Consider the following 120,741-nt stretch of genomic DNA (forward strand, 5'->3'; position numbering starts at 1 on the left):
CCGGATTTTTACGAGAAAGGTCACGATATAAAGGTAACTGTACATACGGAATACACGTCGGCGAATTGTTTACTGGAAGCAAGCAATTAAAAAAAAGTCAATTAAATTTGGACAAATTATCGAATTTGTTTCCTAAAATAGTATATGTACATACGTTTTATAATAAAAACTATCCATTTAGTTATATAAAAACATGCATAATTTTTTTTATTCAATTTGAGGTTTCATATGACTTTAAATTGATGTCTGTCTGTTTTTCTCCCTTAATTCCTTGTGCGATTTGAACACGTGTTTGTGCCATGAATTACCTTGCATGCTATGTATATTTTTTCTCATCTTGCATTACAATTTAAGGTTTGGTTTAAAGTACATTATTTTATTATTACATCACATACTGTTATCTTCCTTGTTTAAAGCTTGCCTTTAATGAATAAATCGCCATGAGGGCTTAATCTCTTCAGCTTTGATAAGGGCATGTCTCGTGACATTTTCTTCTAATATATGATTTAACAATAAGTCTGTCGCATAACAAAGATCTAGGTTATAAGCACAATCAAACTAAGTTCAAGCTCAGCATCTTTTTCAAATTACAACTAAGTAATCCCTCTAACTAACGTCGGGAAATCAAAAGAAAATCATTGTGGAAACAACAAGTGAGTACTTATCATTAGTTAGTTTAAATAGGAAAGGAAACACCATGACTCAAACCATAAAGAAGAATAGACAAACAATAGCTCCAAACACATGGAACAAACATGGTTCCACAAAAAGCAAACCAACCACTTAAAACAGTGTTGAATCCAAATGTTTCTCATTGAATGTAAAACACTTAATTGTAAAATCTTATGCAAAGACAAGCCATAAATGATAAAGGATGAAAGGATAACAACAGGTGGAAAACATAAGGTGTTATCAAACCATTATGCTACCTAAACGGTGGAACACACATGTGATTATCAAAAGATTTTGCCAAAACATGTTGAACACATCGGTGGTCATCTAAGGATTGCCTAAATTACTACAAGTGGAACACAGATGTGGGAATCTGGAGATTGTGTCTTCAGAAAGTTGAAAAAAAACCTCGAATAACGAGTCGACTATCGATTTCGATCATATTGACTTATAATTATAGTATGTTTGGCAGGTCAGTTTTGTTATCGGAGATGTCAACAACAACATGGGGTTCTGAAAAATACCATATAGATTTTATGGAAACGATATAAAAATGTTTGACTTTTGTTTCAAGTATAATATATATCCTCTTCAATATTCAAATTAAAGTAGTACTGGACAATATTAACATTGTCAGTGGAACCAAAAACTGGTAAAAATGGGCCTGTCTCTTTGGGTTAAATTTGCAGCAATTTTTGCTTACTTGTTATTGCTGAAATCGTATCTTTAAATATTTTAATTTATCAAGTTATTGTTGAAAAGATTTACATTTTTAGGTCAAATTTTGCATCGATAGGCGACTTATCCTAAACGAATAAATGTGTATCCGAAAGAAAGAAATAAGCTTTAGATTCGACTTTTGTTGTTTGGTGGGTTTTTTTGTGTTGATACAATATTCAGTTTGTGGTGTTAATGTTTCGTCGTGCGTTTGTCATTAGAATCATGAGCTTTAAAATCGCCTTTAGATTGTAAGAACGTGATTGTATACAACTGAAGCTGTTACACTGTTAATTCATTAAAAAGATAAGAAGATTATTTAAAAAAGGGCCAGGTGTGAAAAAAATTCAAGGAAAATTACTCACAAAGCTTTACAAAAAGCATAGCGTGTTTTTGTTTTACTGAAGTACATGCTCTCTTCTGTCTTAAATTTGGCAAAAAAAAACATCCGAGACATGAGAACTTGTTCATTCTTTTATATTGAAACCATAAGTTCTGATTAATATTTGTGGTATATATAAAACAATTTGTGTAAATGAATCCACAAACACATTTAAGTACATTTATTGAATATAATTCTGTACCAACTTTACATGTTTTCAATCATAAAGAAGGAAGTCCCACGTCCAAACATGACAAGAATATGATATAAGATGGTTAGCAACTTATTGATGAACATGACATCGCTAATTTACATCGCGATTATTAAGTTACAGAACCTTTCAAATCCCAACTAAAATGCTGTTATCAAGTTATTCAATTCATTCTTGTCAACTATAATTTCTTATGGTCATTTGTCTTTCTTCTGGATCAGAATGTGTTAGGTTTGACATAAACATCGATTAACTTTCCAGATTGTACGATGCTTATACGATGCCTTTGTACAAATGTGTATTTCTTTACTGCACATATGTAGATAATCAATGTATTTGTATTGTATACTGTAGCTTTTGGTCATAACGCTATTCTAACTTTTCGGTTCTCCTACATCCATTTTGCGTTTAAATATTCGTCTTTGAGCGTTCATGATGAAGGTAAATCCAGACAGGCGCTTGGGACGCACGGAGGTTTTTTTACAGCACTTGGTCTATATGTCTCTGCTTGAGGACTATCAGTCTTTGGGGGAATCATTAGGTCAGTTAATTGTTTTTCGGTACTGACATGATTTATAGCAAACATGTTTTCAGTTTATATATAAAACAGAAACTATGATTTTTTTTTATCTCAGGTAAAGTTACAATTAGATGGTTTTAAGTCGAAATATAACTAACAACAACAAAGTATAAACAATAGTGTACAAGACACATTATGGAAAACTAAGGACTAAGCGACACGAACCCGGCACAAACAATGGATTATCTCAGTGTTCTGGGGTAATTAAATCCTGCTCTATGTGCGACACCCGTCGAGTTACACCTATAAATACACACATAAAATAGTATACTAGTAAAGTTAAAAATAAACATTTATTTTCTAAAGTGGGAACATGACGGGAAAAATATGTATAATCATTATAATCATTACATACAATTGAATATCAAAATAGCAATTGAATATAGTTATCAAAAGTACCAGGCTTATAATTTGACACGCCAGACGCACGTGTCGTCTACATAAGACTCATCAGTGATGCTTAGATCAAAATAGATAGAAAGCTAAACAAGTATAAAGTTGAGCATTGATGACCCAAAAAGTTGAGCCGAATACGGATAAGGTAAATAGATCAACGTCTGACAAACAAGACAATGAATCATCTAATACCAACTCGTATTATTAGAATTTTATTAAATTGTGTAAGACTGTTTTCCTTGGTCTGATGAAAGTTTGGCAAACATTTGGATTCCTAACAATAGTTCAATAAAAGTCAGCATAAGAGGATCTGTCTGTGTATATGTTTGATTCACGTTCAAAACCTTCTGGTAACATTCAGATTTGTAGAAAATAATAATTCGCTTTAAGTTTTAATAAGAAATAGATCAAAGTAGGATAAAAACCATGAGCAGAAAAAAGTATCATATTATTTCCCCAAGGGTATCACAAGCCCAGTAGTCAGCACTTCATGTGCTGACATGAATTATCATTGATATGGTTATATTTATAAAATTAACTGTTTACAAAATGTTGATTTTTTTTTAAATGCTAAGGCTTTTCTACCTCCGGCATAGATTACCTTAGCTGTATTTGGCAAAACGTTTAGGAAGTTTGGTCCTCAATGCTCTTCAACTTCGTACTTTATTTGGCCTTTTAAACTTTTTTGGATTCGAGCGTCACTGATGAGTCTTTTGTAGACGAAACACGCGTCTGGCGTATATACAAAATTTAGTCCTGGTATCTATGATGAGTTTATTTACAACAACTGGGTCGATGCCACTGCTGGTGGAGATTTATTTCCCCGAGGATATTACAAGCCCAGTAGTCAGCACTTTGTGTGCTGACATGAATTTTCATTGATATGGTTTTATTTATAAATTAACTGTTTACAAAATGTTGATTTTTTATAAAATACTATGGCTTTTCTACCTCAGGCATAGATTATCTTAACTGACAAAACGTTAAGGAAGACATGTTGGTCCTCAATGCTCTTCAACTTCGTACTTTATTAAGCCTTAAACGCTGTAGACGTCTGGCGTATATACAAAATTTTGTCCTGGTATCTATGATGAGTTTATATACCATCACTATGTAAATGATAGATCTATGTATTTTTCACAAAACTTTGCCATATTTGAACTATTCCTGTAACTTCAAATCTCAGAATATTGCACTCAGGTTCATACATTTATAGCCGGGTAAAATGGCTATTCGACTAAATGTAAATCAAGAAGGAAGATTCGCTCCTTAAACTTTTATTTCAGCAGTCCGGCAAGACCGAACAACAAACTCCGAACTAAATGTAAAGTAACATACACACAATAACAATATATATAAGCACAAGCAATTAAAGGATTAAGAAGATTAACAGATGACAAATTAGAAATAACAATAGATTAAAAGAGTAATTAGTGTCCGACACGTATTTGTAAATTATAGTCCAAACTGTCACATGGAATGAATAATGAAATAAATAGAGTAAATGCATTTTCCAAGATTATGACACATAATCCGTGTAAAACACTTATGCCTAAATTTACGACAAAGTCTAGAATAATTAAATAAATACAAAAACCTAAATATACATTAAAACAATTGAAATACTAAAATGTTGTTTAAAAACTAATTTCATTGCACTGTCCAAATTGTCCGGTCATACATTCAACGAAATATTAAAGAAGCATTTGCATAATAAAAACAGTTTTATAATTATGATTGATACTAGCTTGGAGAAATATTAAAGCATATCAAGAATTAACTGAAACAACTTTCTGACAGGATATAAAAACAGTCCCTTACGTGTCCATTCGGGGAAACGAAACCATTGATTTACTGCCAGCAATGATAACTTCCGCAAACACATTGCTTTAAAATTTCAGTTTGAAAATATAATACTTGAGATGAATAAATTTCTATTCAGATTTGTCAAGAACTCTTGTATTCCCCTTTGTCAAAATAATCTTCCGCTTTGATGATATTTGTCGACTTTAACTCACGCGTGTGTACCGCCCTCATTTTTAATCTATAAAATCTTGTACATCGTACATGTATTGTGTTTTGTGCGAACAAGGAAGTTTAAAACCAAAGAAAATAGATTTAAATAAAAGCCCGGCTCTTGCATGTGTCCTAGACCTATTTTCCCTTCCTCTGATGATGAAATGCATATCAAGACGATGACCAAACAATTTAAATAGCAGACATCGATTTTCTTTCACAATGGGTCCAACATTTATATGATGTCGTTGAAACAAATGTTCAGAATTTAAACATGTTAAAAAGTATAAATGGTTCTATCAACACTCAACTTTGTAATTGTTTGGCTTTATAAATATTTCGATATGAGCGTCATACGAAAAGCGCGTCTGGCGTACTAAATTATAATCCTAGTACCTTTGATAACTATCACAACACTCATGCTACCGTGACGTTCTGTTCAGAGAGTCAAATCGTCGGTGGGCTTCCAAAATGTTGTAAATTACAATTTTTTCAAGAAAAAAATATCTCACAAACAGACTTTGAAAATTTTGACCAAATTCATGCTTCCCGGCAAAATGTCGTATGTGAACTTGAACATTTTTGTAAATAGTAGCAGTGAGATAAAAACTTTGACATTTCTGGAATATCCGAGAACTTAAGGTTACAATACACCATTAGATTTTATGGGCGCAGCCATTTTATGAGCATAACATGTTATTCAGAATTAAGAGTATGGCGAATCCTGATTGGTCGATATGTGCGCCCGTTATTTTTTTTTATTAGAGACTTCGTGCACTCTGCTTTATACAAAAGGCAAAATAAAAATTATTCCGTAGCCCTAAAGGCACTGAGATGACTTTTCAACGCTGGGACAAGACACGTATTTTTAAGGGCAAAATTGATAGGCATGGGAGATAAGTACAAAATACGCTAAGAAAAGCAACGCGACCCTATATTTTATGGACCAAAAAATACTGTCCTAATAACTTTTCTTTGATTCTAGCAAGGTTTCGTTAAAAAAATCAACTTTCTAAAGTCTGTATCTCGAAAAAGGCTACCATTGTCGCCTATGGGGAAATTAATTGTTTATTTCAATCTTAAATTATTTTCACAGAAATTAAGAAATGGATAATTATTTTATTCCAAAAGCCATTATACAACGATATTCAAGTTTTCATACAACATTTTGGAAGTAAATTTTACAAACAACTGACATTGACAATTCTGTAATGTGTTTTATTTCAAACATTTTGATTGGTCTAACTGTATACTATTTTTTAATACTAAAGATTTCCTCCCGCCAAGACCATTGGTGTCAAAAAGTATTTTTAGCCAAAAAAAGTCATATACGACATTTCAATAGCCCAGCGACAAAATGTTGGTTATAAGTTATCGCAGCAGACGAATCCCAAAAACAATATCCTATAGATCTATATTTTATCAATGCTATTAAAGAGTCCCCCTGCTAAAATAAATAAGGCATCGGCAAATACATTATTGTCTTACTTATACTTAAACAACATTTACTGAAGAAGAAACAATTATATATATATATATATTATATATCCGCCCCTGGTATCATATGGATTTAAAAAACTATAAATATGAGGGTTTGAATGGGGTTAAATGATTAAAGAATAATGTCCTTAAAAGATGAAGATTAGAGAATAATGGACAAAAAAAGTGAAGATTAGAGAAACGCGTGGTCTAATTTTTTGAAGATTAGAGAAAAAAGCGATTAATTTTTTGAAGATTAGAGAAAAAAGCGATTAATTTTTTGAAGATTAGAGAAAAAGGGGTGAAATTAAATGTTTACAGAATAACAGACCCCCCCCCCCCCCCAAATCCAGACCCTCATATATAGTTTAGAAATTATCTGCAAAATAATAACAAAAAGGAGCTTAACGTACACAATCAATTAACCCACTCTTCAAATGGGACTGGCTGACCTAAAGGGGGCCGTTCTAGTCATGCTTCAGTGATTCTCTATATAATCCAGGCCTCCGGCCCCTTTGATTCCGCCTATAAAAGTCTTGTTTTACTTCCTTTCTGAAACAAATTAGACCTATGAATATAATGATAATTTTCTTTTCTCAATTTTTTTTAAATCAAACTATCCATTTAATAAAATACCCCCCTTTTTCCCACGCCCCCCCCCCTTTTTACATGCACATGTATATTATGATTTATCAGAGCCTTTTCACGATATTTCGTCAAGCGTCTAGGATGATCTAGTAAGACCACAATAATTGCATTCTACTATAAATAACTAAATTACCTTGAACTTGAATATGAAAGCAATATTTTGCGTTTTAAAAATATCGAGAACTTTCGAGTTTCAGCATTACCACCTTAAAAACGATGAAAACGCCAGAGTCTGACAGAACGAATAAACGATATCAACAATACAGACGACTTTTTGCAGAACAGAAGGTAGAGAAAAGATGTCGTTTGTCCCAGTGCTTTGGAACCGCTATAATCAGACACAGCATGATTTTGATGACATGTTTCACTTTATGGACGACTGGGAGCCTATGTCTGTAGGTTGTGGATATGGTCGTCACCCACCATGCCAGGGAATGGCAATGCGTAGGAGGCGCAGACCCGAGACTTCACTGGCGGATAAAAAGTGGACATACAGCGTAAAAATCGGAGACTTTGATGCACAGCATGTCAAAGTTAAAGTTGACAACGGTGAGTTTTATATGCTTAAAATTTTACGATACATAGTTGTTACAGGACATCGTTTTCAACTACTTTGAAAATCTTTACTTACTTGTGGCTCAGTCAGCGACAAATATAACACTGTTTAGTCTGTCACGTGCATACAAAGACATGTCGGACACATACTATATAGATTATGCCCAACATTTGTCTCTCGATATATTAATATCAGAAATATACAATAATCTAATTTGGGGGCCCTGATTCTTAAACTGCCGTTTATACGTGAATTTATTGAAAGTGTATTGAATATGCTGGTACAGTCAACAATATTAGAGACTACTGTATAACTGAATAATTTTATTCAGCAGGTGAAGTTCTCATAGTTTGCTTTTGGTAAATAGGGATTTATTTATTTATGATGATTTTTTCAAATTACTGGATTTATTTTGTAGTCTTTTATATAAAGTAATTGTATTACTGAATTATGTAAGTGTTTTCTGATCGTTCTATGTTGCATTTGTAAATATATCCAGGGGCGGATCCAGTCATTTTAAAAAGGGGGATCACAGCCCAGGACAAAAGGGGGTGGGGGTGTTCCAACCATATGTCCCCATTCAAATTCATTGATCGTTCAAAAAAGGGGGTTCCAACCCCCGGAACCATCCACCTTGATCCTCCACTGCTACCAATATTGAAAGGTAAAGTTTTAATAATTCAAAAAGTAGTTAACCCCTCTAACTGTTCAAGTGCCTGTCCTAATTCAGGAATCTTCGCAGTGGTTACCTGTAGTTACCTGTTGAATACTAAATATGGAGTTAGGGGGCTTCGGTGATGATGACTAATCTCTGTTGTTAAATTTATTCCAAACAAAGAGCGTAAAAAAAATAACAAAATTTGACTAAAGATGACTAGAGGGGAAGGTAATGCAGTCTACATTTGTGTTGTTAAATATGGCTGCCTAATTGACATACATGTAAACCCAACATATCCCTTTTTTATTTATCAGGTAATGTAATCATTCATGCCAAGTACACTGATGGTAACGATGAATGGGGAGATACTGTTGAACGTAAACGGACAGTCAAGGTTCCAGAGAATGTTGATGCTGAGAAAATGCACAGCTTCATGAGATCAGATGGAACAATGGTGTTAGAAGCTCCATATTTTCATCCAGAAGAGAGGCAACTCCAAGTTGTACCACACGACGGTGGTGCCTTATTGTCAAGTGATAGTCACAGCAACTTGATGAAATTCAATGTTGAAAATTTCCGACCAGAGGAGGTTAAAGTGTCATGTAAAGATGGAATATTGACAGTTCAAGGAGAAAAACAGAGGTCTGAAGATGGTCATGAAATACGGGAGTCATTCTGGCGTCAGATGACAGTTCCACAATCTGTGGATGGAAAGAACATTGAATGCTTGAAGGATGAGGAAGGAAATCTTACTATCCGTGCACCAGTTGTTGAAGATGTTGAAATGGAACAAGCCAAAAAATAGATCCATATTTGACTGTCCAAGTCACAATGGTGGGTTGAACTTAATTACATTTTTGAGGTCAATATTTTGTCTATTGTGATTTTTTTGCAATATTTGAACAATCTTTTGATGTTTCTCATACTTTCAGTAATTTAGAAAGAAAAAAGAAAAATCATTAATGTTGCTAATTTAAATTGTTAGAACTTTTTTTTCTCAAACGTTTGTCATTGTAAAGTGTAATATTATTATGAGAAGCAGTATTATGTTAGATGTATACAACATGTTTTGACAATCACGTATATTCTATAATGGACCTATCATTATAATGGACCAATCATTGAACATTACATAAATTTTAGTTCAGTTTAAAAAAGTGAACAAATATGTTAAAACTGTGATCTTGTGTATACATGTGTTTGTTTTGTTGTTGTCAGAGAAAGACATTAAATTATCTGACACAGTATTTTTATCAGTTTATTATTGTTCAAAGTTACAATTTTGATAACAGCATGGTTACTTTTCAAAGTCCGTTGAGGCCAAGGTTTTTGTTTGGTGTTTATTTGTGTTTGTTTTATACCGCATCTTATTGCTTACACATTGACTCTTTAATGGTTTTAGATTTTAATATGGCAAATTAGAAAAATAATTCAAAACATCGATTTGATAAGTGTTATCCTTTGTCACTAGTTGGACTCACATGAAACATTCTACAAAGCTCAGTGCTGTTTTGTTTGCTTGATAAAATATTCAATAAAAAAGACATTGTAGGATAAACTGTTTTACCTTTGCGCCAAGCTGACGGTCCCTCCATCTTTTTATCATTTGGTAACATATTTCTGTCTGATTTTACATCGATTTGAACCAAAGATGTTTTTAATTTGGTACCCTACTTCACACGACTAAGCTATATAAAACGACTGTCACATTCCTGACTTGGTACTGTAATTCCGAAGAAAACGGTTGGTTAAACCTGGTTGTATAGCTTGCTAAACCTCCCACTTCTATGACAGTTTTTTTTATCATTCCTAAATATTGGTAAAAAGGGTGAGCAACTCAAACAGGCATAAATGGTAAAAGTGACAATATTTGGGATTAGACATGCGACATAACTGATTAAAAAAACAAACAAACATACAAACAAACAAACAAAAAAACGAAAACGCCAAAAAAATATTGTTCTATTTGGTAGTGAATTTGCCAAAGACTTCAACAAAAAATTATTTTATAACACGTTAAAGTACAAATGTCAGCAGGGTATACAAAATGATCACAACGCTTTAACAAAATCTCGTGTGTCTGAATCTCACATCTGGACCACCGGTGTCTGGACCCACCGACGAACGCAAAAAGTCCAAAACCTGATAGCTGGATTTATAAATAAGTAGTCGCATCAACAGTCATACGAAAGGGAGCATAATAGCACAGTCAAATCTAAAAAAAGGAAACAACATCAGCAGCACTTTAACTCGAGACCATCTGGCCAAAATAAATAATAGGTTTGTTTGCCCAAACGCTACCTACCCAGAAAAAAGCTGCCTACTCAAATTCTTTTATTGTCCTGATTTGAAGAAGTTTTTTTTTAATCAAATAGGCGTGAAGATTAATAAACATCTGATACTTCAATTTCTTTTTTTTTTTTTTAAAAAAGAAAATGCCTACCTACCTACCCACTGTCTCAACCTTTGGGTAGGGTTTGGGCAAACCAAAATATTTTTAAATGTGGCCTCTTGTATTTGTAACATTGAATATTTATCTATTAAATATAGGTCTTGGTACTTTCCAATTAACTTTTTGAGAAAAAGGCTGAGACGCTCTATAAAAAACGCTGGTTCACGTTCTACCAAGTCCTGAGTAGTAAGAGTCGTATAGGTTTGGAAAGGTGCACTCCATACGTGCATATTCTGTATTAATTACTGCTTAGATGAGGAAAATTAATAATTTCAAAATTGAAATGTCTCGATTGTCACGAATTCTGGTTCTCAGATGAATGCTGTAGAATTATAGCTCAATGTCTGCTACTGTCATCAATTGGCGTCTACAAAAAAACATGTTTAAACCGGACTCGCTGTGTTACAACACCACCACGGATACTTATACTCTTGAAGCGATGGAAAAAATCGGAAGTCGGATAAGGTCGATTTTTTCTTACTTTCTTTATATTCTACGTTTTTCTGAGAAGTAAGTGTTTGTGATACTGATTCCTAATAATGAACCTACTTCAGAGAGGTTGGTCCTACATGAGCCGTCTTTCTCTGCAAATCACCAGAAAGGGATTTTACGAGTTCAAACTTGATAAAAATATTTATTCTTCAACGTTTCATTTGAAGATTTCGTACATACCGGTATTACAATTTAGCTTTAAAAACAATGTATTTCGGAAAAAGAACGTTATACAGAGAAATTCAGAGAGTTAAATAAAGCGGATTGTATGTAGCGCATATAATTATAGGTACCTTTAGCTATCATTGTTTCTTTGCTTCGGGGTATGACCCATAGTACATTGTCTGCTATGAAAGGTCCCGAAATGAGAAATGTTAAACAATTTTAGTGAGAAAAAAACCGGCCTAACTTATATAAAAATGTAACACAGCAACAAACGACAACTGCACTGAATTACAGGCTCCGGACGTGGGACAGGCACATACAGAATGCGGCGGAGTTAAACAGTTTAAAAGCGCCGACCCTCAACCTAACCTGGGACTGTTGTGTAACATTAAAACATGAGATTAAACGTATCAAAATCAGTTGAAAAGGTTTAAGCCACCAATGGGATAGAAATATAAATGCATCTAACAAAAACACAGAGTGGACGTGTACTTGTACATCCCGAAAACAAAAAGACATTAAGTACAGTTCTGAGAGTACTCGCAATTTTTGACAGCTCTTTCGAAGCCAATTACAACTCATGAAAAAAAAACATGCATCTAAGGCTAAATCAATCAGTTCACATCCAACTTCCAATGAATTGAAGGAAATAACTTTTTACAGACTAAACTATATAGCATGTGAGACAAGCATGATCTTGTGGTGCAATGTCAAAATATAAGTATCGACAGGATGAAGACCCATGATAAGAGTAAATAAATGTATGTACAGCATTACATATTTTGTTGTTTAAGATATCAAAAATCTATTCAATGCAAGTAAAGTTGGTTCCTGATTCTCATATGAAATAGATAAATTCTAGTATGAAAGATTTTTCATTAATTTAAGTCCAGTGGTAACTATCACATGTATGTTCAGGACGACCACATATATAAAACAATTTGTTTAAAAAGGTTAAAAAAAAAAACCGAAAGGTAGGTGTACTGAAATTACATTCCCCCTACACGAGGGACCGGATTTAACGTCTCAATTCCAGCCTGACGTGGTTGCATTGATATTTTTACATCTTTCACAGGCATAATGAAACTAGACATTAAGAAGGCAAATTCAATCTTTGATCAAATTCGCTTTTATAAGCTCATAATTTTACCTATGAATCTATACAATACTGCCTCTCAAAATTGAAGGATTGAGGATTTCTAATGAAAGTCACCGTCTTGAAATCCACAAAAGTGCTTCTAATGCACAACATTTATATAGTGTTGGTTTCTTTCATTAGCACCGGGTTGATACCTTTTCTGGTCGACTATCCGAGGGTACAATCAGCTCAATAGTCAGTTATTCGGTACTGTCATTATTTTCAACAAACTTTTCTTATCTAGTCTTCGTTGAAAAAAACTATTAAGAAACAAAGCTTGACAAAGTTGACGAGTTGTCTCATTAACAATCAAAGTGATACCACAGCTCTTTATGTTTATTCAGTGATCAGTTTAAATTAATTATGAATAATTATTATATTTTTGGCCAATGAATTATTTTACGGTGTAAAGATTAATAACTATAGCATTATCGATTTAAAAATAAACCAAGGAAAGTATTAAGCCAGCATACTAATAGGGAGTGTTTAAAATCATGAGTTACCTTTTTCATATTTTTCCTCTGTAAAGAATCCTTTTTCAACCAGTTTTGTAACATTAAGATTTGTTTCAATCTTTTTATTTTGATTTGTATTCGGAACACTTATCATTTTTACCGTCATCGCTATTATAATGGTAAAAGCTGCAATCGCTGCTGCAGATTGGAGATATTGTATGTTGTAGTGAGTGTTCTGGTAGATAATTCGAAATCCGAAACTCGCATATTTTAAATAATGTAAAATATATAATTTAAAAAAATGACACTTTAAAAGTTTGGTCGTCGTTTCAAAAGTGAGGCATTTGCCTCATTTGCCTCCATTACGCTACGGCCCTGGATCATCTCCATGTCCTGTTTAAAGATGGCGCTCCGCCATCGCTCAAATGTCTTGCACCATTGTCAAATGACCCGTGCCATCGTTAAATTATCTTCCGCTATCGCAATCTCCGGCGCAGAGTTCATATCCGTTCCATACATGCTCCGCAATACTGCACTTCTTCTTCTTCTTTCTTCTTCTTCCGAATACGGGAGTAGACTCCTAGGGAGGAGTGTAAAACTTCCCGGAACGTGTGTGCTATGTACATATGGACTTAATTTAAAAATAATATGACAAAGAAAAATCGTTATCAATAACATATATACATTATGTACAGTGGCTTTAAAGTTTAATAAGTTGCTGTGGATCCTTCAAGTGTTAGAGTGGATATGCCACTTTTGAAGGATTCCAGGGTGTCAGACATACCTATTGCTTCAAGTAGTGAGTTCCAGTCCGAAATAGTGCGAGGATAAAATGAAAATTTATAGAAATCTTTATTTGTGGATATTTGCCTAAATTTATGTTCCCCCCTAGTGCGTCTATAAATTGTCCTTAGGAACTTCAACTAACCTCCAATTTATTTTATACAGCATAGTAAATCTAGCCTTTTTCCTTCTTAATTCTAAATTTTCCCATTCCAATGATTTTATTAAATTTGAAACTGCTCCAGGTGATCTGTCTTTATAATCATTGAAGACAAACCTGGCTACCTTACGCTGTACCTGCTCAACCTGAGTGATGTGTTGTTTTTTGTACGGATCCCAGACAGGGGGAGAGTATTCGACGACCGGAGAGACAAGTGATGTGTACGTAAGGTTGTTAACCTTACGTGTGCAGTTTTTTAAGTTCCTACGAAGAAAACCTAAGGTTTTACTTGCCTTACAAGTAATATTGTTAATATGCGTTCCCCAATCAAGATCATGGCTTATAGTTAGGCCTAAATATTTACTGTCTTTTACTGCTTCTAAAATATGATTATGTAATATATAATCAAAAGTGGAAGGTTTACTTTTTTTAGAAATATGAATTACATAACACTTCTCAGGATTAAAATTCATTTGCCAATCCTCTTCCCATTTTACTAAACTAGACAAATCTATTTGAAGTAATTGTGCATCAGAACTATTATTTACATTTCTATATAATAAACAGTCATCTGCAAAAAGTCTTGCATTGCAAGTTACATGTTCGGGTAGGTCATTTATAAAGAGTAAAAATAATGTTGGGCCTAAAACTGTTCCCTGAGGGACACCAGAATCAACTGCTAATTTTGAAGATTTTACACCGTTTAGTAGTACTTGCTGTTGCCTGTCAGCTAAAAAGTCATTTATCCAATTTAAATTTTGATTTCTAATACCATAAAATTCTAATTTCTGGGCTAATCTTTTATGGGGGACTTTATCGAAAGCTTTGGAAAAATCTAAAAGTATGACATCTATTTGGTTACCATATCCCAATGATTTAGCAAGATCTTGTATGCTGATGATAAGTTGGGTCTTACAAGACCTTTTGCTTCTAAACCCATGCTGACTATCATTTAATATGTTATTAATTGTAAGGTGTTTCCTTATGTTGCTTGTTAAAATATGTTCTAAAATTTTGCAACATATTGCAGTTAATGAAACTGGTCTATAATTAATAGCATTATGCTTGTCACCTTTTTTAAATATAGGTACAACATTCGCCTGCTTCCTATCATTTGGGATTTTACCAGTATCAAAAGATTTTTGGAAAAAGAATGTCAAAAATGGAGACAATTCTTCTGCAAAATTATGTAAAAAATATGCTGGCAGATTATCAGGGCCAGTGGCTTTATGTGGATTTAAGTTTTTAAGTAACTTTAATAAGCCATTATTACTAATAAATATGTCTGGCATAGTGGGGTGGGGACTTGTACCTTTATTTGGCATAGAGGATGTATCTTCGGTAGTAAAAGCCTTTTTAAATTGTTCGTTTAGGATGTTAGCTTGTGTATTCGGCTCACTATACAATAAGCCATCCTTTCCTCTTAATGGTGACACTCCAGATGTTTCTGTTTTTTTGCTTTTAATAAATTGCCAGAAAGATTTAGGTTTTTCTTCTAACTGGGGGCTAATTATTTCTTGCATATATGTGCTCTGGGCTCTTCTTATTTCTCTTTGAGCAGTAGCTTTTAACTTTTTATATTTATCTTTATGTTCTTGTTTACCAGTTTGTTTAGCTTTGTTGTAAGCTTTACGTTGTTTTTTTACATAAATGGTCTATATCCCTATTTGCCCAAGGGTTGGTTTACTTAGATTTAGTGATTTTGCTTGGTACATTATCATCTATTATTTTATTACTACCTTCTTTGAATTTATTCTATAATTGGTCAATATTTAAATTATCATTAGTCTGAGATATAAGTTCAGATATAAAATGAGATGTTACGTCTTTTATCTTTTTAATATCTACCTTTTTCCATAAATAAATTTTATGTTGTGATTGTTTAGATCTTTGGGGCTTGCAGATTGCATCCACTAAAACAATATCATGGTCAGATATACGGGAGAAATCCGTTTGCACCAAAAATGCGTCTTTTTGCGCCACATTTTTTTTCCTCCAATTCTACGTTTGCGCCACCTGTTTTAAAATTACATGGCATCATTTGCGCCAAAAATAAAACATACGATTGTGCCAATTAGAAGAAAAAAATGACTTCCCTCCACCTTTATTCTGACTTAGAACCTGCAGTTTACACGACAAATGTTTCTTTTTCTGAAACATATCTTCTTCTTACTGCTACTGCTTGAGTGTACTTCCAAAATTATTGTATGTAGTAGCTTGTAACTTCACTTTATTGTCCAAAAAACACTAAAATAGAAGGATGAAATACATAAAACAATTCAATGTCATTCTTGTGGAATACTTCTGCTCCAATACTGATACGTCTTGCGGTAGATAGTTTCAGCTCATACGTATGGTGTCATCAACATATGTGACTATAACATAATCAGCAAATGATTCTATGTTCTTCTCTTTTTTGGTATATCTTGTATTGAATATTCAGCAAAGCAAAAAGTTTTCTTCTCCCTCTGTACATGGACTGTCTAATGCACTTTAAGTCATTTCTCTCGGTAGATGCTAATCTACATGGTGAAATATCGCCGAACAAATGATACTTTTTAAGCCAAAAATATAAATACATATATATTTATGATAGATATGTACATGATGTGTACAGGTAAATTGGCGCAAACGACCTCCGAATATTGGCGCAATTGATACATTTGGAAAACAAAATTTGGCGCAAATGATACCCCTGCAAAACCGTAATTGGCGCAAAAGGATTGCTGCCAGATATACCTGGTATAGATTTTATTTTTGTTATTAATGAAGGTTGGTTTGTGCAGAAAAGGTCAAGTATATTATCTTTCCTAGTTGGAAAATCAACCATTTGTTCAATGCCTAAGTTCTTCAGCATATCTATAAATGCTTCATTCAGCTCCTCAGAATACATTGAGCCAGATATATTTTGCTCAGGCCATTTTATGTCTGGAAGGTTAAAGTCACCACCAAGCCAGAAGGTGGAATTTTTAAATTCTAACTTAAGTTCATTAATTTCAATGTTCATTTGTTTGAGATAGTCTATATCATTTTTATTTGGTGGTCTATATGCAGAAATAATAACTTAGGATTTAGTATCAGTTATATTAATTTGGGCAGCAATAAGTTCTACATTTTTGCTTTTATATACTTCTTGGCAAATAATACCTTTTTTAATGGCGATTAATACACCTCCACCTTCTTTTCCGACCCTGTAGTTTCGGAATACATCTTCAAATAGTGTGTTTGGAAAAATTTCAGAAGATAATACATCTTTGTTTAGCCAAGTTTCATTACCAATAATAATATCTGGTTTAGATGATGTTAATAAATTTTCAATTTGAGGAACTTTATTTTTACAACTTCTAAAATTAATCTGAAGAACTCTTAATGAGTTTTGTCTATTAATATTCTTATTTCTTAATTGCTTCGTCACTGGTGGTTTAGGTGATGATGTAGCAACTGGGTCTCCAAAGTTTTCATGACTATGATATCATTTATATTAAAGCTTAACATGAAGAAAAAAACCTTTTGGATAATTTTGAGCGATCGGAACATTTTTTGGATCTACCTTCATCATGAACACTAAATTCCAAACATTCGAAATTCAAGGATGTATAATTCCCAATGCACACGATGAGCTACGTCATATATATGACAAAACTCATATATGAATAATACGACCGAATATACTAGACTTATTGCTTAAAGTATCTGAGATATGAACTTGACCACCATTACTTAAAACCTTGTTTACTGATCCATGAAATGAGGTCGAGGTCAAATGAAAACTGTCTGGCGGGTATGAGGACCTTGCAAGGTTCGCACCTACCAAATATTAGTTATCCTATTACTCACAATAAGAGAGTTAATATAACAAAAAACTAAAAAACTTGTTTTTCAAGTAGTCACTGAACCATGAAAATGAGGTGAAGGACAATGGACATGTGACAGACCGTAACTTTGTAACATGAGGCATCTATATACGAAGTAAGAAGCATCCATGTTTCCCACCTTCTAAAATATTGAGAAGTTAAAGAAGTGAACTAAAACCGCCGCATCCGGCACACTATCCATATGTCAATCTTTCTGCGACAAAAGTTGCATGCTCAACAAAAGCTTGACCTTAACCAATGAAAATGAGGTCAAGCTCATATGAAACCTATCAGACTGACATGAACCCTTAAAGTCATTCCATACATCACACTGCTTCTAGTATGTGAGAAACAAACCTAATCATATAACTATAATCTTGATCACTTGATCAATGAATTGAGGTAGATGTCAAGTGAATCCTGTCAGACAGACATGTTGACATGACAAGTAACCCATGTACCAATATGATTATCCTATTACTTAGAATTTAGAAATTCACATTACAAAAAAAATCTTCTATTTATTTTTTCAAGCAGTCGCTGACCCGTCAAGGACATTGGAGATGAGACAGACAGAAACGTAACATAATTTATCTGCATACAAGATATGAAGCATCCAGGTCTACTACCTAATGAAATACAAAGCTTTAAACAAAGTTTATGCCACCACAACTGGATAGTAAAGCCTACGAGCAAGACAATAAACTACGTTTAAGGACATCATCTCCAATCAAAAATATGCTCCATAGAACACCATGACTCACTCAAACTGTATTTCCATGTTTAGTGAACTGTGAAATCTGGGTCATCACACTAATTTGGCATTCATTTTAATAGCTTGCACCACAATGAACATGTGTATGAATTTTCAAGCTGAAATTACCTCAAGGTGAAATACCTGAAGCCAAAAATTAAACTTGATACAGGAGGACAAAAAAATGAACAGAAATGAAACAAATTTCTACCTCATGTATAATACCCTGAAGATCATTGGGAACCAATAAAATTGAGAACGGAAATGGGGAACGTGTCAAAGAGACAACAACCCGACCAAATAAAAAAACAACAGCAGGTCACCTACATGTCTTCAATGTAGCGAGAAATTCCCGCACCCGGAGTCATCCTTCAGCTGGCCCCCAAACAAGCTTGGTTACAGTTAGTTTCATGGATTCACTAACGCAAAGTGGTAGCAATAGGTCAAAGAGACAGACAAGATATAAAGTAAAGCAAACAAGGGAATTGACAATATGTTGCTGTAATTCTTGCCCAAAATATTTATCTCTGATAATATCTATTGGTGAATTAATTGTATATACCACATCTCCTTATTTTTATATATCTTTATCTTTTGTGTCATGTGTTGTTTCTTGAAAAACAATTTGGTTATATTGGAATATATTTGAAAGCATTGGAAGATCAATCTGTTATATTGGCCTCTACTTTGTATGTCTACACATTTGTGATGCTTGTCATTTATCTACCAATTTTACAATTCAACTTTGTACTTGTTTGGCTTTATAAATATTTTGATATGAGCGTCACTATTGAGTCTTATGTATATGAAACTCGTGTGTGGCATACTAAATTATAATCCTGATACCTTTGATAACTATTGTATATTATCTACCAATGATGCACATCTTACAACCTGCAGTTTTTTATAGTGCGACACATTCATCAGATGGTAAATAAACCACTGACTGTCTTCAAAAGAAAACACTGGCTTGATCAACTGTGTGAATTTCTAGACAACAGTCGAAGCTTCTATATATAAACAATTATATATCATTCTTAACATGTACAATTAAAAACACAATTTGTCTTAAATTTTATTGTCTATAATGCTACAATATGGATATTAAATTAAAATACAAATGCAATTCAAGATAGATTGATATCTATTTTATTCTTTAATTAGATTAAAATGATTATTTCTTATGTACAAAAAATCATGATAAAAAACTTTTGCCATGTAAAACCTTCATGCAACTATCAAGAGTTTGCAAGCAATGAAGAATCATATATCACTTGGATCAAATCCTTTATTAGAAAATGTAGATTTTATTACAGTTTAATCAATTAGTGAATAATTTTATCCTCAATAGTGAGTTTTTATTATAAATAAAATGTTATTAAAATGAAGAGTATATTTACTTTTAACTAATATAAATACATAAAACTTGCTATTTTAAATAAAATACTTTATGTGTAAAGTTTTAAACTACTAATTATGTTGTTAACCTTTCCCATATACAAGTGTCAGGACAGATTATTAGTTTTCCAAAATTATAAATGTTTGTGGGCATTATATTCTGACATTACACATTATTTTTGTGACAATAAATTTATAAAAGTCTGATCAGTCATTGTAACCCCTACATTTTCACATGAATGAAATATATTAGTCTATGCAAATGACAGCAAAATTTCAAATTACAAATGTCAACAAAAGCAGCTGGAATATTATATCAGCTTTTTCAACAGTATATGCAAATTTGGTGTCTGGAGTCTACACATTTAATATAAATATGACAGTCAAAAAGTAAGAAACCTTGAAATATTATTCCTTTTCTGATGCCAAATCGGATTAATTTTCATGTTTTACAGAGAATATAGAAAATTTAATATACCTTTTTATACAGAAACCAATTTATTTGTACCTAGCGAAATTTAAAACTGCAAAATTAAACAAGAGTTCACAATGAAATGTCTTGCCTTCAGCATTACTTGTATACATTTTCAAAATAAAATTCAATAATACTTGTTTGACATTCATGTTCATTATTTATAATACTCATGTGCCAAATACTGAATCTCTTTCATGTATATGAAGGAAAGCAACTAACCAACAAAAATATCTGATGAAGGAGCTAAAAAAATGGCCAACAACATATATATCTGTCAGATGTATATATATTAATAGCAATTTCATTTACTAAGTACTTAATACTGTTGACCTGTATGAACAATTTCAGAGAAATACCTGTGACCCTAAATTGGATTGTGAAAATGAGGTCAATTAAAATGACAGATATGCAGATGCCTACTCTTAAAAAAAGAACCAAACACCCTTTGTACTAGTTTAATCTGTCATGCCTAGTTACCAAGTAAGACCAAATCAAAACCATTGGACTGTAATAAAAGGTCAAGGCCATATTACATGACATGCTCATAACAACCACTCAAAACCATATACTAATGACCTGTCAGGAACAGAATTACTCATAAGAAAGAGCAAGCTGACAGCAATGGCATTTAGGAAGGTTAAATGTCATGGTTCAATAACCTGAAGTCAATTTTTTCTGATAAGAAGCCCACATAAAATAGTTGTTAACTTGGGTGAGGAATGGAATGAAAGGAAAAAAAACAGACAGCAGGTGAAAGAGAAACAACTAAATAAGCATATGTACAGAAGCAAGTTAATTTTTCACAAAGCAGGTATATTTAAAGTAGGATATAATAATGTTGTTAATGGTGGTGGACAAAGAATCAAATATATGTCAAGTGTAATACTCCATTCTATACAAATTATTTGATGAAGTGATTACTTTCATTAAAATAACAAAAATTTCAATACTTTCTTAGAAAATTTTAGATAGATTTACTGTCTGCAATACATTCTATGATAAATACAAATGTGCATACACATCTACATATGAAAACAACATAAGTTAATTCATGAATACATTTCATTAAAAAGCACTCTTTTATAACAAAATAAAAAACATTCTTCAAAATACACTACACATAAAAGGCATAAACTGATGTCAAAATGATATTCATGTAAAATAGTGAAAAAAGGTGTACTCACTAACAATTTAAAAAAAATAAAGACTTGCAGAAGCAGATAACTGAGATAATAAGATTATTTGGAATAAAAGAAAAAAATATTACTGTCCTTGTCCTGCTTATCATATCTTGTGTAAAGCAAACCCACAAAAACACATACTTAACCATATTTTGGCATAGGAATATTTGTAAAAATCTATAAAATCATATACTCCATTCATTATCATAAATCATTCATTTTTGAAAAAGGTTAATTTTAATTTTATTTGGTTTAAACCAGTTCTAGAAAACTGAATTCAAAAGTAGTAGTTCAGGAATCAAAACTTTCTAATAGAGAAATATATAAAAAGAAATTAATTGATCTCACATGAAAATCTATGCAAGATCAGTTAAGTCAGTGTTAATTCTGTGAAATTTCTTATCAAAACAAAGACATAAATGCATACAAAGTTTTGTACAATTCTGAAATGCTGCCCATTTGCGTATACTTTGTCCCAAGTGAGTGTTTTTTCTTTTTCTATAAATGATGGTGGCAGTCACTTTAAATGGCACTAAGGATATTAAATATCTACAAGGATTACAAATATATCAATTTTAAAGACTTAAGACATCTTTCAAACAATCCAGATAAGTTTGGATTAGGAAATTATTTGTGAGAGATTTTTAATCCCACACAGAATTTATCATGATTTATAACAGTTTATGGCTCTTATAAGAGATTTTTATTGCATCATTATCAAAGAATTTCATTCACCCATCTACAAAAATCACCTTTGTACATTGACATTATCATGTATTATAAACAGTTTTAAATCTAATCTATATTTTCTTCTTCATGTCTTTGTTTATACTCCTCAATTGTTTTGTGAATAGTTTCTGAGTTGTATTTACATTTAACACCGCCACAGGCACATGTGAATTGTTTCCATTTTATCATCCAAAACTTCTCACCATAGTCAAACCTGTAAAATACAAACAAACAAGAACTGTTTAATGAATTCATAAATGAATACCCTTGTCTTGAAAAATGAATAATCCCCCTTTTAAATGTTGGGGAAAGGATTACTTTCCTATATGCGCATTCTTGATATAGTGAAAGTAGGTATCTATAACAGTTTAATATTTTCATCAACATCTGTATATCTGTAAAGAAGAAGTTACACTTATGAGAATTTGTAATATTTGAATTTTATAAACTTGATTATCTCCCCTTTAACAAATTGGACTGTGATGATGACAACCTCATGTAATGTTTTACAATCATGTGAAGTTTCTGCAATCTCAGTCTCGCTGTTCAAACAATCTGGACAGATACATGAGAGGAAATTTTCTCTATTCAATTACTTTCTATTGAATGTACCTGAACCAAGTTCATTTTTAGGGGTTTTCCTGATGCTGCTTCCAGTTTTTTATACTTGTTGTTAAGTGTTACATAACGCTAAAATTTCCGATCAATTTTATTACTTTAACAAGTCATACCAGCAAGCTGGCTTAAATAAATGAAATAAGAGTTTTACCCTAATTCCTCATTGGCTTTGATATCCCTTGATGAGAAGAAACAGATTCTAGGGAATCTCAGATCTTGATGGTCCACAAATACTTTAACTGGAATGATGTTTGGTTCACAAAGATGGTTAATAAATCTACTTATGTTACCATATCTACGTGCATCAATACAGTAGGTATCACCATCCTGAAAATAGAAAAAAATCTTATTAGTATTACAATCTCATCAATGTATAAAAGATTTTAAAAAATCATACTATAATGGATTTAGTTCTAATGAATAGCTGTGCCAGGACCAGATGTTGCAAATTGTTGCAAGTATACAATGGAATATTGTAGAAATCTTTATATCAGTAGTCATTGCAACAGCCTATCAGAAAAACTTGGAAGGAGAAAATCCTTGAACATGTCCTCTTTTTTTTTTAACTTAAAAGCTAGCTTATCATCAATCCAAATGATATAGTTTTAAGAAAAGTGAACTATGCATTAACTAGTGCATGACATGTCAAATATTGCTTTCAAAATTTCTATACCAAAATATGTTCCATTTAAGACAGGCATATAAATATGCATCATACTCCCTGTTTAATTCAAAACTAAGTCAAGTACCATGCATTCATAAATTGTGAAGATTTCATTTATGGTACTAATAAAGCTACTCAAATTGAATTTACATCAATAAATGCAAGCAGTTGATTTTATCATTCAGTGTAAAATTAAGTCTCTCAGACTATTATTTAATATATTCTTACTCTGTTGTCCAGGTCAAATAAGTAGGAGTCATCTTCTCTACTGTCTGCCTCAGAATCCGATAATAATTCTCCAATATACCTAAAATTACATAATAATAGTTTTAAATTATCTTTTATTTTTATTTTCAACTAATTGCATTAAAATACCATAAATGATTCTAATGTTTCAAAATTTGATGTACCTTGACCTGGTTATCAAATCAAGCAGTTACAATAATCAAGAGCGTTTTAGTATGTTAGAACACTTTTATTTCAGATAAGGGTGAAGGTTGGTACCTATTTAAAGGTTAATCCTGTTGCATTTTTAGCACCTGCCCTTTAAAGTCAGGAATCTGATGTTCAGATGTTGTCGTTTGTTGATGTAGTTCACAAATGTTTTCTTGGTTTTTTTAAATAGATTACACTGTTCTGTTGATTTTCCTGTTAGTATGATTTTACACTAGTCATTTTTGAGGCTTTATAGCTTGCTGTTTGATGTTGAAGACCGTACTTTGATCTATAAATATTTATTTTTACAAATTTTGACTTGGATGGAGAGTTGTCTCAATGGCACTCATACCACATCTTATTATGTCTAAGAAGTATTTTTTTAGTTTTATTTGACATTCCTTTGTATAACTGATCATATTTCTTTTACTTAGTTACTCTGAAAGCTAAATTGATTGGTAGTTGAAAGCATTTGGTTCGGATAATCATATCTCAATTATTGGCATGAGTTTGTGTAGTCACACATTTGACCTACTCACAAATGCTGAACATTTTTGATAAATAAACTATGAAAATAAGGCATACTTACTCGCAAATAAAAGATCCTTTAGGTATATCTAACAAAGTAATAACTCCCCAGCCCCGACCATTTGTTCTTATTAATTTCATTCGACATCTGAAAAATAGTTTCATAACATTTATTGTATTATTTGGTTTCTTACTATCAAAACTAATCAAAACATGCACTAATGTGAGCTTTGTGAAATAAATGATTCAATTTTTCTACTGTAAAATATTGAAACAGATGTAATAAAATTGTTAATCTTCACATATCTAATAGGGTAAGGCTGGTGTACATTACTACAACAGTAAGGTAGGTAAAATTGGGTTTTGTTTAGACCAGCAGCAATATTGTATCTTGGGATTCCTCGCTTTAAGAATTTGGATAACAGGAAGTTGATGAGCGATGAATCTGAAAACACATCATACAGTAAAGCATGATAATTTTTTCAGATTTTTTTAGCTTTGATTTGTAGTTCTCAATTTGATTAAAATTTTAAACATAGTAGTTATGTGTTACTGAATACTTTATAGAATACATAAGTATTCAGAAGATAAAAAATTGAAGACCAATAAAGCTGGAACTAAATGAACAAGGAAAACTATTATCACTTGAATGCTTATTAATAATTTATCAGTGAGCTCTAATTTATAGTTCCATAAAATAAAAAGTGACAAAAAATTTCCTACATGGCAATTATGTGTAAGAATAAATATGTATCTTAAACCGGAAATTGAGCATTAATGAATCTGGAACCACATTAGATGGGATAGCATTTTCACATCAAGAGTGATGACAAATTTCAGATAGCTCCAAATTGTAGTTCTTGAGATAAAATGTGACAGAAGTTCACAGGACAGACAGGTGAACATACAGAGGTGAAACAATATACCTCAGCTCCCTCCTTCAAATGTATAATTCCATTTAGTACTTAATTGGAATAAATCTCTAAATATTCATATAGTCCAGTCAATCGAGCATTAATTTGACCATAACCTGTAAGTAATTGCAACAGATTTTTTTTTATCTTTAGCATTATACCCCAAATATACACAGAAAAAGTCCCATAAAATCTTACTTGAGGAAGACATAACAAACAACTCTAAAGGTGTTTTCATATCTTTTATCAAGCTATAATCTAGATTTTTTAATTCATTAGTTGACCATTTATTGAATTTTTGAACAGATATAATCAACACCAAATTTTCACATTAAATTTTCAAAATGGTCACAAAGCTTCAAATTGAAATTTTTTTAAAGAAAAATGCACAAAATAAAATATACTACTCATAACACTTCAGTTTAGAACATTTCATGAGCGGAAGATCATATAAATTTAGTCAATTACAAACTTATAACCCCATCAAAATATCATACTGTACATAAATTTCAAGAAAATCAACCGAAAACTGACCAAAAAGACTCATTTTTGCAGAGTTATCTCCCCTTCCAATGTTATTTCCTTAGGAAATTAAAAATGCTGATTTTGAGTTTTTCTCAAGGTAAGATTTTATGGGGACTTTTTTCTGTATTTTAAGGGCATAATGCTATAGATTAGAACTAAAACAATTTCTGTTGCAATTAGTTTGAGGCTAAATCTTAGTTTGACTGGACTAATATATTATATACATGACCTATTAATATTTAGTAAGTAACAAGACAGGAATAATTCTATAAGTATTCATATTATATACATGACCTATTACATTAAGTATGTAACAGAGAATGTCAAAACTTACGAAATTCCATTCTGAACCACTCGGTTATTACAAGTACTCCAGCATCTGCATCCAACATTACATTCAAATATCAATGGAGGCTCTGACATGTTAAATTCTGGCACTAAATGATATGTCTAAAATATAAAATATTTTCAATGTATTTTTTTTAATTTTATTACGCAATTTACAATAGAAAATATCTGATAACTTTTTTTAGCAATCAATAACACAAGTTTTTTTATGCAATTCTAATGTAATAAGGCTGTATGTTATGCAATGTATAATTATAGCCCAACTTGAATTTCAAATAAAGGCTATTCCAGAAAAAAAATGTATGGGAGGGTTGGAAGGCACATTGTATTAATAATACATGGGTGATGGGTATCAGAGCAACTTTTCACACTATAATTCTCAATTACAATTGTCTGGGTGGCGGGTGCTGACAAAAACTGACTTCCAACCCCCCATACATTTTTTTCTGGAATTGCATTAATTGAAAAACCAGATGTATGGGTTTGACAGATTCAAAGTATTTATATGTTATAACACATCACCATGAAGCTGCTGACCAAATAGGAAGTTATTTTGTTCAAGTTGTGCCAGAGAAAAATAATTGATATAGTTATTGAACAAATAGGTGAATGCAATATAGTTCCTAGTTCAAGAGTTTAAGTATTATAACAGGGTTGTCATGACATAATTATTATTTGTACTTTTACAATGTTTGCTGATACTGATTTTTGATTAAACAGTTATCGTTAAATAAGAGTCCTGCCATATGTACTCCAGCTTACCTTGTCATACCAACATCTGATACTGTTTCTACCACACACGCAATACATAGAGGAACAATCATCTGAACAACGACAACTCTGGAAAGAAAATAAGGCATACATTTATAGAATAATGCTTCTAATATATAAAACTTCTCAGCTTATATATTTACACAGGTGTTGTTTAATAACTTTTTACATTAGACGAAGCTTTCTTCTAACTGTTGTAGGCTGTAATGAACAAAATCTACCAAAGAATATAAATCAAAGCATACTACAGCCAGACCCAAATATCAAAAATCTAAATACATGGTTAGATATAGCAAAAATTAAAGAACACCAAGAATTCATTTTTTGTAAAAATCAAACACAGGAAACTCCCAAAATCAATCCCAACCTTCCTTTTATGGTCATAAACCTTGTGTTTAAATTTCATAGATTTCTATTTACTTATACTAAAGTTATGGTGCGAAAACAATATACAATTTTTTTGCAGTCGTATAAAAATTTATACCACTATAGGATTTGCTATAGCTCTAAAATGAAAAAGAACATCAATGCAGGTCCCATCATGTTGACTTTATGTCTTGTATGGTAATCTGTTGACTTTATGTCTTGTATGGTAATTTGTTGACTTTATGTCTTGTTTGTTAGTTAAGTATTAAAAATAGAAAAAAAAGACAACAACAAACTTTACCTGGAGACTACTTATAGTCCTGTTTATATGAAGATCAGCTGTTTCTACATTGGCAGTGACATACTGATAGTCTGTAGGTAAAGGTTCATCATCCGTACCATTGTATACAGGAATTGGAATGTTCTCTCTACCCATAGACACATCCCTGTAATAAACACAGAATTTATATTGTAAAACATCTCCAAAAATGTTTGGCCTCTGAAAAAATAACAGTTATTCATTTCATTTATAATGATTTTATCAATATGCTCAACCGGTCAGGGCAATGTCAATTAAATTTTCTGAATTAAGATGCCAACAAATATTAAAGACCTAGTACTGTAATCACCTGTGTATTAACTTTTCTGTTCTTCCAGTACGACTAGCAGCAAAGCCTTTCAATTGTTTATTGACTTTTAGAGCAAGACAAACTTGACTGTCCTCATCTAAACAACACTGTATTGGACTATCATTTTCACTATTTCTCAACTCAACATCAGCACCTCTTGCTAAAAATAACCTGCAATACAGACAGAAAAATACTTCTGTACAAAGGCAACATGATTTATCTATATTGTAAGGAATGGGGAAGCAATATTTTGCTTTTATGTTCAAATTAAATTTACGCTTTTATTTTTATTTTAACATTATCAATAGCAAATTGCTTACCAAGTTTATATTCTATTTTTGTATTATCTCTTTCTAATCAACTCTCAATCTTAATATAAGCTGAATCAAAATGGTGTCATGGTAGATGATAAATGCTTTCTTTGAATCCTATTAGCAATTTTGTAGGGAACAATAAAGGATTACCAATCTTAAGTTTGAAATGAAGATTTCCCTGCTGCAATAAGCTGATATGGGTAATATGCAGATGTTAACACTGAATATTAAAGTGTGACAAACCTATCCAATACTTACACAACACATTCATAGTGATTCTGTCTTGCTGCAATATGTCTAAAAATACATATAAAACAGGAATTAACTAAGAATTAATTCTATTTATCTAGTGAAATGATTATAAATTTCATACAGACAATTTTGCAAACATGTTTAACCCAGCCATGTTCTATATGTGCCTGTCAAAATGGAGAGGCCTGTTAATTGTTATTCAGTGGTTCTCATCTGATGCTGTATATCAAATTGTTTTTTGGTTTACTGTTTTGAAAATATGTTTGGTTATTTTACCGTTTTGAATTGTTTCAGAGCTTTTATAGCTTGCTTTGTGGTTTGGATTTTACTCATAGTTGAAGACCATACAGTAAACTTAAGTTGCAAACATATATGTCTTTTGGTCTCTGTTGGAGAGTTGTCTCATTGGCATTCATACCAAATCTTCTTATTTTAGTCAACCTACACTTAAATGAAGATTTCATATAGCAGCAGTGTCATTAGCATTTCAGGAAGGTATGATTTCAGAAATGCCAAAACAAATCTGTACAGAAAACCATTTGTAACAAACCGTTGTAATTTAGTTTATGAGTTCATTGGTTTTATGGCAGCTAGAATGTTTATCAAGACCAGGGCTTCCAAAACGGTCATATATTCCGGTCATTTGTATAATGTCCGGTAAAAGACCGGCTGGGAAAAGCATGAAACGGTCATATACTTTTTAGTTTTCAAGGCTTTTTCGGTCATTTTAATATAATTCACGATCTTTTTGACCCAACATTTTGCCTTTAACAGCCATACATTTCCGGTCATAAAAGTGACATGTTGATTAATTACTATCAAAACAACCCTTACTTCAATACTTTCTAATTTTAATCACGGCTAATTAGTTGTTGGACAGCTGAAAACTACCTGTTCAGGTGACAGGTAAACTAATTTTAGTACCGGACATCGTATAAATTAATCTGTCCATTCACAATTACTTTCGTACATTTCAGCGGTTTGTATCTAATTGATTTAGTCCAAAAGATCAAATTTATAATAAATTCATTTATAAACTTGATTTCTTGAAACATTTAAAAAGGTTTTACATGAAAAAATCGTTAGAACTACGTTGTATGAACAAGAACACGTGTGCGCATGTGCAGAGGTGGGAAATTCAATTATGCATCCTACATGTCTTCAAAATTCTAAAACTATCATTGATACCTGTACCTAATGTTCATTTCAAGTATTTTGTTGAAGAAATAACGTGGAAAGAGCTTCTTTGCTCAGTCGTGCTATGTAAAAGTACACGGATTTTACGTATCCGTTAATGGTCCATGTTTTACCATTGTCAAGTCAACATCCGGTTTTGAAAAATGTGACTTTAAAAACGAAAATAAAGTTCTTGACAACGTCATTATGCACAATTAAAGAGTCTAATGCAGATATGAGCACGCTGATGTGCACACTTTGAATGATGCAATGCCAATTTTAACAGTTTATGTCAGAACATCAAATTCATATCAAAGTAAAGTTTAATATCGTTTTTAATCTAATGTCAATCATTGGGATGGCCATCTGATTACCATAATTGCCTTTTGTGACTTAGTCTTGGGGATTAAAATTCGGATCAGATATAAAATGTCCGGCTGGCTCAGAAAATTTTTGGAAGCCCTGATCAAGACCCATCTGCAAACGAATGCAAATGATCTTCTTGGCTTTTTTTTTTAGGAACCTTATTGCAGCTAGAATGTTTATCAAGACCCATCTACAAACGCACACTAATGATCTTTTTGGCTTGTTTATTAAGAGCCTTATTGCAGCTAGAATGTTTATCAAGACCCATTGCAAACTAACACTAATGATCTTTTTGGCTTGTTTTTTTAAGAGCCTTACTTTGCCTATCAATTATGGTAAATAATTAACACACTGAACTATACAAACAATATGTGGTGTCCACCTATATAATTTTTAAAACTTACAATGGTCTATCTCCATGTTCATTTGGAGCATCTAACATACAGCCACCATTTAAAAACATTTCACAAATATCTACACTGCCGGAATATGCTGCCCAATGTAAACTAGTGTTTTCTTCCTAAAATAGATACACATTTTTCTTATGTTTTGGAATACACTTTAGATACAAAGGGTATTATGGATTAATATATCACTGGAATGAGCCAAAAAGAGGTGAAGTGAAATAAAAATTTGGAGATCTTGGATTCAGAAATGCAAATTAATGTTGAAAGGCTAAAGGTTTTTTAAAATTACATTTGCCAAGTTGAAGCTTAAAATCTTAATACTGTATTCAAAATACCATTATAATTTCATGTTAACCTATTAATCAATACATGTTTCATCCCCAACCTAAAATAATAGAAAACTTAGTGCTTACTTTATCTTTTAGTGTGGACTGAGCTCCTTGGTTGAGAAGAAATTTAACTGTAGAAACTAACTTATGTTCTGATGCCCAGATAATGGGAGTCCAGCCACCATCATCCTACAATGTTAATAAAATGTTTGTTATATCCATTTCTGTTTGATTAAACACAATATTTTGAGTCATCAAACATTTAAATTAAGAAGTTGCACTAAATGTCTTACTAAGCATACGCCCTTTATAAATTTGCAGTATCCAAAAAAAAAAATTTACTGATTCAAAAAGTTACTACATGTTACAACTAAATGTATTAAAGTTCATTTAACATAAATAGAAATTAGAAATTCAAGGTATCAGCTATCAGGAAGTAAGATATCTGAAAAAAGCTCACAAATTACATCTCATCAATGTCAAGAGGGCAACCAAATATGTATTCCTCTTTTGTCATTTGGTCTTTATGCATAATTGTCACAAAAACAACCTTATCACATCTGCTAACTTTGTGTATGTACACATATATAAACTATTTCTTAAATTAGCATAGTTTCACTTTGCTTAACATTTTTTTCACTTTTACATTAATTCATATCTGCTAAATAAGAACCTATATTCTTTCGGTGAAACTTGAAATCTGAATCAAAATTGTAATTTGGCAATATTTTTAAAAGTTCACACAATAAGGAATTGTGAACTTTGTTTCAATTTAATCTGACAATAACTTCATGTTAAATGTCTTAACCTAAAAATGAACTACTGTAAATTCAGAAATTATTGCGTGCATTTATTATTGCGATTTTGTCATTTTAGACTTGAATGCGATTCTAATTTTTACGATTTTGAGAAAAATCCTGTTATTCCATATAAAATATTTCAAAATGCGAGTTTAAATTATTGTGTATACGACTCTGGCGCATTTTTCAAAATAATAAAAACCTCGTATTAATTACTGAATTTACAGTAGTTTATCAACATTGCATATCAATGTTCATTAGCTGTGAAAATATGCATCAAAACCATATCATATAGTTTAGAAAATCCTCATCATAAAAGAAAATATGTACCTAGTTTAATGTTGATATGAATGCAACTTAGTCATAAACAGCCTAGACTAATAATGGACAGACAAAACATAATGCCCCTTAAATATAGAGGCCAGGGCACGAAATTTCATTGACTTCAGGAGAAATTCTAAGGGCCGTTTTATAAAACATACATGGGACCCAGGGAAGCAACTTAAATTTGCCACTATGGCTGGATGCAAAATATTGTGTTGAACAGGTTAAAAATTATGCAGGACTCTAAATCACTTCTATGGTAGGTCACTCCATATTCAAAGTGCCTTCCCTGGGTACCATGTGTTTCTATGGAACAGTCTTAAGGAAATTTGTCTGTTTATTGATTGTATGTTGATATCAGTCTTTTTTGTCCTGACCTTGCTGTCTCATTGATGTTTAATCCACACCTACATTTATAAAGTCAGTATCCACATGTTACTTACCTGTATATTAATATCTATTTCACCTGTATCCAGCAGGATTTTTATCACATTATTGTGTCCAGCCTTTGCAGCATAATGTATCACAGTCATACCATCATCAGCCTAAGATAGAAAACATTGCAAAAAATTCAAACATTTTCCTATTTCTTTAAACACAAACATGCATTATCAAACTACTATTGACATTTAAATGCAGATAGTATAGCCATTTAAATTAATAATTATCACCATATCAATATTTGAACAAGAAATTGCATGGTTTACGTATATTTTTTGTTGTTGCATTTATATTTTGTTAAACCTGGAAAAAAGGCTCAAAATTATAACTGACAGAGCAGAGACAAATGAACACCATGTAAATGAGATTTGCCAATGCTTATATATATCAACTACCATTATGGTTCCCCTTAAAGGTTACTAGGCATAAATAAAAATGTCAACTACAAAAAAGTTTCAAAATCAATAGACCAAGACTAACAGGGTAGAGCAAAATAACCTCCATGGAAATGAGACTTGCAAAACCATATACAACTGTGATTAAAATATCATAGACTTAAACTGATTTAATCAGTAATTCTTAACATGTAAACTATGCAAAAGTCCACGACTTAGGGGGCAGTGTCAAATTATCACCATTGAAATGAGATGTGCTATTGCTTCTAAAACTGCAAATCAAATATAATTAGCTGAACATTGGTGGTTCACCTAAAAATGATATAATCACAAACTTGGAAACAGCTTGTCTATGCCTTTGCAGAGGCAAGACAAAAATAAACACATAAAAGATGATAATGGCAAAGTTTTGTTTAACCGACAAATTAGTTTCAGAAGAGCTATTTGACAAGTCTGTGAAATTGGATATGCAATATGGTGAGAATTTGCAAATTACCAATTCATATGTATGTATGATAATGATTTTAGAAGATACATATATTTAATGAAAACCTTACCCTAGCATTCACATCTGCTTTAATTTTCAGTAAGTATTTCACCAAAGATTCATGATTATTTTCTGCTGCATACATTAATGGAGTTTTCAGGAACTGATCTGTAACATTAATTGAAGCTCCAGCCTGCATAAATGAAAAAATGTGAAATAAGAATTATTGTTTTTATTATAGATGTGATTCAACAACCCTTATGTATACATGAGTATAATTCCAAATACGTCAGATTTTTTATGTGTGTGTTGGGAAGGGTTATTTTTCAGAGTTAAATATAAACTTCAATTGATGAAGTCATTTTAAAATACTTTAATATATGTCTTTAGTAAATAGTGATTGTATTTAGATGACTAAATCTTAATAAAGGTGACAATATATAAATATATGCCTTCATAATAGTAATATTTAACAAATTTCATGATTCTTTAAATATTCTCAGTAACAATCCAAGTAAAGAAAACATTATTAAATACCTGCATGTTGAAATCATTGTTCAATTTTAAAGATTAGTAAAACTAGAGGCTCTTAAGAGCCTGTGTCGCTCACCTTGGTTTATGTGAATATTAAACAAAGGAAGCAGATGGATTCATGACAAAATTGTGTTTTGGTGATGGTGATGTGTTTGTAAATCTTACTGTAATAAACTGTCTTGCTGCTTACAATTATCTCTATCTATAATGAACTTGGCCCAGTAGTTTCAGTGGAAAATGTTAATAAAAATTTACCAATTTTATGAAAAGTGTTAAAAATTGACTATAAAGGACAATTACTCCTTAGGGGGTCAATTGACCATTTTGGTTATGTTGACTTATTTGTCAATCCTACTTTGCTGAACATTATTGATGTTTACAGTTTATCTCTATCTATAATAATATTCAAGATAATAACAAAAAACAGCAAAATTTCCTTAAAATTACCAATTCAGGGGCAGCAACCCAACAAAGGGTTGTCCGATTCGTCTGAAAATATCAGGGCAGATAGATCTTGACCTGATAAACAATTAAACCCCAGTCAGATTTGCTCTAAATGTTTTGGTTTTTGAGTTATAAGCCAAAAACTGCATTTTACCCCTATGTTCTATTTTTAGCCATGGCGGCCATCTTGGTTGGTTGACCGATTCACGCCACACATTTTCTAAACTAGATACCCCAATAATGATTGTGGCCAAGTTTGGATTAATTTGGCCCAAAAGTTTCAGAGGAGAAGATTTTTGTAAAAGATATCTTAGATTTACGAAAAATGGTAAAAAATTGACTATAAAGGGCAATAACTCCTAAAGGGGTCAACTGACCATTTCGGTCATGTTGACTTATTTGTTAATCTTACTTTGATGAACATTATTGCTGTTTACAGTTTATCTCTATCTATAATAATATTCAAGATAATAACCAAAAAACAGCAAAATTTCCTTAAAATTACCAATTCAGGGGCAGCAACCCAACAAAGGGTTGTCTGATTTGTCTGAAAATTTCAGGGCAGATAGATCTTGACCTGATAAACAATTAAACCCCATGTCAGATTTGCTCTTAATGCTTTGGTTTTTGAGTTATAAGCCAAAAACTGCATTTTACCCCTATGTTCTATTTTTAGCCGTGGCGGCCATCTTGGTTTGTTGACCGGGTCACGCCACACATTTTTTAAACTAGATACTCCAATTATGATTGTGGCCAAGTTTGGTTTAATTTGGCCCAGTAGTTTCAGAGGAGAAGATTTTTCTAAAAGCTAACGACGACGGACGACGACGACGCCGGACGCCAAGTGATGGGAAAAGCTCACTTGGCCCTTCGGGCCAGGTGAGCTAAAAAAAGTTAAGTAAAGACATTTTGTAAATATTTAGTTAGAAACAAACCCAAGGGCTTTATAATATTTTTAATTTTTGTTCAATTCAAATCTGTTTGAAAAAAAAAATCTATAAGAATGTAAGGATTTTTTTTCTTTATCAATTATGAGATAAAATTTTCAACTTTTTTTAGAAAATACACATTTTCTAAGTGAAGGACTATTTCAAAATTGAGTTTGTTCCTAAAAGACAAACGTATGTAAATTAGATATACTCTACCTGTACAAGTATATGCAGTATAATTAAGCTCCCTGATATGGCTGCAGCATGTAATCCTGTCTGATTTTCATATTCCTCATACACATCATCTGGATTTTGTCCATCCTCTAAAAATATTATAAAATTTTATTATAAACACCTTAATATCATTTTTAGCAGTGTCTCAATGTAAAAGTTATCTATGTGTAGTTCAATGCACACAGAAGTATGAATTTCTTTAACTTTGTAATGTATTTCTTTAAGCATTTTTGTCTTAAGATTCGAACAAGTATAACAGATTTGAAAGAGTGAAAAAAGGGTAAGGGTCAAGCCAACAGGCAATTATTTAAAATGTCATCTGCAACACTGCTTATTAAAATTTGTACAACTTATGTTTTGAAATAGTAAATGAATATACTGAGCAAATAGACAGTTACTTATTTTAACCATGCTTAAAATGTCACTGTTTCAAAATTGCTGAAATCTCCACACTGGCAGATCTGCAGTTTTATAACATTTGACAGGAATGAGCATTCTTAATGCACAAACCATTCAGTTCAAGTTACTTTTAGGTTGAGTTTATGATTTTTTGTATGCAGCAATTCCTTTTTCTTTTATCAGGTTTATCAGGTTAACTATAAAATCAGCCAATGAATTGGGTGCCAACCTTACAATGTAACTTGTAATGGTACTCAACAGTAACAAATTTTTACAACTTGTCCAGGACAAGCAATAATATCAACTCACCCAGCATATACATAACTTTTTCTATGTCAGCTTCATATGCAGCATTATACAGATATTTAGACATATTTCTATATTTTTTAGGTCTGCAAAGAGAAAAGATAGTATTCAATTATTGTATGAGAACAAGATTCCTAGAATCTGATATTACAGTGGTAACAAGATTCTGCTTTGCAACAAGCAACTCAGAATACATAAATATTCAGTATCATATATATATCCATAAGGATATCTGGTCTAGTTGTGACACATAACATGAATATAGGTTGTTGGATATTTCTTTTATGAATGTTTCACATTTGACCATCCAATTATCATTTATACCTGACTATAGTGTAAGGGTTCTGCTCATTTTTAAATACTGTACGTTGACCAGTTATTCACATCATTATCTCCCCTTTTATTTTGTGTATGTACTGAGTGGTTTCATTGGCATTCATACCGAATATCTTAAGTTTTGTACATAGCTAGGGTCTGCAATATTAAAAAAAGATTCTGGACTTGACCATGCATGGACCTACAGATTTCAACTTTGGTTGTGAAACACCTAGCCTTCTAGTTGGGGCTAATATTCATAGAAGTTTAAGCAGCACTCGTTATATACAGTGGACACTTATATTAGAATTTAAACATTATCTTGAGATCTAAAAATCTACTAATTTAAATTTGTAGCATTATCATTGAAGATATATTCTTCAACTTCGTACTTTATTAGGCCTTTTTAACTTTTTTGGATTCGAGCGTCTTATGAAGTGTTTTTACAAAATTTAGTCCTGGTATCTATGACGAGTTTATTTATGCCCAAACAAGTTAGTGATTCATCCTCTAGTAGTGGCGAACAATCACATATTACTTCATACTTTTTTTAGAATACATAATTACCTTTCTTGCGTCATACTTTTGAGCACTCTTTCCAATAAAGTTTTTTCTGGTCCCATTGATATACCACCTAAAATATAAAAATATGAACATAAGACAATCCTAATGTATTATACACATAATTATTCCCAGAAAATTTTAAAATAAATACAAAAATTGTAATTGTCATGTTAGTTCTCATTAGCATCCATTAAATAAAATCAAATAAGAGTGTCATACCTTACAATAATGAACCTGGTTAATATAAAGCATTATAAAACAAAACAAAAAATAATTTAGAAAAAAACAAGACCACAAGCTATTAATCCTTATCATTTTTTGAAAGTTGAATGAAAATTTAACTACTTCTACTTTTGTCAACCTTAGTACATAACAACAATGTATAGATCTCAGATAAAACAAATTATAAACATGTGTTTGGTTTTGCAATCCACATTAATTCTGAGTCAAGTTATTACTAATGCCCACCAATTTAAAATTGTAGACATCTTTTCCAATCTTAATTCATTAGGCCAAAATCTAGCATTTTAATTATTAGATATAACTGTAGCTCTGTCCAAAATATAACAGACATTTTAAACTCACCAGTTGATATAAATTTATCTGACCCAGACAATTTAAAACTGGCTGTCGCCGATTCCTCATCATCTTTATCTGATGCAGCAGCAAACTTTGATCCTAGACCCATTCTGGCCCTTTCTCTGCTTCTGTTAAACATAAGAAAAACCAAAACCAGTTAAACAGTAATGGTGAAAAAAATCTACAATGTATGGAATAACAGGACTTTCACAGCAGACCATAAACAAGCAACCAACAAATGTTCATAGGACACACTGCCCAACTCTCACTATCAAATTTCTGTGTTCCAGGAGCTATGAAATTTGGTCAAAATCCTAACTTGAAAATATGACAAAAATACTATGCTCAGTGGAGAACATAACATTTTAAAGTATTTCAGTTTGCATCATTATGTTTCAAAGTATTGTCAAATAAGAAGAGATTACCTATCTGATCATAAAGACGCTTACATATTATCATTGAATCATTCATAATAAAGTTCCTAACAAAATCCTTATTATATAAGCTAATAAATATGTGTCACAAGTTTTGTGCTCAGTAGGTAATATAATTAGTGGTAGTGATTGATTGCTAGCTTAACAGTTCATCACATTATAATAAAGTTTCAGATCAAATATCAAATTATTCCTTTATACAGAAGCCCAGTAATATAAACAACAAAAAGGTTATGGATTGACAAATGTAGACAAAGTCATTGCAGTTTATATATAACACCCAATTATAAATGGGTGGGTGTATATAATATGTATTATAACAGAACTGTATCAATTACATCTTTGGATGATTTTCTTTTACAACCCATAACTTACGATGCTTTTGCAGATTTATCTTCAACCATGGACACAACTCTTGGCTCTTCCAACTCAATGCTGACTTCAACCTGATGAGATTCTTCCCCACAGTGAGGACAGAAATATTTACCAGTCCGTACCACCTGGCACTGATGATGAAAATAATGTACTGACTGGGCACCTTCTTTTCTACATTGGTAAAACTTCCCCTGTAAAGAGAACAAGAATCTTTCGTACTATGGAAGTCTGCGAGTTATGCAAAGGTAGAAGCCAATAAAAAAAAATCCCTAATAAAATATGTAGTCCTAAAACCTGTATACCATTTGAATCAGTGAAAAATGCTTAAGGGGAATTGAAGAATTTCTAAAATCTTTGCTACAATCAAATCATAAGTTAGACATAATTATGTTGTTTTCAATAAACCCCAGTTGGTGGTTTAGAAAGAGCTAATGTAAAGATGCATCATTATTTTTTAGATACAACTTTCTTATCCCTTTCATAGATATATTAATATTTTTTCTATTGCCAAATACATGTATGTTGAAAAAAAACTAATTCAGAACCTAAGATTTCATGTTAGTCTCTTTCTTTTAAAGGCTAATATAAATATTGTCAAAAAATCTTACCTGTGTACAGAAATGACCACAGCCAGGACAACAAGCATGAAACCTCAGCCTTTTTCTATGAGGTTCACATATTGCCATGAACGGAATTTTGACACCGGGTCGTATTAACTGGTAGTTTGTCACTTTATTACAGCAACCCATCACCTGAATCAAAAGAAGAAAAGCTATTAAGACATGTATCACAACAGAACTCGAAACAGTTATTGAACAAAGTATTGAAAATCAAGTCCTATCTAATGAACCATTCAGCTTTAATTCCTACACAATAGTGGTTTAGAGAGGTCTACCTTACCCATCAAAACTTTAAAAAGAAAAGATTTCTAAAGTTATCAACTTTAAAATAACTTGCTCAATCAAGACATTGTAAAATTGTAAACTTTCTTTTGATGTCAAAGCATATTACAGGCTCACTTTACAAACATGATTTTGACTTATACAAGTAAACAAATTGAAAACTATAGGAATTTAATGTAAGTACATTTATTTATTCAAATTTCATATTTTCCTAGTTACAATTTATGTAGAAATCTGTTTATGACCAATTATGTTATCATACCTTGCCATCCATTGAATCTAAAGCTTGGCAATATGTCACAGTTGAACCAAGCTTTTTGAAGCTAGCACCATTTATTTTGCAACAACACAAAGGTATTACATCTTTGTCTGGAGGGGTTGGTCCTGATGGAGCCTACAATAGATACAACACATACAGCAAATTGATTGTTGGTTGCTTAATGTCCAGTGGCATGTATTTCATGCATACAGTTCTCTGATATCATAATCTGAAATATATCTTCAGCATAACCAATAATAAGAAAACAAAAACTTTGCCACAAACATTTATCACAATTATGATGTGTCATCCTGTTATTTTTTTTACATCTTTCTTATCAATGTTAAGACACCTTTTCAAAGTTCACAACTGAGAGTGTTCAAAGAAATTCATTATATGATGAGAAAAGGTAATGGAAAACAGTAAAATATCAAAAACAGACTTAATTCCATGCAAAAATATAGTTTACAAAAAAATACAACATTTTTTACATGAACTACGCTTCAATCAGGAAATATCAACAAAAATAAATAAAATATTTGGTATCAATACATTAAATCAGTCATGCTTAATCTGCTTTTCTGAACTACATAACCCACAGCAATATACAACAGTTTGTAAAACAGAGGGATCATGTACAACAATCATATGCATCAACTTACTTCCTTATAACATACACCCATAAAAGTAGGAAAGCCAACCGGCTGCTGTTGTTGCTGCTAGAAATTCAATTTTTCAAAAACTTAAGCTTTATCTAAGTTAAAAGTATGGCGGAATAATTATTTTGTGTTTGCAAGCATAAATGTCTTTTTTTTAATGTTTATTATGAAAAAATCTTGTCTTTTTGAAATTTGCTTATTAAAAAATTGCTGGATATTTGCTAAATAACCAATATTTCACTTCAAGCATCAATTGAAAGAAATCAGAAATGTGGTGCATTCCCCTTGTCCTATGTTATGCACATCACTGTACACAAAGTTCCCATTTGCCAATTGAAAAAAAGAAAAGCATGAATATGTAATTTTAGTTCTCAAACTACTGTAAAGTCTGAAATTATTCATCCGATTACGTAGATTGATGTGACGTTCATGTACAGCATTCAAATAATAACTTATGTAAACGGCAATCAAAGTTAAAGCAATAGGAATAAACATGGTAAAAAGTTCTGCATTTCTTAAAAAAAAACTTTTTTGTCTTTCTTGTTACTTACAGATATTGAAGAATCTTCACTCAGTTGGTCATCAGGAGTTTTGGGTGGTGTAACAGGATAGCTGGTTTCACTTGAAACTGATAGGGAATCTTTTGAGGCTTCAGTATCATTAACACCTTCCATATCCTGTGGAATAACCTTGTGTAAAACTGGTGCCTGGTCAGAAGCTGAAGAGGCAAAACTATCTGGACCTGGCTGAGGATCCAATGGAGGTAGTCCTACAGAGTTCATAGGATTGGAAATCAGTGGAAATGTAGATGCAATGAGCGGTTGAGACACAGTAACCAATGGCTGTGAAATGTTTGGTGATAATAAAATGACCTGTTGTTGATTTCCTAACAAATTCGATTGTGATGTGTTTGGATTTGACATTGTCAATAAAACGGGTGTACTGCCTTGTGATTGAGGGAATGCAACAAGAGGCTTGATAGATTTGGGCAGTATTGATCTCATACTTGTGGGCGTTGGCATTGATGTGGATTTAGTAACTGCTGCTGTAGGGGAAGTCTTTGGTTCTTCTATCCGTTTCTTTTTACCTGCAATAAATGAATCTCTAGAGAATTAATATCATGTCAGGGTTTCAGTGTTCTCACTTTTCAAGTTCTAGTTGATTCTGTTTAGTCAATACTACATTAACTCAAATAATTCAGAGTTATTCACTTAAATTTTTACCAACAATATAAAGGAAACAAAGAATGGAATTTAACCAATAAACTAGTCTGGTTAATTGTATAGGTTTCAAAAATGCTAGTCTTCAACTTAAAATGGTTAAACAATTTTCTACATTTCTGATTCCTTAAAAATATTAAAGTTCAAGTCATGACTCCTTCCACATTTGTCATAAGGAAGACAAGAATATCAATAAGGACTGAGTCATCTTGACAAAATATGTAACTGCCATGTCCTTTTGACCTAAGTGAGGTACAAGAGTTATAATAGTTGGTTATCTTAGGAAATACTTAAGACAATAACACCATACCTGTTGTGCAATTTGGATCTAACTTTGTGCTATTACTTTCTATATGATCATCCTCATCTGAAAGAAAAATTAAGGTATTCTACATAACTCAATTGGATGGCATGTGGGGTCTCATATTATGGTTTTGTGATGATACATGTAAATAAATAAGTTTAGTTGAAAATTGCAATGAAAGAGCTTTGCCCTCATTGACAGGGCATTTAAAAGTTGAACAAAATATTGGTTTCTAGCCATATTCTTCTTTATTTGGTGACTTTTTTTCATTTTGCAACATTTCTTCTATCTTTCAAAATTCACCTCCACAACCTAGTTTGATCTCTTCAAAATGGAAAAATCAATTGTATTTTTTTTCTTAGTCATAAAATAAATTGAACATGTGCCTTAAATATTATTTGGTGCAGATTTTTGATAGAACATAAGACAAAGTTTTCAGAACAGTTGTTTAAATCAAATTTAAAGATATAATCTATTTCACCTTCTTTCTTTCTTTTTCGGACTCCAGCATTACTTTCTAGACTTTCTGAATCTTCACTGGTTCTCCCATTAGTCTGAAACCCAAAATACATTAACATGTCAAAAAGACAATATGTAGATCTGTGATCAGTTATTAATTTTATGGAGTACTTATAATAGCCACTATTAAATATTGATTTTTTTTTTATTCCATTTGAGGATAAGGTAATTTCTAGTGTTTTTGATTACTTTTTACATATATTTATGGTAAACGAAAAAGAAACAAGAAACAGAGATGTTTTAATATTCAAAACCTACAAAAAATTGTTCTTTGAAGAAGTAGAACTGTATAAAACTTACTTGACTAGAGTTTGGAGATTTAACTGAAAAATATTCTGTTATAGGCTTTCCTTTATGTTCATGTAATTTTTTTGAACTTGGTGGAGTCTTTGCACTAGGTGGGGTCCTACCCTGGCGTGTACTACCTAAGGTATTTTTAGTCCTATGAGCAATAGTCTTTCCTGAATCTTTGGGAGTCCGTAATAAACTATTTTCTAAACTTTCATTGTCCATTGAACAGTCTGTATTGTCTGTTGTTATAAAACTATCATCCTGTTTTTCCTCTTTCACAGATATTATGTGTTCTTCAATTTCTTCATCTTCCCCATCCAATTTTTCCTTCTTTTTTACAGTTTTATTCTTTTTCTTTTCAAGAGGTAATTTATATGTTCCCATACGTTTCTTACGCTTATGAGATCTTATTTTGAGCATTTTTGATCCTTCAGTTTTAGGCAGATCAGATGAATTATTCACATTTGATTCTTCTTTTACAGATATTTCTGAATTTGTTGGCTCTTTTTCCACACTAGGAAATAATTTTGGCATTTTACTGGGAGGTTTAGCACTTTTCCCCATGGAACTCCCCATTGTAGCTCTTTGACGCATTATTTTTGGTGGATTCAACGATCCACCCATTGATGCTCTTGTTCTCTGTCCTCCAAGAGATTTAGATTTATTGCTTCGTCCCAAGTTGCTTAACTCTTCAAGCATACTAGAATTCAACTTGATAGGACTATCAAAATCAGGAAGCTTAACTGTTAAGTTTGATGGGGGCAGTCCTATGTTTTTAGCAACAATGTCCTGTGATTGTTTTGAAATTGGGAGTGCTGATTTGCGAGCTTTAGGCATTTTTGTTATAGGTTTAACAGAAACACTTGTGTCCTTGGCATTCTCTTCTTTATTGTCCATATTACTTGTATTTGTTGGTGTATTACACCTTGTATCACCTACTGGTGTACTATTTCTTGAACTGTTTCTAGAAGTTTTTAAAATAGGTGTCGCGTCTCTTGAATTGTCCGAGGGAGTTGTTTCCCTTGATGAATTAGGAATTTTACCATTTAACACAGTATGTAAATCACCATCAGACTTATCATTTGGAATTCTTTCTGAGGATTCAGTTTGTTTTGTCTTAACAGCATTCAGCTTTTCCTGAATATCACCATTTTTAATTTCTGATAAATTAAGAGTTTTGGTCTTATTAACATCATTTTTCAAGCCATTTATTTCACCATTTATACATTCATTTCCTTCCTTCATGGCGGACATGCCATTATTCAACCTTTCTTTCACAACATCATTCTACAAAAAAAAAGTTTACTGTTATAGAATGTAATATCAAATTGAAAGCACCATTTTCATGTTACCCATCATTATTCCTGTTCACTAAAGAGTCTGTTTCTATCTGGGACCAACACTGAACAGATATTTAAGCCAGTTATTATCAACTTACACCAACTTACTGGCTAAGAGAACAATAAAATGGAGTTTGCTATTGTCAGAATAACCAGTAAATAAGGAATTTATTATACAGAAAGCACAGGAAAATTTTTGCATCCAGAAAATATTTATATCATTGTACATGTAGATACCAAGTACATGTATTGGTAAATATTTTTTGTTGTTGAAAATATTAAACAGCTGTAAATAAGTGTTTTTCAGATAACAAAAAAAAATAAAGAGTTTATTTATTCATCTATATTTTATAAAGACAATACAAACTAAAGAATAATAAATCATTACATGTTTTCTTTCTGTGCTCACAAAGACAAGCATTTAAAATATATAGAATCCCTTTTTTCTATATATTTCATTATTTACACATAAAATTTTAGGGAGTCATTATTATCTCCACATCTATCTGATCTAGTTATATAATTGCTGTTACTTAGAATCTTAATAATTCGGTCTAAATAACAAGATTCTGAGAACTTAATACACAGCACCCTATATATAGTAGACTAGTAGTATGACTGTCACCATATATCAAACAGTCTAGTCTTTAAAAGATCAATCTGTAAACAAAATAATGGGACTAACTAATAAGCTACATTATTATTCATTCATATCAAAGACAAATCTACTGAAGAAGATTCTGTATCACTGACCTGGCACTTAATAAAACTTAAAAGTATAGACCCAATATATTAAGGTATATAACTATTTCTACAGATGTAATATAGCCAAGTGATGGATCAGCTTTTCTCTATAAGGAAATTGCCTCATACAATACAAAGATTGTGTAACTAGATTTAATAGTTTAAAATAGCTTAATGCCTGCATTATTTTAGCTTGAAGGTCAAAATCACCAAGCATAAAAGCCACAACCCTTGAAAAAAAAGTTCTTTCCCAATATCATCTGTAACCTTTAATTTCAAATGTATATATTCTTTGTAACTGAGCAAGCATGGTTAACTATACCAACTCCTAGTAATGCAATAATACTCCTACTGAAATAAAATCATTTTACTTTTTGTTCTTACTGTTCAACCCACATTCATGACATTACTGTATTTAAGACATGCTTTCCCACAGGTTTGCCATGGATGATTAAGTAAAATGATTTCCTCATTTTTTCAAATAATTGTAAATGATGAAAATTTGTCAGAACAGGAAATCCCAATTCTAAAACAACTTAAGAATTTTCAATCTTTACCGGAAAAATCAGAAACAAATGACAAAATACACTTATAGAACTAAAACAACGTATATATTACCTGTATTTTTTTTCACCTGGCCAGGTAGATTGTGATCAAATATTACAGGTAAAGTTTCTGTAAGGGGACTATTATGGTGAATCAGAGAGCAGACTTTTAAATACCATGTACTAAAGTGATCAATGTACAAGGAACAGTTACAACACGCATCATGGAAATGTTTAATATAAAATCAGGAGCAAGACACTAAAACTGTGGGAATAAACCCAGGATTACATTGTAGTTCAAACCATTTCTAATAAAATAATGTATATATGTACAAGTCCAGTGAATTTGTCTTTGTTTCTAATCTTTTGTAAATTATGCATGTAAAATGTTGATCCTCCTTTAGTTTAATCTAATCTTTCCAATTTTCAAACTGTCAAACCTTCTTGCTTCACCTTTATCAACCAGTGAAAAAATGTTGCTTTTGTCTAGTAATCTCAGTCTTAAACAAGAAAAGTAATCAGCCATGAATTCAAGAAAATGCAAGATAACAACCAAATGATCACATACTTAGTAAAATGTAGTTATATTACACATACAGTTATAATTTTATATAAAGGTTGTTTTAAGGAGTTGATTTTTAATTTGGCTTTTCACTTACAGTATATTAAGGCAGAGTAATTATATTGAGAAACTATGTGGAAATAGCATTTGTTTAATGATTCCAATACAATTCAATAACTAACTGTAGAGACACTGAGATACACCTTGTTTGCACAATGTATGTTAATTTAATATAGTACTGTATAATGCAAATACTGAAATCAAAATGATAAAACATTAAGATGTTAACTAATTTATGCAAAACTTAATAAATGTCATCAATGGAGGGTGTATGTCCAAAATATCTCATAGCAAATTGCATATGTTCAATGTTGACCAATGCTAAAACAACTGCATACAAAACATTATTGACTTATCATACATTTTTTTGTAAGTGACCTTATCACAAACTTACACATACATCAAAATGTTTCCAAGTCAACAGAGTATGGTTGAGGGGGCAGTGAAAATCTCTTTAAAATGAGATATGTCAATCTGAGAAAAAATGTTTTACTTTCCATTTATAGTAGTTCAACTTGAGCTGACCTTAACACAAACTTAAAATTAAATATGTTAGAAATATGCAATAGGTTCAAAAGCAATGAGCCATAATTGGAGAGACGGGGCAAAAAATACCCCACCTCCACAGAATGAGATGTACCACTGCTTAGTGCTAATACGATTGTTTCTTAATATCAATGAGGTATCATCATTTTTTGCCCTATAACTTGCTGATGCTTCCATACCACTAGCTAGAAACAAAATATCCTAGGATTACCTCTACAACTCGAACTTTGTAAAGGCAACACAAAAATTGTACCAAAATAAAAATTTCATCAACACTTTCAGAGAAATTATGCTTGTTAAGACATTAAAACAGTATCACATCATGAACTGGACTGAAACTTTTTTTTTGGCTAAGAATCAAATATAACATACAGCATTGGAATTGTAATGAAAAAAATCATTTGATGATGTTTTCAATTTCAATTTATAAGATCCAATTCTGGTCAGAGAAATATTTGAAAGTCATGTACACGCAAGTATTTTAAAAGTATTTGTAAGACAGGTCTAACGGTCATGTACAACACAAGTCCACCAGTATAACTTATTGGATAAACAAGGATTTTAAAACAAATTATCACTGATAGAATGGGTGAGATATATTTACAGGTTTTGGTATACAAGTTCCTTATTCCTTTGTCTGTACAATGGTGACAGCTGATCCAGACAATAATGGCATGTAAAAAAGAAATTAACACTGAGGATCCAGGTTTAAAGGTTAAATGATTTCATTACCACATTGTACAGAAACTGCCATCTATTTAAAGTGTTACACTCATTTATATTAAGAATACTTATGGTTTACATTTTTTTTCTAAATTCATTTTAATATTAGTTCATGTAATACATGTATGTACAAAAAAATAAGACATGTGTTGTTTTCTGTGTCTATTTTTTTATTGACTATTAATATTTTCCCACTATGTAATCTAGACAAGACAATACAATGACCTATTTATAGCTTACAGCTCTGCAAAGGTTGACTACACATAAGTTTTATACTACCTACTAGACAACAGCAATGGAAACTTTCCCAATCAAAATTATTAATATTTCACTAATTTGTACACATATAAATATAGTGACAATGATCCTATATATATAATTACAAGTAAGTGCATATTAAAACATATTTTTGTGAAAAGTTTATAACTTGCTTTAGACCTGACCAGACCAATATTCAATATTTTTCCAAAAAGAACAAAATAAAGACACATGACTTGAATATTGTACATACTTTTAGACTATATAAATTTATTGTTCAAATAGGATATTTTAAATTTCGAAAGCTACTGACTTAAATTGTGAACTATTTCTTGAGAAATTACTGACTTTTGCAAACTTATTTTCAAGAAACTACTGACTTTTGTGAACTAGTTTTCCATAAGTTACTGACTGATGTGAACTTATTTCTTAAGAAATTCACCTGTACAATGTACATCAGGCTGATGAGGTTCCTGATTCTATCAGTGTTAATTCAAGTATAACTCGAGACTTAATATACAAAGTTTTAATGTTGCCAGTTTATCTATATTTCATACTATCATCTATATGTAGATTCTTCTTCTTACTTAAGCTTATACATGTATAATGGATTGATTTGAGAGTCTACATTCCAAGGATTACATTACTGTTGACTCTTTCCCAGAGGTATAGATTTCACATGCTCAGAACTGTTGAGTAGTAATGTATCTTACCAGGATCTTTGTTTATATGATAACATGCATAAACCACTTACACTTCCTTCATCATGTTAATCCAAATACATAGAATAACAACAGGATGAAAAACCTAGAAAAATGGAATCTGTTTCCTCCATTGTTAACGTTTATATATCATAATTATAATTAGCTGTTTGTACCCTTTTCTGAGAATATGCATCCCCACAGTATGTACATTTGTATAAATTATTTGGTTATTCTTGTAGTTAACCGTTGGCCAAAAATAAAAAAATTGCCCAAATAATTGAAGTCGTTTAGAACAAGAATGTGTCCCCAGTACACTTGCACTATAATTTTTTATGTTCAGTTGACTGTGAAATTTGGGTAAAAATTATAATTTGGCATTAAAATTAGAAAGATCATATCATAAGGAACATGTGTACTACATGTAAGTTTCAAGTTGATTGGACTTCAACTTCATCAAAAACTACCTTGACCAAAATTTTTAACCTGAAGCCGGAAGAACGGACAACAGACCAGAAAACATAATGCCCCTCTATTATCATAGATGGAGCATAATAAAAAAGAAAAATTCGATACTTTTCCAAAATTTTACAAGTTTATATATGTGGAGGAAGATGTTGACAATTTAGAAACACACTTCAGATGTGCACAAAATAAAATGTTTGGGCTCAACTAGACTTTTTTTTTAACTTCAACTTACAAAACAATAAGGATAAAAACTGTTTTTCATATATACTTAACTATGTACTCAGGGTACTTATTGAATTCTGTTATTGTTTAAGGAGTTTCATAAACCTGGTTCAACTAAATTAAAAGGATTCAATACAGCAGACATTTTGTGTTCTGGAAACCAGCCAAGAAGTTTTATCTAAAATCAATATTCAGTGAAGGATACACTGTGTACACTCTTCAAATTAATTATACCTTCTGAGGTCTCACCAATAATGCTTACACAGGAATGATAGAATAAAGCATTGTACAATAAATGAGATAACAATAATGCACACACAGAAATGGATAATCAAGAAATACATTGTGTAATAAGATAGCAATAATGCACACAGAGAAATGAGAGAATCCAGGAATAAATTGTACAATAAGACAACAAAACTGCACACACAGAAGTGAGAGAACTGTGCAAATGTTGCATTAAGATTTGATCCCTATACCATTGACTGCTCAATTGGACCAATCTTTAATAGAATCTGCCATTGGACGTACAAATGTACATGTAAATTGAATATTCTTCATTCTTCTCTTTTATAATTACCGTTAGAAATTTTTCAGCAAGAGATATAACTGCTTATGATGTACAATGTACATTTTATATATGAGGGTGGTAATGGGTTATTTTCGTGCAACGTGTTTTGCCATTTCTATTTTACGTGCAGCTGTGAAAAAGGTTCATTATTAATGGTGTTTCGTGAAATCGGTCAAAAGATCAATGTGCAAGACATTTTTAATTGTTCATTCACCGGGAATTGAAATTCTATTTCATGTTCTTCTGTGCAGATACTCCCCTTTTCGCACCTCATATATATCCATGACAGCTCAAAAATAAAAACAACCAGGGTCACTGTTTCAAAAGTGTTGAAATGCTAATGTTTACAAAATTTATATCAGTATAAATTCTGTTTTAACAAATAACTTTTGTGCAGTGCAAATGTAGCTTTATTTCTGTATATAGTCAGGGCAAATTACTTTTAAGCCAGTTTATAAGAGTTTTAATTGCATTCAACTTGTCTTTCTAAAATTTACCTGATCCATATATTTAATGCAGTATTATAAAAATTTATTTAAATCTACTAGTCCATATATATAAGGGAGTAAAAATGCCTTTTACTATCTACCCACAAAATTCACTGGCTTAAGTCTACCTTGATAGCAATACCTTGGATTCTTATCATGAGCAGATGTACCATTACGATTTTTTTAGTAGTCTACTGTTTTTGTGTTAGAATAAGATTTTTTTACTCATTTGGTGGAAATTCATACATGTATGTAACAAAATACTGTGCATGGGCAAATCTGTACTAAGTTCAAAGGAAGTTAGCATGCTTAATAATATAAAAGCAGAATATTTGGTTCACATGAAAAGTAATATGAATATAAAAGTCTAACTTATCACATTATACATGTACATTGCAAGTGTAATGTAACTAATGTTTCATCTTACATCAAATCCCATGCACAGAGCATTGACACACTCTCTTGACATAAGTTAATGTACAAATCAGCTGCACAAGCTGTTACTTTGTACATAAATTATACAAATAGGTCTGGGATTAAATCAATCAACAGACAACAAGATATTTCAAGAAAAAGATGATAAGACCATTTTTTATTACTGTATCTTGTTTCCAGATTATTTAATTTTTTGACTGGTTACATCTACTTGTAGTACCAGATCTAGAGAAGTCCTACCAAAGAGTAGCTATCCTGTTGAGAAAAAAAATCAAGATTCCAGATTCAATTTTGTTAGTATGAAAAAAGTTTATTGGCAATGACTAATAAAGACAACAGTTACTAGTTCAACAGGAGATATTTTGACGGCCCATTTCAGTGTACAAGAGATGGTTAACATCCATCAGACTGCAATTGATGGACATGAGAACAAAAAGGACAAAAGAAATTGTATTTTCAGATTTCCAAACAAATCCACTTCTGTGGTGAGAATTTACCATAATTATTTTAAGAGGATTTATACAGTTTCACCAAAAGGTACATTTAATTTCGGCCCTCTCCTTATAACTTAACAATATTACTTTTGAATCAGTTAAAAAAAATCAATGGATGAAATATATCAGTACTCTGTTAAGATTTTTTTTATTTGTTAGTACTTATTTCATCCATTGATTTTGTTCTCACTGTTTCAAAAGTAATATTTTCAAGTTTTAAGGATCGAGTGGGCCATCATAAACAAGGTGGAGTACTTGTTTAGACATGTATATTGGACCTGGACAATGGACATACAATTTCCTGTCAGGACACAACATAAAAGAAACCAATGCAATGCCTTGGCTACACTGGCCAATTCACTTTCAATGATATACTTAAGCTGTTAAAGATCATTACACACATGATTCTTGTTGAATATATAATATTACAACTAGACACATTACTTTGACTCAGAATCATTTTGAAGCAGTCCCTTTGCTCTTCACAGAAAAGCAGCAAATACCAATTTGAAATCTTTGGTTTGATCTGGGCTGGGTTAAAAGCCACTACCCCTAATATAATCCTACAGGTGAATGTGTGCACTCTTCCTCAATTTACCAATGAGTAAATGAATATAAGATGGTGTTAATACATGTACGTGCATCAAATGTGAAATTAATGGCAATACAAATTAACATGTTATAAAATAATTTTTTTTTTAAGAAAATGGAAATATCCACTTTTCCTACTTAACAACTTGCAGTATTCCAAAATGGCATACACAACTCCAAGCCAAAACTTTATTGGTTAGTTCATATTTTCAACATATTTGCTTAAGAAACCATCACACATTATTTGGAAAACCATGATGCTTATATTTTATCAATATCTTGGATTAAAACCTTCCTGTCATTAATCACAATGTTTATACTTTAATACAGAACCCAGAACCAATATGTAATTAATATACTGATGGACAGAATAATTTGGAAAAAAACTTTTTGTGGAAGCCCTTTTTATTTGGTCTTTTCCATGGCACAACACCTTTGATAACTTACAAATGCATCATCAACCATCACTAAATAATTTTCTGTCACTGTTACATGTATGACACTGCCATTTTAGTCTGCAATGACAATCAATTACATAACCCCTCTTTAAATAACTCTTCTAAGGGTTCCTGGGGCACCTACTTATTCACTATTCACCCATTAGACCAAGAACCAAAATGAGGAACAGTTTGCAACAGGGGTTGGGCAATCTTATTAAACATGCACAAACCCAGGCACACTCGCAGTCTTCACAATGAACTGTTAAATCCACAGGCCCAGAGCTCAATTTTTAAAATTTTGAAGTTAGAATCTGTTGACCTGTAGATATGAATTTTACAGACCCGAGAGCAATTTTACAAGCCTGGGCTGCCACTCAGCGTGAAGACTGAAGGACAGAATTAGTCTTGGACCTTTACAGTACAAGTGATTTGTGGTACTCCTTGATTTAGAGAAACCAGGCTTAATTTATAAGGAAATGTGACAAAAGACAACAGATGTATTGCATTTGACTAAATATAATAAAAAACATTTTATTACATTACGGAATGAATGTACTGTCTGTTCCCTATCATTTTTTTCAATCTTGATCTACTTACAATGAAAAGGTACCTCGTTATAAATGTATCAACAGCCAAATTCATACCCGTAATTGTTATTTATCATTAATATTTATCATGTCTTCAGATTTCCAAAACATAAACAAAACTCTTTTTTTCATTCTTCAAAACATACCCCCCTTTTCCGTGTATACTTTATAACAACAGTAACAAAAGTTACATGTTTTAAAACTGTGCACCAATATAATGTTTAAGTGCTATTTCATTTTGCAAAGACTTTTTTGAGAAAGGACATTAGGTTAGAATGGTTAAATAATAACGTTTTCTATCGAGTTGCTTCGCCATGTTCGTTTATGGCTTTGGGTACCATTTGTCTCTGATAAACATGATACATATTTGATTTTTAACTCAGTTAAACGTTTGTAAAGTTTATACAATTTCACGTTAAAATGTTCTATGAACAGAATCTTCTGAACGAAAGGGCTGTCTTTGTCGCCATTCAATCGTGCAATCAGATGGTTTACTTCCTGCCAGGACCAACACTCGACAACAGAAAAGCCACGCGATGTAAACAAATCGATCTTAGATTGCGCAACTATGACCCATATTTAGCGTTCTAAATATAGATTGAAACATTAAATATATTATTTACATAGTCACACAATGATTGAAAATGACTTATTTAATGAGTCTGTACTCTTTCTAAACTATTGCTTTCTGACCTGCTCTGTCGTCTCTTTCTGTGCCGCCATGAAGAAGGTTGTGACGACGCATGCGCTCTTTATGCCGTCTAAGTGCTCTGTTGTTCCCGCGGTTTTGTCACCAAGACACAGAAAGCACTAAACATAACGAACATATATCTGTCTGCATAATCTTTTATTGGCATAGAAAAAAGAAACGAGTGCATATCCTCGTAGACAGGTAGAATGCATATGGTTCAAGATTTATTGTCAAATTAAATGTATTGTCAAATTTTAGGGAAATTAGATAAAATAAAAATGTCCTATATTAAAAATGGTAGTAAAACCCCACAGTATAGATCAGTATTAATAAAGGTAATAAATGTGTATTATACGGGAATAAAAAAGAAAAATAAGTATGTATCATAGTAACGGCTCATAGTAATTATACAAAGCAATACAGCAACATTAATCAAATTCAGGCATAATTATGTAAATTGCAGTAAAGTCTCAGAACAGACTGGACGCCGAAAGACAGCATAAAAAATCAAATTTAGTCAAAATGACCTGTGTAATTGAAAAATAATCAACAGATAAGATTAAAAACTATTTGAAGTTTATTGGTTCCCTTTTTAAAGTGAAATCAGCTTTATCACTATAACTTATGAATGAACAGTAAAATCTAAGTTCTATTAAAGTTTATCTTCAGAAGCACGGTATGACCACAAAAAGATGTCAGCACTGCAAATATAAAGATATTGTCCAATTTAAGACATTTGTAAATCTAAGAAAAAGTATATTGTGTTTACAGATGTTGTACTGTAGATTATAATGAGAAAAGTTCCGGCACTATCAACACGATCAAGATTCTGTTCAAAATGATCTAGAAAATTAAAACATATGACCGGGCGGATGAAATAGGATGAACCGTAGTGAAAGCAGGCTAAAACATTTGAGAACATTATGTACTGATCTGTCTGTAATGGAAGCCCGATCAATATATGCATCGAACAGCTGCTACATCAGTTATGTCTTCCTCTTCGCCTAGACATATCTTCATTTTCATCATTTATATATATAAACATAGGTCTACAGAAAAATTATGTTCCACTTTTTGGTACGAAAAGTCCAGTTTGGCAAAACACACGTTCTATTTCTTTGAAACATTTGTGGCTGTTTATTGTTATCTTTTTATGTATATAAAATTCGGATAAAATTTTATCGATACAATTTAAGGAGGAAACATTGAAAACTGTGGTACACATGTTATGTTTGAGTAAAATCAGATTTTAAACATAATGATATAAATCACACCTGATCAGTGATAACTTGGGCGTGTTTAAAGGGGTGGGGATATCTGAACTAAACGGACAAAAAATAGTTTATAATTCTCCTGAAAAGATTTATTCTGATAAAAAAGATCTTCATTATAACATATATTTTGTATAAGATTAAACTATTATTTCATTATGAATAGGACACATAATTCATTATTGTCAATCCATATAAAGATACGAATATTATACATTATCACTTAGATGGAGAGTTGTTTCAAAGGCACTCGTACCACATGTTATTATTTTAATTTTATATTTACCAAGTACAAGTGAAATTGATATGAGACTATATATAGGCATGCATGCTAGTGATCAAGTAACATGAAAACTGGCAGTATCACGGAACTACCTCCTTTCACGTCTTGGAGTGTACTGCGTGGATATAAACACAAACAGCAAGCCTATTATATAGCGATGAAAAATACCACATAAAAACGAAATATAGAATTAAGAGGTTTGTGCAAGATGTTACAATTCTCCAACAAACAGTCAGAAAGAAAAATTCAGTACACTCGAGTCGTTGACAATAATGCAGTAATTGACAAGCCACTTGTTATCCATGCTAATAATTTGTCTGGTTTTGAAAATGCATTCGTTAATGTATTGGAAGTATTTCTTGTTTCCGATTTAGAGAAAATAAAAACCATTTAATTACAGAACATTATTTAGATTACAGGACTATGTCTATATTTTACAAATTTTTAATTCGTTAAATTCAGTAATAATGCATTTTAATATTTTAAAGATAAGATCTTAGTTACTCTGTACATACATTCAATGTACGTGTTCAAAACAACGTATCTGGAAAACGAAAAAAAATCTACCTGTTGTGCGCATGCTTGTAGCATATCTGTTGTAGTACTTACAGATGACCTAGAAATGGCTGGTTTATTGATATTAAACAGCAATGTAACAACTTCCCAACCAGTTCATGTAATGCACATAGATTTATTTTATTTTGTTCTTGCAACAATGAAATAAATGGATTAGACTCAAACGCTAGTGTATCGACACTATTCCTTGCGAACAAAGTTATAACTGAACCAACCATCAAAAACTAATCTACGTATTCGTCAGATGTACAAATTCGTGTTACATAGACATTTCAATGATTTTGATATGCATCAATCACAATTGATAAAGCTTTCGAGAATGATCTTTCTTATAATTAAACAGATATTTTTCTTCATTCTAACTGATTCCAGTTTGAAAAGTGAGCCACTTTACGGAATTAATAATGTTTCGTCAATTGTTTTTTTTAAACCTGTTTTCTAATACATATATACTAGTATTCGTATTCTATACATTCAGATGATATGTTCTCACTTTAAAGCTCATAGAAACTTAAAGAAAAAAATAACACTGAGAAAAAAACCCGAAAGAATACTATCGAAATAATAAGCTAACATAACAATTGAAGGCTCACATATAGACATCAAAAGCTTTTTTTTTTTATATAATGTATACAATGCTGCTTCTGGTTCATGGTCAATAAACACTAAACATACTGGTTTATGTGACTACATGTACTATTAACTCATTTCGTAATTCATGGATTTTTTTCAGTTGTATTTCATTTTTTTATTTTCTTATACATGAATTTTCTTATGCAATTGTGTGTGAAAATCAATGTACTGATTATGCCTGTAATGGGTCCTCTATTGGAAATGAAATTTATCTTATCTCATCTTATAAAACATACATTATTTCAATTAACAGCTGTACACCCAAATGTATGTCACACAAAAAAATGGTATGCATTGATATTTAGTAGGTGTATGATAAATGACATCAAAATATTAGTATGACCATCGGTATAACATATGGCCTAACTATGCGCAGCATTCTCTTCACATGTTTTATTTTTGATTGATTGATTGATTTATTTATTTGTTGTTACTTAATTAACACCCAGTGACAAATATCTCACACATATTCAGCCCGAGGTCAAATAAACGATAAATACAATAGGTCGTTTTGGAAGGTAAATACACCAGAATTAAGAGTCGAAAACTTGAACAGTCACCGGAAAACAAAGACATGTTTAATAGTCGAAATAACATAAATAGTCTTATAACAGGCCAACAAAGTGCCCCTCAGAGACATTCCGAGAGCGTAACACGCACCCAACACGAGAAATCGGATTTAACTTGTTTAATTGGAAAGAACGTGGCTGCGTATTTAGGCATCTCGAACATCAAAACAGACATAAACCTTTAACACGAATTTTACAGTAGGATGGGAGAATGCACATACTTCTGTAACCCATCTATAAGTGAGCAAATTTCTGTAATATTTTTCAATTATCATTTTCTGCCCTTTTCTATTGCTTTTATGCTTACCCCTCCCTAGCACGGTTATGCTGTTTCATGTTAATAATGCTGCCGCCTTGATAGAGCCAAGTTATTTTCTAGAAGCTACATAATCTGGTTTATACTCCGACTAGGTTTGTCTCATGATCGGTTTGGCGGGTGATGACTCCAAGCTCTATTGCAACGTGAGTATCACAAAAATGACTATGTATAGGTGTATTTTGTTAACGTTTCCCTTACTATCAGATAATTCATTTACTAATGTGATAACATAACAATAGCAAACTTTTTATTAAAATAATTACCCTTGACATCTCAAAGCCATGATGGATGGTTATGGAATTGATTTTAACAAAACAAATCAATCAATCAATCAATATTGTTGAATGTTCCTTAAATTTAAGTCACATATCCAATGTCAAAATTACAAGAGATACTTAGAGAAAGGAAATTTGTATGTTCATGGACTACCAACGTCCAACAGAGAATTAAAAACCCTGGGTAAAGTTAAACTTAGCTGTGTGGGATGCATAAATACACAGCCACGTCCAGTCGAATTAGGATATTTAATTCGATACACTATGTAAGATATGTGCAACGCTCTCTGCACGATTAGAACCATTGAAGCAACGAACAAATTCTACCCTGTGTAGCATACCTTCATTTCCAATGTATCAGTCCAAATTCTTTGCTACCTTGCAAAACGAACCTATTGCATACATTATCAATTTATTCTGATTCTAAATATGCAAACTTCTTTTGTGGAGGGCTGTCTCATTGGCAATCATACCACATCTACTTATTTTTATATTTGCCACTGGACATACAAAATACAACAATTATAATATTTCAATCCAAACTCGCAAGATTAATGGTACACACAATTTAAAATGACGGTTTATTTTACAGCTAAAGGCATCTTAGATCTAATAAATCAAAGATTGATTAGTTCAACTTGGGCTGCTTACTTTTTTGTAAAGAAAATTGAAATCGTTTGCAGGTTTTCTTTAATAGTTAGAACAGTGTTAGGATCAGATTTAACGTTTCAAGTTTCAAATTTTCCGTTTATCTTCGACATACATTTTTTGTCCCTTTTTAATAAATAGTTATTTTAACTCCAGCTTATATCCACAGTCACTATTCTAAATGAAAAAAAAAAACACATTGTTAAAAAATATAGTAATTGATTTGAAAAAAGGTATAGTACTTTTAAAACAATGCTTCAACTTCACCAGCCAACATGACTTTAACGGGTCGTGTCTGGTTTTTTTTGGGGATATTTGTCCTCAATGACTTTGAAGTTTGATATAGTGGGTGCCTCTTTTTATATAATATCAGAAAATTGATCCAAGCTAATAAAAAGCGAAAGAGTATAACGATTAACCATAACGACTTTTACTGTTTGTTTACCCGACAGGGAAGCAATTCAGAAGCAAATGCAACAGAAATAAAGACATATATTTGTAATGAGTATTGGACGTATTATGGCGGAACACCGATCGACAAATTGGTGATTAATATAACTGCGCTGTAGTTTTTGTTTATTAGTCTTCATGACCCCGAGAGTTTCATAACATAAAACACAGAACACACGGTTTCCGTTTTGATAAGTTTTGTCGCTTTAATCTATGGAGCACATCATAGGTGAGATCATGTAAATACACACAAAAGTTGTAAGATCTTGTAACAATTTGAGTCTATATTTAAATATACAACAGGAGAAAGGCAACTATAGTGTGGAATAAATTACTCATTTCCTTACAAACTAAATTCCTATATTGTAAGCGGACTCTTTTTCGCAACCCTGATATATAAAACGAGTATATACATTTCAAACTGCAGATTTTCATAACCCGAAACATTGTAAAACATTACTGACGACAAATTTATCACCTGATATTACGCCTAACAAGCATTGACTTGTCTAGAAACCACATATTGCGCATGTCAAACACATTTTCTGAAGGTGAACAGATGACCTATTATCAGGACTGTATTGATATATTCGTTTAAGTATAGGCCTACAGAAAATATAAGCTGACAAAAATCAATGGATAATCGAACTGTTACAAAAGCGCCGTCTTTATACCTGGCACAAAACATTTGAACAATTTATTCTATAATAAGATTTAAGCAGGACAATGTCATTTGTAATAATCTTTGTAATAGTGTTGAGTAGTTGTGTCTCCATTTTTCCAAATATTTGACGTATTTAATAATGCTTTCTGAGTTCGAAGTTAAAGAATTAAACATCTGATATATCTTAATAAACTAAACTTGTGTATTTTGTCTTTTTTTGTCTTCTTCCTTGCTAAGGACTAGATAGAATTTTATAAAACTTCTACAAATTCACTTATAAATCATTTCAGACTTTCATTTTTTGTTTAATTTCTTGACATTGTTCCATGAAAATGTTTTACAATAATAGATTGTTAACAATGTAAAAAAACAATACTGAATAGAAAAATAATAAATTATAAACTATAGGTTTTGTCAAATAAGTTTAAAAAAAAATTATACCCTGCCCAATGCTTTTGTTATAGAACACCTTTAGAAACATATTTGAGATTAGAATAACATAATGGCTCGCAACACAGCTAGCGAAGATGCTCGTAACATGGCCTTGCAAATACTTTTATGATGAATCTTTTGAAAATTATTTTTCAAGTTCTGATTAGGAGAAAAAGGGATACAAATATGTACTGGAGTATGTACATGCTGTGCTTATGGAAACCGGAATAGTGACTTAACAAATGAAAAGGCGGTGCACACTAGCATTTTATGCTTAAAATGTAGGAAAAGTTCTACATTTTACAAATGTTAATAACTGAATAAACCAATTGCAATGTCTTTGCATTGATTAGGAAACTAGCAAAATGATCCAGATCAACACTATATCATAATAAGGACTAGTTGCAGATACAAATAAATGTCATCCTAATTTTCAGACATGTTTAAGTCATTGTCATCCCAAAGTTAACTACAAGAAATATGCAGATGACTAATTGATGTGGAGGTACAACAGACAACTCAGTGGTTAAGATTCTGTGAATATTTCAAATAAATCCACCAAGCAGTTTAATGTGCTGTGATAGATGCTAACTAAGAAGGAAAGACGGACGGACTCCACCATCGATATATTCCACCGCTTTAGATAGTGGCCTATACATATTTAAAATAAAATGAAGTAAATTAAAACAAAAATCGAATCCTTCTACATTTCATTATAGTGAAAGAAATATAAAAAATGTTTTTTTTTTTTTTTTTTAGAAAAAAACCAACTCCTAATCGAAAAACAACAAGTGTACCAAAAGACCTTAAACAAAAGTTTGTGAATGTTAATATTTTTACAAAAAAATCAACTATAAATGCTAAGGAATTAATTAGTTCTTAAATCAGAAAAAAAATAAATTCAGTTATACTAGTATGTAAACCTAGCTTGTTATTTGATAGTTGTTTTCCGTTTGTTTGATGTGTTTGTGATTTTGATATGCCATTTGATCACAGACTTTCCGTTTTGAGAAATATAGTGTCCAGGTTTTGAAAAAAGGTTAGATTTTTGACGAATCTTGCACACACGATGTCATATTGCACCTTTTAATTCATGTCTTCATCGTCTTTTTTTTTAGGATGATATGGACTTCGATACATTTCAACACTTTAGAACAAGCTTATATCAGCTTCACCTGTTGTTGTCCCTGAGCAAGCTTATATCAGCTTCTCCTGTTGTTGTCCCTGAGCAAGCTTATATCAGCTTCTACTGTTGTTGTCCCTGAGCAAGCTTATATCAGCTTCTCCTGTTGTTGTCCCTGAGCAAGCTTATATCAGCTTCTCCTGTTGTTGTCCCTGAGCAAGCTTATATCAGCTTCTCCTGTTGTTGTCCCTGCGCAAGCTTATATCAGCTTCTCCTGTTGTCCCTGAGCAAGCTTATATCAGCTTCTCCTGTTGTTGTCCCTGCGCAAGCTTATATCAGCTTCTCCTGTTGTTGTCCCTGCGCAAAATATTTCGTTGACGTACTGTACACATTCATTTTTGTTTTATAAATTACGCCCAACATTTCGTACCCTCTACTTTTTGGTTACATGGAAATACAAGAAATGAATTATAATAGTTAATTGTAATAAAAACATTGATTTAGTTTATTAGATAAAGTCGAAGACATATAATCATCAATTGAATGTAAATAAGAGGTAATTTAGCATCTTAATCACATGCTATAGTTTCCTTGTTTGTCTTTGTTAATTATTATTTACTTTACTGTTTAGTCCATTTTTGGTAATATCCTCGTGCCAAGTTGTGGCTTTGCTCGGTACATATGCCACCCACCAATGTGCTGTGGTCATTTTATGTATTCTTGTCTTTCATTTTTTGCTTATGTGCGTTGTCAAAATGTCATTTTGTTTTTCTTTGTTGGTATATTTGTTTAATTTATAGTGATTAAGATTATAACACATTGTTGACTACTGTTCTCCTATTTTTGACATTTTCCCAATATTATATATTATTATTTCTAAAATCGAGAATGGAGATGGGGAATATGTCAAAGTGATAACAACCCGAACAAAGACATTGTTGTCAATTTAATGGAATTTTATGCGACTAAGGTTAAGATAGCTATAAAACCAGGTTAAATCAATCATTTTCTATATAAGGACATTTTTTTCCATTTGTTTGATGAGTTTGATCTTTTGATTTGGTTTTTTGATAGGGGAATTTCCGATTTGAATTTTTCTCGATGTTTGATTTTTTTTTTATTTTTCATACAGATATGTTCGATTAAGCAATTTTATCAGTTTTGTTATACAGTATAGAGGTCAGGGGTATTGGACATGTGGACTCGTTCGAAAAAGTACACTTACAATTCTACATTATATTGGACCTATTAAATGCAGACAATACAAAATAACGTTATTTGTAGAGAACTCCTACGATTTTTGATTTCAAGCACAAATAAAATGCGAATGATAAATTTCCGGTTAGTAAGTTTTGAAGAGGAAATCTTTATAAATTGCTGTTTGTATAGTTTACTAATTATAGTTTTGAAAGCAAATGGTTGACATTTGTTAAAGGTGTTTTTGATAATTGTGGTCTATCAAATGGAAGGAGATCAAAATGTAACTTTTCCTCAGATTGTAAAGAAAACCTTAAACAAGAATGATTCAAATAAATCTGATTTTTTATAGAATATTTAAGAATGAGTTCTGTTTTGGGCGTTATTTATCGATACTACGCTCATACTAATATATTTTTAAAATTTTGGCTGTCATCGTTTGCCCATTGAATCGAACAGATGGCATATAACATTCATAGAAACGAAGAAAAAACTGTTATAAAATGAAGTATGTAATGAGTACCATTATATATTAGTTCTAAAATGAAAAACAAATGCGTGACCGCAATATTGTTAAAGAAATGAAAAAAATAAAATTCAGTAAACTATGTTCATCAACTGACATTGTTGTATAAAAAAAATAAAAGAGTAAATGCAAATTATGAGAATTTGAACCACGAAGGACACAAAAGAGTTTATCTAAAGAAATATTAATCGAATTTGCTTCAAGTAGAATTTTCAGAATTCTACAATTGAATATTCACAATAGACATACTATCAAAAAGTGCACTTTAATGCCTGCAACGATACAATTGTTTCTTAGTTACTGAAAATTATTGAAAATGAAAATAACACTACACATTTCTTGAGTCCGAAGCATCGCTTGTGTGTTAAACTCTTAATCACAAACGCTCAACCGAATGATTTGAAACCCAGAGATGTATGCATACGTTTAAACGTGAGAAGCTATATGACATAAAATGATATAAATAAAGGCAAAAGTAGTATACCGCTGTTCGAAACTCGCAAATCGATTGAGAAAAAAAAACGGGTTACAAACTAAAACTAAGGGAAACGCATCAAATATAAGAGGAGAACAACGACATAAGAGAAACACAACATTAAAATGTAAGATTGTTTTATAACATGTCATTATGTTATATTTCTATTATAAATTAGAAAATACGTTGAACCACTTCTGTCAAAATTATTTGATCACGTAGTGAAATGAACCATTTGTGGATTCTTATAAATTCTGTAGAACTTTTGGACTATTTTGAATGTAGGTCTATTTCTGAAATTTATTCTTACAGACTTTTGATTTTTAAGCCCTGTAAAATTGTTTGTAAAGACATTGAACGACAAAAATATGTGACGTATAAATTTTCTTACGTCAGACACGCGAAATTGTTTCTTTTAAAATTGTAACACGATGATGACGGCTGTACCCATATTTTGACTATTTTATTTATTGTGTTTGTTTAGTTTACGCATCATTGTAAACATAACGGAATTTGATGAGACTATCGTAAAAGTGAAAGGTTAAGCCCTATAAAACCAGGTTTAATCCACCATTTTCTACATTTGAAAATGCCTGTACGAAGTCAGAAATATGACAGTTGTTGTCCATTCGTTTTTGATGTGTTTTGTAATTGGATTTTGCCATATGGTTTGTTTAATTTTCCTCTGAATTCAGTATTTTTGTGATTTTACTTTTTTACACACACTGAAACGAACTATAAAATAACAATGGCCATTTTTCCGGACTTGGCACGGGACATTTTAATAAAAAAAAAAAAAATGGTGGGTTGAACCTGGTTTTGTTGCATGCGAATAATGGCTTACAAAGGGTACCAGGTTTTAAATTTAATACGTCAGACGTGAGTTTCGTCCACACAAGACTAACCAGTGACGCTCAGATGAAAAAAGTTCGAAAGCCAAAACAAGTACAAAGTTGAAGACCACTGATGAGCAAAAGTTCCAAAAAATTGTACGGCTAGGGTTTTCTGCTTTGGGTAAGAACATCCTTATCATTTAGAACAATTCATACTTTTGCAAACAGTAAATTTTATAAAATGACTATATAATATATATACACGATAAAACAAAAAGAATATTGAAATTTATCTATGATCAACTGAAGCTGACGGTCACGTAAAGTAATGAAATTATAATACCCTGTAACACCAGTACCGACGCATTTGCCTCTGGACGGATATCAACCTCGAGGGCTTATCGTCAACCAGTATCAGCAGACCTAGTGCTACTTAAATAAGGTATACATCCTTTGTCACGAGGTATGCTTGATGTCAACAGTGAGGTCAATATACTTTACACAATTATAACAGTATAGCAATGGACATTTTGTCTAAAGAACCCATTGAGGTCAAATACAAATACCAGTCAGAGCACCAAAAGTACTGAACAGACGAATGTAGTGAAGGTATGCTATGAAGAAATGTCATATAAACATTGTGAAATATGCCCTAGATTTATAATTTTATGTATTGTGAAATATGCATGCCTTGAGACCTCTTATCAGTACTTCGTATCGTAGTATATATGTACAATAGTCAGGATTATACTTTGTGACTCTTAATAATATGAAGATCATTAGACAATTGTTTCTTTTTCTGGTTTTTCTCTGGACAACGAAAGCTTTTTCCCATCTCACTCCAATTCCGACTGAGCATTTTCTGTTGCATGAAACTTTAGACTATCTCGGGAACTACCATGTCTATTGGAAGTTTAACAAAACACACATAACATTCGAAGTACACGTGAAAACCAGAGGCTATGTTGGATTTGGAATTTCTCCTAATGGTAAAATGTATCCTTCCGATGTAGTTGTAGGTTGGGTGAAAGATGGAGTTCCACATTTGTCTGTAAGTATTTTCAAAATCTAGTATATTTAGTACTTCGAATGAAACATTTTACATTATATGTTATGATCCTGGAACTTATACAATTACTTCAGACTAATAACGCCATATATTTCGAAAACCAACACAACTGCCGTTTAAAAAGCACAAAACGATAATAAAGCATTTACAATTGTTATCAAGGTCATTTATATTTTGGTTTTAATAGAAATGGCTTAATAAATAGAAATGCAAAATTACTCTCCAAAAAAGTTGTAACACATAACAATAAATAAAACAGATTACGCAATGAATGTGGCATGAAATCAACAATTCCCTCTTTGTTTTTCTTTAAATTGGGAGAGACATGACATTTGCTATGAAATGCTAATTATTAAACAACAAAAAAAAAAACCGAAAAGTCTCCGGTATCAGAAATTGAGATAATGCCTTTAAACAATCTCGGAATAGTATACTGTCAATATATTATGCTCTTCAACTTCCGTACTTTATTAAGCGTTTCTAAAAAAAACTTTTTTGGATTCGAGCGTCACTGGTGAGTCTTTGGTAGACAAAACGCGCGTCTAGCGTCTATATAAAATTTAGTCCTGGTATCTATGATGAGTCTATTTTAGATTTTAATTTTTTTGTGCTGACATGAGTTATCATTGATATTGTTATATTTATAAATTAACTGTTTACAAAAATTTAGATTTTTTTTAAATACTACGGCTTTTCTACCTCAGGCATAGATTACCTTAGCTGTATTTGGCAAAACTTTTAGGTATTTTGGATCTATGCTCTTCAACTTTTTAAAACTTTTTTGGATGCGAGCGTCACTGGTGAGTCTTTGGTAGACAAAACGCGCGTCTGGCGTATATATATTAAGTCCTGGTATCTATGATGAGTTTATTTTACAACCACTGGGTCGATGCCACTGCTGGTGGAGATTTATTTCCCCGAGGGTATCACAAGCCCAGCAGTCAGCACTTTTTGTGCTGGCATGAATTATCATTGATATTGTTATATTTATAAATTGACTGTTTACAAAATTTTGAATTTTTTGAAATACTACAGCTTTTCTACCTCAGACATAGATTACCTTAGCCGTATTTTGGCAACACTTTTAGGAATTATGGATCTGAATGCTCTTCAACTTCGTAATTTATTTGGCGTTTTTTAATTTTTTTGGATTCGAGCGTCACGGATGAGTCTTTTGCAGACGAAACGCGCGTCTGGTGTATACATAAAATTTAGTCCTGGTATCTATGATGAGTTTATATTATGTACCATCATCAATATAAAGAATTTCAGGGGCTGAATTTTCACCTCTCCCTTGACACCATTTGGGAGTATGGTCTTGAGGAAACGATGATAGTCCGTCGGAAGGGGGCGATAAATGACTGACCCGTGTTAAGAGAGAGCCATATCTCTTGTACGTTAAGTACACCCTTGTAGATTTCGAAAAAGAGCAGGCTAATGCCGCTACTAGGCAACACTCACACCCGCAGGTGAAAGGGATTAATATAAGTTGAAAAAACTTGTTTAACAATCCATTATAAATAAATATGTTTAAAATAAAGAATGCTGTATGGCAGATTTATAAAGAGATCACCTATATTTGTTTATATCCGGTACACATACTCTTTGAAGATACCCAACCTAGATTAATCATCAAGTCACATCTGAAACTATCAAGGCTTCCTTCAAATTCTACTTTCATTGCCCTACAGGACGTTTTACTTACTAACACAAATCAGGAAATGTCCATTGTATTACCAAAACATTGTCGAATCACATTAAGTATACAAAGGCCGAGATTGATATAAAAACAGAAGGAATACGTAAATAATGGCAAAGCAAGCAAAATGCAGACAACAATAACTTGAAATGTTACTGTTAATTATGCAAAAAAAACCACCCCAAAAACACAATTCATTTTAACTTATTTATATGTATAAACAGGATATGCACACTGTCGGTCACGTCCAACCAGTTAATGATACTTCTCAGGATTGGACACTTTTGCATGGGGAAGAGAATAATTTTGGAACAGTGCTTAAATTTGAAAGACCTTTGACCACATGTGACAATAATGACACGGATATCGTTGTAAGTAATTTGTCTATCTAACAAAATTACATGTGTTCAAATGTTCACCACCAATGAAATTTTAGATTTCAATTTTTCTTCATTGTAAAAGTTGAATTAAAACATGTTCCTCCGCCTTACTACTGTACCAGATTTGCATTAGGCAATTAATGACTCTTCATTAAAGTCAGCCCTACCTGTCAGAAAATCATAAACATAATACAAACTTTGCAGAGCAGAATTTAAAGACCTCGAGTATAGTCAAAGTCGACCAAGGAATCAGAACTATTCATGAGAGATACCGGTATAGTCCTTATTTTTTTACGTATGAAATTATCATATTTGTTCTTTCAAATTCAAAAAAAGAAATTGATTCCTTAATTGAAATATATCTTTTTTTTAATATTTTGTTGGAGGGCAGACTTAATATTTTCAGAGGTTGAAGACGTATTATATCACACTATTTTTTTTAAGCTATGCATTTTTAAGATCCATGTATACAGTCTTTTGTCAAGTCCTTTTTCTTAAAAAAAAATGTTATTCAAACACGCCTACTTCGATGAATAGTGTCATTTATTTTGTTTTATTTCTTCCGGATATCAGCCTGTTTGTATTATGCTTGTTGTCGATTATTTTACTATAGGATGCCACTATGCGAATAATATTTTCTTATCATCCTGATGATCCAACCAACGATAATCATATGCCCTGGCACGGTGCTACAAGAAGAGGCGCTAAAAGCATGATGTTATTATCAACATCGAAACAGTATAAACTTCCGAATGATAGTCAGACTAAAGATCTGGTCCATCATCAAGTAAGTAATAGTTTTAAGCGCCAATATTAACTAATGATATATTTCAGACCAGATACAAGCATAACAGTCTATCAATGATGCAACTCTCCACCAGAGATCAACTGGCGTACAATTTAACAAGTATAGGTCGCCGTATGACCTTCACCAAGGAGTAAAACACATTACGCATAGTAAGATTTGAAGACCCCTAAATGTCAAATGGAATACTATTCAAACAAGAAAAATAACATACCTGGTACATTGGTGAACCCTAAACACATATAAAGAACACACTATAAAAATCAGTTAAAAAGGGCCGAACTCGTCAGATCAAAATAAACCAAAATTAACCAAAAAAAAAACCAGAACAAATACACAAAAGCCACACATTACAGATCTGAGAGTTCTCGCAGTTTCTGACAGCTAGTTCAAAGCCAATAACAACTGTTACAAAATCATGTATTTAAAAAAACCAACAGTAATCACTTAAAATCAATCCATTAATGAATTTGATTTAGAAAAAGTGATTTTGTGCAAACTATAGGTATCGTCAGATTGTGGTACCGTGAACGTGCATTTGTAAATAACAATAATATTTAGTTTTGCATATCTTCAAACTAGAAGTGGTTACTACAAGCTTATAATTTGACTGTATTGACGGTGGGCATGGTTCATATTTATATAAACACTGTAGTAGTAATATATACTTAAAGACGTAAGTTATAGGCTTGTTCACTCTTAAAACGTAGTAGTTACAATCATCATTAAACTGATGATATCAAGACAAGAGTCCTTCTTGTCCATCATCAAATAAAAAAGATATATAGTTATAAGTTCCACCAAGTCAATCTTTAAATAAATGGTAGTTAAAATATGTTCAGGAAAGAAAAAACCAAGCACAACTATACAAAGGGTATTATGTAAAACTTGAGCTAGAGGTAAAAGTGATTTAAAGTTGAATATGTATATACAAGGAAATACGATGTGTATTTTGAGGAAAGAGAAAAAACGACAAAATGAGTTGGGGGCATGTATAATTCAAAATTATGATCTACTATGAACAAACTCATCATGGATAGAAGGATAGAAATTATGTTCGCTGGACGCGCGTTTCGTCTACGAAAGACTCACTAATGACACTCTAATAAAAAAAGTGAAAAAGGCCAATATAAGTACGAAGAACATTAAGCAATCAAAATTCCGAAAGGTTTTGCAAAAACACATCTAAGGTAGTATATTTTTGGAGTAGAGAATGCATAGTATTTCGATAACTTCTAACCGTTGAATAATAATTCATGTCGAGTGTTGACTGCTGGTCTGGTGATACCCTCAGGGATGAAACCTCCACTAACAGTGTTACCTACCCAGTGTTTTTAACAAACTCATTATGTTTTATTCTATATCAAATAAAACCTCCAGTCGTAGACTTTATGAAATAATGTCTGGTCTATATTGAATATGTCCATCTGTCTTCATTTATTGTTCGCCACTAATCTCATAGATCCTTAACCCAGTAGCATCTACAATTATAAATGACCAGAATAATCAATCGTATATACCGTATCAGTCTTTTTTTTATGAAAAATATTGCTTAGGTAGTTTGTCTCGAAATAGTCATAGTTAATTACCGGAAGTTTCATTCAAACTGTATGATGACAATTAATCCATATTTAATAACTATATTTTTTTTTACAGTTTAATGTCCCAACTAAGCGCACAACCTATCAATGCAGAGTCTATTCGTTGGATGACATTACCACCAAACATCATATGATAAAGGTAGGCAAGAGCGAGTAGCTTTGTGAAAGCATGAATTTTAATTATTTACCAAAACTTATTGAAATTTTTTTGAACATTTGGCGCATCGTTTACTTTGAGTCATTAAATTGCCGCTCTGTTCGGAAACTTATGCATTTTAAATTATTGCTGATATTTCTTGATAATCATTCATTTACATTTTTTTTAACAGTTTGAGGCAGTAATACAGAAAGACCATGAACCATTTGTACATCACATGAATGTTTACAAGTGTCATAATTATCCACGAAAGTATATTGGGACAAATTTTGAATGTTACACTAGTCCATTAGATATGATGCCTTGTGGACATGTTGTAGCGGGTTGGGCCGTTGGTAGTGGTGTAAGTTAATTATCAAATATAAACTGTTTCAAACAAAAATAACCAAGTATATTAAAAAAAAGCACATAATAACTTGGTGTAATTTGAGCCGATTCTGTACACACATAATGAGATCAGATGCGTTGACATGATTCGTCTCCTTCTATGTTTCTACATATTTGTCGTGCGAGTTTGTTTGTGTAAGCAGATCCTGCTCCACATGAATCAAAGCTTTGTTTGAGGAAGATGTATTTCACTAATTCAAAATGATTCTGTAATTTTATTATTAAACACTTTCCATATTTTCATGCTAGTACCGTATTAATTGGTTCTAATATTTTCTGAAAATATATAACACATAATGCATTTTATACGTTGTTCATATCACACTTTTATCGTGCGCAAATCTTTCGAATTTAGATATTTAATTAATGTTTCCCGTTGTTATTTCAGCCCTTTAATTTCCCACCAAATGTCGGCTTACCACTTGGTGAAAATGAAAATGAATATGCATACATAATTGAAATACATTACAACAATCCTGGGGCTGTTACGGGTAAGTTATAGATAATATGTTGAATATATAATAACGCACCGTGAATATCATGGCAGGTGGAACACCAAGGGCTTTATTCGTTAAAGCTTTTAAGACAAACAGTAGAATTAAAGGTACAAATGTAACCACACTAGAGGCGTATTTCGACAGTTATCGTCTTTTCAGTTAAGGACAAGCCTACAATGTTCGAACACACCAACTCTCCCAATTAACTTAAAACATATAGATTTTGTTCAGTCTGACTCATACCTAAACTTGTAGATATCATGCTGATGACCTTAGATAGAGGAAGATGTAGTGTGAGTGCCAATGAGACAACTCTCCATCCAAATAACAATTTAAAAACAGTAAACCATTATATATCAATGTACGGCCTTCAACACGGAGCCTTGGCTCACACCGAACAATAAACTATAAAGGACCCCAAAATTACTAGTGTAAAACCATTCAAACGGGGAAACCAACTGTCTAATACGATGATTTGAATACGCTATTTTAGACATTCCTAACACGATTTCCTTTAGAGAAGGTTACAAGTTTCTTCGAAAGACACTTTTGCAGGCCCAAATAACTGTTCCACTTGCAGAATTCACAATCCCTGCCTCCTATCCTTGTTTATAACTATACATAAATGCGACTTGGCACCTCTATAGCTCACCTGCAAGTGAGCTTTTTCCCATTACTTGTCCGTCATCGTTAACTTTTACAAAAAATCTTCTCCTCTGAAACTACTGAGACAAATTGTACCGAACTTGGCCATGTCATCATTGGGTTATATCTAGTTTTAAAAATGAGTCCAATGACACTGCATTCGAATCAACATGGCCGACATGGCTAAAGATAGAACAAAGGGTGTAAAATGTAGTTTTGTTTGGCTTATATCTCTGAAACTAAAGCATTAAGGGCAAGTCTGACTTGGTGTAAATATGTTTATCAAGTTTAGATATTTGCCCATTAAATTTACAGACAAGTCGGACAACCCGTTGTTAAGTTGCTGCGCTGAATTGGTAATTGTAAAGTTCAAAGTCTGGTTTACAAAATGGTCAAATGGAATCTTATTGGAGTTATTGTCCTTTAAAGATCTGTAAAGTTATTTTCTGTTATTTCTTGACAATATTTGTAAAATTTAAAATCGCCTGCTTTTAATTTAACTACTGGATTAAATTATAATCAAAATTTGGCCTCAATCATTATAAGGGTATCTAATACTTATAATTAGGACTCAAACATTGATTTCCAAAACCACAGTAGATTTAGGTGAGCGACACATGCTATCAGGTACTTTTGTTTTAAATGCCAGAAACAGCACGATATGTACCACTAGTAGACCAAAAATTGCCTAAACTTTAAGAAACTTAAGTTAATCAATGATATTAGATGTTTTGAAGTTGAACCATCTTTATATTTTTGTAATCGTTTACCTTTTTGTCTGGTGTTTTCTGTCTTTCGGCCTATGCATATGATATCTCATTTATATCGTCTTACATTTTTCACCTATGTAGATGTGTAAGCAGCAAGTTCCCAAACTTATAACAATTCGCAATACGTCATACAATCCTAATCTTTAATTATGGTATTCCTGAAAAATAACTTATGTTGACTGAAGTCCATAAAAATGTATTCATTTCCAATATTTTGACATCATGTTTTTAAAGGACTTGTGGACAGCTCTGGAATGAAATTTACATACACGTCACATTTGCGTCAACACGATGCAGGAATATTGACAGTTGGGATGTACGAAAATAAGCAGCAGATTATTCCCCCACATTATAGCGACTTCAAAATACAGTCCGTGTGCTCGAAGGAATGCATATCTAAGGTATGTGTTCATGTATTATATGTTATCGCCCGCTGAAAGCAAATTACACTATGCTATTCAACTTCTTATTTTAAAATTATTTTTTTTAACGTTTTATCATTAGAGCGTCACTAATAATTTTTTATTAGACGAAATGCGCGTCTGGCGTAAATAAAAAAATCCAATCCTGGTATCCATGATAAGCTTAATTACAACCAACACATAAGTTATGACGATGCAGGTCATAAATGTGACGGATTTGAAATAATTAAATAATTTAAATAACCTACATGTAGAAAATCAAGCGTACACTACAATTGTAACTACACATTGTGATTTGTATTTTATTTTCGATAATTCAAGTACAAGTTGCCATATTAAAACATAGTTAGATTGCACAAAACAAAACAAAACAAAAACATTTTTGAATTACCAATAAATCAGAGTTATCGTCCCATATATTTTAGGTTACTAATAATTTCAACATCTGAAGTTTTGGGAACAGATACCACCATAACATGTGAGTCGCGTTTGGATATGAGTGAACATGCATCAAACATTTTTTCTATCAATATATGAGTTAAATCAACATCGAGCAAATATAAAACCATTTTACAACCAAAGTACATTTGTAACTTCAATTCAATAAGCATAAGCATAAACAGTATTTTTTCACCTCTTCTCACTTTATTAAAAAAAAAATACACAGGCACTAACTGATGCTTCCCTAGACGAAATAAAATTGTTTGCAGTATGGCAGCATGCCCATTTACTAGCGAGGGGTATAACAACTAGACATCTCAGAAACGATGTTGAACTGGAACCTATAGCAGAAGATGAACATTATGACTTTGACTACCAAGAAACAAGGCTCTTCAGAAAGGAAATTCCTATGAGAAAGGTATATGTAAACGATTTTCACATCAAAATAATCAAAGTTCAAACAGCATTGTGTTACTTTTTTATGCTATGTAGAAACAAAGCGTGAATAGAGGCAACCATTGTTTACAGATTTTGTATCCCAGGAATAAATTACCTTAGCTGTATTCAGTTGAAACATATTTATTTATAGTCGTTTGGGAAACAAGTTATTACAACTTTTATAAATTCCTTTCCGCTTTGCGGGTGCGAGTGCTGCCTTGTAGCGGCATAAGCTTGCTCTTTTACGAAATCTGCAAGGGTTCAAGTGTAACTGTTGAATGATTTGTAGACGAAACGCTCGTGTAGGTACACGATTTCAATCCTGGTATTTATGATAAGTCTAATGATACCAATGAACATAAATGTCTAAGAGAGAGGCTGATGATACGAAATTTTAAATGTAACATAAATAAATAATTTTTTCATCTGAATTTTCGGAATAGAAATTGTACTAAATTTTATCCGTATGAAGTCAAATCACTCAAACGTTTTAAGTATTTAAACGTTATTGTTGTTTTTTTTTCCGTTTTTTTTTTCTCTCTATTATATTGATATCCTCTAGGGTTTGCTTTTAGGGGGATAGTATCAGAGTAGAATGCACATATGATTCAACTTTGAGGAAAAACATAACATATGTAAGTATAGCCTTATCAGATAATGATTGCAGTTGTTACACTGCTACTTTCAATTATAGTTACTTATTGTTTAAGTTCAAGACAAACTTTGGTTGGAATGTTTTTAAAAACAAGCTACGCATTGCCCCGTAAATCACGATACGTTCAATATAAATCAATATCATTGCAAAAAACAAATATAAAACGACAAGATTTAAAAATTTTACAAAACAGTATACGTTTCACTTAAAAGTAAGCAACGATATATAAAGCGAAAACTTGGGGTTTGTTGGGGTTGGATGGGAATCGGATGATCTCTAGTGCTTAAAAAAACACAAACAAATCTGTATAATAATAAAAAAAAAAATCATCGAATATGCATTACGTCATTATCAAAACAACTTACTGTAACATATTTTGGTGACATGGACATTTGCACTGATCTTACTGCAACACATTTAAGCGACATTGACACATGAAATGCTCGTCCTATTATAAATACATGTATATGATAGATACCGACTTCTCTTAAAAGGTAAATCTATATATTGTATTTGGAAACCCATATTTGAGGGGTTTTTTTTATCGATTATTCAAGTGTTTTCTGAATGAATGTAACCAAGCCATTTCGGTAATTTTTTTTTAATGTGAATCTGCAAAGGTTAATGGTAGAATGTGCTAAACCATCTTGTTAAAGTCAACATTTCAGAGCACTCTATTGCAAACAAAATACATATCTTCAATACACTTGATTTATTATTTTAGGGAGGATATTCAACAGTAGACGAGATGTGTTTCTCATTTGTGTACTACTATCCCCGAACATCACTTTTTATGACAATCCAATCTTTACTCTATGATACAATTCCTCGTAATACTTCATTACTATCGTATACGTGGAAGAATCCAAGCTCTCTTGATGATTTGGTCAATCTGGTGAAATCTTATGACTGGACAGATGACTCAGTTAGAAGTAAATTTCAACAAGATGTACTCAATAGTACCATGCGCAGTCGCTGCTACTGGTTACAACCCCCATATGTATGTTGAATTAATGTAATTTCAATATCCTGTTAACACATTAAGAAATTATTCACAACAAAAATTGCACATATAACATTATCATTTGAATATTAAACAAGATTTTTATGATACATACTTGTTTCTCGTTTCATACTTACATGAGTTTTGTTCATTAACAAAATTGAATGAAACTGAAAACAAAAACAACAATTAATGAATGACCAGACAATATATAGAGAATATCACAACAATTATTTTTGCTTGAACTAAATATAAACTTCAAAACACATGTGATTCCATTTAATAAATTTATAAAAGCGATGTAGATACTTCAATTCACTATATCAATAAAGCAATCACTTTACAAACTTTGAAATTGATGATGATGATGATGATGACGATGTCAAGAAATTAATACATCCATGATAACTCGAGAGTGAAACAATTTCAAAATAACACGATACCGTTAAATTGTATTGCAAACTTTTTGTACTTAACAGCTTAGCCAATGGAAATTTGTTACAACAATGGTCGTGAGATGAAACAATTTCTGACAATGTTCCGATAATATATGGGGAAATCGAGTTGTTCTTTAAAATAAAACATGTGTTGTCTCGTTAAATATACGTTGTAAGGTCCTAATAGTTATCAAAAGTACCAGGATTATAATTTTATACGCCAGACGCGCGTTTCGTCTACATAAGACTCATCAGTGACGCTCATATCAAAATAGTTAAAAAAGCCAAATAAATACAAAGTTGAAGAGCATTGAGGACCCAAAATTCCAAAAAGTTGTGCCAAATACGGCTAAGGTAAACTACTCCTGGGGTAAGAAAATCCTTAGTTTTTCGAAAAATTCAAAGTTTTTTAAACAGAAAATTTATTAAATCGCATAAATTTGAAAAACGCTCTTACACATTACCAACTCCGTTTTCTTTATTGCAGCGCACCCAGGAAGATTTGAAACTTGAAGATCCAGCAGTTGCTTATCATAAACAGGAGCAATCTTGTCGACATGACTGAAACTAAAAATGTTTATGTGTAATAAAGGTTTTACTATTAAAGCAATACAATACAATTCAAAGCCTGATTGTGTGCAACTGATAATGAGATTGACAGTTATTCAATGTATCAAACCATTTGTGAATTGTATTCCGAAAAACAGAAAATAAAATCAGTATCCATCTTCAGATATAACATAACTGCCACGCTTTAATTCAGTAACGAACCTTGACTATGAATTCATTGGGTTTAATATGAGAAAACTTTACATGTTATAGACTATGCAGATACATATACAATATTAAGGGGGTCGTAGATTTTGTAGACTAAACAAAGGCATTTGATTCATTGAAATGAGATTTTTCTTTGTTACTTTGTAGTCTTTCGGATTTAATGACTTATTTATTTATTAACTATGTTAAAACAATGTTCACATATTTAAAAACACGTGTTATGCACAATGGGTGGATATCAGAAACTTCTAAAATTTCACCTGACATAAGACAAGGATACATTTGTTCTGATCTATTGTTTGTTTAAAAAGTCGAAATTATGGTCCTGAGATTCAGAATTGATAACTAAAAAATATATATAAAGGTATAAATGTAAAACTAGATAGAATAAGTCATCGTATTGAGATTTAATAAATAGTGAACGACACAAAACTAACTTGCAAGGATCAAAACGATGTGGTAGTAATGAGCGAAATTTAAACTCTTTGTTACTTTTCATTTTGAGTTTTAAATTTAGATAAAGCAGGTGGCTTATGGATTTGGAATTTGAAATTGTGTAATGCTTAAGTTACGTGAAGATAATAATAAATACTCAATAAACTTACTATGCAATCAATATTTAACAACCGTGCTTTATTGTGTCGAACGGTGTAAACACAGATGACCAGATATGTTGGACGGACAATGGTCATCATTGGTACTAATCAAGTTGTAGATTTAATTTACATAATGTACAATTCCAATTTGTTTTCTCGGAAAAATTTCGAGGATAAGCTTGATTTCAAAATAAATAATAGGGCGAACAACATATCATCCAGATATTTAGAAAGAAAAAAAGTAAATAACAAAAATTCCGAACTCCAAGAAAATTAAAAACTGAAAGTCCGTACAAATCAAACGATTAGATAACACCTCTCATATTCCTAAATTGGTACAGACAATTTCTGATGTAGATTTAACCTTGTTTATAGCTAGCTAGACGTCACACTTGTATGAAAGTCGCATGCAATTAAATAATATTGACTAGGAAACGTGAACAAAACAAACAGATACAATAGGTAAACATGCCAAAAATAAAAGTAACAGGAGTCAACATAGTGTTATCCCGAGGGTATCAACAGCCCAGTAGTAAGCACTTCGATGTTGACATGAATATCAATTATATGATCATTTTTATGAATTAAGTGCTTGCAAAAGTATGATATATTTAAAAAAAAACAAAGAATTTTCTTATCCCAGGCATTTCTAAATATTTTGATATTAGCGTCAGTGATGATTCTTATGACGACGAAACGTGCATCTGGCGTTTTTAATTTTAAGCCTGGTACCTTTGATAACTATTATGATCTTAATCACTATAAAAACAAATATAATCGATCATAAAGTATTTATAACTATTTTGATATGAGCGTCACTGATGAGTCTTATGTAGACGAAACGCGCATCTGGCGTTCTACATTTTAATCCTGGTAACTTTGTTAACTATTTTCACCACTGGGTCGATGCCACTGCTGGTGGACGTTTCTTCCCCAAGGGTATCATCAGCACTTCGGTGTTGACATGCATATCAATTATTTGGTCAATTTTACAAAGCTTTAATTTTTTTAAACTAGGGAATTTCTTATCCCAGGCATAGATGACATTAGCCGTATTTGGCACAACTTTTTGGAATTTTGGATCCTCAATGCTCTGCAACTTTGTACTTGTTCGGCTTTATAACTATTTTTATTTGAGTGTCACAGATGAGTCTTATGTAGCCAAACGCGCGTCTGGCGTACTAAATTATAATCCTGGTTTCTTTGATAATTGCGTGTGGTCAAACACTTTCAAAATGATGTACTCAATGTTCCAATACTTTTAGAATGTACGCTATTATCATGCTACACAGAAAGACAAGTAGTCGGTATGCTGAAGTTTCTTATCGACAACATATTTGTTGAGTTTGGAGGTAGACTTTTCCAACAAATTGTCGGCATTCCTATGGGAACAAACTGTGCGCCTCTTCTTGCCGACCTCTTCTTATTTTCATATGAATTGGAGTTCCTCCAGACACTTGTCAAAAACAAGAGGATCAAAGAAGCCAGATTATTTAATTTCACTTTCAGATATGTTGATGATGTTCTTTTTTTAAACAATCCGAACTTTTCTGATTGGGTTCCATTAATATATCCCCCAGAACTCGAGATTAAAGAAATAACAGACACGGCTTCCTCCGCCTCATTTTTAAACTTATATCTCGAATTTGACTTACACAGTTATCTCAGTACCAGAATCTATGACAAACGAGACGATTTTAATTTCGAAATTATAAATTTCCCCCACCTTAGTAGCAATATACCAACTTCACCTGCATATGGGATATATATTTCCCAACTTATTCGATATGCAAGAGCTTGCAGCTCCTACTCAGACTTTGTAAAACGTCATCAGTGTCTGAGTTGAAAGTTGATGAACCAGGGGTATGTCAAAGAACGTCTCGTCCTTTTTCTAAAAAAGTTCATCGGAAGGTACCAATACCTTGTTGATAAATATTCCGTATCAACTTCTCAAATAATACACGATGGTCTTGATGTATAGATTCTGCGTACTGATGTTGTGTATCATCTTAACAACATGTTTTATTGTTCTTTTATTTGTTTTTGTTCTATTATTAAGATTACTTTTACTGTTGAATGGTTTTATGTGATATCCGTTTGACGTGGCTCGGTACTTATACATCTCGTCAATGTGTTTGTATTGGCTTTCATTTTTTTTTTGTGATTTGTTTTGTATATGTGACTCTTTGTATTTCTTTTGTGCTTATAACGTGGCTCTGTACTTTAAAAGATCCCGTCAGTATGATATTTGTCTATAATATGTCATTATGATATATTTCTATTGTGAATTACTATATACGTTGAACCACAAACGTCAAAATCAATCAATGGCGTAGTGGAATTAACAATTTTTGGATTCTCATAAATTCTATGTATAACTTTTGGACTAGTTTGAATCTCGGTCTATTTCTGTAATTTATTCTTACATAATTTTGATTTTTTAACCCTGTATGCGTACATTGCCTATGTAAATTTTAAAATTGTTTGTATGCACATTGAACGACAAATTTATGTGACGTATATAATTTTTCTGACGTCAGACACTCAAATCAATCCATGTGTTCGTAGATAGTAGATGTTTTTGTGTCCTGTTAAATTGTTCCTTTTAAAAAGTTTTGGATTCTCATAAATTCTATGTATAACTTTTGGACTAGTTTGAATCTCGGTCTATTTCTGTAATTTATTCTTACATACTTTTGATTTTTTAACCCTGTATGCGTACATTGCCTATGTAAATTTTAAAATTGTTTGTATGCACATTGAACGACAAATTTATGTGACGTATATAATTTTTCTGACGTCAAACACTCAAATCAATCCATGTGTTCGTAGATAGTAGATGTTTTTGTGTCCTGTTAAATTGTTCCTTTTAAAATTGTTATACGATGATGACTGATGTACCCATATTTTGACTATTTTATTAATTGTGACTGTTTATTTAACGCATCATGTAAATGTAACGGAATTTGATGAGACTGTTATTAAAGTGAGAGGGTTATCGCTATAGAACCAGGTTTAATCTACCATTCTAATATGACGTCCTTATTACGCTTTGTTAACAAAGTCATGTTCTAATGAGCACAAAAAATATGTTTGACACATGCGTACGGACTTACTGTTATATTAACGTTGTTTCCATCGTTATTCTTTTAAATATTTACATTTAAGCAGCTAACATAAACTTTTATTATATATTTTTATCAAACACCATATATTTGCCCTGCTCGTAGTTATTAAACTTATCAAATATGAAATGTAATATACAGACTCCTCGGGGAGGACACGGGAAAAGCCAAACATTCTTACGGTATTTTCGTACGCTTCGACCTATAAATCTATTGTATTTGTCATATTAGAATCGAAATAATTCCTTCATGTCATGCTCTATGCTCATTTTAACATGGGTAGGCATTATAATTGACCACATTTTACACCTCGCTAACGCTCAGTGTAAAATATCGACAAATATAATGCCTACCCATGTTAAAATGAGCATAGAGCATGACATGAAGGAATCATTTCTTAATTTTCTACATTTGAAAATGCCTATACCAAGTCAGGAATATGACAGTTCTTGTCCATTCGTTTTTGATGCGTTTTGTTTTTTGATTTTGCCATGTGATTATGGACTTTCCAAATTGATTTTCCTCTGAGTTCAGTATTTTTGTGATTTTACTTTTTACACAGATAGATATTTAAATTTAATAAACCAAACGATCAGGATATGTTGCTTAAGGTAACACGATACAGAATGACGTTACGCCACGAGTTATCGTTCCTGACGTTATCGAATAACGTTCACATATTCAAGCCAATGCATCAGGTTTTGCAATCACAAAGTGATACAATTATAACAAAAATTATTGGGTTTTAAGGTGACATTTTTATAGTAACTTTTTCTGGATACTTGATGGAGTAAAGGAAAATAGTTCCGGAACGGAATCGATTATTTACTGTACGGAGTTTGACGAATGTCCTGACAACCTGACAATGTTCTGACAGAAATGAAAATGCTAAATACTTTTTTTTTTTATTATTGGAAGGATTAACTTGAAATTTGGAACCAAGCAAGATGAGAACTTATATTTTAATAAATAAAAGGAAAAAATGAAAAACATATTTATAAGAGTTAGAAAACTTGCCCTGACCAAATTAACTTTGAAACTTCTTATATGATCTTATATCCTGACAGCAATGAACCAGCGATTTTGTTTTATTATTAACAGGATAGACAAACTCAATACCATGGCAGATTAAAACATTTAATACAATAATACAAGGGAAAAAAAAGAAAACTTGACCTGACCATCTACATCTTTCCCGTGACTAATGTCCTGACCGATGTAAATTGTTTATAACTTTTTTTTCTTTGAAGGATCGACTTCAAATTTGATGTCAAGGAAGATTCTGACATAAAATATAGAGATATAAGAATCGGATCATTTAAAAAGTGTTAATTAAAGAGTTAGAAAACTTGACCTTACCAACTTCGCCTCTGCCCAGACTTATGGCCTGACCGATGAAGAAAATGTTAATAACTTTTTTTGTTATTGCTCATTGTTAATCTTTAAAAATGAATTACTTTACTTTTAAATATTCTGTTTCTTTAAAATTTAAGCATCTGACCGATTTAATTACATATAATAGACTAAGTTTTATCACAAGTCTTTATTGTTGGTATATGTTTGCAATAAATACTTTTTAATGATGAACGCCGTATTCCCATGAAATTTTGTTTTGAAAGTAGAAATCTAATCTATAGAAACTTAGGATGATGTGTAAAAAACACGGGGAATTGTTGGTACATCTTTTAATTCGTGTTAAAATGGTCGTCAAAAACACAACTCGGGCAAAATGGAAAAAGGAAATTTATCTGGATGAGAATACGGATAGAATTAGGCGATAATGCACAATACAAGCAGACTTTGCAACTCATACACAATAGTTTGTTTGTATGGAATTTTAAGAAAGTGGTTTACTCGGTTATTTTGCCGAATATCTTTCTCTATGTTCCAGTATAAAAAGTCTTCGAAATTCATTGTTCTGCACAGAGTAAATCCGATATAGTTTCGGAAATATTTTGAAAATAAAGTGCTAGATTTGTAATCATATAGACAAAGTCTACACGGGATAGACAGAAACATCGGAATGAAGCCTGAAAAAGTTGACGTAGGCTGAGAAATACATGGGAACTTGATTCGGCAACAATAAAATGAAAAAGCAGGTCCCGTTACAGTCTGACTAAAGCCATCCCCAAGTTGCCACTTGCGCATATAAATGCAAGTTGATAGTCGGGACTGGCTATAGTCAGACTGGTTTCGTTACAAATTTTTCTCTCCAAATTTACAATCAAACGACTGACTAATTATTATTCAAACGGATAAAAAGAGACTGAAATAGCAAGATCTTGAAATCCTTAAGATTTTATTTTCGTGTTAACTACGCTTGCATGGGTATTTGGTGGTAGTGTGTTTTTTGTTGTATGATTTGAGGTGGAAATAATGTACATGTACAAGTTCGGAGACAACACGACTGAAAGAGAATTAACATAGTTGCCTTTTTAGGCCCTGAGGGAAATATTGCCCACATACTTAGGGCGCAACCATTTGATTTTCGGGGGGGGGGGGCTATAGATTTTTTTCTGGACAAACTTTTGTTCCGCGAAAGACAATCTATTTTTTTGGCGACAAGACGAAAACTTTTCTCAGGGTCAAAAACAAATTATTTTTTTCTCCAAAAACTGGAAACAAAAAAATCCATAAATATATGATATAAAAAAATTTCATATACATGTATGTAATTTTGTAATACTATAGTATAAAATGTATTAGCATGAGCTTTAGAAACAAGATGGAAGGCGAGACTCGCCGAGCTTTCCACTTATTTTGTAGCGAGTGCAAAAACCTTTTATAATTCTGACAATGTCTATTGCGCATAAAAGTTTTATATTTTCTTGATATCCTACAATTTACTCCCTAAGGCCTAGGGTGAATAGGGATAAATAAAATATGGTCACTTGGTCTTCTTCCGACCGGCAGTAAAATGCTTCCAAAGTGAGGCGTCCATTTGGCTGTGCGGGATGTATTATTTATTGTTAACTGCGTCTTGAACATGCATAAAATATTTGCCACTGGACGTAAAAATACCAGCAATCAATCCTACAATTCAAAATCGCCACTTGAAACTAATATAGAGCACACAACATCATATTGTTTCATCCGTGTAAATTCGACCGTCATTCCCACACTTGATAGTCTTTTTGCTTCAGGTTTAATTTTTGTACCTGTTTTTTAAAGGTGCGCATATCGTCTGTATTTTCTTATTTTTTTTGTTCATGACAGGTTGCTTGCATAGGCATTTTGATAAATTATAATGGCCCGCAGAGTACAGACTCCGGGTAACATCTCCTACATGTGGAATTTCAAGCTTGAGTTGTTATGTTTCGCAGTTTGTTTTACTAATAAAAAATGCATATATGATCTCAAGATTTGTTTTATAAAATAATTTTCCACAAATGACAGACTGTTGCACAAATAGTGAAATTTTGCATACAGTTTGCAATTTTTGTCCGACATGCTGAGCAAGCAACTCACACGTTTACACCACGCAAAGTACACTATACTAACGTACAAATGTACGTAGCAAGTCAAGAATATAAGTTTTGAATTTTTCTTTGAGTTTTGTTATTTTATTTATCATGCATGAACTATTTGCCACTGAACGTTAACAACAATCAAAAACAGAGCAATTATATCACTGTTAACTGAATCAAATTTTTAAAGTACTATTTTTCTGCATGGATGAAGCAATGACACCACCATTGTCATAAAGGATGGAGTTAAAAACTCAGTAATTGAAATGAATCACACGTAAAACTTTTCAAATTATTTTAACTCGAATTTTACAAAAATATGTAGTATGCTCGTTAGGTGTAAAAATCAGACGAGATTAATGTTAAATGCATGCATGTTAGTGAAATTTCTATGTGCAGGACGAAATAAATTATATCGGTATAATCTCCTATCACTAGGAAATTTACGGAAACCTGACAGGGGAAACGAAAATAAAATAAACACCCTTCAGATCCCGACACATTTTGTTTTTTTCCATTTCTCATATGTCTGAGGAGAATAACGTTACATTCCGTATTCAATAACGTCACACGTTTTCGGTCAAATTCTAAGGGTATCAATCAATTTTGAAGCCATTTATCTCAAAAACAAGGATGGTGACATATGATTTTCTATACATGTATGAATTCAGTTTGTAATTCTGAATATTATGTTAGTTTTTTGTTGTTCTCCGTATATAAGAACATAGCCATCCATTGGAAAATCTAAAAAGGTTAGCCGAAAAACAGACATTTCCCCTATATACCTAAGTAAATTTGTCGCCCAAATCGACGTTTTCCAACGAAAATACCAAGAAAACAAAAATGGTGACCCCCATTTTTTATTACATATTTCGATGTAACTCGGTGCAAAGAACGCGTATGCAAAAAAGTTTTGAAATCGGGAGATATGCCATTCGGTATCGTGTTACCTTAAATGAACATAGATAAGGAAAGTTCATTAAATAAACGTATTGTGAAGTTTGTCCTTGATTTATCATATCAATATCTATTTATGTCTGTGTCTGTGTTTGCATATATATGTCTGTGTATGCAAGTACACAATTGAAACATTGCTTGTCTTAGAGATATGACGATCACTTCTCACTTGCTACTTTTTCTAAATTGCATTTTTATTGCAAATGCCATTCAGCAATTAGCACCGGTTCCGTTAGAACATTTCCTTTTGCATGAAATTTTAGATCATCTCGGGAACTTTCATGTGTATTGGAAGTTTAACCAAACACATATAACGTTCGAGGTACATGTAAGAACAAGAGGATATGTTGGCTTTGGTTTCTCTCCTAATGGTAAAATGTATCCTTCAGATGTAGTTGTTGGCTGGGTGAAAGATGGAGTGCCCCATTTTTCGGTAAGTATTATCATTTCTATTCGTTGTAAACGTTATTTTGGACGGAGCATAACAAATAACTAAATTTTATTTGCAAATGTAGGACAGTTATGAAACAAATCAAATGATTTTCTTCTATTGATGGTCGAGACTGTGCAGTGGCAAAATAAAGCTAGCACTCCGAGGTCAAATTATTGAACAATGGCCTTAATTTCAATCTATTTGTTACTCTACGATAATTGTTAATTGTCACTGTTCTTGCCTTTAAAGGGACGTATACGAATGTGATCATTTTGATAAATTGCATTTGAAATACAAGTAAGCAACGTTTCCCTATAGTTCGTTGTACAACTTTAACAAATCTTTAAACAAACAAATAGTTAATAACAGGACTTCAATAAATGAAAATTGTATATTTTTTATTTCAAACACAACTACTGCTATATGTTATTTGAAAAATTATGATGAAGTAAAATTATGAACAATTAAATAATGAACTTGCGAATTTTAAAAGGCAACCACATCATACACAGTGAGCAGTGATAAACGACAACAATGAATGTATCCTTTTGTTTTGATATGTAACGTACTCAACGTTTATACAGTATAGTTGTAAAATGTTGAATTTGCTACGGGTTTTCTGAATGTTACCCTATATATTCTTTTACATTCACATACATAATGTTATATTTTAACACGTTGATTGTTTTATGTAGGACTATCACACTGTCGGTCATTTACAGCCAGTAAAGGATCTTTCTCAGGATTGGACACTTCTCCACGGGGAAGAGAATAATTTTGGAACAGTTCTAAAATTTGAAAGACCATTGAGTACGTGTGACGAGAATGATACTAATATTGTTGTAAGTATTTTGTCTGTCCAAAATTAGTGCCTACACTTCAACAATTTTCAAAAGTCTCCAAAGATAATGTTACCCCTTTAGTTACTTTCTTTCAATTCTAAAACAAAAGAGTATCAAACCTTAAGTGTTAAGGTATAATAGCCCCTTTGATTTCCCTTATTAGTCCTTGTTAAATTTGCACTTTTCAAAAAAGTTTTGTAGAATTTATCTTTGTTTCAATTAAAGAAATACTTGACATGAGTAACGATTTATCCAGTCCAGTACTACAGACCAAATCTCACATAACATTTCATTGCATGTAAGAAAATAACCATCACTGGAAGTAAGCCAATGAAACTGTTATCCCTTTTTTTCCTGTGTACAGGCTCTAGTAACCATGTGACCTTAAGTTTCCAAAATATTCTATAGAAAAAAGAAATACAAAAATATGGTGCTTAGCAATACCCAAGATATATTTTTTACTCCCATGAGATGTATCAATTTAATCCTGATTTATCATTATACTATTGAAGGATGACACAATGCGAATAATATTTTCTTATCACCCTGACGACCCAACCGACGATAATCATATGCCTTGGCACGGTGCTACAAGAAGAGGCGCTAAAAGTGTATTATTATTATCGACATCAAAACAGTATAAACTCCCCGATGATAGTCAGACCAAAGATCTGGTCCATCATCAAGTAAGTAATAAGTATAACTTATTTTGGGTTGCTATTGACATACTCATTGAGATCAGATAAACAAATAGTCGAAACGTATATACAAATCACAATCTATTATGTTATTTATGATATTATGTTAAATTGATTACAAATTATGTCCGATTTTGCGAATGCAACTCTTGACTATACTCATTAACAAAGGTATTAGTATATAACTCATTGAATGACTCCTGAGATTTTCATTTACATTCGCTATATTTAAAACATTACGTGTTTTGGAGAACAAAAATGCACTATATATCAAACACCATTACACCATATAACATATTTACACGCGCTTTATTAATTTGTATAAAATCTTTAAAGGGTTGTACGATCTCTTGCCGTAATTACTAACGATAATAATATCAGCAAAACAGTTGTTGATGGTATCACGCGAGAAGTTGCAATGAACTGAAGCAACCCTTTACATCTCCCTAACTGCTAACATGACTTTATGGCTACTAGAGTTATATATTTGTAGGCAATTTATATTCATATAGTAATTTTTTGTTCTAACAGTTTCATATTCCATCTAAACGTACAACATATCAATGTACAGTTTATTCGTTGGAGGATATTACAACTAAACATCATACTATAAAGGTATGTACGAACGATTAACTTTGTTAAAGGACAGGAAAATAATTAGGGTTTCGGGGGGTTCTAATTATATCATTTTCAAATATTGTTTATCGAAAGGCTAATTTTGTTCTAATTTAATCATCATTTTATGTCTTTTAAATTGATTAGTATCTGATTAAAAGATTAGACAAAATATGGGAAAGGTATTATTTTGCATTTTATATTAAAGGAAAATTTGATTTTTGATTAACAATGAAATTTTATCTGATAAGAAACTGTATACGTTTTGATATACTGCAACCAGTAGTTGCATATTAAATATAAAATGCGATATTTTCAAGCAATTTAGTTTTTGATCAACAGTTTGAGGCTGTAATACAAAAAAACCATGAACCATTTGTACACCACATGAATGTTTACAAGTGCCATAACTATCCACGAAAGTACATAGGACGAAACTTTGAATGTTACGCTGTTCCTTTAGATATGATGCCTTGTGGAAATGTTGTAGCAGGCTGGGCTGTTGGCAGTGGTGTAAGATAAAAAAAAAATAAAATAGTACTGTTGAAAAAACAATCATAATCACATAAAATATCATACATAAAAAAAACAAATGAATTACATTCATGTTTCAACTTGTATTCGGAAGGTCCTTAACATAAACACAATTGACACAGGCCAAGTGCCTAAGTCGATTAAAATCTAAGCAAATATCAAATAACTTCAACAGAGATTATTAAAGAATATTCAAGCATCATCTAATATAATTGAACGAAAAATAAAAAGTTAAAAACGACCGATAATGCTCCCAATTTGAAAAAGAAATTTGTCAAAACCATATTTATGAATTGTTTTTCCTTCTATGTCAACCCTATCTGTCGTATACCTATTTGAATTCCAGAATTCATCAAACAAGACATCAAATATTACTCGTTGGAATTGCAATAATGACTTGTAAAATTAAGATATTTGTTTAAACTATGAATGTCTTTACTTTACACGGAAAATAATACGGAGGATACAAACTATAACATCATGAACATTTCTTTGATCGAAGTTTTATTCGAAGAAAAAAAAAGTGAAAATATACTGAACATAAAAAAAGTTATTGTTATGTTCACAGCATTTTGTTTGTGTTATGCACTGACTATTTTTGAAAGTGTAACAAACATTTCCGAGCACCAGTTAAATTTAACATGAATCTACTGGTTTCTTTTCAGCCTTTTCATTTTCCTCCAAATGTTGGCTTACCAATTGGTGAAAATGAAAATGAATATGCATACATCATCGAAATACATTATAATAATCCTGGTGCTGTTACGGGTAACTTATAGATAATGTGTTGAATATTTCTTTATTTATTTTTTTATTTAAAGACATGAATAACCTGACCTGGTGGAGATTGTGTGCTTTGTATTCAATACAAGATTATTTTATTGTTATTATCAACTATAATCTGAATCAAATAATGCAATTAAATTATACATATATATTACAAAACATTGTAAACCATTTAATTTTAATGAATGAGGAATAAGTGTTTCCACCTCTTTGTAATATGTAGATGCCTATCTAGAGTACAAAACTGTATGTTAAGCCTTATAAGTTTATAATGTGATACACGAAATACAAACGCTGGATTGTATAACAAGCATTGTATTCAAAACAAATTATTTCTTTAAAGCATTATGTGTTTAACGTTGTGCAAATTTTTTTTATAATTTCAGTAATTATGCCATACATGTCCAGCTTCTATTTTCAACTAGTTGTCAGTAATTGCAATGCAAATACTCTCATATCTGTACTTATAATTCAAACTGTTTTACTTGTAATAATTTCGATTGTTTACCAAATTTTACGTTTTTTAAGACATTGTTGACAGCTCTGGTATGAGGTTCACATATACTTCACACTTACGTCAGTACGATGCAGGATTATTGACGGTTGGAATGAGGGAAAATCGTCAGCATATTATTCCACCTCACTATAACGAATTCAAAGTACAAATAGAGGCCACGAAGGAATGTATATCAAAGGTATTTGTTTCACTGTGTTATTTATAAAGCTTATGCCAAATATCAAGGTTGTTCAATGTAGGATAAAAAAAAAATTCACTGCCCCCACCCCCTCCTTTACTTAATTTGGGAAAAATTGATTGATCAAAATTGATATATGTAAAATCGATTTTAGATAACACACCTTACAACAATTTTATCCTACATTGATCTTTTGATGTCGTCCCGAAGAAGAAGTGAAGTTCTCAGTTAATGTTTGATAATTTATTAATATAACAGAATTAAAAATTATACTTATTCTTCACATTGAGTTTGGACTTGTTGAAGACAATGAAACAAGCAATTGATCGAAATAAAGACACAGAATTGAAAATTATACTTTTTCTTCACATTGAGTTTGAAACTAGCAATTGATGGAAATAAAGAAATCTTAAAAAGCAAAAAAAAATTTATCTAGTCAGTGTTTGTTTGAAACAAAATACTGAAGTTTACCGCCTGCATACACTTATCTGATAGTAATACGTTTTATCGGACTGGTGCGACTAATAGTACAGGTACCACTAATCAATACTAATTTGTGTGGGGTTTTTGCTATTTAATCTTACGTGGAGTGTTGTGTGGACTTTTGTATTTCTGTTCATTTGTACTTTTATTCATACTTTAACTCGGTTTATCTGCGACTTATGTTTTTCTTAGTATCGTTCGTATTACCTTGTAAATCTAAAATGGTTAAACTATAAAGCTCTAAATACCCGTCACAAAATATAAAAATACATTGGTAAGCAAGTCTTTGATTATTTATAATTTTTTGTCAACTGAACAATTCCAGCACTGTATCAAATCACCATGAAAACACGTTTGTGGTAAACTCGTAAAATTCCACCGATCAAACGTTTGAGTCGATTCCTCTATTATAAAAAAGAAATGCAAGTTGTATAAAAGAATCTTTTTGTGCATTCAATAAATTTACCATTTACATATAACTGCAAATTACTGGAGTTAAATATATCATTAAATCAGTTATAAGATATAAGTTGATTATTATCATTCTGTAAATATGTTCAGATCTATTAAAAATAAATCCAAATTTAAAGCAACCTAATTGCTTTTTATGTTGCCGAAAATTATAGGGTCTAACAGATGCTTCAATAGATGAAATAAAATTGTTTGCAGTATGGCAGCATGCCCATCTTTTAGGAAAAGGCATTACAACAAGGCATCTCAGAAATGATGTCGAACTGGAGCCTATTGCAGAAGATCAACATTATGACTTTGATTACCAAGAAACAAGGCTCTTCAGAAAAGAAGTTCCAGTGAAAAAGGTATGTTAAAGCTGAGAGAGTGAAGTTGAAATGTTAGTTGAAAGATTCCGATATCAAAGAACTAGTTTCGTTTTTTTCTTAGAGTGACCTGATCAATTTTTGTAAAGAAACAATTAAAATCGGAGATGAAGCATTCATTTTTGCATCCCTTTATAACATTAACGGTACCAATATTTCACGCACCAGATCCGTTGTTAATGAGAAATTAGAATTCAAACAAACCAAAGTTCTCGAAAATCGAAATATGTGGCGAATGAAGACAAACATCGCATTTTTTTTTATATTTCAAACATTAAACACTGAATTTTTAAATAAGATAGATTATATGAATCTTCTACAAGAGTTCCATCGTATTAGTAATCGCAATTTTAGGCGAGTACGTTTTACTGTAAACTCTTTTATTCACATACACAGGCCAATTTAAACAAAGAAGCATCCTATAGCATAAAGTGCTTCAGTGCATTTAATACAGTGTGTACTTGTCAACTTTTTTAAAAGCCAAATAGGACTGCTAAACCAAGCATTAATTTTTTTTGGAACAATCTGATTTTATATTTTTTCTCCTTTTCGCTATTCTTTAGGGTGATAGTATCAGAGTAGAATGCACATACGACTCTTCTTTGAGGAAAAACATAACATATGTAAGTATCGCCCTCTGATAATAAAACATTGCCCGTAGTGCGCTGACCAATTGTTGGTATACAAAAGATACTTTTAGCTGAATTTGACTTTTGATCGAAATGATAACAGTAATCTGCCTACCATGATGTCACTGTCTAGATGCAAAAAAATAACAAAAACTTGACAAGTAATTGGCATTGGACGAACATTTAGATTGAAACTACGATTGTAGAATATTTCCAAAGTAAACTGCTATGCTTTTGATCAATGTTATGTTTGTCAAACTATATCAGTTGATCACTTGATCCTAGGTACTCGAATTTTGTTGTTGAATAAATTCATTTTCTTCCGAGGTCTGTATCAAGAAAATTCATATAGAACACAGGGTTATAATTACCCTTATAGTTGAGAAATATTTATACCAATCGGAGCAACTAGAAACAGGTGCGTCTTTAATGTAGGCAGTAGAAAAATCAAAAGAAAAAAAGGAGTGGGTTCTAGCAACTCAAAATTTGTTAAAACTATTTTCCAGCACACTTGAGTCAAATATAAGGCTACTGCCAAATTTCGATGTTTATACTGTTTGTTGTTTCACTTATGCACGCAACTCAAGGATTGACGCAATTGGCAGGTCCCTTTGAAAAACGTACATGCAATGTTTTCAGAGATGTGAGAAACAAAGTAGAAAGGGAAAGAGAGCGCTCAAATGCAATATTTAGTATCATGGTTTACTCTTAAATGAGAACTTACTGAACTTACTGAATTTAAAATCTTAATTGTTTTCACATTACATGTTAATTACAAGAAGTTAGTTGTTTAATTTTTATATTGGTCTTGTTATATTTTTAGTTTTTGAAAATAATGTTTGTCTTGAGCCGAATATGTCATTCATACACATTGGGTTTGATTTTGTAGGGAGGATTATCAACTGAAAACGAAATGTGTTTCTCGTTTATATACTATTATCCCCGGTTTCCATTGTATATGACCAGTCAGTCTCTTATTTATGATACCATTCCTGGTCATTCTTCATTATTATCGTTTTCTTGGGATGATCAAAGCTCTCTTGATGAAATGGTTAATCTAGTGGAAACTTATGATTGGACAGATGACTCAGTCAGAAGAAGATTCCAACAAGACGTACTCGACAGTACACTGCATAGCACGTGCAGCTGGAAACAGTCACCAGTTGTATGTTAATTTTTTTCTCTTTCTGTTATTTTGAACCATATAAGCATACTTGATGTTTAATATAGTCTGTTAATAATGATGCTTGTGCTAGGTATCTATTCTAAATTTATGCTCCCCATTCTTTGTGAAAGTTTTACGCTCAAACTAATTTTCAAGGATAATTTGGTCCCATTCAATCACAATAGTGTCACTAAATTCGTGTTAGCATGAACTGTCCCAAAAGAGAGGCGAAATATATCAGAAGGACAGTCAAACTTATAGATCGAAAATAAATTGACAATGCCATAGCGAAAAAAGAAAATGGTACACAAGAAACAACATAGAAAACTAAAGACTTAGCAACACGAACATCACCAAAAACTGGGGATGGTCTCAGGGGCTCCGCAAGGATTATCAGATTTAGCTCCAAAACTGATAAAAAAAAACTTTGTTTAATAAGGACTGTGTTTTAGTTTGAAGGTCACAACTAAATATTTATATGTTGTTTTCCAAAATGTTTAGTTGTGTAAAATTGACTAACGACTTCAAAATTAGCCTAATTGGATATGAAAAGTTATTACAAAGACTACCAAGAAAAACGGGAGAAAGTCACCAAGGGGGCAATACAAACCCATAAATTAAGAAAGAAAAAAATACGTTATCGTGGTCAAATACACATCAAAATGCAAAAAAGGAAGATATCTATAAATCTCATCTAGACAAACTTTCACAGTCACATATAACAGAAAGAGAAAGATACAAATACAGTTCAGTACAGCACATTATGACTTAAGCATGCATTAAAAACTAGATCACCTCTATATGGACGAAACGCTCGTCTTGCAAACCATTTGAATTCTGGTATCTATGTTAAGTTTATTTAAAAGCATATACCACGTAAGGATTATGAAATTATCTCAAATGTTAGAAACCAGATACTTTGACGGGTTTTCCCCTTCATTTGGCCTATAAATATAGCCATTTATTACATATTAGGATATAGTACACTTGTCATTCCTCAATGAATCCATTCTAATGTAATAATTGTATTAGAGTATTGTATTTATATAATTAGAGTTTCATGTGAATCATTCTGAACAAGTTTTTGCTCTTTTGTAGCGGTATACAACCACAACACTGAAACTTACGGATACAAGAGTTCTATACCAACCTACCAATTCAACCTGTGGTGATGTCTGATACTGAAGTTTCTATAAACATGCATTCAATAAAAGATAGTTTCTTTTATTAGCCAAAATAAAAAGACGCTTTCCTTAAAAATAAAAATCGTTATTTGCTTTATGTATCAGCTTATGTGCGAGTTTGGAAAAAAAACCACAAGGATTGGATACTAGTATGTGAAGTTAAATCTAAATATTTAGCATCTTACCAAAAAAAATTACAGAAATAAAAAAGCCAGAAAGTTTACAGATAACAAAACATTTTACGGAGTTCATGTTTAGAAAAGAAGCTAACCGTGAAACCTTAGTGAGGTGGGGTTTTATGACAAAAATAACATGAAGAAAAACTATGTATACTAGTTTGGCATTAAAGAAAAGGGGCAAAAGATTCCAGAGGGACAGACAAACTCATAAATCGAAAATAAACTGACAGCGTCATGACTAAAAAAGAAAGTGAAAAAAAGACAAACAATTGTACACAATATACAAAACAAAAAACTAAGCAACACGAACTCCGCCTAATATTGGGGGTGATCCCATGTGCTCCGGGAGAATAAGCAGATCTTGTTCCACATATGCTTCCCGTCGTGTTGCTCATGTTATTAAAAACCCGGTAAGTAGTCTAATTTGGTAGGTCACATTCGTGAAAAGGGAACAGAATTATAGTTACAACATAAGGAATATATCGGATATCATCTGTGAAACTGATATTCCATAACGGTCAGCCAACTCGTGATGGTGTCCGTAAAGTTTACGAAGGGATGATTTCAACTTACCATTTGTAACTCTTTGTAAATATCTTCCTTTTGAGAAGCAATCCGCTATCAAGGACACCATAAAAGGAAATACAAGCCAGGGAATATCGTATCAATTGTGAATTATATACTCCGTATGCAGGGCTACTTGAATGTTGCTGCATAGAAATGGAAATTTTAGAATTTGGAAGCTACAGTTATCTTTTGTCGTAAAGATTTGTTTTCAACTGACCCTCATTGTCAATTTCCTGCATGATATAAGTCAAGATATGAGGCAGACTTTACTGTATCTGGTGTATTCTTTATCTACAATTCGATGGGATAGATGCCTTTTAACACAACTTTTTGGAATTTGGGATCCTCAATGCTCTTCAACTTTGTACTTGTTTGGCTTTATAAATATTTTGATATGAGCGTCACTGATGAGTCTTAAGTTGACGAAACACGCGTCTAACGTTCTAAATTATGATCCTGATACCTTTGATAACTATTAAAATATTCATCTAATTTTGAACTATTTAGTGAGAGAACATTGTCTATATAGCAGAAAGTAACGTTAAAAGATATTGCTAACTTCTTATATTTCTTCCTAAGAAGTTCCTGTTTGAAGTCGGCCTCATAAAAAAAAGGAACAAGTCGGCAAGAGAAGAACACAGTTGGTCCCCATGTGTATGCCGACAGTCGGTTAAAAAACACGTCCTCCAAACGTAATAAATATGTTGTCAATCAAGAAATTAAGGATCTTCAAAATATCAGTTTCAGAAAATATTTTGTTTGAATCAGAGTGATTCTTTACAAAGCAGAATGTATCGCTTACTAAGACAAAATACTTGTATCTGGGTTGGACATTCTTCTTTATGAAACAAACCAATACCAACTCTTTCAATTTGTATTTTAGTTTGGAATGGGGAATAATTGTGGAAAGTGTAGAAAAGTCAAATGTTTTAATACTATTGCGAGATGAAAGAGTCTTAGATTGAATGCACTCGAAAAGATCTTTGGATTTTTTTAGTATCCACATCTGTTTCACCCCACCTTTATAATGTGCAGTTTCACAATAACTTGGAAGCCCTGTTTTGATAGCTGATAAGATAGATGTTAATAATTTAGAAATAGTTTCGTGGAGTACTTGGACGACCAAGAAATATACCGTTGTTCGGAAAGACAATTCTGTAGTTTATATATCCGATATAGCTATGGAAGGTCAAGTTTTTTGTCTTTGGTTGAAATTCCAAAACACAAAAACGATGTTGTTTGGAACTTATCTGTGGGGGAAACACCATATTTTTCGTTGAGGTAGGACAAGTGTTTTGCAACATTTGGGTATTTAAAGATTGCCGTGGCAAGGGTACAGATGGACCCATGCAGTTTCTAATTCTAATTTGTATCAATAACCTCACAGCCTTAATCCATTCGGGAAGAGTATCTACGTCTTCTTTCTCGTGTTTCGCCCATTGCATGGCATAATCCTCGATTTAATCAATCAGTATTTTGAAGTTGTATTTCCAATTGGTGGATTTACACTCACGATATTTCGAACCTTTGGATAACACATTTCGCAGGGAAGTTATATTGACAACTTTAGGTCACCGTTAATAACGTGACGTGCCGGATGATATGTGAATTGGGAAATAACACAGGTGCAATCAGGAGGTTTAGAAGTAAAGTCATCAATATTCTATTTATGTCTTTTATCCAAGCATATGTAACTACGCATTTTTTAATCAAACCTAACGAAAAACTTCGCCAATTCTGCCATACAGGAGACAATGATTTCCCTGTCGGGGGAATTGCAAAGTCTAACGAATGCTCTATCCTAATCACCTTTGACACGCATGATAATACACCTTATTTCTATTTTTAAAATATGTAAGTCGCTAAGACAGATTTTTTATTATAATTATGCCATTTCCTTTTGACTATTTATCTATCTCGTCTTAATTTAAAAGTCTCAATTTGAAAAAAAATATTAATAATAAAGGTACGGGTCAATTAGTTGTTCAACGTTTTAGTCCAAATGAAATTGGAACAAAGACGATTTCAAACATAATCCATATATTATATAGTATTAACAAAACCCTTGTTGGTTTTACCAGTTGATGTACAAATGAAGACCAATGCTCACTTCAAAATTGAAAATTTCGTTTTAATTAAAAGTATTTGCTTTTGCCTCTTACTTCTTATATAGGTCTTTTGGCAAAATTAAAAGCCAACACACACCAAATTAGTAATTTATCTATATATTAGCAGTACACTAGTGCATTTTTAATGACTTAAAATAATCCTGTATTTGAGTAAAAACACCATTTAGCATCTATTTTCTTTTTTAATACAAAAATACCACACATAAATGACACTAGCAAAGGTCAAAGTTAGCATAGTTTTCAATTTGATAATCAATGTTTGTGTTATATAAACTTCATCTTTTACATCATTGTTATTGTAGTCCTAGTACAGCACTGACGTTAAACATTACCACTGTCTTTTTGACAATTCCTTTGCGGAGGGTGGTATACTTCTGTTGGACGAAGTCTATCCACAGTCTTGAAATTAAGCTATAAAGAAAGTTAAAAATGAAAGAAATATAATGAAAATGTCAAATTCTAGGTAAAAACAAACAGTGACCATGACACAATAACACACTGATGGGAGCCATGTCACACGGTAGAAATAAACACAAAAAGGCACTGGATCTTTTAAAATAGTTTGTTCTTGTATTGCATCGTTCCTGTGTGAAACAAATTCACGTTTGGATCGCGTGGTTTGAGAGACTCGTGAGATTTTTGAGTCAATTCAAATGATACTAGAACACACCCGTGCTTTCAAATCTTTCTGTTTGAACCCGTCGAACTGAACTTATCAATTATTGGTAATATTAATTATTTGGAAAACAAAAGGTCCTGGAATGGAGTATTTTTTAATCAACAGCATTGTCCTATATTAGTTATAAATAAAGTTGAATTCTTTGATTCGCTGTTTTGCGTCATGCCCACTAACAAATTGAAAACTGTACCCATGCGCCTTATTTTTAGTCCAGATTTTTAGTATTCGTATTGTTATCTTAGAAAGTCTTACTGATTAAAATACTACAATAGGTAAAAATTTGACAATTGAATAGTGTCAACGGACAACCCTGTGATTATGACCCGTGAATATAGCATATTAATCCTGAATACACCGTTTGGTGGTGCGCCCGTCAGATGCGGAACGTACAGATAAGGTAATAGGGAACAGGTTAATATACTATTGGTATCGGTATCGGACTCGACCCGGAACTTCTTAATTATTGGCAATATTAATTACGTGGAAATCAAAAGGGCCTGGAGTGGTGTAATTTTTAATCTACACCTTTGTACAATATTAGTTATATATAAAGTTCAATTCTGTGATTTGTCGTTTTTACGTGATGACGGCTGACAAATTGAACCTCGTAATTTTAGTATTATAGATAGTTAAGTCTTCAATATATATAACTCGAGTTTCTAATTTTAAAAGGAAACATGGATTTTCTATCGCTTCATTCTGTGTTTTGTTAAACAGTTACTCTATATGAAATACAGAACTGTTTACATATAGAAAGATTGTGTTAACGTTTCTGTTTTTCGTTTATGATTTCATTTGTCCTAAAGTTTTTTTTAGATGTATTATATTTTCGTAAACGATATGATTAACCAAACTTACAAATGCCGGGTTTCTTGCATAACATGATGACCTATATTTTGTTTTTTCCATGTTATTTCTGAATAGAAGTCTAGCATGACGGTCCTTCCAATTGTAACCCTGTAGAAATTTCACTTGTTCTGGTGGTTTCATATCTTTTATTTCGGGGATGGTATCAAAGGTAGGGTCAGCTAAACAGCCATCCAAAGGCATTCTGGGATAGTAGAAAATGAAGGAAATACACATCTCATCTGTGGTAGCTTCACCGCCCTAAAATGGAGAAGAGTTATAGTATATACAATATCTTTCCTCTTCCCTGTTACAAAAGAGAATGCATATATCATGTACTTTTAAATACACTAGGACGTTTATTTATTTCGTGCAATAATTATTAATGTCTTTTCAATCTGGAATAAAATGATTTCACTAAACCCTTATTAATTGTGTCAGCATGCGATGTACAGCATCTAAGAGGTTTCTCCTACCTTCTGAAATATGAAGCTTTATTCACATATTTTACGCCACTACCTCAGGATAGTTATCCCTGTGTTACGCATTATGTTACCCTCTTCGCCCGCTAGACAAAACACCTGTAATGGTATATAGTTTTGCAAAAGCAAGTCTAAAACATGTTCGCTTGGACATGAAACTAGCACAGAGAGTTAAAAATGGTGTACAATGATGCCGCCAAAATAACCACCCGAAAAAAATGAACAGAAACGACACTCTTAACTGGTTTTTCTTCTGACCATGGGAAAGAAAGAATCGTTTTAACTTAGTTTATATAACACGATGGTTTCCCTTGCTGTTGAACGCGAGTTTGTATATACATGTATAATTTTTCAATATTTAAGTTATTTTACAGTAGATATAGTAAGGTGAATGATAATTTCGTATAGTAATGGTTTACCAAAACAATATATTTGCACATGCACAAAATTGCATATTAAGTCATACATGTGTTAAAAAAACCCAATTATAGCTTCATTGAACAAATGGTTTTTCTTTCTCAATTTCTTTAACCATTTACGATTTTCACTGCCTTTCAACTGGATTTCAATAGATGAGTTTGTAGAAAATAAACAAGCAATGACCAATGAAAAGGTAAGTATCAAAATAAAAAATCATTAAAAGGTAAAAGAATAAGAAAATGTATTGTACCTACCAATGTCAAGTTGGTTCTGGAAGTCGAGTCATACGTACATTGTGTGATAAGACTATCACCCTAAAATACAATACAGCTAATTATAGTTAAAACATGAAGAAAAACATTTTATTAACATATCTATTCATTTGTTTCCTTAACCTGAGACTACTTGAACACATGTGTTATAGTAGTCTCTGCCTTAACCGAGTCTTTTTACTTATTGATTTTTAAGTTCCAATAATGCATACGTTTAATTCATTGCTTGTATATAATAGATCTGTTAGTTTGCTGCATATTTCATAGTAAGTAACGTTTGTTAGAAATAGATTGAAATAAAACATGATAAAGCAGAAGAATCCAAAACGTAGGATTCGATAAACAAACTGGTAGCACATTTAACCGTATGTCATCTCTGTTCGTAACTAACGACTCTTCAAGGATTTTCTTGAGTATAGAAATATGATTTTTCAAATCGGCGGGCAGTTTATGTGCCATGCATAAGGAGCGGTTGGACGTACAAATACACAGCCCTGTATGTCTGGTTGTACTAAAAACTACAATAAAACGTTGTAGGCCTTTTTGGTCTATTTTGATACAAAATATCCTTCCCAATGTGAAAAAGCTTCCTTTACCAAATTTGGTCGTCCGAATTTTCACCTGTTCTCGTTCTGAATGTGCATGGAATATAATGAAATACTTGTCAATTTCCGTAACGGCGAATTATCAATTTATCAGTACTATAAATAAACTTATATGTTCTTTTTCTACTTTGAAAGATAAGTGTTCCGTTTTCTTAAAGTGTTTCTTTGAAAATACTCCAGGGAATAAATAATACCATTTTCAATGGAACTTCTTTTCTGAGAAGCCTTATTTGTTGATAATTAAAGTCATAAGCTTGATCATCTGCAAATGGTTCGATTTCTTTTCCGTTTCGTAGATGTTTTGTTGTCATAGCATAGGCCAAAAGATGAGAATGTTGCCATGCTGCAAATACTTTGACTTCCTGGCCTGGCATATCTTTCAGTCCCTGAAACAAGTATAATATGACAGTATATATCACACGATTTTTTCTTTTTTTTCTTCTATGAAATGCACAATGACTGCCACGGTGTAGATAATACGGTATGGTTATTTGGTGTATTTGGAAATAAAAAAAACATTTTTTTCTCGACTGAATAAAAATACTTCATATTTATCTTTAACTCCAAATCTGAAATCTACCAAAATTATGTACTTATTGAATTGTCAAAATCAGCTGGAAAACAATAAGACTATACGGAAGTTACATCGCACACATGAGAAAGAATTCTAGAACTTTCTGCTTTGATCAGTATACAGACATAATGGGGTATTATTATCAGTACATTCTCAAGAATAGAATACTTTTACTTTGCCATCATGTTAAGGTCACACCAAATTGAAAATTAGTACACATGTTCTTTTATGATGTTTTGCACAGTTCTCTGAAATGTAATATGGCGAGAAGTGCATGGTGTTATATGGACAGATGTTCTTGTTTAGTTGGTCTATCATTCTAAAATCAAAAGTCTAAAAACTATCCGTATGTAGTCTCATTGAAGATCATTGAAGATTTTGGAGAAATCGTCTCTAGCTGACATTTTACCCGACCAAGCAGAATGAAAAATGGGGGAGATTTACAAAAGACCTTCCCTTTGTTATGCTTGTCCTATTTTGTTTTAATTGCCATGGTGGTTTTAAAATGAAATTGTAAAGCGACCAGCAAACAAATATGCAAAGTGATATATGTTGCCGCCATATGACCTAAATCACAATTTTTTTTGTCTACCTGTTCTAAACATTCAGCCTGACAGAATCCTGTGTTTACGAAGTCCGTTTCATGCGGCGGAATCATATGAGTTGGACCAATTTGAACTCCAGTAGTAAGAAGTCCTGCATCATACTTCCTAAGGTCTGGTGTAAATGTAATGCGCATGCCTGAACTATCCACTAGATCTAAAGTTAAAATATTGAACAATAAAAATATATAAACTTTGAATTTTTTAAATATTAAGGATTTTTTTTTACCAAAGAATAGATTACATAAGCTGCATATTTGCCAACTTTGTTCCGAATCTATGGTCCTAAATGCTATTCAACTTCGTACTTTTTGGGGATTCTTACTTGTTTTAATCGAGCCGGCGTCTCTAATGATATACGAAAACGATTCACCAGTCTGGAGTACAGATATAAATCCTGGTTTCTATGATGAGTTTTTAATACTGTTTCTAGCGTTTATACTACTGAGTTGTATTATTTGTTTGTGTATTCTTTTTTTACATACTATTGGGATTAGCAAATAAAGGCAAATGATGACTTGAAATAAATATAAACAATTTGGAGTCAGTTTCACAAAAAAAAATCTTACGACTAAAGTAGGTGGTAAGTTTTTCACAATTCAGTATATTTACGAGAAATAAAACGTTATTCGTAAGTTATTTTGTGAAACTCATTCCAGATGACTGGACATCGAACCGTCGACATAGAATACAACCAATGTGTAGCTTCACTTTTGTAATTTATACATAAAATACTATAATATTTTTACACGTAATGTTTCGATTTCTTCTTTTTACATATTTTCATATGCCATCGTTATATTTATATTATAAGTGTATCAAATCATGAAACAAAACACTTTACTTGTACAGAATAGCAAAAAGAACATCAAAACAAAAACATCTAAGATTTAAAACCGAAACAAAAGGCAGTAACTTGAGATTAGCTTAATCTCACTGTCCGTTCAGTACCAGCGTCCTCAAAACTACTCAGATTGAAGTCTGCTTTTTTAATAGGGAATATGAATAACACTGATTAAGAATTTGAATTTCTCTTAAAAACAAACCTTCGGAAAGAATGCTTACCACTACGCAGTTCCGGATTGTTATAATGTACTTCCATGATATATGTCGCGTCATCGTCTGGTTCACCAATAGGCATTCCAACATTGTCGGGGAAATAGAAGTCCTTTAATAAAAATATAAGATGTTTAATTACGGGGCGCCGAATGGGACTCTTGTGGTTTTGTACTCAAAATTCAATTTTGTACGGACAAAAGTGACTTTTGTTCAACAAAAATGAGTTCAGTTTAACAAAATTTGTATCATACTACAAATTTAAAATTTTGTCATACAAAATTATCTTTCAGCGGACAAAAGTCACTTTTGTCATGACAAAATTAATTTTTGTTACACAGACTTGACTTTTGTTACCTAATTTGAATACAAAATTGACTTTTGTCGCCCAATTTTCAAATTAGGTAACAAAAGACAAGTCTGTGTAACAAAAATGAATTTTGTCATGACAAAAGTGACTTTTGTGAGACAAAATTGACTTTTGTGACCAAAATTGACTTTTGTGAGACAAAATTGACAAAATTGACTTTTGTCTCAACAAAATTGACAAAATTGACTTTTGTGAGACAAAATTGACCAATGAGATCAACAAAACTGACTAAATTGACTTTTGTGGGCAAAATTGACCAATGTGAGACAAAATTGACTTTTGTCTCAACAAAATTGACAAATTGAATTTTGTCTCAACAAAATTGACAAAACTCAACAGAATTGACAAAATTGAATTTTGTCTCAACAAAATTGACAAAAATGATTTTTGTCTCACGAAAGTCAATTTTGTTGTTACAAAATTCAATTTTGTCGTCACAAAAATGAATTTTGTCGTCACAAAATTGACTTTTGTCTGAACAAAATTGACAAAATTCACTTTTGTCTCAACAAAATTCACTTTTGTCTCAACAAAATTCACTTTTGTCTCAACAAAATTCACTTTTGTCTCAACAAAATTCACTTTTGTCTCAACAAAATTGACTTTTGTCTGTCTCAACAAAATTGACTTTTGTCTCAACAAAATTAACAAAATTGACTTTTGTCTCAACAAAATTGACAAAATTGATTTTTGTCTCAACAAAGTACGGACAAAAGTGACTTTTGTTCAACAAAAATTAGTTCAGTGTAAAAAAATTTGTATCATACTACAAATTTAAAATTTTGTCATACAAAATTATCTATCAGCGGACAAAAGTCACTTTTGTCATGACAAAATTCATTTTTGTTACACAGACTTGACTTTTGTTACCTAATTTAAAAATTGGGCGACAAAAGTCAACTTTGTATTCAAATTAGTTAAGTTTGGTTTCTGTGAACTAATTTGCATACAAAATCGACTTTCGTTACACAAAATTGACTTTTGTGAGACAAAATTGACAAAATTGACTTTAGTCTCAACAAAATTGACTTTTGTGAGACAAAATTGACAAAATTGACTTTTGTGAGACAAAATTGACTTTTGTCTCAACAAAATTGACAAAATTGACTTTTGTCTCAACAAAATTGACAAAATTGACTTTTGTCTCAACAAAATTAACAAAATTGACTTTTGTCTCAACAAAATTGACAAAATTGACTTTTGTCTCAACAAAATTAACAAAATTGAATTTCGTCTCAACAAAATTGATTTTTGTCTCACGAAAGTCAATTTTGTCTCTTAAAAGTCAATTTTGTTGTTACAAAATTGAATTTTGTCGTCACAAAAATGAATTTTGTCGTCACAAAAATTAATTTTGTTGTCACAAAAATGAATTTTGTCGTCACAAAATTCACTTTTGTATCAACAAAATTGACTTTTGTCTCAACAAAATTGACAAAATTGACTTTTGTCTCAACAAAATTGACAAAATTCACTTTTGTCTCAACAAAATTGACAAAATTCACTTTTGTCTCAACAAAATTGACTTTTGTCTCAACAAAATTGACAAAATTGATTTTTGTCTCAACAAAATTGACAAAATTGACTTTTATCTCAACAAAATTAACAAAATTGACTTTTGTCTCAACAAAATTGACAAAATTGAATTTTGTCTCACAAAAGTCAATTTTGTCTCTCAAAAGGTAATTTTGTCTCACAAAAGTCAATTTTGTCTGACAAAATTGAATCTTACCTCACACAATTGACTTTTGTGATTTAATTTCCATATCAGGTAACAAAAGTCAATTTTGTATGCAAATATGTTTATATTTACATACCTTTTAGACAAAATTGACTTTTGTCATGACAAATATGAATTTTGTCATGACAAAAATGAATTTTGTCTACACAAATGAATTTTGTCATCACAAAATTGAAGTTCTCACAAAACAAGTCTGTAGCACATAGTTTTGTAAGACAAAAATGATTTTGTTATGACAGAATTGAATTTTGTACAAAACCACAAGAGTCCCATTCGGCGCCCCGTATTTTATGTATGTATTAGATGTTTGTTTTAATGATAGTGTCTCATAAGTCGTTTTCGGCTGGCATCCTTTTACATAAATGTTGGGTTCTTATGACTTTATGTGTATATATATATATTGATATTGTAATGGATGGTGACACTTTAATAAAATAAATCTTATCTATCTATACAAATTTTTCAGATTGGTTGTCAATAGAAGACAGCAATATTAACGGTACTGACTCAAGTCAATGAAATTGTACCATCAAACTCTCCAACAATTATTACTTTTAATGAACACTATTTTTATCGACAATAACTTAAATAACAGTAACTTTTTTTTTAACATACACACATTTTAGAGACTATCAACCATAATAAGCTTTAAATACTGATTTTTCCAAATAGACTCTATAATGTATTTTGCACATATAAAGGAAGGCGATTAGTAAGTTAAAAAAAACAAAAGTTCCAGTAAATCATACTAAATGTATTATAGGTTCATTCGCACGAAAACTGGTGTAAAAACTATTATTCATTGCAGATGATATACACAGTAGAAAGGAAACAAAGCTATATTTTCAGTTACTTCAGACGAATGTGATTTTCACCTACCTGTCCTCCATACTCCCAACCAAAGAAGACACTGCCACATGGTGCCACATCTCTGCCATTAAGATAACAGAAATAGTCCTTATTTATCCATTCTTTGCTCAGTGGAGGACATTTGTAGACGAGAATGTGGTGGACATATGGTTCCATCCCACGCTGGATATTTGACTCAAACTACAAAAAATAATTTATTTCGTCTCTCATTAAATACCTCTATATGGTATGATATAACATGCAAAGTGTACCGGCACTCGTTATTATACGTCTTATAACCATTCTGACGGGTATAAAAAATCAAAGTGACGGAAATGTTATTTAAAAATAGAAAGTGACAGGATGGCTGAAAATCGCTGACACATTATAACCGATAATAAAGTTCTGGACCAGACACTATTATTTTTTTCCTATCTACAGAAGCTGAAAAAGATTTTGCAAAACTATGCAATGCAGGTATCATAAAAATGACAGTCCGACAGATATATAAAAAATAAAAACGCTTACTCGTGTACATAAAGACCTTACTTAATTTTGAGTCATTCATATTTTTTTTATTTTATACTTCTTTGTCAGTCGCAACTCCGTCTCCCTTTAATAGATCTTGACATTTTAATTTTATGCTGTATTCTGATCTTATTTTTGATTGATGTATCTTTGAAACATTCCCGGTTCCATTCCATATTCGTCTTATGAAAAAATATAGATAAATCTTTGACAAATTATGGACTCACCTTAATCATGTGATGTTTCTTTCCTAGATCTGACAAGGTAAATGCTTTACATCGATAAGTGGTAACTTGTGGGGGGACGTGATACTGAAAAAAATATCATGATGAATAGCTATACTCTTTCAAAACATTAACTTAATGTTTTACTTTCATGTGGTATATGTACTTGACAATAGTCATGTCGTGTGGAAAAAATACAAAAGTTTATAGCAATACAGTACAATATAAAGAAATTACAGAATATTAGAATACACCAAAGCCTTATGATACTTTTTTGTATTTTATGTAATTTGCCTCCTCATATTTTGTCCCAATCCATTATGTAAACCATTTCCAACTGATTGTTTCAGTTTCTTATCATGTTGTGTTTTTTCACTACTTTCATGGCCATGTAAGGGGAGAATTGGGACTAACAAACATGTTTCACTCTGTTACATTACATATGTGAATGTCCCAAGTCAGAAGCTTGTAATTCAGTAGTTGTCGCTGGTTCCTGTCTGTTATATTTGTGTTATGTTTTTTTTTTGTCTTATTAATTTCATGCCGCTTTTATATTGTTTGTTTGATTTGTTTCACATTTTTCTTGACAGGACCTTTATAGCTGACGACACAGTATGGGTTAATTCTCTTGTCTCATGATTATATTCCGTACCAGGAACTATTAAAGTTTGGATTCTGTTGGATAGTTTCATATGAAATCATACTATATCGCCTGATTTTGTATTTATCATTTTTATTATGCTTTTATAAGAAAGCATATTTCTGACTTTAACTCAAACGATGTTTTTTTTTATTACTTTGTATAATTGTTACCTTGTTTTTGTGTGGCATGAGTGAAAATAAAACAGCTACATGCATTTAGCATAAACTAAGACAGAAACAACGTCAAATTGAGGAACGGCCTTTATCAACGAGAAAGGAGTAGATCCAGTAAGACCCCTTTTTGGCCCCAAAATAAAGAAGTTTTACAAATTTATTAAAATGTAAACTTTAAGATTTTTATTCGACAGTAGTATGCTTCTGCTACATAAATATAAGCTGTTTTGACAATACAATGCACATATATCGGATACTAGCACCATTAAGTCATGCTAAATTACTGAAGTCTTCACAATTCTAGCATTTTAGTTAAATTTTAGACGGTTTTCGTGTAAAACAAGAGAGGCCGCATTCGTGTTCATCCTTAATATTGAAATGTAAGATGTATTTGATGATGATACATAACATACATAAAGGTTGAGGATGAACACACTTTCATTTTTGACAAAAAACCATCTGAAAAGTGACATTTTTCTTCATAATTGGTAGATTTTTTATATTTGAGATTGATTCGGATCATTCTTCATAACTAAACCAGTTAAAATCTTACACATAAACTAATTGAATCAAATGAAATAGACACTTAAGTGTTTAAAAAGTGGTCAAAATCTTTCGTCAGATTAATCTGAAATTTGAGGCAAAAATCGGTCCCTACCGGACCTACTCCTTTCCAGTAAACCATTAGGATGCCTTAATACTTGTTATCTATTTATACGAATTATTTGTTAATTTCTTTACATTAAAATTAAGAGGTAAACTTAAGATATGGTAACATAAACAATCTACTTTCCAGTACTAATCAGTTTTCACAAGGTTATCTTATATTTACTAACTGTTCTGGGGCTTTTCTCGTCATACGAGGAATGTTTGTCTTTGGAAGGAACAGTTTTTGTCAGCCCCCTTTCATATCTATCTACAGGGCCGCGTTTCATTATATCAGATAAAGCAGAAATATTTATAGCTATATCTGACAATGGTAAAACAAATCATGATCATACAAAACTATAACATCAATAAAAAGACGTTTATTCGTGGGATGTTTTAAAAAGAAATGACCTAGACGCAAGAAAAATATCGTGTTTTCGGAGGCATATTGATAACAAAAACAGCAAATGAAAAAATAACAAATAGTTTAAAATAAGTAAAAAGAAAATTTTAGAAAACAACAGAAAGAAAATTTTGCTCGGAGGTAATATGCTTAAAAAATAGCAACTTGACAGACATGGATGTTTGGCTATTTAGATATCTATTTAGTGTCTGACGTGTAAATATTGTTTTAATTTCAAAACATTTTTACTGGTTTCCTAACAAGATCTGAAATTTTGACTCAACATATGCCATATACCTACACACGATTTAGTGCTAATAAATGTGTAGTAAATTTTTGAAAAATTTAATACAAATTGAATTATGTCATCTTTTTTTAATTTCATGCATGTAAAGAAAACCGTTGAACAGTCTTTTAATTATACATTTTAGACCTTTTTTAAAATAAAATAAATATCAGAATTAAAACCAAGACCCGACAACTTGGACGACATATTGAAGTCAAATCTGAGGAGTTGCTTGAAGTGTTCTTAATTAAAATATAATCTTACGTTGGTTTGTATCATATCTCTGGTGATGATATTCCCCGATAAGTCAGGCTTGGTAACAGCATTGAGGAGGTACATAAATTTTACACCACGCCCTTCTGTCCCGTGCCATCTCAGATCGTTCTCATCATTAGGATCCTCTTCACTATATGCAAATATTATTCTTACAGTGTCGTCCTGAGTAAAAAGTAATAATATTACTGAGATAAAAGGAAAGATATGTGCAAAATACATGTATATTGTTTTATGTTTTAAATGTAAATGAAAATTGGTGGTTACATGATTTTTCTGTTAACTTATAAAACTGATTCTGACTAAGTAAAAAGTAAACAAAAGCTTAGACCTAACTGTATACCTATTCTAAAATATCAAATAATTACTCCTATTCCATTATTGATGTTATTACTTCGTGTTGAAAGTGCCTTTAATTCAGATGTTATCATATTTTGATAATCTCTTTAACAAAAGTATTCGTAAAGTAGTGTTTGCCTTTGTGTTTACATGTGATATATTTTAACATACCGATATTTTGTAGTCATTTTCATCGCATGTGTCCAGTTTTCTAACAAATTTTAAAACTGTTCCAAAATCATTTTCCTCTCCGTTCAGTAAGGTATAATCCTGAGTACGGTCCTTTACTGGTGCAGAATGTTCCGTCGTATGGTAGTCCTATACGAAATATATTGAGCAACATCATAACAAAATGTTGTATAACGATTATATTCAAATAGAATAAAGAAACTGCTGAGTTGGCACATTTTGAGATGATATCAGAAGTCCCCAAGCTATCTTGGTGGAAAGCAGCACGAAGAAACAAACAACATTAACACAAAATATTTGAAACAAACGTCTTAAAATGATAATTAGTCATATACTGCAAAGATTTTTGCCAGTGCATTTACCGTATGAAACTCCATAGTTATTGCGCTCAGGTGACAATTTTTCACATTTTGAATAATAATAAAAAAAAAAAAATCCTTTGAAAAAACGAAAACACATGTTTCCTTTTAATCAACTATATCCTGACCCAAAAAAAACTTGAGAACATACCACAAGGTTAAAAAATTCGTGTGTTTGTGTCGTAATTTCGGAAAAATAAAGCACTTTATCCTGCAATCAACCATTTTACTTTTGAAATACTGGTGCATAAAATAAACCTATACAATAACTTTAAGGAGATATGCAAGTGCAAATCATGGTCATTATATATTATGCTCCAATTTGACCACTGTTTGAAATACGCATGGTTTGATTTGTATATAATTCTATTCTATTTAACAATTTCTTCTTCAAGTATATAGTTTTAATTATGAACTTATTCTACCCATTTTTTATCAAATGATGACGTATACCTCGTATAAATCAGATATTATGGAAAAAGTTAAATAATTTACTTACTGCAAAATGTACATTTCCATTTTTTACCCATCCCATAACAACATCAGACGGAAACATTTTACCATTCGGTGACAATCCAAACCCAACGTAGCCTCTTGTTTTCGTGTGAAGTTCAAACGTTATGTGTGTCTCGTTAAATTTCCAAAACAAATGAAAATGCTTATTTGTATCCAAAACATCGTAAAATTCAAATTTTTCCGATGGGATTGGTACCAGGGAAATGAAACCTTTCGGAAAACTAAAAACAGTAACGAAACAAGAACAAATGACTAAAGTAATATACATGGCGTTTCAATCTTCTAATCGAAGTTTCGACAAAATTCTGTTTATATACCCATCATTGAATAATAGATTACAGAGAATAACAGAATCTTGTGTTGTCTAGAAAATTAAAAATTTTAAATCAAACTTTCGCATCAATACTTTTAAAGTTTCTAAATATATAGCTAAACTTTTGAACTTTTGAATTTTGTCAATAAAGTAGTGCTGCTTCTATTTTAGAAGGTTAAAAGTAGTATTCTGTTTAAAAGTGCATGTTCTATTGTTTGTTGCAAATGATGTAGCTCACAGAGAAATTGTCCAATGAATAGTTTGAAGAGGGAAATGTTCACATTGAAAAAGTTTTAAAGGATTTTTTTTAAATTGTCTTTAAATATTTTGATTGATAACGACTCTAAAGCATACCAAATCCTAACCAACCAATATATCGATAGTAAGTCAATTTAAAAACAAACAAAAACGACAATATTAGTTATCTTGGTGTAATCAGGGGTGAACATAATTTTACACCGTAGTTGAAAATTCATACACCCTGAGGCTGCAGCCGAATGGGTGTATGAATTTTCAACAACGGTGTAAAATTCCGTCCACCCCTGATTACACCAAGATAACGAATTTATTACTTATGAACAATTCCTTTACTCATTTTGAAACCAGGATGTAAAATTGTAAAAAATGGTAATGAAAAATTTCCAGCGTTTTCAATGTCCATGTTGCTGCACAACTTTTATCCATTATTTTTGGAAAAATTCAGGAATTTTTTGTTTTCTTTTGAGTTTACCTTATTTTCAAAATTTGTTTGGCCAAATTTCATTTTTTTTCAATTTTTTCAATTTTTATTTATCCCTGGGTAAACAAGGATGGGGTGTTATTTACACCGGGGAAGTCAACCAATCAGATTGCGGTTTTTTTGCTGCATAAGAAATAAAGAAACATACATACAAACATGAAAAATGCAAATTACAACATCAAAACCAGCTTCTCCATTTCCATTCTCAATTTTATTCCATTTGATTCTGTAGAAAGCTTTAGCATGTTGATTGTGGTTAGAATTGATGTGACGAAAAAACAATCAATGAACAACATATTTACTCAAGTTCGGGACAAACATAATTAAAAAAACATATTCAATATCATTAAAAAAAAACACCACAAAAAAAACAACAAAAAACAATCTAAAAATATCAACAATAGTTTGTTATATATCGTTTTATTCTGGTATCACTTAAGTTGTACAAAGGCATAGAGAAAACATATTAATTATAACATAACATTGCATTGTACATTTGTTGAGGAAGCATATAAAATGAGCTATATTACAACGGTATGATCAGTATAGCCGACAGGTTAACATAAGAGAGAATCCTTTGTAAAGCTGTTTCCTACCCAAATCAGGAGACTGCATTTTGAACTTTCCTTTTAACTTGGGATGTTTCGATATACTGTTTATTTTCTTTTTGGTGTAGACAACATTAATATAATTACAGACGTAATGAATAAACGTTCTTTTGTACTTGATAAAATTTCAAATGCTCGATATCATGAACTGCAGGAGTGCAAACGATATTTTAGTTTCAAGGTTGATTTCTTTTATCCACTATGGACAACAGAAAAATTTGCAATAATATATTTAAATGAATTTGTTACTGAAATGTACTTTTACGAAATAACCAATGTATTAGATAGTCCGCGCTTCATACAAAATGTACTTCTGTCAAAGCTTTTACTCCCATATGAAGTTACAAAAAGAAGCATTCAATACTTAAAAATACATTTTGTAGCTAGGATCATAAAAACACGATTTTTATCAAGTTTTTATTTTATTTTCCTGTGCACTTTATTGTGGGACTTTGTGTCATCATGAATGATAAACTGTATTGTGTAATGAAGTTGATAAGAAATAACGCGAGGTTGCAGTAAAGCTTATCAGAATAACATATCAAAATGAAACATACATTTAATGTTATAACATAAATATTATTATTTAAGAGTTAATGTATTTATTAGACATTAAATAATTGCAATTATCTTGCACCATTTTTATCACACTTATATATTGTTGTTTGTAAATACTATGTTTATGATGACGCAGATGCCAGTACCCCGTATGTCTCGTAGGTTATCAATCCACATTTACATTCTGATCCAAGATTCATATAATTCAAGAAATACTATATGGAATAATATCGTCCGCAGGAAAAAAAACCAGGAAACGAGGCCTGGCAAGACGATACAGACCGCCGGCATTTTTAATATTGGCAAGTAGGTGCTATTTTGGTAACAGAGGTAACAAAAGTTCCTCCAGTTGAATTAGAGCTAACGAGGAGCACGACACCACACTGACGCTAGGTCATTACCTTAATAATGCTTTCCCCCGTTTTCGGAGAATAAAATAATTAAAAACTTGTAGCAGTAATGAACCGGCCGCTCTGGTATACAAGAGGAGACAAATTATAAACAAGAACTATCTTTAAAAAAGATATCCGACGTAGTTAAATTTGAGTATATGTTTAAGACTATCATTTCGATAACCTTCAGAAGCACAATGACTTAATGATGCAGGACTTCTTTAATAAAATCTCCATCTGAATGTAACCACAAGAAATTATTTACTAAGTCTGGTTATATTAAGGCAATAATATATAAGAATATTGTAATGACACCTACAAATTTTATTTGTCAAAAAATATAGTGCAAATAAAAAGAAACAAATATAAATTTACTACTGTTTACATTAAACTTAATTCATGGTTTACAAAGCTAGAAACTAGTATAAGCAGTATCTTTCTGTTTACATTAACCAAAACCCCGCGGAAATCTCACATGCGTACTAGGTGCGTTCTAAAAAGTCATGTACGTTCGTACAACACAGATTACATTAAACATTATATGATTGTACCGAATAAACAGCTGTCATGGATGCAAAGAGCTATTGGAGAAACAAAATAATAAAAATAGAAATCTTTGTAAGATATGATTCAAATATTTATAGTTTTTCACTTGCTTTCCATCACGATATAATTTTCGAGACGTTTTTTCAAACACAACCAAATCACCCACCATGACAGCATTTTGTCCAATTACAGAAAGGATTTTCGAGCATGCGTAGTCTGTTGCCATAGTGAATCGTCCTTAAGTTCAAAGTGCACAAACCGAAACTATACCGACTACGTCGGAAAAACAACAACTTAGCTGTGGTACCACAGGCAATATGCTGGCATAAAGTCTAACGTAGAATTATAGGGCCATCTTACCAGATCCCGCTAAAATGAGTAGGTTTTACACACTCATCCTCAAGAAAACGAGTTTACTACATGGTAGTTGGTACTAGCTGCCTTAGAATAATGCTGATCAATTGAAAATTACTCGACGAACAGAGTTTGCAAATCTCAACTCAGACTGAAGCTCATTGTGCATTGTTCAAGAAAGCATCATTACCTTTGACTGACAAGTGCTTTCCATCGTTTCTGAGCCAGTTTGTAAAAAAATCTCTTTCTTGAGCTGTTATATTGGCAAATAACAAGGCCATTTGTTTCGTCTTTTTAATGATAATACGATCAACTATTTTGAGTTGCATTCCTAGCCACCTGATTGTCTGCCAAATGTTAAAGGCTTCGGGGCAATGTCACTACAAACCAAGGAGACATTTTGCATTAACACATGTAAATATCTTACCTTATTTGCTCAATAAGTCCTTTTAAATAAACCTTTATCGTTTGAACCCAAATGATTTGAGAAGGCGAATAGTTTTAAGAATATCTACGACTAAAAGTATCATCCCTCACTGTCAATATTATACATATGAAAAACATAACCTTTTGACCATATTCAAAGATTTGAGCCCCTAAATACTAGTAATCGCCGGACATTTCTGGTCGCCAGAAAACAATAGGTGATATCATGACCTAAATACGACAGTGTTCAGTTCTACGATGACACAAAATGTCAACAAATGTCCCACCTGCTTTACTTACCACTGAACAGTGAACAGTTTTAAATTTTAAGCTTTACTATAACTATCACACAAATTTAACATGATCCAAGAAAAAGATTTCAAGGACAACAAAAACCCATATATATGTATGTTGTGATTTTATGCTATTGTTTCAGAAAAAGGAAGAAGGTTTGGATCCATTAAAACGTTTAATCCCGTTGCAAATGTTTGCACCTGTCCTAAGTCAGGAATCTGATGTACAGTAGTTGTCGTTTGTTTATGTAATATATACGTGTTTCTCGTTTCTCGTTTTGTTTATATAGATTAGACCGTTGGTTTTCCCGTTTGAATGGTTTTACACTAGTAATTTTGGGGCCCTTTATAGCTTGTTGTTCGGTGTGAGCCAAGGCTCCGTGTTGAAGGCCGTACTTTAACCTATAATGGTTTACTTTTTAAATTGCTATTTGGATGGAGAGTTGTCTCATTGGCACTCACACCACATCTTCCTATATCTATATAAAAATAGAATTTTACACGTGCAGATATATATATTAATAAAATAAATATTTAAATAAGTAAACTACAAGTTAGCAGTTTAATCGCTTTCATCCTTCCATTAGGACTTTTCAAGATAACTCATATATGCCTATATACATTTATATATCCTTTGTTATCCCGAAGAGTATAATGAAAGGATGAAATTAATATCATGTTAAACCAAAAATTCATACAAAATAACAATTTTGATGAACAATCAAAAAGTTATGTTAACGTTTATTGTCTGGTAGATAATCAGGAATCGTCAAATAAAAATGAGGAATTGAAATATGGATTGCCAATGAGACAACGACCAAAATCCATGTTGCAAAGTCAACTATGAAAGAGCCCCGACATGACAAAATGTATAACATTTTAAACGACAAAAAAAATCAATGTCATGAGTAATGACCAAATAATAGATTAAAATCTTAATCAAGAACAACAACGGAATTACAGGCTCTTAACTTGGGACCTTCACCTAACTAATGTGGCGCGGTTTGACATGCTTGTTTGTACTCAACCCATCCTAACCTGAGACAGTGGTTTATCAGCAAAACATAAGAAAAATTTGAAAAAATGAATCATTTGTAGCTCAGAATGGCACGAAGCACAAGCAACTCAGTTAAGCATTAAGAAAATAATTACTGATCTATGTGTACTAACAGATACTGAAAGCTAGTTTAAAAACAATTAAAAAAAATATCCTTCATCAGAAATTAATTCAATCGAAAATACCTCCTTATTTCAAAGACCAGTCTGTACCAATAATTTCTTATACCTATACCAAACCTATTGCAACTAACATTTTCAATTACAAACACGTTTTGCAGGATCTCAATATTGACGACTTCAAGTCTAACCTCCTGATTGCACTTGCGCTAGTTCCCAATTCACATACAATCCTGCTGGCCACGTTATTACCGGTGACCTTCATGCACATTGTTAATAACACTTCTCTACGAAATGTGTTATCGAAAGGTCCGAAATATCGTGAGCCTAAATCCATCAATTGGAAATACAACTTTAAAATTTTGATGGATTCAGTCGAGGATTATGCCAGGCAATGGGCTAAGCGCGAGAAGGAAGACGAAGACACTCTTTCCGAATGGATTAAGGCAGTGAGGTCGTTGAATGATACAAATCAGAATTAAGAAACTGAATGGGTCCACCAATGCCCATGCTACGTCAATCTTTAAAGACCCAAATGTTGCAAGACACATATCCGACTTCCATGACAAATATGTTTTTGTCCCCGAAGATAAAGCCCCAAATAAGATCGTTTTTGTGTGTAAAAGTCATTACATTAACTGCTTGATAAACAAATTAGGTATTGACAATTCGCTTGGAAACTCAACATATACCCTCACGACACTTACCAAAGAGGAAAACCTGGATAATCATAGGTCTGTTCTATGTTCCTTTGGAATTTCAACCAAAGATGAAGAACTGAATCTTCCATCACTATTGGATACCTAAACTACATAAGTGTCATTACAAACAACGGTATATTGCTGGGTCTTCCAAGTGTTCCACGAAACCTCTTTCTAAATTATTAACATCTATTTTATCAGCTATCAAAGACGGGCTTCAAAGTTATTGTGAAACTGCCTATTCTAGAGGTTGCGTTAATCAGATGTTGATACTTAAAAATTCCAAAGATCTTTTAGAGTACATACAATCTAACTCTCTGTCATCTTGTAACAGTATTAAAACATTTGACTTTTCTACTCTTTACACAAGTATTCCACATTCCAAAGTAAGAGATAAATTGAATGAGTTGGTATTGCTTTGCTTCATAAAAAAGAATGGCCATCGTAGATACAAGTATCTTGTCTTATTGAGGGATAAATCATACTTTGTAAAGGATCACTCTGATTCAAACAAAAAATTCTCTGAAACTGATATTATCAAGATGCTTGATATCTTAATTGACAACATATTTGTTACTTTCGGAGGACGTGTTTTTTCAACAGACTGTCGGCATTCCAATGGGAACAAACTGTGCCCCTCTACTTGCCGACTTGATTCTTTATTATTATGAGGCTGACTTCATGCAGGAACTTCTTAGGAAGAAAGATAAGAAGTTAGCAATATCCTTTAACTCTACTTTCCGCTATAAAGATGATGTTCTTTCACTAAACAATTCAAAATTTTGTGACTTTGTGGAACGCATCTATCCAATCGAACTAGAGATAAAGGATACTACAGATACAGTTAAGTCGGCTTCATATCTTGACTTACATCTAGAAATTAACAATGAGGGTCGGTTGAAAACAAAACTTTCCGACAAAAGAGATGATTTCAGCTTTCCAATTGTGAACTTTCCATTTCTAAGTAGCAACATTCCAGCAGCACCTGCATACGGGGTATATATATATCCCAATTGATACGATATTCCCGTGCTTGCATTTCCTATCATGATTTTCTTGATAGAGGGTTGCTGCTCACAAGGAAGCTATTAAACCAAGAGTTCCAAATGGTAAAGTTGAAATCATCCCTTCGTAAATTTTACGGACGCCATCACGAGTTGGTTGACCGTTATGGAATAACCGTTTCACAAATGATATCTGATATGTTCCTGACGTCGTAACTACAACCCCCTTCCCTTTCATGAATGTGACCTACCGAATTAGACTATTTACCGGCTTTGTAATCACATAAGCAACACGACGGGTGCCACATGTGGAGCAGGATCTACTTACCCTTTCGGAGCACCCGAGATCACCCCTAGTTTTTGGTGGGGTTCGTGTTGTTTATTCTCTAATTTTCTAAGTTGTGTCATGTGTATTATTGTTTTTCTGTTTTTCTGTTTGTCTTTTTCATTTTTAGTCATGGCGTTGTCAGTTTGTTTTAGATTTATGAGTTTGACTGTCCCTTTGGTGTCTTTCGTCCCTCTTTTTTTAGCTAATTAATACTTCTCACATACTATAGTTTCAATCAGTACACATCAAACAGATTGAGTGTAATTACAAGTTTTTCCTCGCATTACAGGTGCTATTTTCTTCTGTAAAAAAATAGAATAAAATTAGAAAGGACGTCTGTAATAAGCAAACTGAATATTCATCCATCCTTCTTTAATGTCTTAAAGTTAATATTTTTATCCTGCAATAAAGTATTTAACGTGTAGCAATGGTAGTACAGTCATGTTAACTTGAAATTACTCTCAAATTGGAAAGATCATGTTCATTTAGACAAATCCATGTAGAAACTATAATAAATAATGCATTGAAATGGTAGCTGTAGATGCATTTATATGGGACGCAGAACATCCACCTTTGACTTTGTGTGTACTCTATTTTGTCAAAATGTCATGATGTCTAAGTGAAAAGTTACATAAATAAAATATTCTGAATGGATTGAGAAAATTCATAATAAATAGGACTTTACCATGAATATTAATAGAAAGTTGTCCAAACTATACGATTCATTTAAGAATTCATCTTACCTACTACTCTTTCAAAAAAACTTGCAATACACATGTTGGTTCCTTGAGTCACTGAAACACATTGGTTGTCGACATTGCATCCAATGCTGAACATTGGATCAATTAAAGTTTTACTATCACTGGGTCGTAGCTTCTTCTGAGGGTATTAACAGCCCAGTAGCTCGGTAGGTCGGAAGCTCAGTATTTCTGCGTTGGTATGCACATACGGATGCGTTTTTCTTTTTTTTCCCCGATTCTTTTACATGCATGGGGTAGGAAACCCTTAAATGTTTAGAAAATTTTTAAATTTGATAAACAGTAAATTACCAAAAATAAACAATGATACTTAATGTCGACACACTTGTGCTTACAATAGGAAGGGAACAAATCTTTCACAAACAGTGACATCGACACAGTGGATCTAAATATTCTCCAAAGATATACGGTTCTAGTTCAGTGATAATGGACGTCATACAAATCTTTTCTGTTATGTTCGTGCTCTTCAACAAATGAAAGCAACATGTTATTAATTCAATGCGTCCGAAGTGCCTTCCTGATATCAACTTTAAGCGGGAACATCAAAAGCCGAACGCTTCAAGGCCGACGAAGTATAATAACATAAAAACAGGGATATATATCAAAGGTACCAGGATTATGATTTAATACGCCAGACGCGCGTTTCGTCTAAATAAGATTTATCAGTGACGCTCAGATAAAAAAAGCTACAAAGCCAAACAAGTACAAAATTGAAGAGCATTGAAGACCCAAGTCCAAAAGTTTTGTAGCAGGAAACAAAAATAGCCCAATCCATATAAGTTCTATCTTTGAGACAACTGTGATGTATTAAATTCAATACTTATTTATTTAGTTGAGACAAAACATATCACTTTAAAACACCCAGTGGGTGTCATCTTTTAATCATACAACAACCTCTTGAATTCTTTAAGATGATGATAATAATACAATAGACACGCTTGAGTATCAACGGACAATGTACATTTATTAATTGCATCCAATATAATAAGCAGTTGACATGACACAAATTGATGTCTTGAATTAATATTCAATCTTTCGTGATCTTTTTTTCTCTTCTGTCCGTTTTGCATGATGATAGTTTCTGTGGGGTTTCATTTTGATATAAAAACTTGTACATTATACCATAAACATAGATTAATTATTGTTCTCAAGTGTAATTTGAAAATAGACACAGGAAGAGAGAATTGAGGCAGCGCAAAGTCCTTTCAAAAAGTATTGTTAAACTAATTTTGTTTTCTATTATTAACAAAATATTTTTACATTTACAACTTTTTGGATATTTGTCCTGTAATATAACTAGTTTTACTTGATTAAACATGCAAAGGACTTTTTTTTACTTTCACGAAAACAACCCATGCTACAAGATTGCATCTATATAAATATCACTGCCATTTAGTTAGTTTGAAGCGAACGCTAAATATAGATAATTATCAAAGATACCAGGCTTATACTTTGATCCGCCGTAAGACACATCAGTGTCCCTCGGGACGAAACGTCCACTAGCAGTGGCATCGACCCAGTGATGTAAATAATTATCAAAAGTACCAGGCTTATAATTTGAAACGCCAGACGCGTGTTTTGTCTATATAAGACTCACCAGCGTCGCTCAGCTCAAAATAGTTAGAAAGCCAAAACAAGTACAAAGATGAAGAGTTATGAGGATCCAAAATTCCAAAATGTTGTTCCAAAACTGCAAAGGTAACCTATACCTGGGATAAGAAAATCCCTAGTATTTCGAATAATTCAAATTTTGCAAACAGTAAAGTCATAAAAACGACCATATAATTGATATTCTTGTCAACGCCGAAGTCCAGACTACTACCATTTATACTGCTGTACCAATTTAAATATAGAAAAACATACCACAAAGAACAACATTATCAGACGAAAAGAGGAAAGAAAAAGATAAACAATTACACTCATCACAGAAAAAAGATTGAGCTACATCAAAAGTAGCAAAAAATATCGGTTTTAGTCAAGTGCAGCAAAGAAGTCAACAGTTCCGGCGTCCCTAGTCGTGTTGTCCTTTTCAAAATACGACAATGAGTCAAAATCAGGGATGCTCTATCACCAAACAGTGGATTGTTAAATGTCAATTGGCAATTTTCAACAAACCATTGGTATAAATAGCATAGCCTTTTACATGAACGAATGAGAAGGTTTGACGCAAAAGGCAGTTTTATCGGGTAATTTATACACGAGACCTTCACCTAGAGTTATAACTCAGATATTGAAAAAATATAATGATAGCTTGTGTCGTGTTGCTCATGACTGTCGCATTATGTGATATCACCAGCTGGCAGAGAAAGATGGTATTGAGCATATGAAAAATCAACAAACAAACGAACAATGATATCTGAAGTACAAACTTCGGAAAAGGTGAAATCAGCAAAACAGGTTGTTGTGTATTACAATTATCAAATAATATAAAAAATAATATAAAAAACAGCTGTTTTTTTTCTTCTAAAACCTTGACTTTCACATGTCTTAAAAAATGTTTTTGTATCTCATTATAATACGGGAACCTTTGATAACTAATAAGACAAATAATTTGTTGCTGACCTTGACCTTGAAATATTATTTGTAGAACGCTCAATATTGATAAAAAAAAGTCTTTTGAAAATACTTTGTAGCATCATTCCAGCAATACCTTCATATGAATTGATATGTTCGAATGGATACGACTTGCCAGGGCACGAGTTATCAATAATCTAATCTTTGATATATGTTTGCTGCTTAGAATTTGTATTTACCAAAGCTATCAAATAATATGTTAAAAGCTTTCATCAACGAAAGTTAAACGGAAGTCCTTATTATTCAGTTCATCGTTATATATGGAATATATTTATCACAAATAACAACACATACAGTCCACTTACTGTTAATGAATCAAAACCGTTCAGACTTGGCAAAACCTTTTTGGAAATGTTGGTATCCAATATTTTTAACTTCTTTATTGATTTATCCTTTTTAATGGGGCCTTTCCGTTTTGAATTTCCTCGGAGACCAGTATTTTTGTGATTTTACTTTATACTGTTCTAAATAATATATAAAGCCTGGTATCTTTTAAAAGTTTCGAGAACATTGAGTGTATGCCACTACTGGTGAACGATTTGTCCTAGATAGTATCACTTGCCAAGTAGTCAACACCTAAGTGTGGAACTAAAATATCATTATTGTAACTTGACTGTAGTTCTTTTTGTTTACCTTTACCTATTGTTCAATCAGATTGTAAAATTTACTACATACAGTTAAACCTGTTTTAAGACACCACTTAAGGGAACGCAAAATGTTTTTTTAAAGACATGAGGTCTTTTAATACAAATGTTATGGAATCAATGTACATAAACTGAATGTTTAGATTTATTTTATTCTAATTCCCTTCTTAGATTTCTGTATAAACATAAAAAGATGAAATATGATTTCAATTGAGAATTAGACAATTATCCACAAAAGTTCACATAAAGCGGATAAAAGTAAACGTGTGGCCTTCACTTTGTGTATGCTCAAAGGAACTCACTTTTTATAAGATGGGGGGAAAAAGCTCATACAACATGTTACAGTTACTTTAAATGTGATTTTGAAAATATACATTTTTTTAATGAAGGTGATTAACCTGTTTAAATTGTATATAACATGGAAATGACAAAGTATTGTTGAAATAAAAACTGAATACTGTGGATAAAGTAAAATCAAGTAATATAGCGGAAAATATTAATAAAATTGTAAATTCAGAATAATCATTTTGAATGTGATATTTGAAGCAAAGATAAAATTGCAAAATTCTGGACTTATTAAAGGACTCTGCACCTGTTTAATTACATATAGTGTCTTAGAAAAATAAAAACCAAGAGTCATCTCAAAATGTATTGAACATTTGTTTAAATGCATGATTTCATTCATTTGTTCTGGTGTTTT

At 31.9% G+C, this 120,741-nt stretch overlaps 4 protein-coding genes across 5 annotated transcripts; 2 read left to right on the forward strand and 2 right to left on the reverse strand.

Annotated features, from left to right (window-relative positions):
• Positions 1-7,270: 7,270 nt before the first annotated feature.
• Positions 7,271-9,562, forward strand: LOC134706828 (uncharacterized). Its single transcript, XM_063566133.1, has 2 exons — positions 7,271-7,650; positions 8,630-9,562. The coding sequence occupies exons 1-2, from the start codon at positions 7,401-7,403 to the stop codon at positions 9,118-9,120; spliced, it is 741 nt and encodes a 246-aa protein (XP_063422203.1). The 5' UTR covers positions 7,271-7,400; the 3' UTR covers positions 9,121-9,562.
• Positions 9,563-19,630: 10,068 nt separating this feature from the next.
• Positions 19,631-53,268, reverse strand: LOC134706830 (histone-lysine N-methyltransferase EHMT2-like). 2 transcript variants are annotated; one of them, XM_063566134.1, is made up of 25 exons: positions 53,176-53,268; positions 42,717-43,994; positions 42,379-42,451; positions 41,904-41,960; positions 40,925-41,460; positions 39,718-39,849; positions 39,162-39,305; positions 38,554-38,744; positions 37,751-37,872; positions 37,169-37,235; positions 36,290-36,372; positions 35,564-35,670; positions 33,511-33,633; positions 32,561-32,662; positions 31,078-31,182; positions 30,662-30,777; positions 28,722-28,760; positions 28,150-28,320; positions 27,822-27,966; positions 27,146-27,223; positions 26,370-26,485; positions 24,658-24,744; positions 23,862-23,940; positions 23,121-23,296; positions 19,631-22,565 (listed from the first exon to the last, which is right to left on the reverse strand). In XM_063566134.1, exons 1-25 carry the CDS (start codon positions 53,203-53,205, stop codon positions 22,418-22,420), a joined length of 4,305 nt encoding a protein of 1,434 aa, XP_063422204.1. In that variant the 5' UTR covers positions 53,206-53,268; the 3' UTR covers positions 19,631-22,417. The 2 variants fall into 2 exon arrangements, with proteins under 2 accessions (XP_063422204.1, XP_063422205.1); XM_063566135.1 differs by lacking the exon at positions 53,176-53,268 and adding an exon at positions 52,889-53,020.
• Positions 53,269-64,149: 10,881 nt separating this feature from the next.
• Positions 64,150-91,500, forward strand: LOC134705676 (uncharacterized). Its single transcript, XM_063564397.1, has 20 exons — positions 64,150-64,498; positions 66,440-66,586; positions 67,209-67,382; positions 69,057-69,140; positions 69,331-69,501; positions 69,934-70,036; positions 71,692-71,858; positions 72,547-72,738; positions 73,334-73,393; positions 74,138-74,413; positions 83,909-84,208; positions 84,904-85,050; positions 85,563-85,736; positions 86,280-86,363; positions 86,706-86,876; positions 87,563-87,665; positions 88,212-88,378; positions 89,488-89,679; positions 90,261-90,320; positions 91,216-91,500. The coding sequence occupies exons 1-20, from the start codon at positions 64,217-64,219 to the stop codon at positions 91,498-91,500; spliced, it is 3,339 nt and encodes a 1,112-aa protein (XP_063420467.1). The 5' UTR covers positions 64,150-64,216.
• Positions 91,501-95,698: 4,198 nt separating this feature from the next.
• LOC134706831 (DBH-like monooxygenase protein 1 homolog) lies at positions 95,699-108,918 on the reverse strand. The gene is made up of 11 exons (XM_063566136.1): positions 108,611-108,918; positions 107,735-107,881; positions 107,216-107,389; positions 104,802-104,885; positions 104,077-104,247; positions 101,096-101,198; positions 100,021-100,187; positions 99,049-99,240; positions 98,232-98,291; positions 97,088-97,336; positions 95,699-95,961 (listed from the first exon to the last, which is right to left on the reverse strand). The coding sequence occupies exons 1-11, from the start codon at positions 108,893-108,895 to the stop codon at positions 95,872-95,874; spliced, it is 1,722 nt and encodes a 573-aa protein (XP_063422206.1). The 5' UTR covers positions 108,896-108,918; the 3' UTR covers positions 95,699-95,871.
• Positions 108,919-120,741: the final 11,823 nt, after the last annotated feature.

The sequence above is a fragment of the Mytilus trossulus genome, chromosome 2, assembly GCF_036588685.1.
Source record: "Mytilus trossulus isolate FHL-02 chromosome 2, PNRI_Mtr1.1.1.hap1, whole genome shotgun sequence".
Classification (NCBI taxonomy): domain Eukaryota; kingdom Metazoa; phylum Mollusca; class Bivalvia; order Mytilida; family Mytilidae; genus Mytilus; species Mytilus trossulus.

Bases quoted from the DNA above. Each gene is read 5' to 3' on its own strand.
- LOC134706828 (XM_063566133.1), top strand. From the start codon at position 7,401: ATGTCGTTTGTCCCAGTGCTTTGGAACCGCTATAATCAGACACAGCAT. The intron at 7,651-8,629 runs GTGAGTTTTATA...TTTATTTATCAG, and splicing joins CAAAGTTAAAGTTGACAACG to GTAATGTAATCATTCATGCC.
- LOC134706830 (XM_063566134.1), bottom strand. From the start codon at position 53,205: ATGGCGGCACAGAAAGAGACGACAGAGCAG. The intron at 33,634-35,563 runs GTAGAGTATATC...TCATTTATGCAG, and splicing joins TACTGCATATACTTGTACAG to GCTGGAGCTTCAATTAATGT. The intron at 28,761-30,661 runs GTAAGTTTTAAA...ATGTATTTTTAG, and splicing joins GAACATGGAGATAGACCATT to ACATATTGCAGCAAGACAGA.
- LOC134705676 (XM_063564397.1), top strand. From the start codon at position 64,217: ATGAAGATCATTAGACAATTGTTTCTTTTTCTGGTTTTTCTCTGGACA. The intron at 72,739-73,333 runs GTATATGTAAAC...GTTTGCTTTTAG, and splicing joins AGGAAATTCCTATGAGAAAG to GGGGATAGTATCAGAGTAGA. The intron at 84,209-84,903 runs GTAAGTATTATC...TGTTTTATGTAG, and splicing joins ATGGAGTGCCCCATTTTTCG to GACTATCACACTGTCGGTCA.
- LOC134706831 (XM_063566136.1), bottom strand. From the start codon at position 108,895: ATGTATATTACTTTAGTCATTTGTTCTTGTTTCGTTACTGTTTTTAGT. The intron at 107,390-107,734 runs GTATGTTAAAAT...CTTTTTACTCAG, and splicing joins AAAATGACTACAAAATATCG to GACGACACTGTAAGAATAAT. The intron at 101,199-104,076 runs GTAGGTGAAAAT...TTTTTATTAAAG, and splicing joins GTTGGGAGTATGGAGGACAG to GACTTCTATTTCCCCGACAA.